At 42.2% G+C, this 144,179-nt stretch overlaps 1 protein-coding gene and 1 long non-coding RNA gene across 9 annotated transcripts; one reads left to right on the top strand and one right to left on the bottom strand.

Moving 5' to 3' along the window:
• The first annotated feature begins 41,228 nt into the window (after positions 1–41,228).
• LOC124278610 lies at positions 41,229–134,809 on the top strand. Of its 8 annotated transcripts, XM_046714361.1 has the most exons (57): positions 41,229–41,316; positions 52,343–52,436; positions 55,295–55,492; positions 57,161–57,268; positions 57,732–57,851; positions 60,021–60,125; positions 60,550–60,672; positions 62,625–62,728; positions 64,956–65,125; positions 69,291–69,390; positions 71,185–71,383; positions 71,585–71,750; positions 72,571–72,697; positions 73,019–73,310; positions 73,906–74,001; positions 76,331–76,345; positions 77,869–77,883; positions 83,348–83,365; positions 88,509–88,597; positions 88,910–89,063; positions 94,649–94,790; positions 101,670–101,791; positions 102,504–102,674; positions 103,895–103,998; positions 104,171–104,285; positions 104,655–104,918; positions 105,241–105,374; positions 105,644–105,878; positions 106,209–106,376; positions 107,050–107,210; positions 109,026–109,160; positions 110,082–110,391; positions 110,821–110,946; positions 111,429–111,595; positions 112,084–112,232; positions 113,570–113,736; positions 114,098–114,259; positions 115,389–115,508; positions 116,071–116,193; positions 116,708–116,922; positions 119,205–119,306; positions 120,202–120,372; positions 120,579–120,758; positions 121,023–121,209; positions 121,669–121,904; positions 122,295–122,475; positions 123,026–123,127; positions 123,652–123,777; positions 124,256–124,384; positions 126,175–126,251; positions 126,747–126,852; positions 127,464–127,577; positions 128,073–128,201; positions 128,706–128,867; positions 130,391–130,615; positions 131,842–132,035; positions 134,245–134,809. In XM_046714361.1, the coding sequence occupies exons 2-57, from the start codon at positions 52,370–52,372 to the stop codon at positions 134,317–134,319; spliced, it is 8,052 nt and encodes a 2,683-aa protein (XP_046570317.1). In that variant the 5' UTR covers positions 41,229–41,316; positions 52,343–52,369; the 3' UTR covers positions 134,320–134,809. The 8 variants fall into 8 exon arrangements, with proteins under 8 accessions (XP_046570317.1, XP_046570318.1, XP_046570319.1 ...); XM_046714362.1 differs by lacking the exon at positions 76,331–76,345; XM_046714363.1 differs by lacking the exon at positions 83,348–83,365.
• LOC124278611 lies at positions 86,026–87,250 on the bottom strand. The gene is made up of 4 exons (XR_006899131.1): positions 87,198–87,250; positions 86,409–86,554; positions 86,126–86,158; positions 86,026–86,041 (listed from the first exon to the last, which is right to left on the bottom strand). It is a non-coding gene; the product is annotated as an uncharacterized LOC124278611 (long non-coding RNA).
• Positions 134,810–144,179: the final 9,370 nt, after the last annotated feature.

Below are 144,179 nucleotides of genomic sequence, written 5' to 3'. Positions count from 1 at the left end.
TAGCTGAGGTGGTCCTGTTTGTGTAGCGAGGTGGCCCTGTTTGTGTATTGAGGTGGTCCTGTTTGTGTTGTGAGGTGGTCCTGTTTGTGTGGTGAGGTGGTCCTGTTTGTGTATCGAGGTGACCCTGCTTGTGTTGCGAGGTGGTCCTGTTTGTGTAGCGAGGTGACCCTGTTTGTGTAGCGAGGTGGTCCTACTTGGTGGCTTGGTAAGGCTACAAGTCTATGGTACGCAACTCGACACAGCGCATTGTCTCGTGTGCTGGGCTTCGTGGCGAGGGCCTCAGAATCATTATGTAACAGGAGATTGTGTTTATAGTTTTAGCAATAAAGTTTTATGTTTATCAATTGAAGTTGTTGTGTTTTGTTCATTAGTTTATAAGCTCGGGTTACTTATCCAAGCAGTTGGTCTGTTAGGGCCTCAACAGTCTAGCTTGCAATACAATAGCTCTCAGCTTCCTATTTGATTAACATTAGATAACTATAGCTTTCCTCCATAGCACTTGCACACTTTTCTAGTCACACTGCTAACAACTCTGCACAGAACAAGCCACTCAGCCCAGCTCAGGTTAGACATTTACTTTATATTAACCTAAATAGAATCTCAACCTATCCATTAAATATGTTATAAATAATATAAAGTGTTGTAAATATTAATTTTATATATCAAGTAGTCTATACACCTTTAATTTATCAATATGAAGTGTCTAAATGTATGAATGTGTGAGAGCATGATTTGATTGGTAGTTTGAATGTAATGTTGAACAAGAAGTTTCTTTCTACATTATTTATGTAGCCATAGTAAAATATTGTACTTATTATTTGTTTTAGGAATGCATTAACACAGATTACTTGTGTGGGTATATAGGCACACCCCGGTGTCACCCACCGGGTATGTACATATTATCTTTTATCATGTATGTAATTATCTATGTGTGATTTAAATATCACCTCTATGATCATTTAAGTTGATCATTTGCACGTTACGTTAAAGCATTATGTAGTGTTTTATACATTAGTGGTAATAATAATAGCTTATTATGAACTAGTTATGTGTAACTGTACTTGTTGCATGTTTAGATTAATGTATAGCATTCTTTCTTATTTTACAGGGTGATTGACTGATCAATTGAATAGTTGATACCTATACATGTATATAATGTTGGAATAAACGTCACCTCACAAACACACCCGCAGCTCGTCATTATTATTGACTCACCCCTGCAACAATTACTTCGTGACATTTATATGAGAGGCATTTCATAGAAGTACAGTGTGGACACGAATGTATTAATAACAATGTTTCGGTAAGATTCGTGTCAAGCCTCATCAACAAGTCACGGTAAGGTCTGATGAACAAAGTCGCCACCCATACAACTGTGTCTCCTTTGTCACTTGAGACTGTTATTTATGAATAGTGAGTGAGTTGGGTTTTAAGCCGCTGTTAGCAATATTCCAGCAATATCACGGCGGGGACACCAGAAATGGGCTTCACACATTGTGCCCATGTTGGGAATCGAACCCGAGTCTTCAGCGTGACGAGCGGACGCTTTAACCACTAGGCTACCCCATCGCCCCTTTTTATGAATAACTCGTACCCAGAACGCCAGCTAACAAGATCCAAACCAGTGTCTATAGAAAGCCAACCCACTCCGACCAATACATTCAGTTTGACTCCAACCACCCCTTGAGAATCAAAACTGGCTTTACCTCCACCCTCACCAGACGAGCCATCAACCTCTCCTCCACCAGTCCCACTACAGAAATACAGCACCTCCGCCATGTTTTCACCAAGTTCAACCACTACCCGTCAAAGCTAGTCGATGAAATTATCAGCTCCTCACTCCACTTAACAAGCAAAACCGGCCTCCAACAAACCTGAACCAGCACCTATTCGTATCTGGCAGGATCACCTCTAAACGACAACATCAACCCAAAGGTGTTGTCTACAAAATCAACTGTGACTGTGGCGAGGCCTATGTAGGCGAAACCTCCCGGACCATAAATATCAGAATCAAAGAACACTTATCATCTACCACTAAATCTGACAGAAAATCAGCACTATCAGACCACATCATCAACTGACCCAATCACAACATAATTCGGGACAATGTCGAGATATTATCGAAAAACCACCAGGACTTCACCAAAAGAAAACTTGCAGAAGCAGTTCAAATCCGGAGACACAAGCCCTCAATCAACAGAGACCAGGGATATCTCATCCCTTCTGCATACAATGAACTGATAAAAACAACAGATTAGAGCACTCCAGCTATCATTGCTAATTGATCTCATCAGCCATGTATATTTTGTTTCGGCCTCTAGGACCATTGGCTTCCTCCTATTGTCACTACATTATTACCACCGTGTCTTGTTGTTGTTGTTAATCCCCTTGATTCATACCTACATGTTGTTATTACTTAATCCCTGTTCATGTATATAAGTCTGTTCTGTGCTGTAGTACTTCACTCTTGCTTGACAACGGTATAAGAATCCATACCGAAACGTCGCATCATATATAATAAAAGAAGTTGTTATCCATAAACAATATTACTTTCTTATCATACCGATAGACTGGATTAAACGTTGTTTCATCAGGATGAAAACATCCAAGGCCTTGGTAAAGCTTTCAAAGCGTTCTGGTAGGCAGGGGCAGGACATTTTCAAGTTTGACGTATCACTGATTAAAGATTGTATCTATTGTCCCAATGCTGCCGGGTACCAATTCGTTCCCGTGTTTAGTTTTACATGTCTTTCTTTGCTTACAATGGTGCCAACCTGGAACTTGTATCGCTACTTGATAGTGATTCATAAACCCAGGCGTGTAGTTATCTAGCAGGGATCGAGCGGAGGGACCACGCGGTATGTCACATATTCAATATTGGATATTTACATCCTTCGATCTCTCACCACTCTGTAGGCCACAGCTCAGTAGACCGAAGCACACTTCAATACTGTGATTGATCTGTATGTCATCCATGTATCGGCAGTGGGCGCTGCTTCCACAGATCGATACTGTCAGCGGAAAGTTTTGCAATTTAAATCTGATTAATTTCCCTCAGTCCTCTAACTGTAGAGGAGCTGGAGCCTCGTACAGATATAATCATTGGGTCATTAGCTGACTAAATAACATTAAGATATCTATCACAACGTGTGATGCAGTTGATCTTACTTATAATTATATGCAGTGTTTCCCAAGAAACTTAACTTGTGTACACAACATTTTAACCAATTCTGCCTGTCCCTGTAAGATATATATGACTCGCCTCTTGGCGATTAGGGGCGGTGGCTTAGCCTGGTGGTTAAAGCGTTCGCTCTTCACGCAGTAGATCCGAGTTCAATTTCCCAACTGGATACAGGGTGAGATACCCTTTTCTGGTGTCCCCCGCCGAAAAAATGCTGGCATTTTTATAAACGAGGCGTCAAACAACTCACTCACTCTTGGTGGTTTATGAAGGAATAGAGGTGTTGAGGAGCTATTGATGTTGGCACAAAATGATCTAAAATGATGTTCATACCATCATCCACTGGCTCCTGTATTTGGACCCTAGCCGATTACGGACATATCGCTGAAAGTTTGTTAAATGACCATTGAAACTCGGTTGAAAATGAAATGTGCACCCCTCCTTTTCTCAATAGTGTGCACCCCCCCTTTCTCAAAAAGCGGTATCCGCCCCTGCTGACCATGGGGTAAAATAATGAACACACAAAACACACTGTTTACATTTTCTTCAAAGACGAGAAACATAAAAACAGGGAATAGAAAAGGTGAGTGAGTATGGTTTTACGCCGCTTTTAGCAATATTCCAGCAACAACACGGCGAGGAACACCAGAAATGGGCTTCACACGTTTTACCCACGAGTATGGTAGTGCCATTTTTTGGACAGGTCGAACTTCCTTTGTTTTGTACATGCGTACCAGAGAATCTGATGTCTAACACTATTTTGTCGACTCTTATCGGGACAAATTATAAAAAGAAACATTTGTTCCATATTTCGCTCGTAAACAAGCACATTAACAGATGACAGAACACAGGTAAAATACTCAGTTGTTGGAGGCGTTCCAAGAGCAGGTAAAACGGGCCATAGAAATATTTCTAGCGATATTATGCGCTTTGGCTTTTAATAGCTTAATTCATTCATATAGTATGACCAGAAATTATTGAGAATTTTAGGAATATGTTTAATTGGATTTCTAGTATAAGCAGCCTTGACCAGCTATCAAGTGCTTGGTTTCATTCAAGAGAGACAACTCCGTTAATCCTTTTTTCATTAGTTTGTGAAGAGTTATCCCCCTTTGCTTGCTTGCTAGCAGACGACATTTTGAGTGATCCTCGGTATGGATGATTTAGAGAAGAGGAAGTTGATTTTAGAATATTATAACAAGGACATCAGATCAGCTAAAGTGATTTAAAGTAGAACAGGCATCCCTTTGTCCACTGTTTATCGTGTTTTGAAAAATATTGCAAATGGATATGGCATTGAGCACCAGGGAGGCGCAGGTAGGCCCAGAAAATTGACTGTCGGTGACAGGAGGCGGCTTGGTATTCTTGTTTCTAAAAAACAAACAAAGGAGTTTAGAAAACTTAAGGCTGGATATGATTGATAGAGGAACTGTGGCTGTCTGTAAGGAGACAATTAGAACTGAGCTGCATGCAATGGGTTGGCAGAAAAGTCGAGGAATTCCATCACCGATCATGAAACCTGAACAAAAGGAGCGAAGGTTGAACTGGTGCTTACAGCATAGAAATTTTAACTGGGACAATGTGATTTTCTCAGATGAAAGTTATGTGTGGCTGTGTCCTAATACACTGAAATTCTGGACCAAACAAACTGAAAAACCTTTGTATCAGCGCCCAAAGTACAGTCCGAAATTTAACGTGTGGGGTGGCATATCTGTGTTAGGGTCAACGCCCCTCTGTGTATTTGAAGGGAATATTAACAGTGAGCAGTACACAGATATTCTCGAGGGACATATACTTCCATCTGCTCACGTGTTCTATGGAAATGTTTGGATTTTCCAGCAGGACAACGACCAAAAACATCATTCAAAGCATTCACAGGCCTGGTTTCGGACCCAAAATATGACATTATTAGATTGGCCAAGCTATAGCCCTGACCTAAATCCAATAGATAATGTTTGGGGACTTATGAAGGAAAGTGTCAATAAGAAAAATCTGACAAATAGTGCTGAAATGAAAGAAGAGGTGGTCCGATATTGGGACAGCATGGACCACGACTTTCTAACTTCTTTGATCAGTAGTATGCCCCGCCGCATTGAAGCCTGCATTGCTGCCCATGGTGACTTGACAATATAGTAACTGTTAACCTGTCTTTGAATCTGGAATTATGTTCTGCTAATATTCACATTTAATACTTGAGTAATGAGTGAAAAAGTTAAAAAAAATTACAATCTTTAAATTCTCAATAATTTCTGGTTGTACTATATACGTCGGTGCACTATTGTCAAACAATATACATCCTCGTTTCGCCACACGGTAATACTGAAGTCTAACTCAACATTTTCAGTTTTTTAATATTTCATGCAACTCAATATTCGCTGGTTAAAAGCAGTTTCAGAGTTCTTCACATAAGGAATACGAATCACAGAGTAATCCTTGTAATCCAAACACACATCCTCTACCCCCACTCCCCCTATTTTAATAAATGAGTAAAACTTAAAATAAAATAAAATAAGAAATGTGTGAAACAAAAATAAAATAAAACGAAAACTGTAAATGGTAAAGGTAATCCAACACAGGCTCTAATATACTATCCCCCCAAAAAGAAGAAACGCATAAGCGTTTTGTATTTTAAAAAATCTGTCAATTACCTATTGTGTTCAAACAATCGTCAAACTATGTAACAAAAAGTGTTGATAACATGTTTTACACCATTGCACAAGCAAAAAATCGACTTAACCTGAAAATGTTGATTTTGGTGAGATTTCTTACAAGGATTAAAAGGCATCACCACAACGCAACAGAAATCACCTTCCAGTTGAAATCGTGCAGCAAAGAGCATGCACTGTCTGGCTATAAAAATCCAGATTACTTTCGGAAATCGGCATTCGTTTGGAAGAAGTTTCAAGGTCAAATCACTACGCCACGTCTTGACGCTGCGACACGGAACATCGCCATTGAAAGAATGCACGCTACGGATTACCAATCTTCTGTTGCCAGGCGTCTGATTGTTAGTCTGAGCACGATATCACGGCTTGCAGCTCGTTACAACCAGACAGGTATAACAAATGACCGTCCCCGTACAGGCAGACCTCGAGTCACCACTGTAGCCCAAGATCGGTACATCCGGGTACTACATTTACGTGATCGTACTGCCACGGGTGAGAGCACAACGGAGGATATCCGGTCAAACTGTACGGAACAGGATGAGACAGATTGGGACTGATAGCCAGGAGATCCGACGTCGGGCCCGTGCTACGTCGTCACCATGGCACTCAGCGTCTCCGTTATCTAAAATTATCCACTTGGTTGTATAGATATTTCCTTGTTCTAAACTGATGCAAAAAATCATTTCCTAAAGTCTATTTGTGGACGACTTATACATGATTGAAAATACAACATTTTCGCAATTGATTTCTGGGTTATGCGTTTCTTTTTTGGATTAGTACATAATGCAGACTATGCCTGTAATCGATGGTTTTACATACATATATGGAAACTGGCCATCTGGTTACTTGCTGTTCTTGTATTCGTACAGGCGTTTTCCCCACGTCGTCACGACACCAATACTACCCGTGGTGAAAGGTTACATCAGATTGAAGTCCTGACTTCTCCCACGTCCCACTTGTACACGTCATGTATTAACCAGTATTTTATTGACTGTCAGGAGATACTTGTTAGCCAGGGTGCCGTTCCACTAACCGATCTTAGCCCTATGCCAATCGTAAACCCCTAAAATCCTAATCTTAGCGTGACGTTACGATCGGCATACCGTTCCACTAACCAATCTTACCTAAGTCAATCGTAAAGTTAAGATTCAAAGTCTAAGTTGCTCATGACCAACTTAGGATAGCTAAAATCAATCGTAGAGAAACCAAAATGGTGACTTTCCTATTCTTTGTGAAAAATAAGAGCGAGCATTTCACCGTAAGCGTCCCCTAAAGTCCCCCCATGAAATGAATTTGTATATTTCTGTGATGTAAACAAACACTGCACTGAAGCCTTACAAATGTCAGGCCAGTCTGACCACTGTCGTCATGGGAACACAACCGAGCGAGTCGGTGTAACACATTTGTACAACAATATTGCAACGTCATGGTTAAGAATAGGGACAGCCGTAAAGTGAACAATGTTCTGAAGCAAAAAAGATACAAATATGTTTGATTTCACTGCGCATATTTGGTGTGGGATTCTAAAGACAGGCCGCGTGTTATTCAAGACCACTGACAGATTCTACATACGTTATATATAGCCTCGTCACGCCTTGTTTATTCTGATTGACAAGGTTCAGGCACATATTAAAAGCTCTGACACAATTGACATTTTTAAAGTCCAGACTTAAAACCTGTTCTCAGTATATTACTTATAATCTCGGCTGTAAATATTCTCGTGTAAATTATCTGTACACAGCGCTTTGAGCATGCCCAAGGATGTGGAATAGGCGCACTATAAATATGCATTTATTATTATTATATTATGCTTGATACCCAGCGTTCTCACGCACTTGCACCTGAAACCAAGGTGCTCACTACCCTAATATTTTGCTCTAGGTTTTTTCTCCACGTTTACACTTGGTTGGAAAATACCCATGAAGGCCCAGGTTAGAATATTGAACTTCAATAACCCATGCCTGTCGTAAGAGGCCACTAACGGGATCGGGTGGTCAGGCTCGCTGACTTGGTTGACACATGTCATCGGTTCCCAACTGCGCAGATCGATGCGCATGCTGTTGATCACTGGATTGTCTGGTTTAGACTCGATTATTTATAGCTAAGATACATAGCGTTCACTAACATGAACGCTCATGCTAGTGAACGCTATGCATCTTAGCTAGATTATTTACAGACCGCCGCCATATAGCTGGACTATTGCTGAGGGCAGCGTAAATCTAAACTCACTCACTCACTCAGTTGGTTCGTAAACTACTTCCATCATTTGCTAGACTATGCAAAGGGAGATAACTCGTGCCTCGCATTCCTCTATCTCTCGCACGAAAGAGTCTCGATCTAAGCTTGGATCGGATCGTAAGATCGGGACCGGCTACGATCGGCCTAAGATCGGTTAGTGGAACGGGTGTAACTTTTAGCTAAGACGATTGTAAAATTGTAACTTGCTAAGATTGATCTTAGTTAAGATCGGTTAGTGGAACGGCACCCAGGTCACTAAATCCCTGCTTGTTTTCAGCGTGGGACCGTCCTGTCCGGTCCTCGTGGACTCATACCACATGGACACATCGCCCGCTGCTTTTGTACAGGCTCTGTCAGAATAAGAAGACTTCAGTATTTTTATGTCATATATTCTGAGGAAATCGATTTTGCCCTTGCATTGATATGCCAGGCCGTGGATATGAATACGATTTGGGATTAGGATCCTTGCTGTCAACGTGGGCGCGTCCTTGTTGTTTAACAAGGCGCTGGGGTAACAACTCCTCCTCCTTGCTGTCAACGTGGGCGCGTCCTTGTTGTTTAACAAGGCGCTGGGGTAACAACTCCTCCTGTGACACTCCCAGGCACCTGTCGAGTCAAATCAGACTCCGAGAATAAATGGACAAATAACTTTGATCCATTCTTGAACGACAATGATAAACTCTTCGAAACACATTCCGTAGCATAAATGTAAGGCTTTATCACCTTCTGACAACGAAACATGCTCTTGATTGAGTGAATCTAGTTTTGCGCCGCTTTAACCAATATTCCATCCATATCGAAGCGGGGAACACCAGCAATGGGCTTCACACATTGTACCCATCGAACCCGGGATTTTGGCGTGATGGGCTAACGCTTTAACCACTTGGCTACCCCACCGTCCCTGTCCTTACAGAGGATCTGTGTATACAGTAGGATATATACTCGGCGTCATTAATGAAGGGTCGTTATTGGTAACTCTAGTTCTTAAAAGTTGTAACATCTTCGTTTTTGTTTGAAATATATACAACTGAATGTTTTACAAACTTTCTTAACAGAATGGAAAAAAACACATCAGAACGTTGAAATGTCATTATTACTTTCTTTAACGTCCGATAGATTCTGTTACAAATGGCACCTTTTTATTCAAATTGTCAATATGGAAATCCACCTGGCACTTAATGTCAATGATTTGCACGAGCATGTCGCTCTATCCGTGGGAAGTGGAGGACAATACACATGCATTGATGCTCTTTCACTGTCGTTCACTGTTCAGGTACCTGTTTGAAATCGCAGCTTAAAATGAGACGGTTTTTTACACTTGCTGAAAGGGGTCAGACTTTAGGCCTTTTGGAATCTGGTCAAACTCAGCGGTAGGTTGCTGTCCGCTTTAATGTGAGTCAGAGTGCTATTGGCAGACTGTGGCAGAGATTTCAAGCCAATGGGTCCGTGGAATATGCACGTCGCCCAGGGCGCCCCAGAGTCACAACAAACCGAGATGATAGGCACATCATTGACACTGCATTACGCAGCAGATCTTCAGACAGAACACTTCAATGTTAACAATGTAAGGATATCCAGGATCACCGTTAGTCGACGATTAATAAGGGCAGCCGGACTCCGCTGTAGGCGACCTGCAGTTCGTCCACCACTAACACCATGTCACGGACAGGCGCGTTTGAGATGGAGTATTTATCGTCGCCATGAAGAGTGAATCACAGATGCATCTGTGGCCATGCATAACCGATTTGGCTGGGGGTCGGTCATGGTTTGAGCAGGGACAACCCCTACTGGACGTACTCCACTGCACGTGATCTGCACGGTAATCTTATCTGACAGCGTTATCAGAACGAGATTCTGGCGCCTATAGCAGTACCATTCCTGCAAGCTATGCAGTACCATACTGCAAGACGACAACGCGAGGCCTCATAGGGCCAGGATTTTCACAGAATTCCTTAGGCAGCAGGGTGTAGAGCGGATGGAGTGGCCAGCATGCTCGCCAGACCTCAACCCAATTGAGCATGCCTGAGATGGACTCGGTTGACGTGTATACACACGTTTCTCCCAGGACTCCGCAGAGTGCTTCATGTTTGTCATTTTCAATTTGGGGGTTGGTCTATACAACTGATGTTTGCTTGTGCTGTTTGAACTTTTTGTCTGTATGTCACGATGTGTCACGTTTGTCAACACACTAACATTATGATGACACTCTTAGTTCTATTATTTGTTAGAAACCTTTACATGTGCCATGCATCATTTCTATCAATGACGCCTAGTACATGTGCTGTATGAGCCTGGACAGGTAGATGTGTATTGTATGACAAACCCTGGAAAGGTAGATGTCTACTGTATGACAGACCCTGGACAGGTAGATGTGTACTGTATGACAGACCCTGGACAGGTATATGTAGATGTGAACTGTATGACAAACTCTGGACAGGTAGATGTGTACTGTATGACAGACCCTGGACAGGTAGATGTGTACTGTATGACAAACCCTGGACAGGTAGATGTGTACTGTATGACAAACCCTGGACAGGTAGATGTGTACTGTATGACAAACCCTGGTCAGGTACATATGTGTACTGTATGACAGACCCTGGACAGGTAGATGTGTACTGTATGACAAACCCTGGACAGGTAGATGTGTACTGTATGACAAACCCTGGACAGGTAGATGTGTACTGTATGACAAACACTGGTCAGGTACATATGTGTACTGTATGACAGACCCTGGTCAGGTACATATGTGTACTGTATGACAAACCCTGGACAGGTAGATGTGTACTGTATGACAGACCCTGGACAGGTAGATGTGTACTGTATGACAAACCCTGGACAGGTAGATGTGTACTGTATGACAAACCCTGGTCAGGTACATATGTGTACTGTATGACAGACCCTGGACAGGTAGATGTGTACTGTATGACAAACCCTGGACAGGTAGATGTGTACTGTATGACAAACCCTGGACAGGTAGATGTGTACTGTATGACAAACACTGGTCAGGTACATATGTGTACTGTACCCTGGACAGGTATGACAGACCCTGGTCAGGTACATATGTGTACTGTATGACAAACCCTGGACAGGTAGATGTGTACTGTATGACAAACCCTGGACAGGTAGATGTGTACTGTATGACAGACCCTGGACAGGTAGATGTGTATTGTATGACAAACCCTGGACAGGTAGATGTGTACTGTATGACAAACCCTGGACAGGTAGATGTGTACTTTATGACAAACACTGGTCAGGTACATATGTGTACTGTATGACAAACACTGGTCAGGTACATATGTGTACTGTATGACAAACCCTGGACAGGTAGATGTGTACTGCATGATAAACCCTGGACAGGTAGATGTGTACTGTATGACAGACCCTTGACAGGTAGATCCATCTCGTCCCAAACATGCTCTATCGGGGAGAGATCCGGTGAATTTGCAGGCCAAAGCAGTAATACAACGTTGTGGTGTTGCCATAAATCCATAGCAACCCTTGTCGTATGGGGGCGGGCATTGTCCTGTTGGAATGTTAACCCAGGGCCATGACGTTGCAGAAAAGGAATTGCCACAGGTCGAAGAATCTGATCCCTGTAGCCCACACCAGTTAAGTTGCCCTTAACAATCACCAAAGGAGTTCTTTGGCGTGCTGTTATTCCACCCCAAATCATCACGGAACCACCACCAAAGCGATTCCTCTCCAAGACACAGGCCTGTTCATAACGTTCTCCCACGCGTCTATAGGCACGTTGACGTCCATCACTATGGGAAATGTTAAACCTGGACTCATCTGTAAAAACAACATTTCTCCACCAAAACAATGGTCTGCGTACATGATTTCGGCTCCACATTCGGCGAGCTTGTCGATGACGTTGTGTCAGGATAGGCCGTATGGCGGGACGTCGTGGTCTGATCCCGTGATGACGTAAACGTTGTCGAACTGTGTTGGGATGGTTCGGGCAGTCATCACTGCAGTCTGAAACCTGTGGCGAAGATGGGTCACCCTTATCTATATGTCCTGTCTTGGCGTTGTTACACGTGGACGTCCAGAACGTGGCCGATCGATGACGTCATTTGTGTTCTGGTAGCGTCTCACCAGTGCAGAAATGGTGTTCCGGTGGCAGTGGTAATGTGCATCCACTTGTCGTTGAGACATTCCCCCATGGACCATCCCAATGGCCTCATGACGTTGTGCAGACGTGAGCCTTGGCATGCTATGTGTTTCAATCGCCGTTTAATTTTTTGAACGATCGCAAGGGCAGGGGTTGAGCTTTCCAAAGTGACAGTATTGTGTGGCATTCATTTGCTCTGTTTCTCTTTCCCGGAATGCACGTGCAACAACGTATTGCACGTCTCAAGGACGAACCCACTGACGTCACGGAACGTGGCACGTGCATGCCTGTTGGATACATGTCACTAATCTCTGAGTTTGAATCCTTATGTGTCTACACAGGTTTGATAAATTTAGATTTTAAATTTTGGTATGCACAGTTTCTTTATGTGCCTAGTATATATGTAAAGCCACTTGGTCAGAGTAAAATGTCAGTATCGGGTGTGACCACCATGAGCATCGATAACAGCTTGGCAGCGGTGACCTATAGAAGAAAGGAGATGCCGAATGCTGTCTTGAGGCATGTTTTGATACACTTGCTGAAGTGCTGTGTGCAGTTCTTGTAGTGTCTGAGGTGGCGGATTACGCTGGTGCAAGCGTCGATCAAGAGTATCCCATAGATGTTCAATGGGGGACAAATCCGTTGATTGAGAAGGCCAAGGTACAACCTGAGCATTGTTTTGCTGGAGGAAGTCCTGTCAAACACGTGCAAGGTGAGGTCGAGCTCCAAAGATCAACCGTTGACGTTGATGAAGGGAAGGACGTGACGTTGAACTGGTCTTCTGGCAAAATATCTGGCTTCCCATAACCAACTGCGCACTGTCCGGTCGGACATTCGGCGTAGTCCAGGGATTCGGATTATTGTGAATGATGCGGCCGTGGTGTTTGAACGAAGATGTCTCAACCGAATGTAGCGATGATGGGCGGCGGTGGTAACTCCAGGTTGACCTGACCTGGGTCTGGCATTAACACTCCAGGTATTGTTGTATCGAGTCCATAGGTTTGAGATGGTCTGTCTGGACACGCTGAAGTGGCGTTGTGTCGTTGAGCTTCTGTCAGTCTATAGTGGCTTAAAGTGGCTTAAAGCGATGCATGTGAAGTACCATTGATGTGGCTTTTTAAAGCCTACAGTCATAGGCTTCAGCTCAGGGTGATACACAATTTCATGGTGCACGTGCATTTCATGGAGGGTGCGTTTTAGCGATTCACTACAGACGTGAGTGTAACGTTACGTTTTTGTTCCACGTTTCTTTTTTCAAATGTTTTGTCGTCGGCAACAATTCCCCAACATGTTGGGATTCAGCATGGATTGGTTTGTGTCAAATATTTTCCTAAAATTCAAATTTTTCCTATGTTTTGTTCCTTTTTTGATGAGTATATATATGTACTGCATGACCCATCCCAGACAAGTAGATATACATGTACTGTATGCATGTCAACATACCGCAACATGTGTCGCGCACCCGGTTTTTCTAGCTGGGTCATAAACATGCATGCATGAATAAACCAACAATCTGTCTTTACACTTCACGCATTGTGCCCATCTTACGGTCGAGTGAGCTGCCACGGCTTGACAGCAAGGTTGCAATTGGCGCTACAACAACGTGGTGGCCTCTGTGGTTTGGCATTGCGTCAACAACACAAGATGCATTCATCAAGAATCTAGTCACTGCGTCAACAACACAAGAACGCATTCACGAAGAATCTAGTCACTGCGTCAACAACACAAGATGCATTCACCAACAATCTAGTCACTGAGTCAACAACAAAAGAAGCATTAACATAGAATCTAGTCACTGCGTCATCAACACAAGATGCATTCTCCAAGAATCTAGTCACTGCGTCAACAGCACAAGATGCATTCACCAAGAATCAAGACACTTCGTCAACAACATAAGATGCATTCACCAAGAATCAAGTCACTGCATCAACAACACAAGATGCATTCACCGAGAAAATAGTCACTGCGTCAACAGCACAAGATGCATTCACCAAGAATCTAGTCACTGCGTCAACAACACAAGATGCATGTTTTGGAATCTACTCACTGCATAAAGAACACAAGATGCATTCACCAAGAATCTAGTTACTGCATCAACAACACAATATGCATTCACCAAGAATCTATTCACTGCGTCAACAACACAAGATGCATTCACCAAAAATCTAGTCACTGCATCAACAACACAAGATGCATTCACCAAGAATCTAGTCACTGCGTCAACAACAACAAGATGCATTCATTCACTGCGTCAAGAATCTAGTCACACTGCATCAACAACACAAGATGCATTCACCAAGAATCTAGTCACTGCGTCAACAACACAAGATGCATTCACCAAGAATCGATTCACTGCGTCAACAACACAAGATGCATTCACCAAGAATCTAGTCACTGCGTCAACAGCACAAGATGCATTCACCAAGAATCTAGTCACTGCGTCAACAACACAAGATGCATTCACCAAGAATCTAGTCACTGCATCAACAACACAAGATGCATTCACCGAGAAAATACTCACTCCGTCAACAGCACAAGATGCATTCACCAAGAATCTAGTCACTGCGTCAACAACACAAGATGCATTCACCAAGAATCTAGTCACTGCATCAAGAACACAAGATGCATTCACCAAGAATCTAGTCACTGCATCAACAACACAAGATGCATTCACCAAGAATCTAGTCACTGCGTCAACAACACAAGATGCATTCACCAAGAATCTAGTCACTGCGTCAACAACACAAGATGCATTCACCAAGAATCTAGTCACTCCGTCAACAACACAAGATGCATTCACCAAGAATCGATTCACTGCGTCAGCAGCTCATGATGCATTCACCAAGAATCTAGTCACTCCGTCAACAACACAAGATGCATTCACCAAGAAAAATGCATTCACCAAGAATCTAGTCACTGCATCAACAACACATGATGCATTCACCAAGAATCTAGTCACTGCGTGAACAACACAAGATGCATTCACCAAGAATCTAGTCAGATGCGTGACTTGTATATTCTAATTAGTTGAAAGGTAAGAATGTAGCACTGTCAGATGTTTTGGAAGTGTTTAATCACTAGCGCAGAAGCTCTGGTTACACCCTTTCTATGGCGTGTGTGTGTGTGTGTGTGTGTGTGTGTGTGTGTGTGTGTGTGTGTGTGTGTGTGTGTGTGTGTGTGTGTGTGTGTGTGTGTGTGTGTGTGTGTGTGTGTGTGTGTGTGTGTGTATGTGTGTGTATTCGTTAACGTGGTTGGGGGATTGGGGTCAGGGTTTGCAAGTTTAACACCATAAAACAATGCCATTTTTTCTGATTGACGTAAGCAATGCCAATATCTGTAAAGACCTTCAAAGTGAACCCCTTCTGAACAATGCATACGACAGATGTCCCTGAAACAAAGACCCTGAAAGCTGCCATACATACCCCTACTTACAACATTGATGTCATTGATTGGCGGGTTATAGCATTATTCAAATGAACATCTGGTTCACCCCTGACTCTTTCAATCAGCACGTATCCCTGACTACAACCTAAAGCTAACACTAGTTGCAGTGACAACAACACCGAGCAGTATAGGTATTTCCTTAAGATGATTATTCAGTATTTATTTTGCCTACAGGCTGTTCTAAATGATATTCAGAACTGGCTTTCATCAATCCATATACATTAATTTTAGTTTGAAGCTTCAGCAGAAACTGCACTAGTTTCTGAAGTATCTAGGTCGAGTCAATGTTGTCACACTCATCAGTATTACAGAGAATCGACCTGGACCCATGTTGGATATCACGTACAACGATACACCCTTCATGGCATAATAACACACAGTTTACACAAGGTAACCGCCCGATCCTTCCTATTTGTCTATGTCGTCAACCATGGTGTCAAACTCCAAACTTACTTTCCAAGAGAGGCACAGTTTCGCGGCGAGGGATGTTTTATGCTGTGGTCGGCAATATTTCACCTACATGACAGCAATCTATATGGACATGGTCGTTTCACGCTTCAAGCGGAAATTTTGATCACCGACTGCACATTTTGGGCTTTACAGTAAGAATGGCCACCCGATTTGCATTTAGTGGGCTTTACAGTAAGAATGGCCACCCGATTCACGTTTAGTGGGCTTTACAATAAGAATGAAGACCCGATTTAAATTTAGTGGGCTTTACAGTAAGAATGGTCCACCCGATTCGCGTTTAGTGGGCTTTACAGTAAGAATGGCCACCCGATTCACGTTTAGTGGGCTTTACAGTAAGAATGGCCACCCGATTCACGTTTAGTGGGCTTAACAGTAACAATGGTCCACCCGATTCACGTTTAGTGGGCCTTACAGTAAAAATGGCCACCCGATTCACGTTAAGGTGGCTTAACAGTAAGAATGGCCACCCGATTCACGTTTAGTGGGCGTTACAGTAAGAATGGCCACCCGATTCACGTTTAGTGGGATTAACAGTAAAAATGGCCACCCGATTCACGTTTAGTGGGCTTTACAGTAAGAATGGTCACCCGATTCACGTTCAGTTGCCCTTACAGTAAGAATGGACCACGATTCACGTTTAGTGGGCTTTACAGTAAGAATGGACACCCGATTCACGGTTAGTGGGCTTTACAGTAAGAATGGCCACCCGATTTACATTTAGTGGGCTTTACAGTAAGAATGGCCACCCGATTCACGTTTAGTGGGCTTTACAGTAAGAATGGCCACCCGATTTACGTTTAGTGGGCTTTACAGTAAGAATGGCCACCCGATTCACGTTTAGTGGGCTTTACAGTAAGAATGGCCACCCGATTCACGTTTAGTGGATTCTTTATGGTGGGCTTTAAGAATGGCCACCCGATTCACGTTTAGTGGGCCTTACAGTAAGAATGGCCCACCCGATTCACGTTTAGTGGGCTTTACAGTAAGAATGGTCACCCGATTTACGTTTAGTGGGCTTTACAGTAAGAATGGCCACCCGATTCACGGTTAGTGGGCTTTACAGTAAGAATGGTCACCCGATTCACGTTTAGTGGGCTTTACAGTAAGAATGGCCACCCGATTCACGTTTAGTGGGCTTTACAGTAAGAATGGCCACCCGATTCACGTTTAGTGGGCTTTACAGTAAGAATGGTCACCCGACGTTTACGGCTTTACAGTAGAATGGCCACCCGATTCACGTTTAGTTGGCCTTACAGTAGAATGGCCACCCGATTCACGTTTAGTGGGCTTTACAGGAAGAGTGGCCACCCGATTCACATTTAGTTGGCTTTACAGTAAGAATGGCCACCCGATTCACGTTTAGTGGGCTTTACAGTAAGAGTGGCCACCCGATTTACGTTTAGTGGGCTTTACAGTAAGAGTGGCCACCCGATTCACGTTTAGTGGGCTTTACAGTAAGAGTGGCCACCCGATTCACCTTTAGTGGGCTTTACAGTAAGAATGGCCACCCGATTTACGTTTAGTGGGCTTTACAGTAAGAATGGCCACCCGATTCACGTTTAGTGGACTTTACAGTAAGAAGGGCCCACCCGATTCACGTTTAGTGGGCTTTACAGTAAGAATATCCCACCCGATGCACGTTTAGTGGACTTTACAGTAAGAATGGCTACCCGATTCACGTTTAGTGGGCTTTACACTAAAAAGGGCCCACCCGATTTACGTTTAGTGGACTTTACAGTAGGAATATCCCACCCGATGCACGTTTAGTGGACGTAAGAACGGTCCACCCGATTCACGTTTAGTGGACTTCAGGGTAAGAATATCCCTCCCGATACACGTTTGATGGACTTTACAGTAAGAGTGACCCACCCGATGAACGTTTAGTGGATATAAGATTTCAAATGGACCAACCGATACATGTGTAGTGATCTTTATAGTGGAATAGACTTTATGAGAAGCATGGTCATAAATCAAGAATGGCAATATTTTAGTATCGAATCATTTTAATAAGCCTTTACTCTGTAAATCGTTAACACTACTCAAAGCAATTACGATTTTCAACAGTCTTGGCTAAAGATGTTGTAAATCATACTCCAAGATTTTTTTTTATTTACGACTGACAGCTTAGTACCTTTAAAGGCCGTTTTTCTCAAGCTGCTAGTTTTCCGCCTATTTGGAATACATCAGATAAATCAGAAAGAATATCTAACTGCTTCTGTAAATCTTTGCGCACAGTTGCTGGTAATACAGTGTCACCACCGAAAAGAAATAAGTACAATTTCACTAAATCGGACATGAGATGCATAACAAAATAGGAAACAACAATGGACTCATTATGCATCCTTGTCTGATACACAACTGAGTGAGTGAGTTTAGTTTTACACCGCACTCAGCAATATTCCAGCCTTATGGCGTCGGTCTGTAAATAATCGAGTCTGGACCAGACAATGCAGTGATCAACAGCATGGGCATCAATCTGCGCAATTGGGAACCGATGACATATGTCAACCAAGTCAGTGAGCCTGACCACCCGATCCCGTTAGTCGCCTCTTACGACAAGCATGGGTTATTGAAGATCAATATACTAACCCGGACCTTCACGGCTTGATACACAACTGACATTCAAACACGTCAGAATACAAGTGACACAGGCAATGGCATTTTGATTCAGATTTGAATGATTTTGGATAACTTACCCCTAACACCTATATGGCCCACAGGTTTGGGGTTCTCAGTTTCATTATAAAATCAATAAACGGTACCTACATCCTACCTTTTACTCTGCAAACATGTATTTCAATAACAAAGGTTAATATAAATACATTATCTATTGTTGAATAATCATATGATTAGCCTGCTAATGCTTTTACAGTTTCATCATACATAACTGTCCACATAGGTTTGTTATTATATTGATTATATTGATTTTGAAAATGATTTGACAATGATTTCGAAAAAAGATACTTTCCCAAAGTTTTTTCTTCATTTTCTTTAAACATGATCGTGAAGGTTCCTGTCGTTGTTCGACCTCATACATTTTTTGTGAAGTAGCCTATTATATATTTTGGGCAGATTCACAATCATTATCATACCAGTTTGGAATCTTCGGAAGATTATTTTTTCCATTACTTCCACTGAATCTAGCAACATTGGTGTTTATAGCGTTGTTCATATCTCCATTCAAAATGCATTTCATAATGCAATCACTACAAGCTTCAAAGTGATCTTCTAGTGTCTTAATAACACCCCATTCACTGATACACACAGCTATATCTGTATTCAGGTATTCACAAATCAGTACACATTCACTACAAAGCTGTCCCCATTAATCCCTTATTTGTTAATTCCACTTGTGCAGCAATTGTCTTTGTGTAAACATCCTCCATCTTTGTACATCAACCTTATCAATGGTGTAAACATCAATCAACTTACTACACAAACTTTACTCATGTATGTATAAGCTTTTCCTGCAATATTGTACATCACTATCTCGATAACGGTGTTAGCAGCTTCACCTGAACGCCACTCACATAATTAATCAAGAAGTTAGAATTCTTCCCGTTGCCCTATCATTAAGTCATGTCTCCTACAATCATTAAGTCATGTCTCCTACATGTCCTCGAACAGTATGACCAAAACAAATTCAAAAGGGCTGAAACCTAAAGACTCCTGAACTGATTCTCCCACAGCAAACAACAAAGAATGAATGCCTTCATCCCAATCCTTTTCAGTATCAAATATCGTAAGTCCGTATCACATTTTTAAGAGTCTGATTGAATAGTTCTAGAAGTCCCTGGGATTCAGGATGATTGAATTCTCCTGACATGAAATTGGAGAGTAAATAAGTTTAAAGAGCCTTTGAAAAAAAACAAAAAAAGACATAGTGAAGGACCTCACTAAAGTCTTGATAATGTAGGGACGGTGGGATAGCCTGGTGGTCAAAGCGTTCGCTCGTCCCGCCGAAGACCCGGGTTCGAATCCCCATATGGGCACAATGTGTGAGCCCATTTCTGGTGTCCCCCGCCGTGATATTGCTGGAATATTGCTAAAAGCGGCGTAAAACCATACTCACTGATTCACTTGATAATTACCTTACGGACATAATTTTCTGTTAAGGAATAGTTTCTGGAACCTTGCGGAAGCATGTACTGACTTATTTTAAGGCTGGCTGAGTATGGTTTTACGCCGATTTTAGCAATATTCCAGCAATATCACGGCGGGGGACACCAGAAATGGGCTTCACAAGTTGTACCCATGTGGGGAATCGAACCCGGGCCTTCGGCGTGACGAGCGAACGCTTTAACCACTAGGCTACCCCACCGCCCCTATTTTAAGGCAAAGGACCAACACAATCAATGATGACCCTGCGGCATGGCTCTCCAAAAGCAGGCTTTCAATGGTTCGGCTGGTATTTTCCGATTAGGTTTGCCAACCATTTGACGCACATGGTTTTGCAAAAATAAGCAAAATCGTGATAAATTGTTCCCAAAGAAATGGGAAAACATTCTTTCACAAATTGTGTTCACAGCCAAATGACTTGCCAGTACAAGCCAAACTCAAACTTCCTATTTTCGATAGGAATTTGAAAGAACAATCTGATGAAAAACCCTCTATTCATTATCTGCAGGTACATGTGGTGGACTCAATTTCCTCATCAAATCGCTATCCTTGAAATGGTAGCAAACTGGAACCATGTCAGCTTCTTCGAGAGCAATTAAGTGTCCTGTTGGCATGAACTTTGACTTCTTGGTCTTCTCCCTGCAACTTAACCAACCAACTTAACCTTCTGCTGCCCAGAACTGATTTCTCAAGAGTCACATTGTCAGAATTTGGAATACTCTCCCTCGAAAATTTAGACATGTCAAGAGAAGTGCCAAATCGTAACTGGAATCAGTCTCAGAAGAGATTCTTGCCTAGTCGGGAATTTTTCAACTTCTAATTGCTTTCTCAATTTCTAATGTCCTAAAAGGCAAAAACATGTCTTCTCTTCAATCAAGGCCAAAGCATCATCATCTAAAATGTCTTCCTCAACCGGGAATGTGATAAAAAAAAATCTCAACATTGAACTAAAGCATACCTGTTTTAATGTCGTAATATTTGGCCCATTTGACCAGTTCTGACATTTTTGAGCATTGAGACCTTTGTAGAACAATGAAGTCAATACTAAATACTATAGTGAATGTTTCGCATAGTATGAAACAATAAAATTTAAATGCAAACATTTTGACAGAGGATTTTAAGATGTTTTAAATTTCTTTCCCCGACATGAGAAGATGAACACATTAGACCACCATCACTCGTACATGAGAAGATGGACACATTAGACCACCATCACTCGTACATGAGAAGATGAACACATTAGACCACCATCACTCGTACATGAGAAGATGAACACATTAGACCACCATCACTCGTACATGAGAAGATGAACACATTAGACCACCATCACTCGTACATGAGAAGATGAACACATTAGACCACCATCAATGAGAAGATGAACACATTAGACCACCATCACCCGTACATGAGAAGATGAACACATTAGACCACCATCACCCGTACATGAGAAGATGAACACATTAGACCACCATCACTCGTACATGAGAAGATGAACACATTAGACCGACATCACTCGTATATGAGAAGATGAACACATTAGACCGACATCACCCGTACATGAGAAGATGAACACATTAGACCACCATCACTCGTACATGAGAAGATGGACACATTAGACCACCATCACCCGCACATGAGAAGATGAACACATTAGACCGACATCACCCGTACATGAGAAGATGAACACATTAGACCACCATCACCCGCACATGAGAAGATGAACACATTAGACCACCATCACCCGTACATGAGAAGATGAACACATTAGACCGACATCACCCGTACATGAGAGGATGAACACATTAGACCACCATCACCCGCACATGAGAAGATGAACACATTAGACCACCATCACCCGTATATGAGAAGATGAACACATTAGACCACCATCACCCGTACATGAGAAGATGAACACATTAGACCGACATCACCCGTACATGAGAAGATGAACACATTAGACCACCATCACCCGCACATGAGAAGATGAACACATTAGACCGACATCACTCGTACATGAGAAGATGAACACATTAGACCGACATCACCCGTACATGAGAAGATGAACACATTAGACCACCATCACTCGTACATGAGAAGATGAACACATTAGACCACCATCACTCGTACATGAGAAGATGAACACATTAGACCGACATCACCCGCACATGAGAAGATGAACACATTAGACCACCATCACTCGTATATGAGAAGATGAACACATTAGACCACCATCACCCGTACATGAGAAGATGAACACATTAGACCGACATCACCCGTACATGAGAAGATGAACACATTAGACCACCATCACCCGCACATGAGAAGATGAACAAATTAGACCACCATCACTCGTATATGAGAAGATGAACACATAAGACCACCATCACTCGTACATGAGAAGATGAACACAATAGACCACACATAGACCGACATCCCGTACATGAGAAGATGAACACATTAGACCGACATCACTCGTACATGAGAAGATGAACACATTAGACCACCATCACTCGTACATGAGAAGATGAACACATTAGACCACCATCACCCGTATATGAGAAGATGAACACATTAGACCACCATCACTCGTACATGAGAAGATGAACGGATTAGACCACCATCACTCGTACATGAGAAGATGAACACAATAGACCACCATCCATTGTACATGTGAAGGGAAATATTTATCAATTTTGATGTCAGAGTTCTAACAATTTTGTGATGCAGTCTCAATTACAGTCACCCCCTTTTAAGTTACTTTTGATAAATATAGTAACTCCGAGCTGTTCAGTTACTCATTGGGTATTCCTGTGAGTGGTGGTGCGACTTGGTAACAAGGTGGTTACTGCATTAGCTCGTCGCTCGTCGTCTACGATTTTATAAAATGACATCATTTTCATCCGTGAAACCCAAGAATTTCACGGAAAGAGAAAACAGAATATTTTGTGTCTTGTCGAATAAATATAGCACCTAAACAGATATTACATCTCAGTGTTCTATCGACTTGATAAGATGAAATCGACAAAATACAAAAACCTTCAGCCTTCAGTTTCCGTGTGTCTAATTACCTATAAATGTAGTATGCTGTAGCCCAAACGTTTAGTATTTGATTTCCATCAATATGTCACATAAAACCTTGATATTGTATTGGTTAAGCACTGCTTAAGTTCGGCCCTCCTCTTTATTGATCCGCAAATAATAACAAAGTAGGTTGAGGCACCCCTTGTGGCAGGCCATTTTTCTGCTGGTGGTTAGAAGCTCTTGAGTTCACCTGTTGACCCCCAAACGCCAGCTGACGCGGGGGACAGAAGCCTTGGAGTATATGTGGAGTGTTTAAGCAATATCTATGACGCCAGAGCTTTGTCTGCTTGTGTACGTGGCAGTATTCTGTGTTAGCAGTACCCAGCCAAACATTTCAAGGATGTTTTTGCTTGTATTGACCGATGTTTAACATGGTTGGTAAACATCCATAAACTTTGAATACAATGAAGTCAGGGAAATTTTTGCAGTCATGATAAGCAGAAATACTTTCTGAGTGGGTGTGGATTTGGGTGTGGGTGTGGATGTGAATCGTTGATGTGGATATGGACGTTGGCACTGGTACTGGTTCAGGTTTGGGTGGAAGTTGACCTGACTGTTAGCATGTGTATTGGTTTGGATTTGGGTGGGCTTTGACGTGGGTGTTGGCTTGCGTATTGGTTTGGATTTGGGTGGAAGTTGACGTGGGTGTTGGCATGAGTATTGCTTTGGATTTGGGTGGAAGTTGACCTGAGTGTTAGCTTGTGTATTGTTTTGGATTTGGGTGGGCTTTGACGTGGGTGTTGGCATGCGTATTGGTTTGGATTTGGGTGGAAGTTGACGTGTGAGTTTTGCATTGTGTATTTGGTTTGGATTTGTTGGGCGTTGACGTGAGTGGTGGCATGTGTATTGGTTTGGATTTGAGTGGGCGTTGATGTGAGTGTTGGCATGTGTATTGGGTGGAATTTGGTTTGCATAAAGGTGGGTGCTGGCATGTGTTTTGGTTTTGGTTGGCGTAGCTAATAGAAAGTTAACCATGCATACCATTCCTATTTACAACAGATCCAATCAAAAACATCAACGCAATAATTATCTGCCATTGGCATATGTAGCTTGGTGCAATGTCATTCAGTGTCATACGATCAAGTTGTTGTACATATTGTTAAACAAACATGCCACCAGGAGGCGACAGTGTTTTCTGCAAAGAGGCGAATTTGATCCCATGGATATTCCACAGTATTGGGAAACCTAGCGTATCCAGTTTCACCTGTCAGTATAAGCTGTGTTGTGTCGACACAGCAGGAAATACACAGCATCAGCACCGGCACTGTGGACTAAGTAGAAACAAGACTGTACAGGGGGGATTTTGGTACCTGTCATCAGGTACAAGAGAAAGTAACTACAATCCGTGTGTATCAGCTTCTTAAATCTGACTTTGCTCCCTGTTAAGCTGGATGAGAAGCCGTAGCTAAAACACATCACCTTTCTTAAATAATATTAATTAAAGAGACGAGAAATGAGTTCCGTGTATTTTATCTTATCATGCTCCTTTCTTCATGCCCCCTTTTCTCTCTGGTCGATCGCCTTAAAGCGGTTGAATTGTGGGTGCCCACTTCTATCGTGCTCTTCTGCCATATCACCTATTCTCTCTGGTCGATCGCCTTAAAGCGGTTGACACGTGGGTGCCCACTTCTACCATGCTCCAGATTCTCTTTGGTCGTGCGTGCCTCCATCGGGGTGTTTAGGTAGCCTAGTGGTTTAAGCTCGGTTCATCACGCCGAACACCTGTGTTCGACTCCCCACATGGTTACAATGTATGAAGCCCATTTCGGGTGTCCCCCCGTCGTGATATTGCTTGAATATTGTTAAAAGCGACGTAAAACTAAACTAAACTCACTCACTCACGTGTCACCTTCTATCATGCTCAATTTACTATCTGGTAGATTTCCTAAAACCGGTTGACACGAACGTGCCTACTTCTATCATGCTCCATTTACTCTCTGGTCGATTGCCTAAAACCGGTTGACAGGTACGTGCCTACTTGAAGAGAAACATGGGTGCCGTTGTACAGCGCGATCTTAACGCTAAGGTAATCGTAACTCCCATACCTCAATATAGACTTACGACTGGCGTAGCGCTAAGGTTGCTTTGTACCACGGCACCCTGATTCCGACCATACGATCACTGTATATGCATCCCCACCAAGTGTTGTCATGGCGGTTCTACAACAGTCCAACCATGTTATTCATGAGGCTAAAAATGAACGACTATCACACTTTAATCTGTAACTGTGAGGTTTTGCTCTCAGACTGTTTGACAGCATGTCTGTGATGGAATACCGTCGGCCAATACCCGCGACTGACACTACTAGCTTCCAGCTCGATCCGTGCCGGGACAGTGACACTCAGCAGATCCGTGCCGGGACAGTGACACCTAGCAGATCCGTGCCGGGACAGTGACAGTCAGCAGGTCCGTGCCGGGACAGTGACACTCAGCAGATCCGTGCCGGGACAGTGACACTCAGCAGATCCGTGCCGGGACAGTGACAGTCAGCAGATCCGACAGTGACAGTCAGCAGATCCGTGCCGGGACAGTGACAGTCAGCAGATCCGTGCCGGGACAGTGACAGTCAGCAGATCCGTGCCAGACAGTGACATCAGCAGATCCGTGCCGGGACAGTGACAGTCAGCAGATCCGTGCCGGGACAGTGACAGTCAGCAGATCCGTGCCGGGACAGTGACAGTCAGCGATCCGTGCCCGGGACAGGACGGGACAGTGACAGTCAGCAGATCCGTGCCGGGACAGTGACAGTCAGCAGATCCGTGCCGGGACAGTGACAGTCAGCAGATCCGTGCCGGGACAGTGACAGTCAGCAGATCCGTGCCGGGACAGTGACAGTCAGCAGATCCGTGCCGGGACAGTGACAGTCAGCAGATCCGTGCCGGGACAGTGACACTCAGCAGATCCGTGCCGGGACAGTGACAGTCAGCAGATCCGTGCCGGGACAGTGAAACTCAGCAGATCCGTGCCGGGACAGTGACAGTCAGCAGATCCGTGCCGGGACAGTGACACTCAGCAGATCCGTGCCGGGACAGTGACACTCAGCAGGTCCGTGCCGGGACAGTGACACTCAGCAAGTGTGTAACCATTATGAATTTGATTCAGAGTGCATTCGGTACATCGATGTAATCACATTGAATGATCTGCACATTGATCAGTGATGTTGAGTACATAATAACCACAGATCCATTGAACCATCCCGCCACGTTGACGTGCCGCACTCAAAGTTACAGCATTACATCGCACTGTCATTGTGGCTAAGATACTGAGGTATATCTTAACAAACACGGTGTTGGGCTGTTTGCTGGTTTGGGTTTGGGTGGGCGTTGACGTGTGTGTTGGCATGTACACTGGCATGACGTACTGAGGTAGATCTAAACAAACACGTCCTCACAAAACGCTTTTTACTGTTTAATGTTAATTTCGTAATGCAAAGTAAGAAAGAACTGTCCATTGTATGTGTCTAAAGCTTTCCTAATGTAATTCTTGTTAGGAGATCACACTGATCAGTCATTGTACCACAGGTATCGCTGTGGACCATGTCGCTTATAGCCGACGACAGCATGAATGAAAGACTGGAGAAGTGCTCCTATTAAACGGGTCGAAGTTTACACTGGTTTTGACCAAATCGTGTGTCGCATCATGTACACATCAAAAGAATGAAAATTTGAAATGTCTGCACATTCAGCAAGAATGGAGTCTGGACAAGACAATCCAGTGATTGACATCCTGAGCATCGATCTACAATCATCGACTGGTAATAACATGCATCAACCATGTCAGCGAGCCTGGCTACCACATCCCGCTAGCCGCTCTAATGACAAGCATGTGTTGCTGAAGGACCACTTCTAACTCGGATCTTCACGGGTAAAATCTACATGAAGACTACACTCTTTAAAAAAGGCAACGCACAGGCGTTTTCAGCACTTCATTTCGATATATTTTGACAGCAATCATCATTAGGACAATTCCTATATTTGAATCCCCCTAATCATATCGTGGTTGTTGTGTATTGCGCGCAAACGCATCCCAAATGTGTTTGTAAACGTGTGTCATAAAGAATGACAACGCTACGGAAGCGTAGTAGCGCCACGGTGATTTTTTGTGTGTGCATATGTTCATGCATATGTTCATCCCTGTGTCGAATCTCCTTTATCCATGTTCAAGCTTAATCGACGTATGTACACTTAAATACGTTTAATAAATTTCCTTATTTTTGGCCTGTGCGTTTATTTTTTATGAAGAGTTTAAAATATTATGTTAGGTGTTCCTGATGTCAAGTTCATTCAACTTTGTCCTCCTTGATGTTTTGAAACATGCCATGATTCCAAGATTTGGTTCCATCTGACGACGCTAGTGAATCAGAATATCATTGTTTGAAGTAACAGCTGAGGAATGACATTATCTCATGGTGACAGTTAATGGCTTATTACTGTAGCGGACATACCAGGTGATCAGTACTTCTTATATACTACCCATCAAAAGTTTAGACTCACTAGTGTAAATGTAGCCACTTACTTGAGTCAACTGTTCGAAACTTGATTTTGCAAGGTATTCATTCAGTTTAAAAGTACTGTTTACACATGAACTACAGTATTGTAAAACCTATTCGTAACGTTGAAAAGATTTTTGTCATGAGTTCAGTAAATAATGAAAATCAGTGAAAATTGGCGAATTCTTAACAAAACATTACACCAAAACGCAGCTGTTCACATGAATTATATTTATACATGCTTTTAGCAATTTGATGCATGATCCTCGTACAATTCATCGGCATAAAACTTGCAGTTGGTTCCTCCAAGTAAGTGGAGAAATTCATCTTCGATGTAACCATATATATATACATAACATATAGTGATTGCTTTAGGTGAGTCTAAACTTTTGATGGGTAGTATACTTTAACGAACGCCTTTAAACGTTATTCATTTAAAGCATTCCTCATATTTCACACCAACAGTTCGTAAAGCTGATACGATTCCATATACCACCCTAGATCTATTGAACGTTTACCAGCCGGCGCAATAGCCGATGTTTTGTGAACGTAACCTTCACAAGAACGTTTATGACATACTAAACTATAACCAATAACCACACGTACTAATCGTCATTTGTGCAACATATTGACATTAATGATTAACACATCATGCATGTAAAAGTCTCGGATCTCAGTCACTGAGTGGCTGATCACAATGTCTGTATCAGAACCATACACGATATTTGTCTGAATTCGTCAGCTCAAGGCCAAATGTGCCTTGATCCACCAGCATGCCATTGTCTTTGAACTCATTGAGAGGCCATTGAGTACACCATATATTGCTCAGTTAAATTCTACCTTTGCCCGGGGCGGTGGGGGAGTCTAGTGGTTAAAGCGTTCGCTCGTCACGCCGAAGACCCGGGTTCGAATCCCCACATGGGTACAATGAGTGAAGCCCATTTCTGGTGTCCCCCGCCGTGATATTGCTGGAATATTGCTAAAAGCGGCGTAAAACCAAACTCAGTCAGTCAGTCTACCTTTGCCCAAATTGGTAAGAGCTGTCTTCCTGATGATCGTCATAAAAGACGACAGCCAAGGTCATTGTTCGTGTGGGATAGGTTTGGTAATGTTTTCAACGTTATTCCAGATACATCATGTCGGCGTTGTAGCAGCTGTATCGTGGATGTATTTGGCGTAAGATGAAAATCTAACAAACTTAATATGGGAAAGAATCTGCTGAAGAAAAAACTAACTTTTCGAAGGACAAGGTGGTTCGTCGTCACGACAAAAGTTGGGCAAGAGAGTGAGTGAGTGATATGGGTTTAACTCTGGTTTGACAAGTATTCCAGTTATATCCCTGCGTGCCAGCTTAACATGGGTGGAAGCCGGACGTGATTCAGATCTGAGGTTTTACGAATTTTCTGAAACCCATGAACACGGTTTGGTGATGTGAAACCTGGAAACAGAAGCAGGGCGATATTGAATAAACGTTATGTGAAACCTGGAAACAGAAGCAGGGCGATATTGAACAAACGTTATGTGAAACCTGGAAACAGAAGCAGGGCGATATTGAACAAACGTTATGTGAAACCTGGAAACAGAAGCAGGGCGATATTGAACAAACGTTATGTGAAACCTGGAAACAGAAGCAGGGCGATATTGAATAAACGTTATGTGAAACCTGGAAACAGAAGCAGGGCGATATTGAACAAACGTTATGTGAAACCTGGAAACAGAAGCAGGGCGATATTGAACAAACGTTATGTGAAACCTGGAAACAGAAGCAGGGCGATATTGAACAAACGTTATGGATAACAACTACTTTTATTTCGTGAGTGCGACGTTTCGATACAGATTCGGGTATCGTTGTCAAGCAGGAATGTGACAACGGTACACTAATCTGTATCGAAATGTCGCTTCACAAAATATAATAAGTAGTTACCATTGCTTCCCAACTTCTAATATGCCACTCAAAGAAGTTAGAAGTAGGGCGAAGTGGTATTTGAACCCATAATTATAGGACGCCTTAGACGATTCTCGCACTTTGACATCTACACTAAACGCCAAAAGAAACGTTACCCTCCTTCCTTAATGACGGAGGTACCTATCTTCAGCTGGCGTTGTGATGCGTGGACGTACACTTCTTGGTCTGTCTACGGTGACCCCAGTCTGTCTGAAGCCCTGAATAAGTCTTATAAACGTGATACGATGGCATCCAAGGGCGTTGGCAACAGCATTGTATGTCGACCCCATCTGCACCATTTCAATGGCTCTTCCTCTCTATTCAGCTGTTAATCGTGGCATGTTTCTCGTACTAGTGTATCATATCATGCATTCTAGACTCTCTTTATACCCTATATAATCATTCTGCATGTGAAATGGATGCAAATACTGCTTGAATATTGCTGCCTTTTGGCGATTGATATTGCTATGTATAAACAGAAACTGGAAACATGTTACTTTGCAAGCAAAAATGTTAACAAAGATAATTTTAGATGTTTCTAAATATGTTTTCACGATATGAAAGACACGTTCAGCAGAAAATTTTATAAAAGACTGAAATCACAGGAATGATTATTGCACAATTTTACACACTCTACAACAGTTGTTTCTTGTTTTAATAGTTGAAAAATGATGACTTAAATGATTTATCTTTGGCTCAAACCAGAATTTTATTTCAACCTTTCTGTTGACATCTAAATCACTGTTATTGGTTTATTTCGGCATGGACGAAGATAGGTCAATTTAACTTTTCTGAAAAAGATGCATTTCACCTAAATATGAATGCATTTGAGAATTGTTTTTCGTAATTTGCATAAAGCTGTGATGCTAAGCTTTCTTGTAAACTAATGCCTTCTAACATATCTTTGATAGTTTTTCAGTAATTCATAAATGTAGGAGGGTAACGTTTCTTTTGGCGTTTAGTGTATATATATATAGAGAGAGAGAGAGAGAAATGGGGTCTAGCTTTGCGTTCAAGATCACTGTACGTGCGTGCGCGTTAGGCGTCTCGTAGTAATTCGGACTATTTCCGGTTTGTGTCCAGTGAGAAGTTTAAAATAAATACCCACTTAGATACAGTGTGCTGACAACGCCATCTTGAATCCGATGAACAAGTATTTGTCTGTCTCACAGTCCCTTTAACCACATTATCTTCCCTGCTACCCCAGGTTCAGGGTATGTTATCATCTGCAAGAAAACTGACTCACTTTATCTCCGAACTCACTGGGGCTCCTTTTCAATTTAAATATATATTCAGAGACTAAGCGTTAGTCTAAACAAGTACCATCATTTAACGTATTTTGGTGTGACGACGACTTTCACTATTCCATGCTGGTCAGCACCATAGCCTCACTCATGCGTTCCTCAGTGGAAAACGTCTGTGACATGCATGGGACTTTCCTGATTATTGAGCTACCTTAAACTGAACGCCCTACCTCGCCAGAACATTCGTATAAGATCAGTATGAACGCCCAAACAGATACTACACATCCAATGTTGATAACATGAATGACTGCAGAACCCGTACATCTGTGCATACATGTCACGACTAACCTTCCTGCACCGATGGTGAACGTTGAAGCGTTCACACTTAGATTCAATGTTCGTGTGTTGACAACGTTAGTATCACATTGCGTAAAACACTAATCGACCTTGGACTGAATAGAATGATGCTTGCTCAAAAAGTAAAAAATCAAGGCCGACCTCTTCATCTTTCAAGGATGAAACTAGAGTCAGTTTCTCATCACCTTATGTATAACTGATCTATGGTCCTCATAACAGAAACAACATTATAGATATTATACACACATTATAGACATCTGGTCCCTGTCTTAATGACGCTCGTCTAAGGTACATATTGACAGATTCTCTCCTTGGTATAATGGACAGACTGACTGAGTTTGGTTTTACGCCGCTTTTAGCAGTATTCCAGCAACATCACGGCGGGGGACACCAGAAATGGGCTTCACACATTGTACCCATGTGGGGATTCGAACCCGGGTCTTCGGCGTGACGAGCCAACGCTTTAACCATTAGGATACCCCACCGCCCCTTGGTAAAATGGATATCAGGTACCACAAACTAACAAAGGTTGTTCACGGTTGTTTCCACAATGTTATAGTGACATATATAACATCTATAACTCACACACGGTGACTATGTTATAGTGACATATATAACATCTATAACTCTCACACGGTGTCTATGTTATAGTGACATATATAACATCTATAACTCACACACGGTGTCTGTTATAGTTACATCTATAACATCTATAACTCTCACACGGTGTCTATGTTATAGTGACATATATAACATCTATAACTCACACACGGTGTCTATGTTATAGTGACATATATAACATCTATAACTCACACACGGTGTCTATGTTATAGTGACATATATAACATCTATAACTCACACACGGTGTCTATGTTATAGTGACATATATAACATCTATAACTCACACACGGTGTCTATGTTATAGTGACATATATAACATCTATAACTCACACACGGTGTCTGTTATAGTGACATATATAACATCTATAACTCACACACGATGTCTATGTGATAGTGACATATATAACATCTATAACTCACACACGGTGTCTATGTTATAGTGCTATAAATAACATCTATAACTCTCACACGGTGTCTATGTTATTGTGACCTATATAACATCTATAACTCACACACGGTGTCTATGTTATAGTGACATATATAACATCTATAACTCATATTCTGTCTATGTTATAGTGACATATATAACATCTATAACTCACACACGGTGTCTGTTAGAGTGACATATATAACATCTATAACTCACACACGATGTCTATGTGATAGTGACATATATAACATCTATAACTCACACACGGTGTCTATGTTATAGTGCTATGAATAACATCTATAACTCACACACGGTGTCTGTTATAGTGACATATATAACATCTATAATTCACACACGATGTCTATGTGATAGTGACATATATAACATCTATAACTCACACACGGTGTCTATGTTATAGTGCTATAAATAACATCTATAACTCTCACGCGATGTCTATGTTATAGTGACATATATAACATCTATAACTCACACACGGTGTCTATGTTATAGTGACATATATAACATCTATAACTCACACGCGGTGTCTATGTTATAGTGACATATATAACATCTATAACTCACACACGGTGTCTATGTTATAGTGACATATATAACATCTATAACTCTCACACGGTGTCTATGTTATAGTGACATATATAACATCTATAACTCACACGCGATGTTTATGTTATAGTGACATATATAACATCTATAACTCACACACTGTGTCTATGTTATAGTGACATATATAACATCTATAACTCACACACGGTGTCTATGTTATAGTGACATATATAACATCTATAACTCTCACACGGTGTCTATGTTATAGTGACATATATAACATCTATAACTCACACACGGTGTCTATGTTATAGTGACATATATAACATCTATAACTCTCACACGGTGTCTATGTTATAGTGACATATATAACATCTATAACTCACACACGGTGTCTATGTTATAGTGACATATATAACATCTATAACTCACACACGGTGTCTATGTTATAGTGACATATATAACATCTATAACTCACACACGGTGTCTATGTTATAGTGACATATATAACATCTATAACTCACACACGGTGTCTATGTTATAGTGACATATATAACATCTATAACTCACACACGGTGTCTATGTTATAGTGACATATATAACATCTATAACTCACACACGGTGTCTATCTATATAACTCACACACGGTGTCTATGTTATAGTGACATATATAACATCTATAACTCTCACACGGTGCCTATGTTATTGTGACCTATATAACATCTATAACTCACACACGGTGTCTATGTTATAGTGACATATATAACATCTATAACTCACACACGGTGTCTATGTTATAGTGACATATATAACATCTATAACTCACACACGGTCTCTATGTTATAGTGACATATATAACATCTATAACTCACACACGTTGCCTATGTAAGCATCCGTTCAGCAGCTCAGGTTGTGTTATGTTTAACCTCTTCAATTAGCGCAGCAACAGTCTTTCACATGCAACTGTGGCGCGTTCCACCATTGGGAAGGGCAGGGCTAACAACTTTACGTAAGATAGAAACAAGCCGACATAGAGAAGAGGGATTTACTGTGGGATTTACCTCCTAAATATCATTGCATTCATTATAATCTGTAATCTGCCTGTCAACGTTGATAGTCTATGATGGTGACAGCTGTCGGTAAACGTCTCCTACCCAGCGCTGTTTACCAGTCACGGCCCGCTCCTCGTCTTAATGGTCGCAGTAACATTTATATTACACCGATTAATAAATCATACAATATAACAAGAGATAAGGGCTTAGACTTGCTACCATACAACCCTTTCTGGGCAAAAAATCCACACTACCAATTTCTTATCGAAATCAGACGACTCTTTCAGAAGGAGCGGATGAAAAAAACATATTGTGATTTTAAAAACAATTCGTTTGTTTTCAACAAAAGAAACAGGGTGTAATTAAATATTATCGATCGTTTACAACTGATGGTTGCTGAAATTCTTCTTAAATTATATACCTGACTGAGCTTCTCCTGGATAAGGGGGACGGTGGGGTAGCCCAGTGGTTAAAGCGTTCGCTCGTCACGTCGAAGACCCGGGTTCGATTCCCCACATGGGTACAATGTGTGAAGCCCATTTCTGGTGTCCCCCGCAGTAACATTGCTGGAATACTGCTAAAAGCGGCGTAAAACCAAACTCACTCACTCACTCTGGGTAAGGAGCTGTCGGGTAGTGTAATGTGAACACGTTCGCTCGTTACGGGGCAATGTTTGAAGCCCATTTATTGTGTCACCCTCCGTAATAATGCTGGAATGTTGCTAAAACGGCGTAATACCATACTCACTCACTCTTTCTTTTGGATAAATTGGCAGTCTATTAAAGTACTTTTTAACGAAACCTGCGTGAACAATTATGTGACTAAGTTGTAATGATTTCAATAGCATATGCTTACGACATGGCATAATGGTAATTGTGGCGTAGTGTGGTGCGGCGTGTTTAGGGTCGACAAGCTGATCATGAACATGGTTTTGGTCGGGACAATGGTAACGTGATTCACACTATAATCAACAGTATTCCAGTTATATCACGGCTACCAATACGTAGTTATGTTTTGACTTAATGTTATAGCCTATGTACATACATGTGTGTGTTGGGAATATCCTGTGTATGTTTGATGGGAATAGTCTGTGTCTGTTTGATGGGAATAGTCTGATGGGAATAGCCTGTGTTGTCTGTGTGATGGGAATATGTCTCTGTGTGATGTGATGGGAATAGTCTGTGTCTGTTTGATGGGAATAGCCTGTGTATGTCTCTGTGTGATGGGAATAGTCTGTTTGATGGGAATAGCGTGTGTGTCTCTGTGTGATGAGAATAGTCTGTGTCTGTTTGATGGGAATAGCCTGTGTATGTCTCTGTGTGATGGGAATAGTCTGTTTGATGGGAATAGCCTGTGTATGTCTCTGTGTGATGGGAATAGTCTGTGTCTGTGTGTGATGCGAATAGTCTTTATCTGTGTGTGATGGTAATAGTCTGTGTATGCTGGGAATAGGCTTTGTATGCGGAATCAGAAGCGACACTAACTGTTGGATTCATCATTAACAGATATATAACGAAAACGATTTGACTGAACATGAAAATATACATGTATGTGTAAACGACAACTTTGAATAGAATATAGAAATACATACACCAGCCCCGTTTGTAACCAAGGGTATCCAGTGTGTGTTTGGTGTTCAGCGTTATTTTGATCTGTATGTAAAACTCGGTGCTATGAATCAGGGACTTGTGGATTGTTCTCGAGAACAAGGTCCGAACTTTGTACATGTCACGGTGTCGATTAATTACTGATAGTGATGGCGGAGAGTCCGGGTCAACTGTCGGTAAGGTAACGCACCCAGATACAGCATAGACCATTAGAGCAGGGACCCCGACTCGAGAGGCCGAGGAGCACCTCAGGCAGTGCCAGTTGTTTCGGTACAAGACTGAGAAGAGAGTCACAGTTGTTGAAGTAATGAGGATGGCAATGAAATTCCCTCATCTGACGGACGCCACCGACGGCAAGGATATGCTCACCTCCATCACAAACACCTATGTCATTACTCCTTAAAACTGCTGTGTTGAATCGTGCTCACATGCGACTGTTCTTTGGGTGCAGATTTGCTACTAATATGACATGGGGTTTGGCCTTTTCATTTGAATACACTTTTACAAAAATGGTATATTCAATGGTTAGGCAACAGATGAAGGTTAGGTCAACGTGACCTATCCTATAAGGCGGAAAGCATGCCGGGGAATGTGCCTGCTGTTTCCATGTGAAGTACATGCCCATCTAGTCTTACATTCAATAAAAACATGTCTACTATAACAATGGCCGTCACCTAATGGGATGTTTCTCCGCCCTATGTCCACAAACACACCAGCCCCAACAGCTCTCAGTACTTGAGAAATATGTAGCGCTTAATAATATTAGTAATTATTAATAATGTTAGAAATATTTATTAAATTCAACTTGTCATTAATCATGCCTAATATACATCGTTTCTTTACAACATCAAGGAGATAGATAAGTATTCTTATCACACGTAGGGGCGGTGGGGTACCCTAGTGGTTAAAGCGTTCACTCGTCACGCCGAAGACCCGAGTTCGATGCGCCACATTGGTACAATGTGTGAAGCCAATCTCTGATGTCCCCCCCTGGGATATTACTGGAATATTGCTAAACGGCTAAAACGGCGTACAACTCGCTCACTCTTGTCACACGAAATCCGGGATAACATGTCGGACTATATCGCAGTAACCTAGCTTTGTATCGATGACGGTATTGATGGTTTATCATCGTTCCCTGATGTCGTCACATCCTTTTGATACCCGTGAAGATCCGGGTTAGAATTGATCTTCAGTAACCCATGCTTAGAGGCGACTAACGGGATCGGGTGGTTAGGATCGCTGTCTTGGTTGACACATGTCATCGGTTCCCAATTGCGTAGATCGATGCTCATGCTGTTGATGACTGTGATGTCTGGTCCAGATTCGATTATTTACAGACCGCCGCCATTTAGCTGCAATATTGCTGAGTGCGGCATAAAACTAAACTCACTCACTCACATCCTTTTTATCAGGACAAGGATTAAATATAGCAGACTGCCGCGTATACAACGAATAAACAAATGAAACCACAACTCTACTATCCCACAAACCTTTGTGAACCACACACACCCTACACACCCTACACACCTATCGCATGGTTTCGTTGTGCCCAAATGCATGTTTACTATGTCGCGCTCAACCCAAATCAAATAACTGTTATTTCTATCAAATGTACATGTCAAACCGGCGTTCATGGTTAGCAGAATGTGTTTTTCATCACAATTCTATTTATCACAATTTGAATATGTTTTATCGTCATTTAGTAAAAGCCGCAAATCCTTAATCCTTAAACATAAACTATAATTAATTAAATAATTACTCATTCCCACGTCGACGTTACTGACAATCAGAGATATTCAAAACTCGGTATTTTGCGTAAAACATTTGGGACTCTCTGAAACGTGTAGGTTTAAAACTCGCATGGGTGAACTTCCAGTTATATATTCTGTTGTGTTGACAGTAGGACAACTAGTTACATACATTTACAGCCAAATCACACAATAGGGAAGTCGGAATGTCAGCAATCGTAAATAAGCCAATAAAAATTCAGCCAGTGATGACGTCAGTTCACAAGTGACTGACGCAGTGGGGGGTCAATATGTTCATTTGGGCGTATATAGACACGTTGTCTTCGTTGAAGAACAATGCATTGTTAGTGTTGCAGATTCCAAATTCGATCGTCCTCACACCATTGCAGCCGTCGCCATCGATATATACATAGCCGTCTCAGCCCTGGAAGAGAGTATGGCCTCTTGCTCTTGCAGTTGGTTACAGACTGCTTATGTCGACATGTTCTTGTTTCCGTAACAATCCGGGTACCTTGAAGTGAGTGCCCGGATGTATAGATCCAGGACGGCAGTATTGTTCTTATTTCGGCCACTTCCGGTTCAATCTTGCTTTGAATGTATACTTACAAACTGTGCGTTTTAACACACTGAATCCTTTTCATGGACGCAAGAAAACATCTGTTTGACCAAAGGTTACATCTTAACCAATTTCTGAAAGATGCTTGAAATTGCCTCTGTATATAATAATACCATTCATGTGTTTCTGAATATATGTCAACAATCTACTTATACACACAGCCGCTGTAGCTTATTGAGTAGAGCTCTTGTCCGGAGGGCACGTTTACACCAAAATACATTCATTTACAAACAATCAGTGGTTAGTTTGGATTAGGTTGGCACTGTAAAACAGGTATATAACCGGAAACACACCCACTCGTGACTAATTAAACTTCAACCTTAAACCTCACATTGTGTCTTCAAAATAAATCATCATCTATGCCTGGAGATGTGATCAGTTAAACACTGACTAAAACACTAGACACTAACTGGTGAGACAGGGAGACAGAAAGACGTCAAAAAGGCACTAACACAGTGAGACAGTTAATCGGGTAGGTGTTAGTAAGACACTCCCTGGTGAAACAGGGAGACGGGTAGGTGTTAGTAAGACACTCCCTGGTGAGACAGGGAGACGGGTAGGTGTTAGTAAGAAACTTACAGGTGAGACAGGGAGACGGGTAGGTGTTAGTAAGAAACTTACTGGTGAAACAGGAAGACGGGTCGGTGTAAGTAAGGCACTGACACGGTGAGACAGTTAAACGGGTAGGTGTTCGTAAGTAAGGACGGGAGACAGGTAAGACGGAGACCCTGGTGAGACAGGGAGACGGGTAGGTGTGTTCGTAAAAACACTCCCTTGAGAGACTGGGAGACAGGTAGGTGTTAGTCAGAAACTTACTGGTGAGACTGAGGGACGGGTAGGTGTCCGGAAAAACTTACTGGTGACACAGGGAGACAGGTAGGTGTTAGTAAGAAACTTACTGGTGAGACAGTTAATCGGGTAGGTGTTCGTAGGACACTAACTGGTGAGACAGGGAGACGGGTAGGTGTTAGTAAGGGAATCACACGGTGAGACAGGGAGACGGGTAGGTGTTAGTAAGAAACTCACTGGTGAGACAGGGAGACGGGTAGGTGTTAGTAAGGCACTAACACGGTGAGACAAACAGGTAGGTGTTACTAAGGTGAGACAGGGAGACGGGTAGGTGTCCGGTAAAAACTTACTGGTGAGACAGGGAGACAGGTAGGTGTTAGTAAGAAACTTACACGGTGAGACAGGGAGACGGGTAGGTGTTAGTAAGGAACTTACTAACACGGTGAGACAGGGAGACGGGTAGGTGTTAGTAAGGCACTAACACGGTGACACAGGGAGACGGGTAGGTGTTAGTAAGGCACTAACATGGTGAGACAAGGATACAGGTAGGTGTTAGTAATGAACTTACTGGTGACACAGGGAGACGGGTAGGTGTTACTGGTGACACAGGAGACGGGTAGGTGTTAGTAAAGACACTAACACGGTGACACAGGGAGACGGGTAGGTGGTAGGCACTAACACGGTGTTAGTAAGGCAGGTAGGTGTTAGTAAGGCACTTACACGGTGAGACAGGGGACACGGGTGAGACACGGTGAGACAGGGGTAGGTGTTAGTAATGAACTTACTGGTGAGACAGGGAGACGGGTAGGTGTTAGTAAGGCACTAACACGGTGAGACAGGGAGACGGGTAGGTGTTAGTAAGGCACTAACACGGTGAGACAGGGAGACGGGTAGGTGTTAGTAAAGGCACTAACACGGTGAGACAGGGAGACGGGTAGGTGTTAAGTAAAGGCACCTAACACGGTGAGACACAGACACGAAAGCACTAACCTGGTGAGGTAGGTGTTAGTAAGGCACTAACACGGTGGCACTAACACACGGTGAGACAGGGGAGACAGGTAGGTGTTAGTAAGGCACTAACACGGTGAGACAGGGAGACAGGTAGGTGTTAGTAAGAACACAGGTGTTAGTAATGAACACTGGTGAGACAGGGAGACGGGTAGGTGTTAGTAAGGCACACGGTGAGACAGGGAGACAGGTAGGTGTTAGTAAAAGGGTGAGACAGGGAGACAGGTAGGTGTTAGTGTTAGTAAGGGCACGGGTAACACGGTGAGACAGGGAGACAGGTAGGTGTTAGTAAGGGGACACTAGGTGTTACTGGTGGTGACACAGGAGACAGGTAGGTGTTAGTAAAGGTGACACTAACTGGTGAGACAGGGAGACGGGTAGGTGTTAGTAAGGCACTAACACGGTGAGACAGGGAGACAGGTAGGTGTTAGTAAGGCACTAACACGGTGAGACAGGGAGACAGGTAGGTGTTAGTATTAACACGGTGAGACAGGGAGACAGGTAGGTGTTAGTAAGGCACTAACACGGTGAGACAGGGAGACAGGTAGGGTTAGGAGACGGGTAGTTAAGGCACTAACAACGGTGAGACAGGGGAGAGGTGTTAGTAAGGTACACGGTGACACAGGGAGACGGGTAGTAGCACTAAAGGCACTAACACGGTGAACACGGGTAGGTGTTAGAGGAGACGGGTAGGTGTTAGTAATGAACTTACTGGTGAGACATAGGAGACGGGTAGGTGTTAGTAAGACACTAACACGGTGAGACAGGGAGACGGGTAGGTGTTAGTAAGGCACTAACACGGTGAGACAGGGAGACAGGTAGGTGTTACACGGTGAGACAGGGAGACACTAACACGGTGAGACAGGGAGACGGGTAGGTGTTAGTAACGGTGAGACAGGGAACGGGTAGGAGTGTTTACTAACACGGTGACACACGGGTAGGTGTTAGTAAGGCACTAACACGGAGACGGGTAGGTGTTAGTAAGGCACTAACACGGTGACACAGGGAGACGGGTAGGGTAAGGCACTAACACGGTGAGACAGGGAGACGGGTAGTCGTTCGTCAGAAGGGGGGGGGATGACTGGTGAGATGGAATGATGGGTGGGTGTTAGTCAGAAGGGGGATTAACTGGTGAGATACAGTGACGGGTAGGTGCCAGCAGGACAGTGACTGACAGACGAGACTGGTATTGAAACAGGAAATGGTCAACTGGCATATACTGGCAATGGAGCCTGTGTGGCAACAATCTAAGATACGCTCTGTAGCCGAGGACATGATACGTTCTCTCTACCCATGGCTCGGCCATCTGTGACGGCTAAGTCTGCCAGGCAATTCTTTACTCTCACGAAGTGGACATTCCAGTAGTCTCCCTTGAAACTTCCCACCACAGCTGGGACCGATATTATCAACCTATCGACCAATCAGACTCAAGTAAAATGAGGTATATAGCTTCATACCTACCATACTTCAAGGTGAGCGGACCGCCGACAAGTGGCTCTTCTATTGGACTTACAGGAACACAGCTTCAGGTAGGTGGGGACAGAAGGGGGCATGGCGAACCCCGAAGTTAGTGAGTTTAGTTTTAAGCCGCTTTTAGCAATAGTCCAACGATATCACGGCGGGGGGCATCAGAAATGGGCTTCACGCATTGTGCCCAAGTGGGAAATCGAACCCGGATCTTCGGCGTGACGAGCAAACTCTTTAACCACTAAGATACCCCACCTCCGCGACCCCCAGGATATATACCTGGAAGGGTCAAGGGCTTAAAGGAGATAAGTCTTTTAAATGAGATGAGTCTTTAAAGAGAGCGAGTGAATGTCCTGTATGTATGCATAATATGTTATATATCTCATTGTGAAATTGTGGACAAATTCGAGGAAACATTTATATGAAGTTAAGTATAGAGAAGAGAAGAGAACCTACCTCTATAGTTTAGACGTGCATCAATAAGTGACGCGGATGCCCACAGTATGCGACAAGAAATGATACCTATATTGTGTTTAATAATATGAGGATCACTGATCAGTTATACATAAGGTACTGAAAAACTGACTCGACTTTCATCTATAAACCATTTACATGTCGTGGGCAATCATTGTGCGCAACACGTGTTGTAGTTACTGAAACGTTAAATGAAGTATTGAAAGCTGCGGTTTCAACTTAGCCTATATTCTAACACTCGGTCGACTTTATCATTGTTACAGAGACAACAACTTATCAATGTACATTCATATCCTTTACGACCTCGTAACAAGGGACTTTCAGCGTTGTCAACGTCTTCATTTGGTCCCCAGATATTCAACGTCGGAGAGACAAAATTCATCTATCTAGACATCTTCCCTTTGATTAATTCAGCCAATGAAATACAAAGTCAAAACATAAATGTTTTACAACCTATATATGTAATTCCAAATATCAGGATTTGAAGGAATCATACAACTATTTTACAATTAGGAAATGTTATATGTCGGTATTGTTACGTAGTTCATCTGAACATATGAACGCGTTTCTTGTCAGATATATTTAGGATTGTGTTTAACAGGTAACCATATTAAGGGTCTAATCTTTGGAGAGATCCTTAAGCCCATTGCAATTCATTGTACTTCTAGTTATAATATAGAAGAAACGTTTATGTTTGGCGTCTAATGGGGAACAGAAACTATGTTAGGGAGACTCCGTAGTCTTGAATATCATCTTACCCAGTCGCCATTAACTCGGCTTGATGTATCTGTATGTTTTATGTACAATATTAACATTGTTGTGTTATTATACCAAATCCGTCGGTCCTGATGGTACTTCTGGTATGGTACATGTGTTTACGTCAGGTTTACCACAGTGTAAATCCAAGGTTTAAATAGATGAAGTATTTTCCAAACTATTTGATATACCACTGGTTTCAGACAGGGTTGTAGACTCAAGCCACCGTTGTCCCCCTTTGTTATCAAATAATTAATTAACGAATTTAATATGAAAAGAGAGAAAGGGATACAGATACAGATCTCATAGAGATGAAAATACTTACTATTTGCAGATGATATTGAATCTTCCTGAGATATTTGGTCTAAAGAGTCATTTATACAATGAAATCATATTGTGATAATTTGTCGGTTAGGTAATATTGATATAACTAAAATCGTGGCCTCTGGAAATTATGGACCTCGGAAAAGTATTAATCTTGGAAAATCTGAAGAAATAGAACTCGTATCACAATGCAAACATCCTTGAGTTATTTTAACTTCCAATCTAAAGAGGCTTAAGTCAGTAGAAGCCAGTATCCCGTTCAGCAAGGCGACCGTAGCGCTAAGGGTATAGTAACTCCCATACTTTACCATAGACTTACGACTGTCATAACGACTAAGATCGTTTTGTGGAACGGGGCGCTGCTCTGTCAACGGAAAATGCTCATTGTGCGCAAATGTAAGAGCTATGAATAGTTTCGGTAATTTTACAATTGAAAAGTTTTTCAAAATATTCGATCTGAAAATATAACCAATAAATATTTTGGCTCAGACATTTAGGGTTGTGAAAGTTTTGAAGTTTTATAAGGAATATAATAGACTGCTTGTAAAAGATGTGATTCGGAATTTCACACAACACGCCTACGCTGCCGGCGAATGTTGAATGTGGCAGGTATGCAGTATCTTATGATTCTGTACTTTGATGTGTAAGGTATCGATTAACACTTATTATATGCATGCCTCAATATCTTCTCCACAATAATCCTCTGACATGCTATACGCTTAGATGTGCACAACATATACTCGCGGGCAACATCAGTTGACGAGTCAATATCTACAGCTTGGATCTAACTAAACGTTTGAAATGGAGATTGTTTTATAAATAATTTAGAAATGATACTTACAGATATTTTCTCTTAAGAATGGAAAAATACAATAACTGAAGACGAAAAAATTAAATCGACCTGCATTATAAAACACAACTCGAACATGAACTTTATATACACCTGTGCATTAATTAAGCACCACCCTATTTTGAAAATAAGATGTGATGCTACAGAAAAGTTAGGGTATAGCCATCAATTTAATCAACCTGTAGTTAAAGAAACTTTATCCACTGACAGTTTTACAAATACCTTAACCTTTTCTATTCTTTATGAAAGAATACGTTGATGAAAATGTGATGGGACTGAATTTTTACCCAAAATAACTATTCCTCTCCTGCTCAAACTACACAGTTAAATTAAGTTTTGACTAAAAATAACAATTCTGTTATATACCAAGATGACATTTACACATCAAGTAAGCTATAATTATGCAGAATCAGGAAGAACCCGAATGTCAAAGATTTAGACCTTTTTCCAACAATTCAGATTACTAATTGACAAAAAACTGAAAAAGGCACATTAATAAGAATTTGGAATAAATGTTTTATGATTTTGACTTCATTGTAATGAATAAACACTTCTCCTTGCCGGATACTGATAATTACAGCTAAAATCTGTTTGTTTTGTTTTAAAATGTTCCTTTTTTTAGTTTGACTGTAACTTTTCCTAAATCTTAGTTAACAAATTTTCATCCATTCACAATAAATAACGAATTTATAGGCCACACAACAATCAATTATTACTTTCACTTTTCAAAATAAGGTAACTTGTTTTAGGACAGAAAAACACCTGTTTTAGATATAGGCAATTATCATCATTAAAATACATGGTAATTTCAATGATGTTTTCGTTTTTTGAAATGTTAAATGCTTGCTCTATCAAGTTATAAAGGTTAATGTTTTGAAAGAGTTTAGAATTTCATTTCAGACAAAATTAATTGGTCAAAATATAGGGTGGTGCTTAATTTATGCACAGATGTATATATTGAACATATTTTCGTTTCATTACAAGAGATATTTAGTTCAACAAAGGACAGATGAGGCAGGACTGGTATTGCATTAAGAAATATGACAGAATATGCCTATTCTATAACTTAAATATTGTGGAGGATAAGTCCCATGTTATCATAAAATGTCCATTCGTTTAAAGAGCTAAGACACCATTATGTTCCTAAGAAATAGATGGACATAAGCACCTTCGTTTTAGAATCTGATGTGTGAAGAGATTTCTCAGTTTTCTTTCGAACAAATTGAAATTCTGTGAAAAGAAGTATTATTACGTAAATGAAACATTTGAATACAAATTGCTGTACGTCTTTTGCCTTATTAGCTCTTGTATGAAAACTATGAGTTGGTCCATGACAATGATGAGTTGAAGCTGACAGTTAGTCTTATGGTTTCGTTTTTAGAATCGTATAATAAATAAGTTTTAATAATTGGATAAAAGAATCGTTCATAATCGTTGCTGAATCATATCGATTCAAAAATGATCCCGCACCATAAGTATATTGTTATAACTTACAAATGTGAATTATGTTTACATGTTACACAATCATAAGACCAAATAAGACAGATTTCCCATTATCACATAATGGAAATATTGCCACAACTGCAAATACCCGTACACACTGGTCATGGTTCAGTCCATTTTCTTACAGCATTGTGGGCCCAAATGCTGATTTTATTCATATGTTAGAGATCAAACATCTCCACATTCAGTCAACGGGTCTTGGTGCTGGACATATCTGGTGGTGTGCTGAGAAAGAGACGCTGAAACCCACAAGTATCACTTGACTTCGTTAATACCGTTTCTAAATACCACCCCACAAAGAGCGTAAAGCATGAACAATGAGCAAGAAATAGAGACAGGAATTAGAAATAATCAACAGTTATAACTCTGTCTTCACCGATACAGGTACTAACACCTGCAGTTATTACTGTCTTCACCGATACAGGTACTAACACCTGCAGTTATAACTGTCTTCACCGATACAGGTACTAACACCTGCAGCTACAGGTTCGTACATATGCAGTGTAATATAGATCGGGAAATTAGGGCATATTACACGCCAGGGAGGAATCTTTGGAGCATATTCAGTAGCCTGTCATTCATATTTACCGTTACTTCCGCGAACGTGATATTGTATAATAAACAGTAGACCGTGAAACGTTTGACCCCATTAAACAGCAGCCTAATATGGTTATAAGTAGCATTGATCTCCAACCCCTGACACGATGCCGACCTGACTCTCGCGCCACACACTGTTGTACAGCTTTTACATCATCACCAGCACGGCACGACACAGCTCGGGACTGTTAACACTTGTGACAGTATCGACCTCCGAGTCAGGCTATATCAAGTGTTGCTACCATTATCAGCACGTTTTATCGTTGTATTATGAGAAGTTATAGCGGCCTGGCTTTGGTTTCGAGACAATGATGAGTAGAGATATGTGAACAGATGTGGTTTGGTGGAAGAAAAGATATGGAAATGTTTACTCCGTTATCGTCGAGCTATGATTATTTTCCGATCAGTTCTCCATTATTGCCGCCAAGTGGAGGGTGGCCAGCGATGGAGGTATTTAGCATAGTTACATTATAAAGGAATTGATAGCTGCAACACGTTGTGTCACAATCAAAATGCAGTTACTTTATAAATTGTTATTACCCAGTTATTTGTTAAGTCTGGTGTGTCACGGTCAAGTAGGCCACGGGAGTTAATTAGCGTGGGGGCTTAAGCTGTCTTCAAATACAGTCATAGTCTATTATAGAATGTATACGAGCTATTATTGGAATAAGGTGGGAATTTCATGAGGTGCACCATGTAAAGTTGAGAGGTGGTAATATATTGTATATTGACTTCCTGACCTTTACGTTTTATCATCTAGCTTGATATAATGATATAACGTATCTTCACATCAGCCGAGGCGATCATGACTACCTCTTAGAACTGTTAACGTGTATCTTCTTGATAGATTAACGTTTAGTCTGCCAGAATGGTGAGGAACACAAATATCTCTATGTAAATGAGTGAGGTGGGATGAGGAGGGTTAACACTTGCTTCATATTGAACCCTTGCATTAAGAATGGGCGGGGTGGAAGAGAAAAGATAATTGAAGGCTTTTAACAATCTGTCCGAGGGCTATATGGTTGTAGCTATTTGGCTGAGTAATGAAGGACTGTAACCGATTAATGTAGGCCAGTAACTATGTACATGAGTAATGTAGGCCAGTAACTATGTACATGAGTAATGTAGACCTGACCTGTAACTATGTACATGAGTAATGTAGACCTGTAACTATGTACATGAGTAATGTAGGCCTGTAACTATGTACATGAGTAATGTAGGCCTGTAACTATGTACATGAGTAATGTAGGCCTGTAACTATGTACATGAGTAATGTAGGTCTGTAACTATGTACATGAGTAATGTAGGCCTGTAACTATGTACATGAGTAATGTAGGCCAGTAACTATGTACATGAGTAATGTAGGTCTGTAACTACGTACATGAGTAATGTAGGCCTGTAACTATATACATGAGAAATGTAGGCCTGTTACTATGTACATGAGTAATGTAGGTCTGTAACTACGTACATGAGTAATGTAGGCCAGTTACTATGTACATGAGTAATGTAGCCTGTAACTACGTACATGAGTAATGTAGGCCTGTAACTATGTACATGAATAATGTAGGCCAGTAACTATGTACATGAGTAATGTAGGCCTGTAACTATGTACATGAGTAATGTAGGCCTGTAACTATATACATGAGTAATGTAGGCCTGTAACTATGTACATGACTAAAGAAAACAACTATTATAAAGCTTGTTGAAAAACATCTATGTTATTAATGTATACCGTATAAGCATATGCAAGTAGGTGATTTCCTTCTAAATATATATATTCTTATGTTTTTAAATATATGGGTATATTTATCTTATGGGGTATTCATACCGAGATTTGCATTTTGTGCTTTATCCAAGTGTCCTTTTCTAGTCAAATGGAACTGACTTTGTTGCATTCTCAGAACATATATACAACATCTTCTCTTGGAATCATTCAAGCTAAGTATCATTCGTACAACTAAAATGGAGAAAAGTGATACTTTCCATGTCAGTTTCTTCTTTTGCGTGTCCCATTTATTTCTCTCACGTTTTTAATGAGTATTTATTCAATACAAGTCATCTTATACTTTTTCCGATGATAAATATGGAACGGGTAAAGGGGGATTGAAGGATAGGGTCAATATTTGGAAAATCGTAGACTTCGACAGTACCGAGGATTACCTGCCTACGTCGGAAACTATTGAAATGTTTCAAAAGACATGGATTGTCCGTAATTATCTACAAATTATAAATGAATCGTATCCCTTTCACAAATCATTCTTATAAGATCATGGTAGTTTCTATTATGGATTTGTTATACCAAACAAATTATGACAGGAAACCTTTGTCGTTTGTATGCTCCATGATATCTATGAATTCTATATGACATTGCCATTGTTAATACCTGTACTGTTTCTGACAATTAATGCTAACATTTCCGCACATGGTATAAACATACATAGATATAAAGGATCACCTTGTCTGCAACCCATTGATATCGTATGTTGTAACGCCCCCCACCCCCTTACAACAATCGTAAAGAATGAAGATCCATCAACTAGTACACTTGAACGAATTTCGTTGTACAAGATTCTTATTAAAATATAAACTAGCGAGAAAGTTTAGTGTTTTGCCAATTAATTCAAAATCAACTGCATCAAATGCCTTTTACAAATCTACAAGTATCATTGAACCTGGCATCTGACAGGTCGAGGAATAGATATGCTTCAGTAGAATGTGTCTTCTTATTTCACCAATGTACAATAATTTAAGCCATACATCACCACCACAAACCCCCCGACACCAAATGGTAAGCCCCGAATGTAAATCTTGAACGATTGAATATATTGTAGACTTTACAGTTTATACCATTCTATTACTATTGCGTATTAGAAATCTTATTTGTTTATCTGAGTATTGTGTTCCCAGAGAGGTGTAGTCGATAAGACCTTACAAGGATAACAAAGGAGTATTGAATTGTATCGAGGTCAGGTTTTATTGAGACTTTGATCGATGCCATACGTGTCAGCATCCACTATGATTACTAGCAAGAGAATCTACTACGGTAGATGTATATATGTGACCAGTCTCACATCGCTTAGACCCGCTGCTGCATACCCACCAACACACCGTACACCTCTCCCTAAACCACCCATACCCCTCATCTTCAACCCACCCGGGTCCCCCTTTGCGCTTTTCGTAATGTGTTTTCAAAGTCATTGACTCAAAGTAAAGTTCGGCTCTAAACATAAAAGTAGCATTTTCCAGCTGAAACACTGACGCTATTAAGGGAGATTTGTCAAATATCGTCTATGTACAATAAGGCTGAATTCATTGTATGCGAAAACCTGATGCTGCAACTTTTGAAGCATAAAATATTTTTTCAGCGACAATTCTCGTTGTTTCGACGATTTTCTGGATGATTCGAGTATTTTCTCGCTACTTCAAGTTTCTTTAAAAAAAATTGACATTTCAAATTGACATTTCATATATACTCGTTGCTTCGAGCATTTTCTCATTTCTTCAATTATTTCTTCGTTGCTCCGATTAATTTCTCGTTGCTTCGAGTATTTTCTCGTTGCTTCGAGTATTTTCTCGTTATTTCAATATTTTTTTCGTTTCTTCGAGTATTTTTACGTTACTTCCAGTTTCTGTCAAAAACTTGAAATTTCAAGTATATACTCGTTGCTTCGAGTATATTCTCATTTTTTCAATTATTTCTTCGTTGCTTCGATTAATTTCTCGTTGCTTCGAGTATTTTCTCGTTGCCTATTGTTTCTTTCAAAAACCTGAAATTCAAGTATTTACTCGTTTCTTCGAGTATTTTCTCGTTTCAAGTTTCTGTCAAAAACTTGAAATTTCAAGTATTTACTCGTTGCTCCGAGCATTTTCTCATTTCTTCAATAATTTCTTCTTGGCTTCGATTAATTTCTCGTTGCTTCGAGTATTTTCTCGATCCTTCAACTTTCTTTCTAAAACGTGAGGTAACGAGAAAATCCTTGAAGCAGCGAGTAAATACAGTGTACTTGAAATTTCAAGTTTGGAAAGAAACTTGAAGCAACGAGAAAATACTTGAAATTTCAAGTTTTTGGAAAAAATTTAAACGAGAAAATATTCGAAGTAACGAGTAAATACTCGAAGTTTTTGACAGAAGCTTGAAGTAAGGAGAAAATACTCGAAGCAGCAAAAAAATAGATGAAGCAACGAAGAAATATTCGAAACAACGAGAAATTTCGCTGAATGTTGTTTCATGCTATACAAGTGGCAGCATTAGGCCTTCGTAGTTGTGCAGCTATTGAGCTGAAATAAACCCAGGAAACTGAAACTCAATCTAAAGAGAGAATACAACATTCATGATTAAGATCGATAAAATAGATACTGATTCATATCAAAGACCGGTTTCAATCAAAATGTAGTATTTCCTTTGATTTCTTTATTCTTATATCATAATAACATAATTACAGAGAAGTAATTACATTTAATTAACTTATACTAACAAGCACTGCCACGGGTGGCCCAGTTTAAGGCGCTGCAATTCTCTGTTGCAGAGTTGCGTCCCTTAGACAAGCTCATAACCTGTGATTGTGGGTTCGAATCCCGGTTCGATACAGGTATTGTCTAGGTTTGTCAGCTCCATATCCGTAGTCTGTCTTTCTCCAAAATAGTAAATATACTCATGCCAATAATGGTTGTCACCCTCCCCTCCCCAACCCCCACACACCTCCCCACCCCACCCCTCTCCAATTAAAAATAAATTGAAGGGGGTGACAACCATTATTGGCATGAGTATAGTTCTGATTTCTCTGCCCATTTCTGGTGTCCCCCGCCGTGATATTGCTGGAATATTGCTAAAAGCGGCGTAAAACTAAACTCAGTCAGTCAGTCAGTCAGTCTGATTTCTCTCCCTCATCACACGGACACAATGTAATATGACTGGCGTATTGTAAAACGGCGTTAAACCCAACTCACTCACTCACCCCCGTCTGCTGCGACACCACCATGGCCGTCTGTCGTGTGTACGTGGCGAACGAGGGTGAAGATGTAAGTCCTACATCTGTCTGAACATCACGTTACACACACTAATCTCTTGTCAATATCAACCCAGTGCTACGTATTTAATGCGATTACCCACGACACTGCTAAGATTTCCATTTGTTTGTACATGCATATATTGACATTGTCTATATATTTACTTACCTTCAAATACCGACACTTTGAAGATCAACACGAATGTCAACAGATTATTTCTTTGGGAATTAGTTTGCATCTTATACTAAGCATTACGTAGGCCAGAATGGAAGAGCACCTACGCATATTTCCCTGTTGACACAACAGCACACGTGTTTTCACCTTTATGACGTCATGCCGTTAGGCATTCAAGTGATTTCTGCTGGTATCCATGTATCCTCCACGCCGTCCTTAGTTCAGAAAATATATCCGCTAGATTTGGATAATATCATGTAATCAAAGATATATCTTTAGCATCTTCTTAGTATCTACCATTTGTGGACTTTTTTGGAAGTATCGGTATACTCAACACACACAGTACAAGAATTTGTAGTTTACTGAGAAAGTAGCCCAAGACGTTTGTTACACTGACCACGGCCATGTGTATTCTTCGCCTTCTGACATAGGAACCAATGTCCACTTATTAGAGGGTGGTTCAGCTTCGGTGGTTCAGTTGGTTAGATCTTTGATTGTGTGTGCTGGCGATTAAGTGCCTGACCCTGAGAGTGTGGGTTCGATCCTGGAAGGGACTAAACTAGCTATATTACTAGAATTTTTACCTATGGAAATAAAATTGTATCGCTTGTTACATCTGACCATTTTCTAAAAGGGCAGTGTGTACTCGGTTAAGCTGTATATCGCTTTTCATTGTTGATAACGTACGCCTATTTGTCACGTACTGTCATCACCTCGCTAATTGGCCATGGCGACACAGTCAGTAGGTAACCATGCATTGGAAGTAGAACTTGGCCATGAACTTCATTATGTGGAAACACAGGCATGCAAGGTTAACCGACGTATTTATGAGTAAATATTTATGTTCAATATTTACCTTGACAAGATGACACTTAATAGTATCACTAAAATACACGGTACAGTGTGGTCTTGCTAACTCACATGATAAAAACTTGAAGGGTTGAGCGCCTGAATTTTGATAATCTAGAGAAAAATGTACTGCAAGCCATTGCACCATTTCGGTTATAACATAGGCACGTATCTGTGAATCGTTATCAGTGAGCGTGAGCGTATCCTGCCCCATCGTCAGCACAATCACAAACACAAGGCAAGTCAAGTTAAGACATAAGGTTTGTCACTGATGAGTCAAATTTGGAAATATCCCCCACGTGTCTACCATGAAACTCTTTGAAAGCTTTACCGAGACCTTTGCAAGACAGGGAAATCATTTTCAAAGATACAGACAGTGCTTATCTTCAATCGAAAGTTTACTTCATACATTCAGTGAAATCCGAAACAGTCTTAAATTACCGATGCAAGATTATGTCATAATGGTCTGGGACATTAGTGCATGATGTAATGATTTAAATGAAACGTTTCTTCTTCTATAGACTCAAAGAACATTGATTTCTCTCTTTTTGCAGATCCATCTCATGAGGTTGGCCTGAAGAATGATTAAAACAAACTGGGCGCTGATTGGCTGCCTGGGCCTGGTCCTGGCAGTAACACTACAGCTGGGTAAGTACCCGTGTTTTGATTGGTCAGATTTGACACATCTCTTTTGATTGGATTGTTTGGAAGTCATATCTCATAATTTTACAACGTAGACACATTGGATAACAACTTCTTTAATATACTAACAAAGCGGCGTTATTAATGCCAAGTAGCCTAGTAGCCATAGATTGTCTCCATTGCGTCACTCTATAAAGTGCAGTGTGTCTCACGACACAAACTCAGAAAAATGTAAGTTGATGATCTATCACACGCATTCAAAACGAAAACAGTGTAAATATTAAACTGTAGCCTTTCCAATAGTTCTCAAGCTAGATTCACCCCATAATGGTTTTCAACGAACGTTCACCCTGCAGTAGTTTCGTTGCCTGGCGACAGATAGACATATATTTGTCATAAAAACATTTCCACAATTCGACTCGAAGATGAAATTTTTAAACAGGCTCTCGTGGCTCCAACTGACTCTTCGACGTTTTTCGAACCATTGATATCTGTTGTCATATTTGTTTTTTAGGACAGTAGAATTAAAAAGTCACAACCATCTGCCTGTTTTAAAATATAAAACGGCTGACGAGAAGAGGTTAGTGCACATACGGATACAAAGTAAACAAAGACGCCGTCCAGTATCTGTGCACGTGCACATCAGGTGGACATTAGTGCCAGTGTTTTGAAGGAGACTTTGTTTGAAGTTGGATATGGTCCTCAAAGTCACAACTTGCAAAAGTAATCTCTCTTTCTGGATATTTCATTTAAATGGCCATTCCAATTTCGGTTTCTAATTGCCAATGTCTTCTAATAGTTACCATTTTGTCATAAGTCATGTGACTATTAACCCCCTAGCGCCTCACATGCAGCTTGAGTTATCCGGGGTAATACCAATAGCGCTTTGAGCAAGATATTCACCTTGGAATGAACTATAAAGGTGGACTAGTATTATCATTATCATTCCGATATTGACTTTTGTCCCCAAACCTTCAGAAGGTCCCGTACTCTGGAGAATATTTGTACATAGTGCAGAGGTTGAGACTTGCAGCCACATTTGAAAAGTCAACTTAGAGGCAGGCATAGATATTTCTATAATGTGGATTGATGCATTTTACAACAATCACCTGAAATCAGCCCTTTTTGAAGAAATAATAATGCACCAACTACCACACACCCCCCCCACACCCCCTACACACACACACACACACACACACTCTGCTATTGACTTACACCACATAACCCTCACAGTACGTTAACAAATTGATGCAATGGGTGTTTTCAAAAAGCGTACAATGCACTTCAGATGTACAGTATAGGGCATGTCGGTCGTTCCAGTGACAAATTATCATCAAATCGAATCTAGCAAGCCGATTTGATGTGATTGCTACAATTGACCATTTGTTGATGAAAGTGGTTTGAGATAATACAAATGGTAGCGATTGACAGGTCTGAATGCCACGTCGGGTAATCGACTCCAGATGAGGCTGACAGAAAGGTGATATCTTGGGATGCCATGTCACGCTGAACGTCATATTTCAAATAAGCCGCCGCAAGATATTTACATGTGACAATTGTTATTAACATGTATGCGGAACGGAGGGGCAGACATTACCATATATTGACCAGCTTATTGTCAGTGTAGACCTTAACATTGTAAGGGGAACGGCTGATGGCGTTGAGAGGTTGACATTTGGCTTGTATAGATTTATACCAAGGCAACATATGGTGCCTGCCGCGTCATACGCTATATGGGATAGGCTTCAGCCTTCTGGATGTGTAGGCATCGTCAAAGATAAGCACTACTGCATTAAAAAAGTATTGTCTGAGAATGTGACAGAAATCGACTTTAATGCGTTTTAGTGTGCCAGCTGTCTGTGGGTTGTGGGAGAATGCCATGTGAATGAGTATGGTATTTAGAAATGTTCCAACGACATCCCGATGGGGGTTACCAGAAATGGGCTTCAAATATGGTATGCAGGAGGAAATCGCACCCATGTCCTGTACTAAGTTTTGTTTACTTTGGTTCAACTCGGGTCATTCTCTTATGAAATAACCTTCTGTTAACTAGTCGCTATGAGCATGAAGTTGTTGACTGTCAAAAGCAGGTTGTATCTCACGCCTTATGGCTACATATTTGTTATTCAAGTTTAAAATACAAGAAACACCATGATCTATATAACCATAAGAGATCTTTGTACATTTGTACGATTCCGACTGTACGGTAACCACGTGGCCATGGATCATTACGGGGTAGTAGTAGCATCAGGTGCTGACGAAGGTATATGTATCCTCTTGACCCGGGGTCACAAACACATGCGAAATCAAGTCAAATACTATAGAATGGTCAGTCGGTAGTTGCATAGGAATTAAATGAGAGCGAAACAATATTCGATGTCCACGGAAATGGCCGTTGTTGTATAGAGTGCATTGATATAATACGAGGCGATATGCCCCAGATGGATCATAACAATGCATCACCGGCATGTGGGATCATAACGATGGATTACCAGCGAGATGGATCATACCGATGGATCACCAACAAGATGGATCATACCAAGTGATCATCAGCTGGATAATACCGATGGATCATCAGCCTGCAGAATCATACCGATGGATCACCAGCCTGCAGGATCATACCGATGGATCACCAGCTGGATCAACTTATGATATTGGTATTAGTAGGGGAGGTCAATCATATATTGTATATGGCAACCCCTGGGGTCGAACAAACCTATCTTTTGTTCTGGAGAGTCTATTCAACAGGCCACGGCGAAAGTTTGTCGTGAAGCAGGGTTGTGTGTTGCGGCTATGTCTGCTCTGGGGTATGCTTATTGTCACGGACAATGTTTTCTCAGCTGCTTGTTGTGTTGATGTTGCAGGTGCGTCTTTAGACACCATCGTGGAAGAAAAGGCACCTAACTACACCACCGCCCTCAACGGCAACTGCTCCAAGAATCAGTTCCTCTACTGCGATCTGGAGGCCATCTGTACGGAGCTGGTCAACAACCAGTCCTACTGCAAGTGTCCGGAAGCAAACACTGGTGACGGTCTCAAGAACGGTACTGGCTGTGGAAAAAGTAAGTACTGAGTCGTATATTGCATACAGTCCTTTGTGATCCAGTGCAGCACGTGTCCTACGTGTAAATAATGCACGGTCACGAAGTGCAGCTTCATATCGTAGTAATAGATAACTGGCTAACAAGGTAGTTCATAATGCCAAAATAAATCTGGGGATAATCTGGCAATATACATCGCTTAATCATATTCTTTTATATATATTATCTGTTTATGTGATATGCATCTGGGGTTAAACTGGCAAAACACACCACCAAATCATTTGCTAAAATTACGTTAAGGAAATATCATACCAGCTGGTTCATACGTTGATAGAAGCTAACTGGTAATGTTGGCTGCATATACTATCCTGGTATTAACGTTACTATCATTGACAGTGGTAATATGACGTTCATCATGTTCATAGACAATGGTAATATGACGTTCATCATGTTCATAGACAATGGTAATATGACGTTCATCATACATATAGACAATGGTAATATGACGTTCATCATGTTCATAGACAATGGTAATATCACGTTCATCATACATATAGATAATGGTAATATGACGTTCATCATGTTCATAGACAATCGTAATATGACGTTCATCATACATATAGACAATGGTAATATGACGTTCATCATGTTCATAGACAATGGTAATATGACGTTCATCATACATATAGATAATGGTAATATGACGTTCATCATGTTCATAGACAATGGTAATATGACGTTCATCATACATATAGACAATGGTAATATGACGTTCATCATTCATATAGACAATGGTAATATGACGTTCATCATGTTATAGATAATGGTAATAGACAATGGACAATGGTAATGACGTTCATCATACATATAGACAATGGTAATATGACGTTCATCATACATATAGACAATGGTAATATGACGTTCATCATGTTCATAGACAATGGTAATATGACGTTCATCATACATATAGACAATGGTAATGTGACCTGCATCATTCATATAGACAATGGTAATATGACATGCATCATACATATAGACACTGATAATATGACGTTCATCATACATAAAGACAATGGTAATATGACGTTCATGATCTATATAGACAATGGTAATATGACGTGCATCATACATATAGGCAATGGTAATATGACGTGCATCATACATATAGACATTGGTAATATGACGTGCACCATACATATAGGCATTGGTAATGTGACGTGCATCATACATATAGTGAATGATAATTTGACGTGCATCATACATATAGACAATGGTAATAGGACGTGTATCATACATATAGACAATGGTAATGTGACGTGCATTATGCGTATAGACAATGGTAATATGACGTGCATCATACATTATAGACAATGGTAATATGTCTAAAGGCGTAAGGTCGTGACAGCTGTATTTCAGAAGGGTTAAGGTAATGACAGCTGTATGTCAGAAGGGGCGAGGTCGTGACAGCTGTATGTCTAAAGGCGTAAGGTCGTGACAGCTGTATGTCAGAAGGGTTAAGGTAATGACAGCTGTATGTCAGAAGGGGTAAGGTAGTTACAGCTGTATGTCTAAAGGCGTAAGGTCGTGACAGCTGTATGTCAGAAGGGGCAAGGTACTGACAGCTGTATGTCAGAAGGGGTAAGGGAAGTGACAGACATATGTGATGTGTTGCGCTGATTTTCTCCACAGTTATCTACAACTGCCATGACAACTCGGGCTGCCACCCATATGCCACGTGTGTAAACCGGACATGCAAGTGCAAGGACGGATACAGGGGGAACGGCAACACTTGTAACGGTAATGTAGCTAACATGTTTCAACAGTATTAACGATACTGTATCGGGCATGTTTCAACAGTTTTAACTATACTGTAGCAGGCATGTTTCAACAGTTTTAACTATACTGTAGCAGGCATGTTTCAACAGTATTAACTATACTGTAGCAGGCATGTTTCAACAGTTTTAACTATACTGTAGCAGGCATGTTTCAACAGTATTAACTATACTGTAGCAGGCATGTTTCAACAGTTTTAACTATACTGTAGCAGGCATGTTTCAACAGATACTGTAGCTAACATGTTTCAACATTTCTATCGATGCTGTAGCTGACATTTTCAACAGTTTTATTTATATTGTAACTAATATGTTTCAACAGCTGTATCGGTAAGGAAGCCAACTTGTGGTGTAAAAATTATTGTAGCTTTTCAGATATTGAATAAATAGTTAACATTCCTGATGTACATGTGTTTATGTTGTTCCAGACATCGACGAATGCGACATAGAAAACCCGTGTCCAAAATATTCTTTATGCCACAACGAACCTGGTTCCTATAACTGTACCTGTCAGCCGAGGTTCGAGCGTATAGGGAGCGAATGCATCTGTAAGTCAGACAGACAGAGTTTATTTCCAGTAAAAGGCCGTAGGCCCAAAATACATTCAAAAGGAAATTCCAGTGTAGTCATGGGCACAATGATCATTCAAGTGTGTTTGTAATAATCCTTTGAACATCAAAATAGATCAAGGCAACAGATTTTACAGTGTCTACATTAGTATTCTTGAAAAGATTTGCTAAAGAATATACAGTATAAGGCTTTTTAACACATTTTGTAATAAACCTCTCTCTTAGTTGTGAATAGGATTCATAAATGAACAGTACATGAAATTCATCTTCAATATAGGTAAGACCTTTAGGTTTACACGATGTACAAAATCTTTGATTATAATCAGTGTTGTTATAACGCCCAGTTTCTACAGCTATTTTAAAATTACTACGACTAAATTGTGCTAAAGCAGCTCTTAAATGTGTAGAAAGGTTAAACGATAAATAACGTTCAACATTTAACGCAGCTTTAAAATACTGATAATAGCTGCATTTGGGGGAATTACTAAGGGAAGAGTACCAGGACTGTTTTAAATTATCTGATAATCTTTGTTTAAATAAGCTTATAAACGTCTTTGGCTCAACCAAACATATCCAAAACCAAAATTAAAAAGAAGACTTTTAACTTTTGATGCCCATGTTGTTCTACCACTATCATCTAATGACTTAAGCACAAGGTAGCTTTGAAAAGGCAATCTGTCATGAGAAAGTTGTAACAATCTACACCAATATTTGATTACACGGGTCATATAATTAAACTGCAAGGGCAATCTGCCACATTCACCCAGGGCCATGGAATTACAAGATGACCTATTTATTTTAAGATACGTTTTACAAAAATCAAGCGGTACCGATTCAATACTTTTACAATAAGAAGTTCCCCATATTTCTGAGCCATAGCATAATACTGGTGTGATCAGTGCATCAAAACTTTTGAATAAATCTGTACAGTTAATGTTTCCGAATTTCTTTTGAAGTGATTAACTGATAAAATTGCCTTTCTAGCCTGAGATGCTAAACACAATTATGCGCTCGACCAAACAAGTTTTGGAGTAAATATAATGCCGAGATATTTATAAAAAGATACTGTTTCTATTTGTTCCATATTAAAATACCACTTTTCATAAGATCTAAGAGGCCCTCCATATCTGAAAACAACCACTTTTTTTTTCTTAAGGTTTACATTCATTCCTGTTTCCTTGCAAAATAATTCAAGGGCATTTATCGTTTTCTGCAATTGAATATAAGTGTCTGAAAGAGCCGAAGCATCATCAGCAAACATAAGGGCATACACATTATTGAAAACAGCAGTGATAAATATTCCCTTACCACCTTCACTTTGCATAATTGTGCATAAATGATTAATAAATATTATAAATATCTGAGGGCTTAAAATGCATCCCTGGCGGGTACCCACATTACAAGAAAATTGTTTAGAAAGTCCTTCAGGGGTTCTAACACAGGCACAAAGTGAATTATACATACATGTGATAATATCTAAGAACTTCCCATCTAATCCAACCTTATGAAGAGAATCTATAAGTATATCATGTTTAAGAGTATCTAAAGCTTTTGAAAAATCGATAAAAAGACAATAAAATCTGCCGTTTTTTACATGAATATTTCTGTATGACAGCCTGAAGTGTAAAAATGTGGTCTGTTGTAGAATAGTTTTCCCTAAAGCCAGCCTGATATTCACGAATGATATTATTTAAATCACACCAGATTTTTAATCTTTTATTTAGAATTGATGTAAATAATTCAATGAGGGATATACCGCGGTAATTATCGGGTCGTTCTTGTCGCCAGATTTTAACAAAGGGCAAATTATGCTCTTACCCAAACTGGGAGGGAAATAGCCAGAGTAATAAATTTTGTTAAAAAGAACAGTGAGAGTAGGGACAACTTGTGTAAGTGTATTATACGAAGGACTGTCAGCGATTGTTGGAAACTGATAATAATGCTAATGGCAATGCTGATGGTTATCAGCACCTGGCACAAACCATCCACACAGTCACTATTTACATATCAACTCTTAGAAAGTAAGTGTAACTTGTTTCTAACTTTGTGTCTGATATCTGTTGATTTTTTGCAATATTGATGATTGAATATGACATAGATGATGACATAGATGTCAAATGTGACCTCCGACCCATGCCTGTTTTGCAGTCAAATGTCGCGTGAACCGTGACTGCCACGCGAACGGCAGGTGCGAGAACCAGGAGTGTCAGTGTCTTCCGGGGTTCGCCGGGGACGGCATCGGAAGCTGTGATAGTAAGTGTTGCTACTGTGGCTGTTAGACAGTGTCATAAACGTGTTGGCACATCACACAGTGTCTGTCATAGAGCACACGGAAATACATGATTCTACGAACTATACACTACAGATCACATAATCTCCACTATTTACACTGTAGCAGATTGAACAATTTCATATACTGTTCAGCCAAGAATACGTTTTTCCCTTTGCTCTAAATCAGTTATATACAAGTAATAACTGTATCAGTGTTATACGTTTTATAACCAGTGTGGATGAATATGAGGTGTTATAAAATAATGGTCACGTGCACAGTGTTATATAGGTGCACTTACCGAAGTAGTTATAGAACTATGTAAGTGATTTACCATTCCATAGCTACAAGCACACTGGTATTTGTGATATACCATGACTTAGAGGTGTTTTTGATATTTGACAACAGACATCAACGAGTGCACGGAAGGTTCATTCGAGTGCTCGCCGGACGCCAACTGCCAGGACACAGAGGGGGATTACACGTGCGTGTGTAAAGACGGCTTCAGCGGGGACGGCAAAATATGCGAACGTAGGTCATCTTCTGTAGTTTAGCATAGGAAAAACCCAGCATTCATGAATTTGAACATATGCTTAATAAAGGCAGGGCGTCCTAATGCATTGTCATTGCATAGTTTCGGGACCAAGCACTCTCAATTGTATAATGTCGGGACCAAGCAGTCTCAATTGTATAATGTCGGGACCAAGAACTCTCAATTGTATAATGTCGGGACCAAGCTCTCTCAGTTGTATAATGTCGGGACCAAGAACTCTCAATTGTATAATGTCGGGACCAAGAACTCTCAGTTGTATAATGTCGGGACCAAGCACTCTCAATTGTATAATGTCGGGACCAAGCACTCTCAATTGTATAATGTCGGGACCAAGCACTCTCAGTTGTATAATGTCGGGACCAAGAACTCTCAATTGTATAATGTCGGGACCAAGAACTCTCAATTGTATAATGTCGGGACCAAGCACTCTCAATTGTATAATGTCGGGACCAAACACTCTCAATTGTATAATGTCGGGACCAAGCACTCTCAATTGTATAATGTCGGGACCAAGCACTCTCAATTGTATAATGAGGAAATGGGAATCAACAGAGGGGCATAAAAGGGTGTCCGCCCGGGAAGGCCACATTTGAAAAATACCAATTGCCACTAAAGCCACATTTCAAGTACAAACCTTGGTGCCGCGAAAGCCACAATGAGTAATGGAATCATTTTTTCAAATAAGCGTCACTCATTGATCACAATGGATTAAAATTGTTTTAGTGACTTGTCCTTTGTTTGTTTAGTTAACATATGATGGACAGCTTCTTCATTCTCGTTGAAGTTTCTAGTTAACATATGTTAACATTAATCTTTTTATGTTTATTTTGTTCTTTAATCTTGCATGCTTTTATTGTAGATTGTATTATCTTAATTCCTATGTATAGAATCTCTTCTGAGATGAAATGATGCATGCTGATGGATCATTCTATGGAACAGGGCAATTTCAGCTTTTCCTCTAAGAAATTTCTTTTTCTTTTTTTGTGTATTTTTTGTATTATTTATGTATTCATGTAAACTATTTTGGTTTGTATGATTGGTATATTGCATCAGCAGAGAAATTTGGACAAGAAAGTTCCATACAAATTATTGTGACGTTTCAAGTTTAAATCAAAATGTCATTACCGCAACGGCGGCAAAAATACTGATTTTGGAGAATTTAGTCATACATTTTCCTTAAAAACATCTATGAAATGGAAAGAGTTGTTAGGCGTTACATATGTGGCTGTCTATAAGTATATTTGTGCAATAAATGGGCATTGTTCTAAATTGTTTCAATGCATTTATGATTTTTTGAGTTGTTAGCTTGAATGTAAACATAATAACTCAGGCATCAATAGCTCTTATCTCAAACAGTTATCAGAAAAGGATAAACATTAAATTCTTTAGACCCTCCCATAAGTTAAAAGGCTTCAATGAAATAATTGGCTGTATTATCATAAATAATTCGTAAAAGGTGTGTGATTACCTACGTGAGGCAGCTAGTTTGCGTGATCTGGACTTTTCTCCACGAACAATTCAACTGGATTTATAGATTTTACATAAAGAATATTTCAATATTGGATACCCATTATTTACGGTAACATGAATTAGCTAACAGCGCATTGCGGGAGAGTCACATTCATGCGATCACTCAACCATGCCCATTGCCTGTCGAGCCACACCATTTTCAACTCTGTTTTTCTTAAATGTGGCTTTCCCGGGCTATAATCCATAAAGTACCTTTAATTTGATATGTATCCTATCTGTGTGAACAATGTACATAATGTTTCCACAGATGACAATATAACAATGTTACATGAAATATATAACGTCTATATCTAAGCGTTATTTCGACTATTTGAAATTATGGGACCGTAGAAAAAGTTCTCCATATCAACTGTTTACACTGAACACAATCGGGTAATTTACATATTGATCAATAATGCAGGATTGCCAACAAGCTGCGACGAAATCTTCCGGAACGCCTCCTCCTCGCCGTCTGGGAAGTACATCATCGACACCGACGGCACTGGACCCGTCAAAGCTGTCGAGGTTAGTTTACCACATACCTGTGGAGTACCATAGGGCCATCTTAATGTCGAACTTCTTGCGATCTGGATCTTTTGAGACATACTAAATATTGCAAATGTGCCAGAATAAAAGATTTTGTAAAATTATTGCACTTTTTCAATTTAGTTAGTTTGTCAGTCAGTCAGTTAGTTAGTCAAAACCGTTAAATTTCAAATATCGCGAAAATGCGAAGTCTCTTAGTGTCTCCCATAGATGCCACAACAACTGTTACACATACTTCAGTTAAATCAACCCAGCCGTTTCATCGACAGGGAATTGACCTTGATGTACTGTTTCCTGGTGCAGCTGTTGTTTTACATCACACATACATATACCACGAGAAGTGTCCTTGAGTGGTCTGTACTAAAGGTCTGGTCCACTGAACGATTCCCAATATACCAAAAAAGAAAGGCATAGCTGGAATCATCAAGACATATCTTCTGTTCCATATGGTACTGGCCAATACAATGATGTGGTCATATCAGCTAGACAGTAGACGATCAGCTCTAACGGACTCTACTGGCTGTGGGGATGGGAAGGTGGCACACTAGATCGTTAATTTAGGTTACAATTACAATTTTAGAGCGAGCGTTACTGATATTGGGCAAAAAACATCTCTGTTGGTCAGACATGCATGAACTATTCGAGTCAAGTCTTATAAGTCGACCAATGCCATCATGTTGTTCCACGCGTCATTGAGAAAGACACCGAGCTTATTTCGATTACTGTTTTTTTACAAGTTTTTACACATCTTCGAAATACGTCCCAGACGAGTTCAATAGGGTAAAGGTCAAGACTGAGTGCTGTCCATGGAGTGACATAGACATTTGGACACGTCTGCCAATGACGTCCCTGACGTGTTCAATAGGGGAAAGGTCAAGACTGAGTGCTGTCCATGAAGTGACATAGACATTTGGACACGTCTGCCAGTTACGTGGCAGGCGTGTTCAATAGAGGAAAGGCCAAGACTGAGTGCTGGACAAAGAGTGACAATCGGACATCTCTAAAGTCGATTACGTCCGTCACTAAATTCAAGATCGCAATATTAGAAAACGCAATATTAGCCCTACGTTGATCATCCAAGTGCTGACGTTCCCTAGTCCACCCTACGTTGATCATCCAAGTGCTGACGTTCCCTAGTCCACCCTACGTTGATCATCCAAGTGCTGACGTTCCCTAGTCCACCCTACGTTGATCATCCAAGTGCTGACGTTCCCTAGTCCACCCTACGTTGATCATCCAAGTGCTGACGTTCCCTAGTCCACCCTACGTTGATCATCCAAGTGCTGACGTTCCCTAGTCCACCCTACGTTGATCATCCAAGTGCTGACGTTCCCTAGTCCACCCTACGTTGATCATCCAAGTGCTGACGTTCCCTGTTGTCCAAGTGCTCCACTACGTTGATCATCCAAGTGCTGACGTTCCCTAGTCCACCCTACGTTGATCATTCAAGTGCTGACGTTCCTAGTCCACCCTACGTTGATCATCCAAGTGCTGACGTTCCCTAGTCCACCCTACGTTGATCATCCAAGTGCTGACGTTCCCTAGTCCACCCTACGTTGATCATCCAAGTGCTGACGTTCCCTAGTCCACCCTACGTTGATCATCCAAGTGTTGACGTTCCCTAGTCCACCCTACGTTGATCATCCAAGTGCTGACGTTCCCTAGTCCACCCTACGTTGATCATCCAAGTGCTGACGTTCCCTAGTCCACCGAGTGCTGATGTCCCTGATTCAAATAACGTACAAGTTGTCGGATGACACATGGACGTGCATGTGTCGGCGCATGTACTTTTACTGCAATTGCCTGTGGCAACCGATTTCTGACATGATTGGCAGTTTCCAGGCGTTTTCCTAATGCCATTATTCTGACCTATCTGTGTTGAGCTTGTGGTGTTGCCCTCTGGCGGCCAGAGCGGCATAGATCATCAGCGTTATGTATTAGCGGGTGTCAGACCTAAAATCTGCAGGTGACAGATTGAGAAACATGTCGCGTTTTGCCAGCAATCGTGCTACAGGTTCCCACGTAAAACATGCCGATGGAGCGGAAATGTTCAGAAGGATGCCAACGAGGCATGATAAATACGTTCCAGGCCTAATGATTAACTGTGTGTGGTTGGTGTAAAATATGTGCTAATTATGTGACCGGCATGTATTCACTTGCAGGAAACAGGGTAAATGTTATTCATATTATGTTGATTCTGTTTTAGGTGACTTGTGACATGCGCAAAGATATGGGCATCACTGTGATTTATCCAAATGACGAGAATGTCAGGAAGTCCAAGGGGAGCGGCGAGGATCTCCCTGTGCCTTACACTGCCACACCCGACCAGATCAAACCTCTGGTGGATGGATCTCAGTTCTGTTCTCAGGAGTTCTGGTTTGTTCCTTTGTAAATGTGTGTGGTCCGTGTTATTGTGCCACCTGAATATGTGATTCATCTCGTTGTGTCCTCTGTGTGATCCCTCTTGTTGTGCCATCTGAGTGTATGATCCTTCTTGTTGTGCCATCTGAGTGTATGATCCTTCTTGTTGTGCCATCTGAGTGTATGATCCTTCTTGTTGTGCCATTTGTGTGCTCCCTCTTGTTGTGCCATCTGAGTGTATGATCCTTCTTGTTGTGCCATCTGAGTGTATGATCCTTCTTGTTGTGCCATCTGAGTGATCCTTCTTGTTGCGCCATTTGAGTGTATGATCCTTCTTGTTGTGCCATCTGAGTGATCCTTCTTCTTGTGTCATTTGAGTGTATGATCCTTCTTGTTGTGTCATTTGTGTGCTCCTTCTTGTTGTGCCATTTGAGTGTATGATCCTTCTTGTTGTACCATCTGAGTGATCCTTCTTGTTGTGTCATTTGAGTGTATGATCCTTCTTATTGTGTCATTTGTGTGCTCCTTCTTGTTGTGCCATTTGAGTGTATGATCCTTCTTGTTGTGCCATCATCTTGTTGTGTGTATGATCCTTCTTGTTGTGCCATCTGTTTGTGCCATCTGAGTGTATGATCCTTCTTGTTGTGCCATCTGTTTGTATGATCCTTCTGCCATCTTGATCCTTCTTGTTGTGCCATCTGTGTGTATCCTTCCTTGTTGTGCCATCTGTGTATGTGTATGATCCTTCTTGTTGTGCCATTGTGTGTGATCCTTCTTGTTGTGCCATCTGAGTGTATGATCCTTGTTGATCCCTTCTTGTTGTGTCATCTGTGTCTCCTTCTTGTTGTGTCTGTGTGTATGCCATCTGAGTGTATGATCCTTCTTGTTGTGCCATCTGAGTGTATGATCCTTCTTGTTGTGCCCTTTTGTGTGATCCTTCTTGTTGTGCCATCTGTGTGTATGATCCTTCTTGTTGTGCCATCTGTGTGCCTTCTGTGTGTATGATCCTTCTTGTTGTGCCATCTGTGTGCTCCTTCTTGTTGTGCCATCTGTGCCAGTGTATGATCCTTCTTGTTGTGTGTGATCCTTCTTGTTGTGATCCTTCTTGTTGTGCCATCTGAGTGTATGATCCTTCTTGTTGTGCCATCTGATCCTTCTTGTTGTGTGTGTGTATGATCCTCCTTCTTGTTGTGCCATCTCATCCTTGTGATCCTTCTTGTGTGATCCTTCTTGTTGTGCCATCTGAGTGTGTGATCCTTCTTGTTGTGCCCATCCTTCTTGATCCTATTGTTGTGCCATCTGTGTGATCCTTCTTGTTGTGCCATCTGAGTGTATGATCCTTCTTGTTGTGTCATCTGTGTGCTCCTTCTTGTTGTGCCATCTGAGTGTATGATCCTTCTTGTTGTGCCATCTGAGTGTATGATCCTTCTTGTTGTGCCATCTGAGTGTATGATCCTTCTTGTTGTGCCATCCTTCTGTGCCATCTGTGTGATCCTTCTTGTTGTGCCATCTGATCCTTCTTGTGTGATCCTTCTTGTTGTGCCATCTGAGTGTATGATCCTTCTTGTTGTGCCATCTGTGTGCTGATCCTTGTTGTGCCATCTGATCCTTCTGTGTATGATCCTTCTTGTTGTGCCATCTGTGTGATCCTTCTTGTTGTGCCATCCTTCTGCCATCTGTGCTGATCCTTCTTGTTGTGCCATCTGAGCCATCTGAGTGTATGATCCTTCTTGTTGTGCCATCTGTTTGTGTGATCCTTCTTCTTGTTGTGCCATCTTGTTTGTGCCATCTGTGTGATCCTTCTTGTTGTTGTTGTGCCTTCTTGTTGTGCCATCTGAGTGTGTGATCCTTCTCCTTCTTGTTGTGCCATCTATGTGTATGATCCTTATTGTTGTGCCATCTGTGTGTATGATCCTTCTTGTTGTGCCATCTGATCCTTCTTGTGTATGATCCTTCTTGTTGTGCCATCTATGTGTATGATCCTTCTCCCTTTTGTTGTGCCATCTGAGTGTATGATCCTTCTTGTTGTGCCATCTGTGTGTATGATCCTTCTTGTTGTGCCATCTGTGTGCTCCCTCTTGTTGTGCCATCTGAGTGTATGATCCTTCTTGTTGTGCCATCTGTGTATGATCCTTCTTGTTGTGCCATCTGTGTGATCCTTCTTGTTGTGCCATCTGAGTGTATGATCCTTCTTGTTGTGCCATCTGAGTGTGTGATCCTTCTTGTTGTGCCATCTGTGTGATCCTTCTTGTGCCATCTGTGTGATCGTTCTTGTTGTGCCATCTGTTTGTGTGATCCTTCTTGTTGTGCCATCTGTGTGATCCTTCTTGTTGTGCCATCTGTTTGTCTGATCATTCTTGTTGTGTCATCTGTGTGCTCCTTCTTGTTGTGACATCTGTGTGATCCTTCTTGTTGTGCCATCTGTGTGATCCTTCTTGTTGTGACATCTGTGTGATCCTTCTTGTTGTGCCATCTATGTGGATGATCCTTGTTGTTGTGACATCTGTGTGATCCTTCTTGTTGTGCCATCTGTTTGTGTGATCCTTCTTGTTGTGCCATCTGTGAGCTCCTTCTTGTTGTGCCATCTGTTTGTGTGATCCTTCTTGTTGTGCCATCTGTTTGTGTGATCCTTCTTGTTGTGCCATCTGTATGATCCTTCTTGTTGTGCCATCTGTTTGTGTGATCCTTCTTGTTGTGCCATCTGTGTGATCCTTCTTGTTGTGCCATCTGTTTGTGTGATCCTTCTTGTTGTGCCATCTGTGTGTGTGATCCTTCTTGTTGTGCCATCTGTATGATCCTTCTTGTTTGCCATTGTGCCATCCTTCTTGTTGTGATCCTTGATCCTTCTTGTTGTGACATCTGTGTGATGATCCTTGTTGTGCCATCCTTCTTGTTGTGCCATCTGTTTGTGTGATCCTTCTTGTTGTGCCATCATTGTGTGATCCTTCTTGTTGTGCCTGTGAGCTCCTTCTTGTTGTGCCATCTGTTGATCCATCTTCTTGTTGTGTGATCCTTCTTGTTGTGCCATCTGTTTGTGTGATCCTTCTTGTTGTGCCATCTGTGTGTGTGATCCTTCTTGTTGTGCCATCTGTATGATCCTTCTTGTTGTGCCATCTGTTTGTGTGATCCTTCTTGTTGTGCCATCTGTTTGTGTGATCCTTCTTGTTGTGCCATCTGAGTGTATGATCCCTCTTGTTGTGCCATCTGTGTGATCCTTCTTGTTGTGCCATCTATGTGGATGATCCTTGTTGTTGTGACATCTGTATGATCGTGCCATTTGAGTGTATGATCCATTTCGTTGTGACATTTTGTGATCCTTCTTGCTGTGTCATCTGTGTGTATGATCCTTCTTTCAATGTCATCTGTGTGTGTGTGGTAAATCTATTGCTATCTGAGAGTATCATCCATCTTGGTGTTCCATCTGAGTGTCTGACGGATCGCATGTCTCTGAGTGTGGTTGACCGACAGCAGCTTACAGTGTTGCGACCTTTTGTTTTGAATAAAAGGTACGATGTGAGCTTGGCCTGAAGTGATATTGTAGCATACCTACAAGTGAACCTTGAGTGACTTGGATATGTGAAGCTCACCTGATATGATGATGATAGGATATTTATATAGCGCACATATCCACGCAACTAGTACGTACTCAAGGCGTTTGAGTGTTCCCTTGATCAACGGATTATTTCTGGCATTCTTCTAACCAGCTCAACTCCCTGGGGAGTATTCAACTCATGCAGCCTGTTAGGCGCAGCGAGTTATCACACAGCCTCATCCTCACAAGGTACCCATTTGCAGCTGGGTGTACTGGGACACATATCCACAGTATTTTGTCCAATGATACTGCACGTTACTATACCCGCAACTGGGTGTCTGCGCGTGTCCACCATCTGGTCACCTACTGTCGGATGAGTGGGGTCTTTTAAGTGCACAGGGTTGTGTACTGCAGACTAGGGGTTGTGACAACACTGGAAGAGCCTGCAAGTAATGTGAGCTCCAAGGTTTTTACACCCGGTCACAAGTGGGGATCGATCCAGGCACCTTTCGCTTACTAGCGCGGCGCCTGAGACAGCTCGCCCACCATGCTCCCAATGACATAACAATGTGATGTGGTTTCACCTGACCCCCAAGGTGTTGACATGATTCCTCGGGAAGGTGATATACCGGATTGTGACGTTTGCAGGATAAAGTGTGCTTCATACTACGACCTTGCGGCCCATGTTTCCTGGACAGACGACAAGAACAACACACGCACTGGCTGGGGAACATCACACCAGGGCACGGTAAACCAGTCCTTCATGAGACTTGCTCTAAGTCTGTAAATATATATATACACATGGAACTAAATTAAGCTGCCCCCCCCCCCGATATATTTTTCGCATTATGAAACTGAGCAGCCATAACCATTAGAATGTATACTGGAAAGCTTAAACGTCATTGTTTCCTGAACGTTGACATTTTGGACTAAACAATAACAACAAAATCATAAAAAATTGCAATATTTTAATTGACAAAATGAATGAAAATGTCAACGATGTTTTGTCAACAACATGTATCCCTGTACAACTATGGGGCTGCAGAATTCCAATATGGGAGAGGTGAGTGTCTCTCAGTCTGAAAATGTTCTCTGTCATCCCTCAGAGAACAAAAACACATGAAAACTGTTAATAGCGTGCATATCCACCTTGTGCTTTGGCCCTCCTCCTCATGCTTGTCGTGAGTCTCCGGATTCGCTCCAGAGGCAGCTGCTGCCACTCCCGGCAAAACATGCCAGATCTTGTACAGGCGGGTCAAGTGCTTGCACACGGCGTCCATGAATGCCGGAGACAGGCTCCAATGGGTTCAGATCCAGGCTCATAGCAGGCCATGGAAGTTTGGTTACATCGTTGTTGGAGAAAAACTGTCACAAGTCGGGGACGATCTGGTCGGGCGTTGTCATCCATAAATACAGGGCGAGTGGCTAATGGGTGGTTATCAAAATAAGGCACAAGAACAGGATTCAGAATGTCCCGGATGTCGTGAGATTTCCACGAACAGTTTCCAAGTCCAGTTTACAATCATGGGAGAGACAACCCCAGACCATGACAGATCCACCACCGTAAGGAACTGATGCTCTGATGTTCTTAGGCTCATAGGCACTGTTCTTGGTCCTCCAGACACTCAGTCCTATGCAGTCCTATTGCACAGAGGTAGTTTCTTCTGGTAGTTTCCTTCATGCCACTGTAACAGATACTGGTAAAATCATTAAAAGGTTTTGGCGTTTTATACAGTTAGCCGCATTGAGTTAATAGTGATTTTTGAGACAATCGTGGGTAGTGTGCTTCAACTGCATAGTGGGGTGTGTTTTGGCGATTGATTTAGAAAAACCCTTAAACAATATTGAAAGGAGATACAGTTCAAATAAAATATGTTAGGGGGTGCTTAGTTAAGTTCCATGTGTACAGTTTTGATAGTAACTAACAAACCCATTTAAACTGAAAAGGAGCCTTCCTATATTTAGGGCTTTAGCACTGCAGTGAGGGCTTGGCAGTAGGGGAAATATTATGTTTCAGGGACTGTGAGACGGACTAGTATGTGATGTATAAATGTATTTCTCCTTGTCTCCTTGAGATGCAGCAATGGTTTACACTAGTTTGCCCACGACATGAATACGTTTTCTGTTGCTGGCGACCAACCAAATTTATCGATATTTAACTTTGATGAAATACATGTATGGTGCTGAAAAACCTAAAAACAAATCGGAGGAACAGGGATTCGAACCCCTGATCTTAAATGTCTTGCTTGTAAAAGTGACGCAACTCTAACAGACATACGTGAACGGATGAAGGGAAAAAAATAAAGGGACAGGGTGAAGGGGCAGATAAAGGGGAATGGTAAAAGTCACAAATAGGCGGAGAGGATGACGGGGACAGAAGAACAAAGAAACCAATCGGCGAAAAAGGGATTCGAACCCGCTATCCGGCTTGCTAAAGGGATACAACTTTGCCACCCCTACGCTTCTGCTGATACATATTTTATCGCTAAACTTCCTGTTTCTCTGTCGCTGTTATAATAAAGTTTTCTTGTTACATGTTCAGTGTCCGTGCGGCGTACTCGGAGTGTGTAGAAACCCTAAAAGTGTCTGCAACTGTGACGGACAAAACCCCTCTCGGTCAATTGATACAGGTATCATTGTGGACAAGGCCGAGCTTCCTGCTGTAGAAGTGAAGTTTGACAACAATGGTCGAATTGTAGACTGGACAGTTGGACCTTTAAAGTGCGGACCTAAACCAATAGGTGAGTCTGCAGGATCATAATGATGATGATGATGATGATACTGATGACGACGATGATGATAATGATGATGGTGGATGATGATGATGATGATGATGATGATGATGATGAAGATGGCGGTGGTGATGACGATGACGACGACGAAACTTGATTACATAGATACTTAAATGGATATTGTATAAGTTTGATGTCACTTATTTTCAGATATTCTCAAGAACTGCCACGAGATAAAGCAGAAGCTGAAGGTGAAGCTGAGTGGTCCACAGCTCATTGACGTGGACGGCCCCAACGGCCCCCTCGATCCCATCCTCGTTCACTGCGACATGGAATCTAATCCAAACCTCGGGATCACAGTCATACCTCATGACGGGTAGGTGTCTCACTCTCAAATCGAGGCCTGGTGTCACGATCATGCCTTGTGAAGGGTAGGTGTCTCACTTTCAAAACGAGGCCTTGTGTCACGATCATGCCTTGTGAAGGGTAGGTGTCTCACCGTGCCTGGTGTCACGATCATATCTTGTGAAGGGTAGGTGTCTAACTCTCATATCGAGGCCTGGTGTCACGATCATGCCTTGTGAAGGGTAGGTGTCTCACTCTTATATTGAGGCCTGGTGTCACGATCATGCCTTGTGAAGGGTAGGTTTCTCACCATGCCTGTTGTCACGATCATGCCTTGTGAAGGGTAGGTGTCTAACTCTCAAATCGAGGCCTGGTGTCACGATCATGCCTTGTGAAGGGTAGGTTTCTCACCATGCCTGGTGACACGTTCATGCCTTGTGAAGGGTAGGTGTCTCACTCTCAAATCGAGGCCTGGTGTCACGATCATGACTTGTGAAGGGTAGGTGTCTAACTCTCAAATCGAGGCCTGGTGTCACGATCATGCCTTGTGAAGGGTAGGTTTCTCACCATGCCTGGTGACACGATAATGCCTTGTGAAGGGTAGGTGTCTAACTCTCATATCGAGGCCTGGTGACACGATCATGCATTGTGAAAGGTAGGTGTCTCACTCTCATATCGAGGCCTGGTGTCACGATCATGACTTGTGAAGGGTAAGTGTCTCACTCTCATATCGAGGCCTGGTGTCGAGATCACGCCTGGCAGGTGTGTTGTATTTTTTAGTACTGACAGTCGCCCATGTATCTACATTCACTGGTTGTATCTTCTCTGACTCATCTACACTTGTGCTCCAGGAATGAGGAAGTTGAGTTCACTGAAACGGGGTCCAAGCCTATCAACTACCTCGTTCCGCTCCCGGCCGTTGAAGCACTCATCAAGGGATCTGTTTTCTGTGACCAGTCATGGTCTTATGAATGCCAGGTAAGGTTCTCAGTATCAAAGTCGCTCACATGTGACGTACGTGGGGTGGATGGGGCGAGATGGAGGGACATAGGGAAGCGGCAGTTGCGGGGTGGGGTGAATGGAGCAGATTAAGGAGCAGATGAAGGGAACATGGATAGGGAGAAGAGGACAGATAAAGAGACTGGTGACAGGCAAAATAGTGTTGAGTATGGTATGTGTGAACTTTCATGAAAAATCAAATATTGTTTTTCCTTCGATAACTTACCTAGGTTAACACAAGCGCGTATTCTGTAAACCTGCCATCATGTTCCTAAACTGGTCTGTGATCTGTTCCTACAGAACGGCAAACAGGATGTAAAGGTGGGAATTGGTCAAGATGGCCGCCCCCTCAGCTACCTCCCCGGGGGTCTTCCCGATGAGGACGGGTCCTGTGGGTGTGGCGTGACAGACACGTGTGAGGAGCGTGGCTCCAAATGTAATTGTGCCATAGATGACGGTAAAACCAGGAAGGACTTCGGGATCCAGATCGACAGGAACGATCTTCCTATCGTGTCCGTCAACGTGTCATTCAATGGGCAAAAAAAGGGAGTGTCGTTCGTGGGCCCTATCCGCTGCAGCAATGAACAGTTCGGTGCGTCCATAACTAGTCTCACCATCCTGAAGGCATTCTTATTCCATGTTTCAGCTCTTCCTGTATTTGACCCGTGAAGATTCGGGTTAGAATCCTGATCTTCAATAACCCATGCTTGTCGTAAAAGGCGACTAACGGGATCGGGTGGTCAGGCTCGCTGACTTGGTTGACACATGTCATCGGTTCCCAATTGAGCAGATCAATGCTCATGCTGTTGATCACTGGATTGTCTGGTCCAGACTCGATTATTTACAGACCGCCGCCATATAGCTGGAATATTGCTGAGTGCGGCGTAAAACTAAACTCACTCACTCACTCCTCCTGTATTTGTTCAGTTTTCATATTTAATTTCATGAATTTATCAAAATTTAAAAGGCTTTTGAAATGACAGCATTTTGCATTTTGAAACAGAACACAGGCATGATGCCGGCAAACCTAGATACATAATGGTGATGAACAGGGATTCGAACCCATGACCATAGGTGTGTGGCTTCATAAGGGACGCAAGGCGACTACCCCATCAATGTCCTTTTAATGTCTTGCAGAAGATAGATAAATGCTGATATTTGTTGATGACATGGTGCTCGTTGTTCAGGAATCGAGGCCAACTGCGAGAAGTACAGGTCAGTGGGTAAACAGGACAGCTACACATATCTTATTGATCCTGACGGTCCACCCACAGACGGAAACGGTGAGGATATCTCCCTCATAACCTAGTTATTATATGTTATAGCCACATTAATGTCGATACTTCGCAGTGTGTACACTGCACTTGTGGATACAACATTTCCTTTATAATATACTACCCATCAAAAGTTTAGACTCACTTAAAGCACTCACTACATGTTATGTATATATATACGGCTACATCGAAGATGAATTTCTCCACTAACTTAGGGGAACCATCTGCAAACCTTATGCTGATGAATTGCACGAGGATCATGCATCAGTTTTCTGAAAAGCATGTGTAAATATCATGCATGTGAACAGCTGCGTTTTGGAGAAAAGGTTTGTTAAGAATTCGCCAATTTTCACAGAGTTTCATGATTGATTGAACTCATGAAAATATTTTGTTCAACGTTACGAATTTATTTTTCAATACATCAGTTCATGTGTAAACAGTACCTTTAATAATTATGGAATATTCACCCAAATCTAGTTTAGAACAGTTGACTGAAGTAAGTGGCTACATTTACACTAGTGAGTCTAAACTTTTGATGGGTAGTATAGTATCTACGTTTTACCTCGTGTTATCTAAACACTAAATTGTATGACACGTATGAAAAAAATGTGTGTTTCCATAATAATCATTTTATAGCTTCTTGGAAAGGAAACCCAAACATAGTTTGTTCGTTTAGCCTGTTTTGCCCAAAAAAAGTTCGCTCAAACACAACATTGAAATCTAGATCCACGTCCATCATGAATGCATTGAGGCATAAATTGCCGGCTTGAATGGCAATCGTTCACTTGTTTTGTGAACACAGCAGCTATGGCTAGGTTAACGTGAGGTATTGATGGACGATATGACGGTCTTGGCGACGTGTTGTTATACGGGGTCGACCACTACATGGACGGTCATCATGATGTTCCCTGGCACTGTGCAAAGTTTTCTGCTGTAATCCAGCGGGGAAAAGTCACATAGTGTTAGAATTAGAAATCCTTGATTTTGGTTGCCATCTTGGACGCCATCTTGGATTTTTCGGAAAATCGGCCTAAAAATCGGGCACCCCCAAAAATATGTTCTATAGACGTTCTATCGTTCGTTCTCTGCAACTGAAGTCAATAGCAATGACTCGAGCACATTGACGTCCAATGGCTTGTTGTCGTTGATCTCTCGTTAACCTAGCCATAGCTGCTGTGTTCAGAAAACAAGTCAACGATTGCCATTCAAGCCGGCAATTTATGCCTGAATGCATACATGATGCACGTGCATCTCGATTTCAGTGTTCATTAGCTTCAAATACCCCATTGATACTTAAATGTCATTTCCAATATTGCGACGTTTATTTTACCTTTCAGTATATGATTCAATCTGCCATGCTTCATGTTTTCAGCTATAACCATTTAAGACCAATTTACATTATTATTTAACTTCATCATTGCTGTTAGATTCTGTTAGAGTTCTTATCTGCTAATCTGTGTTACAACTGAGTTCTACAAGTTCTCCTTGCCGATGAATGCAAAATTTCCTGAATCTCATGGCAGAGACTATGGTTTGTTCACAAAACAGACTACAGAGTCTCTTCCTGGAAATGTGACAGTTTGTCACAAACATTGACGACATACACGTTAGCTAACCTTGTAGCGTCGTTGCAGGCAGAAAGGCAAGATGGCGACCATGGTGTGAGTAGCAACTGGACAGGTTACATTCTGTGGCCTGTGACCAGGTCGCAGCAATGGTCTGCTTATTCAAGACCATTTTGCATTGTCTTATATTTGTATCTTTTTGAAAACCAGTTATTCCAATCCTGCGGTTGTTTGACGATTTTGTGTTACTTACATTTTCATAACAATACTGGTTTTTTCAACATCCACTTTACCCGATCCGCCATGTCAATGATTGTCATCCTCCCTACCAATCATTCCATGTTATAGGATCTGCTCCATGGCACTGTTCCTTACTGTAACCATCACCTTGACCTTCCAAATGTCCTTGCCTTTATATGTCTATCTATACAATGGACCATGAACACAGACGTCACTGCCCACGAGGTCACTGCCCAGAAGTTGACCTTGACACTGCTGTTGCGCCAACAGCAATAGGAGGTTGTGCTACAGAAAGTCATTCTCTGGTTTATATGATGGACGGTGTGTAATGAATGACGCTACGTCACATCTTTGTGCTACATGGAATTGTATTCAGATTGTGATTACAAAATCAATTTTATTTCTATTTGTAACAAATGAAGCGTTATCCCACTGAATTCGAGATGTATTGTCCTGTAGCTATACTTTCCTAGACTGTCATAAAGAAAACGATATTTATTCTCAAACCTCCTCTTGACTGATATCTTTTTCAGGTAACGTCTATAGACGTAAGTCAACATATTTCTAGTGTTCTCGAATTAGTCATCACTGTCTAGGTTAAACTGCACATATATCCTTTACTTGATGTACATTGGTATAACCTAGATATAGTTATAGTTTTGTGGTCTGCATTTGTACTTCTGTATGGGTCGTACAGTTTATTACTGACTTGAAGAATCAGCTCATTGGTGTATCACTGAGATATCGACTTAGTTCTGGAAATGTCTCTCTCTCTCTCGCTCTCTCGCTGTAGTCTGTATAACATAGATCTAGTTATAGTTTGTGGTCGTTGTACTTCTATACGAGTCGTACAGTTTGTAACTTTCTTGCTCTGAAGAGTTGTCGCTCATTGGTGTATTAATGATAAATAGACTTAGTCCCGAACAGTTCTCGCTCGTAATTCCTCATACATATATTCCTTCAGTTCTGTAACTGTTTGATCAGTGTATAATGAATACATTGACTCGTTTTGCTCTGCAACAGTTCTCCAACTACACTATCGCTGATAGATACACGCCCCTGTAATATCTGGACTCTCAGCTCCGGAGCCGTTCACGCTCATCACTGAATTGCCTTTACAAATACTCTTTAAGTTATGGAACTGTTGTCTCCAATTATTGTATTGCTGGCAAACAGGTTCTCTTTGTTGTCGAACTGCTCCAGAACATCCGAATATATGTAATATAGTCTCTCCACTTCCTCTCACTTTCTTAGTGAAACTCTCCAACTGCTGATAAACAGTCGCTGTTGGCTCTGGAACTGTTCTCAGTCATCCTTGTCTTACTGAAATACAGAGCTGAAAAACGATTCTCTCCACCTGGTGTCTCTCTGAACTCTGTAGCTGTTCTCATCTGTACGCTACTGATATATAGCCAGCACTAGCTCTCGAATTGTTTTCTCTAATTGTCGTAATGTTGATAAGCGTTCTCTTAAGTCTGGAATCTGTTTTTCTATCATCGGCGTTTTGTCGATCTACAGACCGTTTATCTCCAATTATTGGATACGTTCTGAAATCTGGATCTATATATCTCCCGTGCGTGGAGCTGATGTATGTGAAGGCTAGAACTGTTTTCTGTCATTGATGTGTGTAGTTGCACAGTGCAATACAGATGTATAGATGTTCGCGTTGTGGATTTATGTCTGGTTAATTGTAGAATTGATATGTCAGTCTTCAAATCACACGTTGAAACATGCTTAGCTATAACACTTTGAACGTACTTTTGAATACTGCTGTTTGAACCTGCGTTTGGGCCGTACTGACATTAATCAGCAGGCCCACGCCATAGATGATGGTTGTGTATTCGACAGTGTAGAACCCAAGAAAGGTTATCGTCTGATATGCATTGCACGATCTGTGAATTTTAAGATGTTAATGATTTCATGTGGCCGCTACATAAGTATGATCAAGTCACATTCCCAAGTCTGTTCTCTTATACGCAGGATAGGGAAATGTGTATTCACTGTCCTCGTATTGTCGAATGTCGTCTTTGAATTTCAAAGCTTAATCTTGTATAACTATGTGATATTTCAGGACGGAAGAAGAGGGGTAAGTCAGTCTTCTGCTGTGACATGATTTGCTTGTTACCTTGTTCTACTTATAGTGTCTAGTTTTTCATTCTGGCGTGTGTAAAGGGTCTAGATAAACATAATAGGTGTACTTGAAAGGCCTAGATAAACATAATAGGTGTACTTAAAGGGCCCCGATAAACATAATAGGTGTACTTGAAGGGCCTAGATAAACATAATAGGTGTACTTGAAGGGCCTAGATAAACCTAATAGGTGTACTTAAAGGGCCCCGATAAACATAATAGGTGTACTTGAAGGGCCTAGATAAACATAATAGGTGTACTTAAAGGGCCCCGATAAACATAATAAGTGTACGTGAAGGGCCCCGATAAACATAATAGGTGTACTTAAAGAGCCTAGATAAACCTAATAGGTGTACGTGAAGGCCCCCGATAAACATAATAGATGTAATTAAAGGGCCTAGATAAACATAATAGGTGTACTTAAAGATAAACAAAATGGGTGTACTTAAAGGGTCTAGATAAACATAATAGGTGTACTTAAAGGGTCTAGATAAACATAATATGTGTACTTAAAGGGCCTAGATAAACATAATATGTGTACGTGAAGGGCCTTGATAAACATAATAGGTGTACTTCAAAGGGCCTTGATAAACACAATAGGTGTACTTAAAGATAAACAAAATAGGTGTACTTAAAGGGTCTAGATAAACATAATAGGTGTACTCAAAGGGCCTAGATAAACATAATATGTGTACTTAAAGGGCCTAGATAAACATAATATGTGTACGTGAAGGGCCTTGATAAACATAATAGGTGTACTCAAAGGGTCTAGATAAACATAATATGTGTACTTAAAGGGCCTTGATAAACATAATATGTGTACTTAAAGGGTCTAGATAAACATAATACGTGTACTTAAAGGGCCTAGATAAACCTAATAGGTGTACTTAAAGGGCCCCGATAAACGTAATATGTGTACGTGAAGGGCCTTGATAAACATAATAGGTGTACTTAAAGAGGCTAGATAAACAGGTGTCCTTAAACGGTATAGATAAACATAATAGTGTACTTAAAGGGCCTAAATAAATATAATAGGTGTACGTAAAGGGCCTAGATAAACATAACGGATTTACTCAAGAGCCTAAGTGGATAAAGATAAACAATAGGTGTACTTAAAGGAGCCTAGATAAACATAATATGTGTACTTAAAGGAACCTAGATAAACATAATAGGTGTACTTAAAGGGCCTAGATAAACCTAATAGGTGTACTTAAAGGGCCCTTGATAAACATAATAGGTAACTGTATAGACTAGATAAAAGGTGTACTTAAAGGGTCTAGATAAACATAATAGGTGTACTTAAAGGGCCTAGATAAACATAATATGTGTACTTAAAGGGCCTAGATAAACATAATAGGTGTACTTAAAGGGCCTAGATAAACATAATACGTGTACTTAAAGGGCCTAGATAAACATAATAGGTGTACTTAAAGGGCCCCGATAAACATAATAGGTGTACTTAAAGGGCCTAGATAAACATAATAGGTGTACTTAAAGGGCCTAGATAAACCTAATAGGTGTACTTAAAAGGCCCCGATAAACGTAATAGGTGTACTTAAAGTGCCTACATAAACATAATAGGTGTACTTAAAGAGGCTAGATAAACAGGTGTCCTTAAACGGTATAGATAAACATAATAGGTGTACTTAAAGGGCCTAAATAAATATAATAGGTGTACGTAAAGGGCCTAGATAAACGTAACGGATTTACTCAAAGAGCCTGGATAAACCTAATAGGTGTACTTAAAAAGCCTAGATAAACAAAGTTGGTGTACTAAAAGAACCTAGATAAACATAATATGTGTACTTAAAGGGCCTAGATAAACCTAATAGGTGTACTTAAAAGGCCCCGATAAACGTAATATGTGTACGTGAAGGGCCTTGATAAACATAATAGGTGTACTTAAAGGGTCTAGATAAACATAATAGGTGTACTTAAAGAGCCTAGATGAACATAATATGTGTACTTAAAGGGCCTAGATTAACATAATGGGTGTACTTAAAGAGGCTAGATAAACATAATATGTTTACTTAAAGGGCCTAGACAAACATAAAAGGTGTACTTAAAGGGCCTAGATAACGGGTGCACTTGAAGCGCCTAGATAAACGTAATATGTGTACCTAATGAGCCTAGATAAATATAATAGGTGTATTTAAAGGGCCTATATAAACATAATAGGTGTACTTAAAGGGCCTCGATAAACATAATGGGTGTACTTAAAGAGCCTAAATAAACATAATATGTGTACTTAAAGGACCTAGATAACAAATGCTGTTCTTACAGTGCATGATGGGTGTACATAAAAAAGGCCCGTATTAACACATTGGTGTGCATAAAGAGGGAAACAAACTCATATACGTATAGAGTTCTTGAGAGGCATATAGAACTTGGTATTCTAGCATAAGACAAACTATTATAGGTTTGATAAATTTAGATTTTAAATTTTTGTATGCACAGTTCCTTTATGTGCCTAGTATACTTACAGTGGTTAGATATAGAGATAGGTTCATTGTCTTGATGATCATAACAGGTGTAGTGTGCCTTTATATACGGATGTACTGCAGTGGCTGATATGCAGGGTGTGCAGTAATGAAAAAATGGGGTGTTTCAATGTTCTGATAGAAAAGGGTATGTACGTTTAGTGCCTAGATAGATAAAGATTGTTTTTGCAGTGCCTAGATGTAAAAGATAGACATACTTGAAGCGACAGGCTAAATGAATTGACTAGATAAACAACCAATAGCACCAACGTTGTCAGACTGAAAAGATGCCCTCTGTTTCTTTTTGTATTATATACGATAGACACGGTACATATAGTATAGCATTAGTTAGAACTTCATAGATAGTTTGGTATATCGTGGATTTCATATAGATCTTATAGTATCAAGTAGATTGAGAATATATCTTATGGTATATAGAAATGAGTATAGATTTGATAGCACATAGTATATAGATTTCCAAGTTCATTGTTACCTGTAAGTATGCCAGTCAATAGTATGCCATTCAAGAGCCGTTGAACTCTTTCCTTGTACAGATCATCAATATTATAGCTTTCAGTTAGGCCAAGTGATGAAGGTGGATACTCTGTATACCATCTGTTATCTATGTCAAAGCATGCATCCAGCTTATGATAAATGTTCCATGATACACTGTGCTTATATCAAAGCATGCAGCCAGCTTATGATAAATGTTCAATGATACACTGTGCTTATTTCAAAGCATGCAGCCAGCTTATGATAAATGTTCCATGATACACTGTGCTTATATCAAAGCATGCAGCCAGCTTATGATAAATGTTCAATGATACACTGTGCTTATTTCAAAGCATGCAGCGAGCTTATGATAAATGTTCCATGATACACTGTGCTTATATCAAAGCATGCAGCCAACTTATGATGAATGTACCATGATACACTGTGCTTATATCATAGCATGCAGATCGCTTATGATGAATGTACCATGATACACTGTGCTTATATCAAAGCATGCAGCCAACTTATGATGAATGTACCATGATACACCGTGCTTATATCATAGCATGCAGACCGCTTATGATGAATGTACCTTGATACACTGTGCTTATATCAAAGCATGCAGCCAACTAATGATGAATGTACCATGATACACTGTGCTTATTTCAAAGCATGAAGCCACCTTATGATGAATGTACCATGATACACTGTGCTTATTTCAAAGCATGCAGCCAACTTATGATGAATGTACCATGATACACTGTGCTTATTTCAAAGCATGCAGCCAGCTTATGATGAATGTACCATGATACACTGTGCTTATATCAAAGCATGCAGCCAGCTAAGGATAAATGTACCATGATACTCTGTGCTTATTTCAAAGCATGAAGCCAGCTTATGATGAATGTACCATGATACACTGTGCTTATTTCAAAGCATGCAGCCAACTTATGATGAATGTACCATGATACACTGTGCTTATTTCAAAGCATGCAGCCAGCTTATGATGAATGTACCATGATACACTGTGCTTATTTCAAAGCATGCAGACAGCTTATGATGAATGTTCCATGATACTGTGCTTATTTGAAAGCATGAAGATGCTTATGATGAATGTCCATGATAACTATGCTTATTTCAAAGCATGCAGTCAGCTTATGATGAATGTACCATGATACACTGTGCTTATATCAAAGCATGCAGCCAGCTAAGGATAAATGTACCATGATACTCTGTGCTTATTTCAAAGCATGAAGCCAACTTATGATGAATGTACCATGATACACTATGCTTATTTCAAAGCATGCAGTCAGCTTATGATAAATATACCATGATACACTGTGCTTATATCAAAGCATGCAGACCGCTTATGATTAATGTACCATGATACACTGTGCTTATACCAAAGCATGCAGCCAGCTTATGATCAATGTTCAATGATACACTGTGCTTATTTCAAAGCATGCAGCCAGCTAAGGATAAATGTACCATGATACTGTGTGCTTATATCAAAACATGAAGCCAACTTATAATGAAAGCCAACTTATAATGAATGTACCATGACATACTGTTCTTATTTTAATGCATGCAGTCAACTTATGATAAATGCACCATGAATCACTGGGCTTATTTTAGTCCATGCCAACGTATGATTATTATACCATGATTTATTGTGCATTTATCAAAGCATGAAGCCAGCTTGTGATAAATGTACCATGTGACACTGTGCTTATTTCAAAGCATGCAGCCGGATGTTAATACGCTACCTAGGATACATTTTGCATATGTCCCTTCACAAAATAGCATGCCAGGGATATTTGTGCTTACTTCACATTTACCACCACTGAATCTAAGCCCCTGATCTCCAAACTAAGTAGAATAATAACCAATAATCATCAATATTGTTAGCACGATTCCATTGTCACTTGCCCAAAATGTATTTAAAATGAGGATTTATTCCCCCATGGTAAATGAGTGGGTCACCATATCTGGTCGTACCGTAACTGCCATATTTCTTCTGAGAGAAGCTGCAACAAACTCTCACACAATCAACCCAACGGTTCGCCCGGTCCAGGTCCGTCCACGTTCAGTGTTACGTGGTATAGATAATATATTGCTAGTGTGACCATTTAGTCTCCATCTGATTTGTATTTGGGATTAGGGAGGGAAGGGATGAGTCCAGTAAACTATACATTCATTTAGCACCATCCTTTTCACTGTTAACTAAAAAATAATGGAATCAGAGTATGTCCCACAAAAATCTAGTGATATTCATTTTTTTCACCACTGCCAATTTACTATTAATTTTGGGGAAACTTTGAACAAACGTTTCAGCACCCTATATGAATCAAATGGATTCTCCATTACATGTTGACGCATGGATGAAACTAAGGTCAAGTGTTTTACTTGAATATGACATTTAATCAGAGAGACCTGCCTGCCTTTCAGCCCTGCTTACAAAGATCGGTAAGTAATCTCAGCGTCAGGTCCGCGAGTCTGTTGCAGTGAAGGGGGCTGGTCTGCATGTCAATTTTAAAAAGATAGACGTGTTTCCCTTTCTACAGCAGTGAGTGAGTGAGTGAGTTTAGTTTTACGCCGCACTCAGCAATATCCCAGCTATATGGCGGTGGTCTGTAAATAATCGAGTCTGGACCAGACAATCCAGTGATCAACAGCATGAGCATCGATCTGCGCAATTGGAAACCGATTTCTACAGCAGGATGCCTCATGTACAGATACGCGTATACAGATGCTTAAAGCGTTTACAGATATAGATACAGTCCCTATATCAATACAAGTTCTACACATATGAGGATAAATGGACACTCATTTTAGAAAATAATATTTTTCATTGTAAGGGTAATTTAAAGATATTTTAACTCCGAGTGACCGAGTGATGTTTTATATTTTGGCCAGAGAATGAACGGACAGGCCCGAAAAGTCATCATGATGTCAGAAATTGTGAGGATTCGTACAGTTAAACTAAAATATACATATTTAGAAAGATTGTAATCATCTACAGGTCTATAAATATCTAACATGGAGTGGAGATACACAGAGTGACTTACTGTTGTTGATTTCGGTTACGTGGAGTCTTATAAGTTACTTAAAAATTGTAACAAGTAAAACGTTCTACTAGAATGTTTTCAGACACTCCAACGCCAAGAGAACTTGCATTATGTATTTTAGAGACGTGTGGTGTGATATACATGTAGTTCCTTTATTCTACTCGGAAACCAAACTACAAAGAGAGCTAACATATTTAAAAGATTAAAAGATCTGTCGCACAACATAAAACTTTTATTACAGCATATGGATTTATATATTCTCTAAGCACTCAGCAACAGCCATGGTTGACAAAGAAAAACTATATAATGATGTCTACATTCCAGGAGTTGATTTTCTAATGTGTTAATGTGTTATGTATATAGGCAAAGGCACAGCACAACTTTTCTTGCTTGATGTCTAAATGTTTCTCTGCATGTAACCTTCAATTACTGTGCAAGAGCATGCTCGAGATATAAACCTCAAGTCCTTATTCAGCATGTTCACGGAGAAAGGTCTTGAGGTTCTGTTGAACCTCCAAGATTAACACATTTACACAAACAGACCCCACTTGTCCGAATGCCCGACATGTGGGGTCGCTGGTTAACTGTGGAACTGGCAGCTGGTGGTTATTACTAAGCCAGTAAAAAAAGGAATAACAATTGCAAAGTTCAGTAATGATATTTAACACAACTATTGTACGTTGCATGTGAGGAATCGATGTGCATGATTCGATTGTCAATAAAGCTGTCCTCGTCCAGAACACTTACACCAGATCCTGAGTACTATAAGTTGAATATTGGTGACCAATGGCTGTTTTCGTCAAGCTGGCCAGGTCACCATCACAGCGACAGTACAACCCACCCTTAGTGGTCAATACTTTCTACTTCTGTATCAACGCCTGTGTAGGGAACCGGTATGCATACATCTACAACTAATTTCATTATGAAATAGCAGAACAGCAGACTACGTCCCGTTAGCTTCGAACTCATGGCTATTAAGTTCTCCGAAACACGCCCTATGTATGGTGTGACTGTTGAATATGGCCGGTATGCACACCTCATGGATATGGAAAGTGACTCTTGTCCACGCATGTATGCAATAATATGAATATAAACTACGCCCTGGTGCATATTGTGACCTTCTTCCTGGCATCGTGCGCATAGTGTGACTGTTAACCACGTCCCGTATACAGAGAATGACTATAGACAACGCCCATATGTGACTGAAGTCCACGCTCTCATTGACACGGAGTTGACCAGTCCGCGTGCTCGTATGTGCACACATGACCACTATGTCCCGTGGTACGTCCCGACATCTGACTACTACCGCCCGTGGTACGTACTGACATCTGACTACTATCTTCCGCGGTACGTCCCGACATCTGACTACTACCGCCCGCGGTACGTCCCGACATCTGACTACTACCGCCCGCGGTACGTCCCGACATCCGCCCGCGGTACGTACTACCACTACCGCCCGCGGTACGTCGTCCCGACATCCGACATCTGACTCCCGACTACTACGCCCGCGGTACGTCCCGACATCTGACTACTACCGCCCGCGGTACGTCCCGACATCTGACCACTATCGCCCGCGGTACGTCCCGACATCTGACTATCTCCCGCGGTACGTCCCGACATCTGACTACTACCGCCCGCGGTACGTCCCGACATCTGACTACTACCGCCCGCGGTACGTCCCGACATCTGACCACTATCTCCCGCGGTACGTCCCGACATCTGACTACTACCGCCCGCGGTACGTCCCGACATCTGACTACTATCGCCCGCGGTACGTCCCGACATCTGACTACTACTCTCCCGCGGTACGTCCCGACATCTGACTACTATCTCCCGCGGTACGTCCCGACATCTGACTACTACCGCCCGTGGTACGTCCCGACATCTGACTACTACCGCCCGCGGTACGTCCCGACCTGACATCTCTGGACGTCCCGACATCTACCGCCCGCGGTACGTCCCGACATCTGACTACTATCTCCCGTGGTACGTCCCGACATCTGACTACTAATCTCGGTACGTCCCGACATCTGACTACTACCGCCCGCGGTACGTCCCGACATCTGACCACTATCTCCCGCGGTACGTCCCGACATCGACTACTACCGCCCGCGGTACGTCCCGACGTACTATCTCCCGTGGTACATCTGACTACTACCGCCCGCGGTACGTCCCGACATCTGACTACTATCTCCCGCGGTACGTCCCGACATCTGACTACTACCGCCCGCCGTCCCGACATCTGACTATCGCCTGACATCCGACATCTGACTACTACCGCCCGCGGTACGTCCCGACATCTGACTACTACCGCCCGCGGTACGTCCCGACATCTGACTACTATCTCGCCCGCGGTACGTCCCGACATCTGACCACTACCGCGGTACGTCCCGACATCTGACTACTACCGCCCGCGGTACGTCCCGACATCTGACTACTACCGCCCGCGGTACGTCCCGACATCTGACTACTACCGCCCGCGGTACGTCCCGACATCTGACTACTACCGCCTGCGGTACGTCCCCCGTGGTACGTCCCGACATCTGACTACTACCGCCCGCGGTACGTCCCGACATCTGACTACTATCTCCGTGGTACGTCCGTGGTACGTCCCGGTACGTACCGACATCTGACTACTACCGCCCGTACCGCCTGCGGTACGTCCCGACATACTGACTACTACCGCCCGCGGTACGTACCGACATCTGACTACTACCACCGCCTGCGGTACGTCCCGACATCTTACTACTACCGCCCGTGGTACGTACCGACATCTGACTACTACCGCCCTCTGTACGTCCCGACATCTGACAACAACCGCCCGCGGTACGTCCCGACATCAGACTACTATCTCCCGCGGTACGTCCCGACATCTGACTACTACCGCCCGTGGTACGTCCCGACATCTGACTACTACCGACCGCGGTACGTCCCGACATCTGACTACTATCGCCCGCGGTACGTCCCGACATCTGACTACTACCGCCCGCGGTACGTCCCGACATCTAGCCACTATCTCCCGTGGTACGTCCCGACATCTGACTACTACCGCCCCACGGTACGTCTCGACATCTGACTACTACCGCCCACTGTACGTCCCGACATCTAACCACTATCTCCCGTGGTACGTCCCGACATGTGACTACTACCACCCGTGGTACGTCCCGACATCTGACTACTACTACGCCCGTGGTACGTATCTCGTGTACGTCCTGACATCTGACTACTACCGCCCGTGGTACGTCCTGACAACTGACTACTACCGCCCGTGGTACGTCCCGACATATGACTACTATCGACAACTGACTACCCGTAGTACGTCCCAACATCTGACTACTACCGCCCGTGGTACGTCCCGACATCTGACTACTACCGCCCGCGGAACGTCCCGACATCTGACTACTACCGCCCGTGGTACGTCCCGACATCTGACTACTACCGCCCGTGGTACGTCCCGACATCTGACTACTACCGCCCGCGGAACGTCCCGACGACAAAGAAGACACTGCTTCTTATGACGAGGCGGCTTCATATTTGTGACGTGCCACAGTCCTTTACTCTTTTTACACTTTCTTATGGTGTTGGTTACAGGTTCCAAAATAACTTTTATGCTTGTTTTTAATATTTGCATGCGTGCTATTTACCGTACGATGTGTTTTATAGCTATTCCCATTTTTTAATTATTCAAATGCATCAAAACGATTCAGATCTTGTTTTCATTATATTCTACAACTTATGTTTAACATAGTAGTGGCAATCTCAGAATACTACAGTTAAAATTCTTATTACAATTCTCATACGAGTTTTGATTGATAAGTTCCGGGCCTCACATACATGTTACAAAGAAGGGCTTAGCACCAAATGTATCCTTGAAGAAATCAAAATACGCCGCGAAGAGAAGGCTGCTCGTTTATATGGCCCCGTAAGATGTAAGCTTTGCAGGTAGAGCTTTGAAGACAATCACCGTCCTGGAAGTCCTATGACGTCAGCAGCACCAGAACCATCCTGAGAATCCATCATATTGTAATGAAGGCAGAACCAATACTTAGTTCAATAGACATCGATCCGGAGTGAGAAAATTCCAATTTGTCAACATATTGGGTTTCAAAACTTCAGATATCTGCTAAAGCACAACATGTCTCGTGATAACCTAGCTCTGATTGAAGCCGATGCAGAAAGGTTATTGAATAATGAATTCTTTTAATGTCTGTTGGTACCGTCTGCCTATGCCAGACTCAGAACTTGTCAATCGCCTCTCGTATGTATGTTGTACTAATTCATATAATATACCGTGGAACCTTGGACTTTGTTGACAGAGGGAATCAATGGAAGAAAAGAATTATTTTGTTTCACTACTCTTTGTCATGAGAAAAATATTCACATAGACATGGGACATCCTGAAACTTTGATACACTGAAATTAGGTCTGTTAATGTGGGGAGGGTGATGTGACTCACGTCGTACTCTGAGAGTGGGTCTGTTTATGTGGGGGGGGAGTTCCGTCTTTGTGTCAGTTTAGTGACTGTCCACATCTTGTTGCAGCCAACGTCGCTCCGTTTCATGCTCAGTGCGTGATGCAGTCAGAACCCCCAATGGGCATCACAATCATCCAACACAACGAATATGCGACGGTAGGTTATTATTATGTACAACCTGCCTATAGTGATAGGCAACATTATGATACTCCGTATGTATCCGAGTACCGCCAGGTCGTCGCTATTATGACTGGATACCATCTTAGCAAATGCTATGACTTGGAACTAACACGAGTATGTTGGGGCGACGAGGTAGCCAAGTGGTTCAAGCATTTACCCACCTCGTCGAATACCTAGGTTTGCTTCCCCACATGGTACAATGCGTGAATTCCATTTATGTTTCCCCTTGGTCATGATATTGCGGAAATATTGCCAATATTCACTCATTCATTCGATTATTTGTCTCAGGTGCGATTCAACCGCGGAAGCAAGGACCTTGCGCTCAACTACAGGTACGTGACCAAAGATCAGCTGATGGCCTTGAAGACGAGGTGCACGTACGTCCAACAACACGTCAAACTCACCTGTAACAAGTTCCAGCTCCACCCATCGGGCCCAAGAGGTGAGTGCTGCCATAGAGGCGTCCACACGGGGCCGAGATGCAACAACAGCCTGCACTGATAGAAAGTCTTTCGCACAAATCCTCCTCCAGAAGTTCAATATTTAGATTGCCGTGTCACAGCGTGTCTGTTTGTCTTTACTTGTCCTATATTTTCCTAGGGAGGGATGCGAGCGGAAGTCTTACCACATTGACTTCGTGTATCACAAAACATTATACAATCGTTGTACCAAATGCTCTTTCAGGTGTTTCTGCAGTGGGTTAGCCTGATGGTATAAAGCGTCAACTCGCCACGCTAAAGATTCCCCACATGGGTACAATGTGTGATGCCAATGTTTGGTAGTCCCGGCCGTGATAATGCTGGAATATTGCTAAAAGCGGCGTAAAACCAAACTTACTGCTTCACTCACTCACTCACGCACTCACTCACTCAGGTGTTTCTGCCAATAATAAAAATCCTGTTTGAGCAAGTTTGTGAGTTAGGTAATGCCGAATCAAACAGTTTTTCAGTTACATCCCGTGTGACGGGTTCATGCTGGAAAAGTACGACTCCTGGGTTGAAAATCTTGCAAGTTCTCTTGTCATCCTCATAATTTGGATTTACTTCAAGAACTACTAGACAATGAATATATGTAAATATTCGTCACGTTGCAATAAGATAGTTTAAGAGAACTTACCCTAAGACAGGTCAGTGATCAGGTAAGATGAGACAACTCGCAAAGCAACCGCCAGTTGAGTGTAAGTATTTTGGAGAGTGTTTAGCATCTATTTCGGGCATATTGAACTCCAAAGTTGGTCACCTCGATGTATGACTATACGATGCGTATGAACAGTTAAAATGTTGTTATTAATGCTGTTCACTACTTTTCAGGGCGCCGCTTCCGACGTAAGCTTATGGTCGCTCTAAAGCGCAATGCCTTCATTTTTAACTATCTTTATTATTGTCTTTTCTTATTCCCTTTTGAAAAAACCCGAGCACATGCTGCGTCAGCCACGCGCACCTGATAACCCTACGCACCTGTTGATACCCCTGCGCACCTGTTGATACCCCTGCGCACCTGTTGATATCCCTACGCACCTGTTGATACCCCTGCGCATATGTTGATACCCCTACGCACCTGTTGATACCCCTACGCACCTGTTGATACCCCTGCGCATATGTTGATACCCCTGCGCACCTGTTGATACTTGTGAACCCCTACGCACCTGTTGATACCCTTGCGCATATGTTGATACCCCTACGCACCTGTTGGTTATCACCACTCACAATGAAGAGGCATCGCACCTGGTGGTAAATACATTCAAACTTGACATAACTCTGTTATTCTGTTGATATCTCTATTGTTTGACCGATACTGTTACACGTGTAAAATGTTCACCTGTGTTACTACATAACTTTTGAAGGTCCGGGTTAGAATATTGATCTTTGGTAACCCATGCTTGTCGTAAGAGGCGACTAACGGGATCGGGTGGTCAGGTGCGCTAACTTGGTTGACACATGTCATCGGTTCCCATTTGCGCAGATCGATGCTCATGCTGTTGATCACTGGATTGTCTGGTCCAGACTCGATTATTTACAGACCCCCGCCATATAGCTTGAATATTGCTGAGTGCGGCGTAAAACAAAACTCACTCACTCACATCACTTTTGATTTGTTGTTTTCATGCGCACATAAGTAGCTATCTGCTTCCATTCACCTGATGTAGAAGTAAGAATATACTCCAACACGCATTGTTACTTACATTACAGAACTTCCTTAATTTTCCCCTTTATGAAACTGGCCTGTTCCTAACCCCTGCACCTGTTTCATGATCCCCCCTGATCCTACTAGCCCCGCACGTTTGCGGACGTTTCCCTACTCACTTACTGAAACCCCATCGCACCCATTCATTACAAATACCCATTTAATAACTCCTGCTAATTTAACCGAACTAACCCCACGTTCCTGCCGATTCGACCACAATCACCTGTTGATAACACTGTAAATATACAGCCACTGTGTTACAAGCTCTTCACACTCCAGTTACTGTAGCGCGAATGCGTTGTCACACGTTAAGCCCTGTTTAGTGGGAAACAAGCTCTGTGCAGTGCCCTCTCCAGTAACTGTTGCGCGAATGCGTTGTCACACGTTAAGCCCTGTATAGTGGGATACAAGCTCTGTGCAGTGCCCTCTCCAGTAACTGTAGCGCGAACGCGTTGTCACACGTTAAGCCCTGTATAGTGTGATACAAGCTCCGTGCAGTGCTCTCTCTCCAGTAACTGTAGCGCGAATGCGTTGTCACACGTTAAGCCCTGTTTAGTGGGAAACAAGCTCTGTGCAGTGCCCTCTCCAGTAACTGTTGCGCGAATGCGTTGTCGCACGTTAAGCCCTGTATAGTGTGATACAAGCTCCGTGCAGTGCTCTCTCTCCAGTAACTGTAGCGCGAATGCGTTGTCACACGTTAAGCCCTGTATAGTGTGATACAAGCTCCGTGCAGTGCTCTCTCTCCAGTAACTGTAGCGCGAACGCGTTGTCACACGTTAAGCCCTGTATAGTGTGATACAAGCTCCGTGCAGTGCTCTCTCCAGTAACTGTAGCGCGAATGCGTTGTCACACGTTAAGCCTGGTATGTGATACAATAGTGTGATACAAGCTCCGTGCAGTGCTCTCTCTCCAGTAACTGTAGCGCGAATGCGTTGTCACACGTTAAGCCCTGTATAGTGGGATACAAGCTCCGTGCAGTGCTCTCTCCAGTAACTGTTGCGCGAATGCGTTGTCGCACGTTAAGCCCTGTATAGTGGGATACAAGCTCCGTGCAGTGCCCTCTCCAGTAACTGTAGCGCGAATGCGTTGTCGCACGTTAAGCCCTGTATAGTGGGATACAAGCTCTGTGCAGTGCTCTCTCTCCAGTAACTGTAGCGAATGCGTTGTCGCACGTTAAAGCCTCTTGTGTCATCCTCGCCAGCAAATGTCGCGAGGACGTGTTTGTTGCAGATTAAAGCTACAGATCATCCGTGTCGGTGGCCCCACAGTTAGTGCACTCGCTCATCACAGAAAATACACCAGTTCTAATCCTTATTCGGTGTAATGTCGTTTGATTTGGAGAGATTGTCCATTCGTTTCATTATGCCCAGCGGTATGAATGCCCCATGGTGTAGTCAGCACAACATCTCATCAGGATTCGCCGCATCTGTCTGGCATGTGTCCGCATGTTTCTGTCGGTCCCCGTAGCCTAGAAAGGGCTGTATGTGGTGTCACCAATATGTCATATATATTGACTTGTACTTGTTTCAACTTGATGTCTCCGATCTTGTAGTTGATAGCTTTCTGGGTTTTGTTCCACAAAGTCACTTTAGGCCTAAGCCGACCCTAGTCCTATATTTTAACATAGCCTTGCCATAGTCTAGCGTTTAGATCGCTCTTTGACCTCGAGAGGTTAATCTTTCTAATTTGTAACAAACCTGCTTCCCTGTTGAGATCCAAAGGTTAGCATTCTTTCTGTGGGTTCATGGTTACAACATCCTACAACATATGGGTAACTGGGGCCGTCTTTCGAGGATATGTAGATAGTTAGGTAGTCTGTGTATCATCAATACTAGTTTTCCTCTTTCCTCTTTAAAACATCAACTGTACCGTAGGGTACATGTCAATACAATTCAATTCTATATTCTCATAAACCACCTTGGTGGTACAAGAGCATATATTGTAAACATATATACAAATACAAATTCAAATTCAAGATGGCAGTAACATATTAACATTATTTTCTGACAAGAGATGATAGATGTAAGATATATTTTGATAGAGTTACTATGTCTCGAGATGTTTTTACAGATAATATTTTCGTGAACTTTGTTTCATTGGGAAAAGAGGTACATGCAAAAGTGAGTGATCTAGTCTGGGGGGATAAATGCTTGTAAAAGCATCGGGGTGTACAAACATCAACTGTACCGTAGGGTATTGTTTGTAATAAACATAGTGAGTGATTTAGTCTCTAGTCTGGGGTTACAAACATCAACTGTACCGTAGGGTACATGCCATAGTGAGTGATCTAGTCTGGGGGTACAAACATCAACTGTACCGTAGGGTACATGCCATAGTGAGTGATTTAGTCTGGGGGTACAAACATCAACTGTACCGTAGGATACATGCCATAGTGAGTGATCTAGTCTGGGGGGTACAAACATCAACTGTACCGTAGGGTACATGCCATAGTGAGTGATCTACCGTAGGGTCTGGGGGTACAAACATCAACTGTACCGTAGGGTACATGCCATAGTGAGTGATCTAGTCTGGGGGGTACAAACATCAACTGTACCGTAGGGTACATGTCATAGTGAGTGATCTAGTCTGGGGGGTACAAACATCAACTGTACCGTAGGGTACATGCCATAGTGAGTGATCTAGTCTGGGGGGTACAAACATCAACTGTACCGTAGGGTACATGCCATAGTGAGTGATCTAGTCTGGGGGGTACAAACATCAACTGTACCGTAGGGTACATGCCATAGTGAGTGATCTAGTCTGGGGGGTACAAACATCAACTGTACCGTAGGGTACATGCCATAGTGAGTGATCTAGTCTGGGGGGTACAAACATCAACTGTACCGTAGGGTACATGCCATAGTGAGTGATCTAGTCTGGGGTTACAAACATCAACTGTACCGTACAAACATCAACTGCCCCGCAGGGTACATGCCATAGTGAGTGATCTAGTCTGGGGGTACAAACATCAACTGCCCCGTAGGGTACATGCCATAGTGAGTGATCTAGTCTGGGGGGTACAAACATCAACTGTACCGTAGGGTACATGCCATAGTGAGTGATCTAGTCTGGGGGGTACAAACATCAACTGTACCGTAGGGTACATGCCATAGTGAGTGATCTAGTCTGGGGGGTACAAACATCAACTGTACCGTAGGGTACATGCCATAGTGAGTGATCTAGTGAGGGGGGGGTACAAACATCAACTGTACCGTAGGGTACATGCCATAGTGAGTGATCTAGTCTGGGGGTACAAACATCAACCTGCCCCGTAGGGTACAGTCTGGGGGTACAAACATGCCATGCCGCTAGTGAGTGAGTGAGTGATCTAGTCTAGTCTGGGGTACAAACATCAACTGTACCGTAGGGTACATGCCATAGTGAGTGATCTAGTCTGGGGGTGCCATAGTGAGTGATCTAGTCTGGGGGTACAAACATCAACTGTACCGTAGGGTACATGCCATAGTGAGTGATCTAGTCTCTGCCCCGTAGGGGGTGAGTATCAAACATCAACTGCCCCGTAGGGTACATGCCATAGTGAGTGATCTAGTCTGGGGGGTACAAACATCAACTGTACCGTAGGGTACATGCCATAGTGAGTGATCTAGTCTGGGGGGTACAAACATCAACTGCCCCGTAGGGTACATGCCATAGTGAGTGATCTAGTCTGGGGGGTACAAACATCAACTGCCCCGTAGGGTACATGCCATAGTGAGTGATCTAGTCTGGGGGGTACAAACATCAACTGTACCGTAGGGTACATGCCATAGTGAGTGATCTAGTCTGGGGGGTACAAACATCAACTGCCCCATGCTCACGACGTTCTCATTGTTGTTGCTGTAGGTAAGTTTGCCAAGTGGACGGCGCTGATCAACAACTTCAAATATACCTACTGGTCCGGAAACGGCACACATACGAACTGTGAGGGCCCTGGAGGCGAGGATGTTTGCCAATGTGACAGCTCGAACACGGCAACCACTCCACTGTGAGTATCTCATGCTTTCAATCATACGAGTCTCATCTCCTCCTGCTGAAGACCACTTTCATGTTATCAATCATACGAGCTTCATCTCCCCATGCTGAGAACCATTTTCATGTTATTAATCATACGAGTCTCATCTTCCCACTGGTGAGATACACTTTCATGTAATCAATCATACGAGTCTCATCTTCCGACTGGTGAGATACACTTTCATGTTATCAATCATACGAGTCTCATCTTCCCACTGGTGAGATACACTTTCATGTTATCAATCATACGAGTCTCATCTTCCCACTGGTGAGATACACTTTCATGTTATCAATCATACGAGTCTCATCTTCCCACTGGTGAGATACACTTTCATGTTATCAATCATACTAGTCTCATCTTCCCACTGGTGGGACACACTTTCATGTTATCAATCATACGAGTCTCATCTTCCAACTGGTGAGATACACTTTCATGTTATCAATCATACGAGTCTCATCTTCCCACTGGTGAGATACACTTTCATGTTATCAATCATACGAGTCTCATCTTCCCACTGGTGAGATACACTTTCATGTTATCAATCATTCGAGTCTAATCTTTCCACTGGTGAGATACACTTTCATGTTATCAATCATACGAGTCTCATCTTCCCACTGGTGAGATACACTTTCATGTTATCAATCATTCGAGTCTAATCTTCCCACTGGTGAGATACACTTTCATGTTATCAATCATACGAGTCTCATCTTCCGACTGGTGAGATACACTTTCATGTTATCAATCATTCGAGTCTAATCTTCCCACTGGTGAGATACACTTTCATGTAATTAACAAAATCAGAACCTTTGCCCCTACCTTATTAGTAACACTTGTAACGGTGAGGGGTTGGGGTAATTCGTCTTAGTTTCATGTTGTGTCATACACCCAACAAGGGCAAGTAGACTGTTTGAACATATACTAGGCACATAAAGAAACTGTGCATACAAAAATTTAAAATCTAAATTTATCAAACCTGTGTTGACACATAAGGATTTAAACTCAGAGATTAGTGCATGCACGTGCCACGTTCCGTGACGTCAGTGGGGTCGTCCTTGAGACGTGCAATACGTTGTTGCACGTGCATTCCGGGAAAGAGAAACAGAGCAAATGAATGCCACACAATACTGTCACTTTGGAAAGCTCAACCCCTGCCCTTGCGATCGTTCAAAAAATTAAACGGCTATTGAAACGCATAGCATGCCAAGGCTCACGTCTGCATAACGTCATGAGGCCATTGGGATGGTCCGTGGGGGGACTGTCTCAACGACAAGTGGCTGTACATTTCCACTGCCACCGGAACACCATTTCTGCACTGGTGAGACGCTACCAGAACACAAATGACGTCATCGATCGGCCACGTTCTGGACGTCCACGTGTATCAACGCCAAGACAGGACATATAGATAAGGGTGACACATCTTCGCCAAGGGTTTCAGACTGCAGTGATGACTGCCCGAACCATCCCAGGACTTCGCCGTATCCACCCCAACACAGTTCGACAACGTTTACGTCATCACGGGATCAGACCACGACGTCCCGCCATACGGCCTATCCTGACACAACGTCATCGACAAGCTCGCCGAATGTGGTGCCGAAATCATGTCCGCAGACGCTTGTTTTGGTGGAGAAATGTTGTTTTTACAGATGAGTCCAGGTTTAACATTTCCCATAGTGATGGACATCAACATGCCTATAGACACGTGGGAGAACGTTATGCACAGGCCTGTGTCTTGGAGAGGAATCGCTTTGGTGGTGGTTCCGTGATGATTTGGGGTGGAATAACAGCACGCCAAAGAATTCCTTTGGTGATTGTTCAGGGCAACTTAACTGGTGTGGGCTACAGGGATCAGATTCTTCGACCTGTGGCAATTCCTTTTCTGCAACGTCATGGCCCTGGGTTAACATTCCAACAGGACAATGCCCACCCTCATACGGCAAGGGTTGCTATGGATTTCTTGCAACACCACAACGTTGACTTACTGCCTTGGCCTGCAAATTCACCGGATCTCTCCCGATAGAGCATGTTTGGGACGAGATGGATCGACGTCTACGCCGTCTTCCTCATCCACCAGATAACGTCCTTGACCTTACAACAGAACTTGAGAGAATCTGGCGTGACTTCCCACAAGCCTTCCTTGCACGTTTGATAGGCTCTATGCGTCGTCGATGCACTGCTGTTCTCAATGCCGATGGTGGACATACCCGTTATTGAGCTTGTGACATGGTCGTTTGACCCCTGTCCCGCTTGTGGACTCGTGACGTCATTGTGATTGACTTTTCAGTTGAAATTCTCCCGACTTGTTATGGTCTCATGATCCCTCCATTAAAGTTATATGTACCTTTGACATTGTTATCGTACTTTTGACAATGCACAGTTTCTTTATGTGGCTAGTATAGTTTGGGCGGCCGACGCAAAAGGTTTTTGTAAAAACAGCATGGAACACAGTAATCACATGAGGCAAGTGCATCAGAAACGACACAAATCAGCAACGCGAGGGTGCCATTAACAGGCTCAATGCTGGACAATCCGGTGCAGCAGTTGCACGAAACCAATACACAATTTGACGGGCACCGTTGGAGATCGCCAAAGGCGTGGGGCGCCTCGTGCGACGTGACAAATCAGGTTATGTCATCTCCACAGCATATTTGCGACTGGAACCACCTGTAATAGAGATATGTTCAGAGGCAGAGTAACAACACGTAACATAAGAAGTCGATTGCGCAGCGCAGGGATCCGACCATACACTTTAACGCCCCATACTGCAGTTCTGACGTACAACCCCTTACATAACGCAAGTGTCACGCACTGGCCCTGACCTTTCTCACTCACTGGGGTGTGTATGTTTAATACTTCCCATCACTGTGGTGTGTATGCTTAATACTTCCAATCACATTAGTGTGTATACATAATACTTCCCATCACTGTGGTGTATATGCTTAATACTTCCCATCACTGTGGTGTTTATGCTTAATACTTCCCATCACAGTGGTGTGTATGCTTAATACTTCCCATCACTGTGGTGTACATGTATATGCTTAATATTTCCCATCACAGTGGTGTATGCTTATTACTTCGCATCAAATTAGTGTGTATGCTTACTACTTCCCATCACAGAAATGTGTATACTTAATACTTCCCATCACAGTAGTGTATGCTTCATACTTCGCATCAAAGTAGTGTGTATGCTTAATACTTCCCATCACAGTACTGTATGCTTAATACTTCCCATCACAGAAATGTGTATGCTTAATACTTCCAATCACATAAGTGTGTATGCATAACACTTCCCATCACAGTAGTGTGTATGCTTCATACTTCCCATCACAGTAGTGTGTATACTAAACACTTCCTACACTGTGGTGTATATGCTTAATACTTCCCATCACAGTAGTGTGTATGCTTAAGACTTCCCATCACTGTGGTGTATATGTTTAATACTTCCAATCACTGTGGTGTGTATGCTTAATACTTCCCATCAAAATAGTGTGTATGCGTAATACTTCCCATCACATTAGTGTGTATGCTTAATACTTCCCATCAAAGTAGTGTGTATGCGTAATACTTCCCATCACAGTAGTGTGTATGCTTAACACTTCCCAGCAAAGTAGTGTGTATGCGTAATACTTCCCAGCAAAGTAGTGTGTATGCTTCATACTCCCCATCACAGTAGTGTGTATGCTTAATACTTCCCATCACAGTAGTGTGTATGCTTAATACTTCCCATCACATTAGTGTGTATGCGTAATACTTCCCATCACTGTGGTGTATATGCTTAAAACTTTCCATCACAGTAGTGTGTATGCTTAATACTTCCCATCACAGTAGTGTATATGCTTAATATCTCCCATCACTGTGGTGTATATGCTTAATACTTCTCTTCACATAACTGTGTATGCTTAATACTTCCCATCACTGTAGTGTGCATGTTTAACACTTCCCATCACAGTGGTGTGTATGCTGAATACTTCCTATCACAGTAGTGTGTATGCTTAATACTCCCCATCACAGTAGTGTGTATTCTTAATACTCCCCATCACAGTGGTGTGTATGCTGAATACTTCCTATCACAAAGTGTGTATGCTTAATACTCCCCATCACAGTAGTGTGTATGCTTAATACTCCCCATCACAGTGGTGTGTATGCTGAATACTTCCTATCACAAAGTGTGTATGCTTAATATCACAAAGTGTGTATGCTTAATACTCCCCATCACAGTGGTGTGTATGCTTAATACTCCCCATCACAGTAGTGTGTATGCTTAATACTCCCCATCACAGTGGTGTGTATGCTGAATACTTCCTATCACAAAGTGTGTATGCTTAATACTCCCCATCACAGTAGTGTGTATGCTTAATACTCCCCATCACAGTAGTGTGTATGCTTAATACTTCCCATCACAGTAGTGTGTATGCTTAATACTCCCCATCACAGTGGTGTGTATGCTGAATACTTCCCATCACAAAGTGTGTATGCTTAATACTCCCCATCACAGTAGTGTGTATGCTTAATACTCCCCATCACAGTAGTGTGTATGCTTAACACTTCCCAGCAAAGTAGTGTGTATGCGTAATACTTCCCATCACACAGTAGTGTATGCTTAAAACTTCCCATCACATACTTTATGTGTATATGCGTAATACTTCCCATCACTGTGGTGTATATGCTTAAAACTTTCCATCACAGTAGTGTGTATGCTTAATATTTCCCATCACAGTAGTGTATATAATATCTCCCCATCACTGTGGTGTATATGCTTAATACTTCTCCATCACAGTAGTGTGTATGCTTAATACTTCCCATCACAGTAGTGTGTATGCTTAATACTTCCCATCACAGTGGTGTGTATGCTTAATACTTCCCATCACAGTAGTGTGTATGCTTAATACTTCCCCATCACAGTAGTGTATGCTTAATACTTCCCCATCACAGTAGTGTGTATTCTTAATACTCCCCATCACATCACAGTGTGTGTATGCTGAATACTTCCTATCACAGTAGTGTGTATGCTTAATACTCCCCATCACAGTAGTGTGTATGCTTAATACTCCCCATCACAGTGGTGTGTATGCTGAATACTTCCTATCACAAAGTGTGTATGCTTAATACTCCCCATCACAGTAGTGTGTATGCTTAATACTCCCCATCACAGTGGTGTGTATGCTGAATACTTCCCATCACAAAGTGTGTATGCTTAATACTCCCCATCACAGTGGTGTGTATGCTGAATACTTACTATCACAATAGTGTGTATGCTTAATACTCCCCATCACAGTGGTGTGTATGCTGAATACTTCCTATCACAAAGTGTGTATGCTTAATACTCCCCATCACAGTGGTGTGTATGCTTAATACTCCCCATCACAGTGGTGTGTATGCTTAATACTCCCCATCACAGTAGTGTGTGCTTAATACTTCCCATCACAGAGTGTGTATGCGTAATACTCCCCATCACAGTAGTGTGTATGCTTAATACTCCCCAGCAAAGTAGTGTGTATGCGTAATACTTCCCATCACAGTAGTGTATGCTTAAAACTTCCCATCACATTAGTGTGTATGCGTAATACTTCCCATCACTGTGGTGTATATGCTTAAAACTTTCCATCACAGTAGTGTGTATGCTTAATATTTCCCATCACAGTAGTGTATATGCTTAATATCTCCCATCACTGTGGTGTATATGCTTAATACTTCTCTTCACATAACTGTGTATGCTTAATACTTCCCATCACTGTAGTGTGCATGTTTAAAACTTCCCATCACAGTGGTGTGTATGCTGAATACTTCCTATCACAGTAGTGTGTATGCTTAATACTCCCCATCACAGTAGTGTGTATGCTTAATACTCCCCATCACAGTGGTGTGTATGCTGAATACTTCCTATCACAAAGTGTGTATGCTTAATACTCCCCATCACAGTAGTGTGTATGCTTAATACTCCCCATCACAGTAGGTGGTGTATCACAGTGTGTGAATGCTGAATACTTCCTATCACAAAGTGTGTATGCTTAATACTCCCCATCACAGTAGTGTGTATGCTTAATACTCCCCATCACAGTGGTGTGTATGCTGAATACTTCCTATCACAAAGTGTGTATGCTTAATAGTCCCCATCACAGTGGTGTGTATGCTGAATACTTACTATCACAGAAGTGTGTAAGCTTAATACTTCCTATCACAGTGGTGTGTATGCTGAATACTTACTATCACAGAAGTGTGTAAGCTTAATACTTCCCATCACAGAAGTGTGTATGCTTAATACTCCCCATCACAGTAGTGTGTATGCTTAATACTCCCCATCACAGTGGTGTGTATGCTGAATACTTACTATCACAGAAGTGTGTAAGCTTAATGCTCCCCATCACAGTGGTGTGTATGCTGAATACTTACTATCAGAAAAGTGTGTAAGCTTAATACTTCCTATCACAGAAGTGTGTAAGCTTAATACTCCCCATCACAGTAGTGTGTATGCTTAATACTTCCCATCAAAATAGTGTGTATGCGTAATACTTCCAATCACATTAGTGTGTATGCTTAACACTTCCCATCAAAGTAGTGTGTATGCGTAATACTTCCCATCACTGTGGTGTATATGCTTAATACCATCACAGTAGTGTGTATGCTGAATACCTCCCATCACTATGGTGTATATGCTTAATACTTCCTATCACAGTAGTGTGTATGCTTAATACTCCCCATCACAGTAGGGTGCATGCTTAATACTCCCCATCACAGTAGTGTGCATGTTTAATACTCCCCATCACAGTAGTGTGCATGTTTAATACTATCTTCCAAGTAGTTTGTATCTGCTGAATGTTGTCGGATGTGTGCAGTATTTACCTGGTAATATTTCAGGGTTGATGAAGGAGATCTCACCAACAAGAACGCTGTGCCGCTTGGAAAGATTCAGTTCTACGAAGAAAGCATTACCGGCGACGGTTACCTCGATGCGGAGATTGGACCGTTCAAGTGTTTCGGTAACATGCAATGTCTTTACGTGGTATTGTGTATAGCTCTATCACTAGGTAATCTCTACTGTATGAAAGACATAATCCAAACATCATTGAAGTAAAATATTATGACGCCACACACATATAGAGCCTGCCGTTGGAGTGGTGACGTCATGCTTAACCAGGTACCCAGGGTGGTGTTTACTCGAATTATGCACATCGGTCTTTATGTTTAAACCCCTATAAACGCTAAGGTCTTTAAATCAATAAGACAACTACAATAGCTTCACAGACAGCATATTTAATCATTAACCCAAAACAACTGTTGACAACTGAACGGAATGTAAAACATCGTTCAGTCCAAAAATGTAACAAAAGACAAATGTCAATCTGTTCAATGTCAAGTTCAACCCATCCCACCATAGGGTAAGCCAATCAGAAAAGAGTCTGAAACACGGCCGAGGTCAAGGTCAAGGCCATGATGTTTCACTGATAGTTGGCGCCAGACACAAAGTTGAATAAACAGTTAGTGGAACAAGAGAGAAAGCCCGCTGGAATTACCTTTGTAGATGTTCAGTTTACAAAGATCATTCCAAACATGAACTGAGGCCTGGTCAACTGAGACGAAGGCTGAGCCGAGTTGACAGGAACCACAGAGGACAGACCATGGCTGATGTTTGATTTCTGAGTCGTCAAACGATGACGAACATGTGTACATCTGTATGTATTTCTCCTCCAGAGGTGTTCAAGACCTGTACGGATGTGTACAGCGCCGCCAGAAGGAGGATCAGGTTTGGAGAAAGTCTACCAGAAAACGGCCGCTTCACCATCGACCCTGATGGCAGTGGTGGTGTAGATGCTTTCCAAGTTGACTGCAAGTTTCCCCGCACTATTTTGCCAGCAACACCAGGTACTTGTCTCCCTTTACTTCACTTATTACTCCACGATCATCGTTGACGATGTGGTGCGTTGATTGTGTGTGTGAGGTGCGTTGATTGTGTGTATGAGTGGTCCGTTAATTGTGGGTGTGTGAGTGGTGCGTTGATTGTGTGTATGAGTGGTGCGTTGAAATTGTGGTGTGTGTGTGAGTGGTGCGTTGATTGTGTGTGTGTGGTGCGTTGTACGTGTGTGGAGTGGTGCGTTGAATTGTGTGTGGGTGGTGCGTTGATGTGTGTGTGTGTGGTTGTTGAGGTGAGTGGTGTGTGATTGTGTGAGTGGTGCGTTGATTGTATTGAGTGAGTGGTATCTGAGTGTGTTGTGAGTGGTGCGTTGATGAGTGTGTGTGCGTGAGTGGTGTAATTGAGTGGTGCATTGATTGTGTGTGTGTGAGTGAGTGGTGCGTTGATTGAGTGTGTGAGTGTGTGTGAGTGGTGCGTTGATTCTGTGTGTGAGTGGTGCGTTAATTGTGTGAGTGGTGCGTTGATTGTGTGTATGAGTGTGGTACGTTGATTGTGTGAGTGGTGCGTTGAGTGGTGTGGTGTGTTGATTGTTAATTGTTGTATGAGTTGTGCGTTAATTTGTGTGAGTGGTGCGTTGATTGTGTGTGTGAGTGGTGCGTTAATTGTTGTATGTGGTGCGTTGATTGTGTGTGTGTGGTGGTGCATTAATTTGTGTGTGTGAGTGGTGCGTTAATTGTTGTGAGTGGTGGGTTAATTGTCTGTGTGATGCGTGGATTGTGTGTGTTGTGGTGCGTTGATTGTGTGTGTTAGTGGTTGAGTGGTGCGTTAATTGTGTGTGTGAGTCGTGGAGTTAATTGTAGTGTGTGAGTGGTGCGTGGATTGTGTGTGCTAGTGGTGATTGATTGTGTGTGTTAGTGGTGCGTTGATTGTATGTGTGAGTGGTGCGTGGATTATGTGAGTGGTTGGTTAATTGTGTGTGTGAGTTGTGGGTTAATTGTGTGTGAGAGAGGTGCGTTAATTGTGTGTGTGAGTGATGGGTTAATTGTGGGTGTGAGTGGTGCGTGGATTGTGTGTGTTAGTTGTGCGTTGATTGTGTGTGTGAGAGGTGCGTGGATTGTATGTGTGAGTTGTGTGAACATGACGTGAAGTTCACCAGTCTGTGGTGGAAATTTCATTTTTCTGTTCCTTCTTTCTTTAGGAGAGGATAATATCTTTCTGGTCTTTGTTTCAGGCGGCGATTCATTGCAAGGCACTGGTACCGACCCAGTTGAGGAGTGTTTTGACATCACCTATCTGGACGGCGGTGGGAAGAACCTGTCTCCAGAACAAGTTGTGGTGAGTCTATGTCGGAGTATGGGAGTTTTCAGGTGGAATGTCCCTGAAATTCTTCACGAGTACCCAGTCCACGTGGTGGCGTCGGTGTCAGAGTATGGATAATGTATAGGCACGGTGTTCACTGTTTCAATGATTGTTTGACTCTGAAAACATGCTGTTTGTTACGTTTCAGCAACTTGTGAAGGCGTCGAATGGAAAATGCAACCAGAAGCTGAGCCTCAAGTGCACAAACGCCCCCATTACTGATCTCATCAGCTTCACGACATGCGACGGCGTAAAACAACCAGGTGGGCCAGGCTATTTACAAAACCGACGCCATAGATTACGCTTATACATATCGTTAAGGTCAAGGACCTCGTTCCCAAATGCGAACTAATTACTAACGTGGTCGGAACGAACCGTTGAAATCGCATTTTGAAACCCTCATACATATCGTTAAGGTCAAGGTCAAGGACTTCGTTCCCAAAGGCGAACTAATAACTAACGAAAGGAAACGAACCGTTGAAATCGCTTGTCCACGTTCAACATGGCGATCGTAGCACCATGGAGGTCGTAACTGCAATATTGAAACTTTTATACAGGACGACCATAGCGCTGAGATCACTATGTGGTACCCTGAGCTACGTAGCTCTTATTTCACCTCTTTGTATTCCAAGGATGGGCCGGCAGTGGAGGTGTGGACAAATGTGCGTGCGGCGTAACGGGCACGTGCAAGGGCAGCCGCTCCGCAAAATGTAACTGCGACGTTGAGGACGGTAAGGAGCATGAGGACGGTGCTATCATTGTGGACAATGCTCGTATTCCTGTGTGCAAGGTGTGCATTAAGCTGAACGGTACCCTCTCAGATCCATCCAATCCCAACCCAAGTCGATCAGCCTCCTTCACCGTCTCCAACCTCGTCTGCAGCAACGGTGTGTCGGGTACGTCACCAGCGACATGTTTTGTTTGCAGTTTCCGACAGTAATCAAAACAGTTTGTGGACGACTATTTCATAATTCGTTTCAGAAATGAATAACACCTTTCACTTAAAATGCTGAACAATTTGGCTTTGCGGCGAAAAACAAATGTTTTGCTCAATGAACTCTCCCCTTAATTTATATTTAAAATGATAAAAAAAAAATCACAATTTGAAATTAATTACAGTTTGGAAAATACGCAGTTGTTGATGTGTGTTTGAGACATCATGTCCTTGAAATTAGTTTGCTTTCTGTGACACAAATGTACAATGTATTGATGTTGCAGGTGTCAGGGCCAACTGCCAGGACGCACGAACCAGCTCCTTCGTTAGTTCCTCCAGCACCATCTACGTGAGGGCCAACCCTCGTCCCGTGCCCGTCTTCTGCGATTACAGGGCCTTCCCTCCTGCAGGCGTCTTTGTAAGCGATTACGTTCCCTAATGTTGTTTGTATTTTGCTTCTCAAGAGACAACATCCTCGGTGACTGGGGCCCTAGCCGTCTCTCCTGCAGGCCTGTGGACATCTGTATGAGTCATTAAGTCTTCTTCCATATGTGCACAGTATTTTCTTGTAGTTAATTTAAATTCATTAACTCAAGATGCTTTCCATGGTCAATACAGCCGTGTATAACATTAGTTAATAGCTTTATTCAGATGATGTCCATCTCAGGGTTTGATCTTTCTTTCCAGCAAATGTTTCCCAAAGAACCAAATATCACCATTCCCCCCAACCAACCGATCGACGAAGTTGTGGAATACTACTCCTTCAATCTGACGGAGATCCTTCCTCTGCTCGACAACTTCGAGTATTGTACCCAGAAGATTGAAATGTCCTGCCAAGATGCCGCCCTCAGTGTACAGGGACAGTTCGGCTGGTATAACCGACAGGGTGCCGTGCAGTCCTACTGGGTGGAGCCTCTCAGAGGTGGGTCACGACAAGGAGGCATACTTGCCTCGATAACACGGTTTGGGGTTGCATGTGAAAACCTCTGTAGCATATGTGAGTCGTGTCCAAAAGTAATGCGGCATACCGTTTACTTAAAGAGGGTGCACCATATGTATGGAAATTATGAATCATGAATTAATCGACATTCCCTTCACTTAGAAATGATTTCCTATATGCGTGGACACAAAACGTAATGAATTAACCAACATTCCCTGTGCTCTAAGACTGCACGCCTTGCATGGTAAATACTTGCATAAATTACCCGGCTCAACTGGCATGTATTAAATCACCGACATGTCTGTGCGACAGATGGCGTCCCGTGCACGGGTAACAACGGCCTGTGCAACTGTAACCTGCCTGGAAGCCAGGAAGATGGCGGCCTCATCATTGACCAGACAGCGCTTCCCGTCACCCGGATCAAGCTCGAGGCCTCGTCAGGAACCAGGAATGTCTTCCTTGGACCCGTTGAGTGTTATGGTAGGTTCCTGTTTGCCAACATATTGCTGAGATGGGATTGATCATGATCTCTTTGACGTCCAAACGTCTATAAACTTACACTTTAATCTCTCAGTGGTCGCCACGTGGACAGAACATCGGTCTTCAGGTTTGATCTTGGATTCGCCATTATATGATCTTTGGTATGGCATCTCTTTCTATTTACCTTCAGTCCCAAACGTCACTACATAATACGCAAAGAAAAGTAATCCAACACAATCACTTACTTCTTTTAATCGAAGTGTTGTACTAGTGAACAAGCAGAAACAGGCCTCCTAACCTCGGAATGATGCATCACCACACGGCTGTAGGGGCGATGGGAAGGTGGTTAGTGTCTTGGTTCTTAGAGCGGAAAGTGGTCGGTATCTTAGTCTCCCCAGCGTGTTAAGTCTTGAATATTGTACTCTCGTAATTGAAATGCACGTGTATGTTTAATATTGTATCTGATGTAATGGTATTCCACCCACTCCCACCCCTACTCTCTCCACTCCCGGAACCCAACCCTACTCCCCTCCCCATGAACGGGTCCCCTACTCAACCCCACCCCCTGCTCTGGATCCCACCCCTACTAACCCCACCCCTTAGCTGCGACAAAAGTACCCCCTCTTTCAGCCAGAACCACGCAGTGAAGTTGCCATGACTTGGTGTGTTTCAGACATCAAGAAGGACTGCTATGAAATCATGAAAAGTCGCAACAAACGCACCGTCTACTGGAGGAACAGCACCTACGTCATCGACCCCGACGGTCCAGGCGGCGTCGACCCATTCATCGCTGTGTGCAAGTTTGATGAGTCCAATGACAACGCCATCACAATGGTACAGCCTTAGCTGAAAGTGGCCACACTCTCCGGCTGATACTATCCACATACGCCTCCAGCTCTCCGGCTGAAACTAGCCACATACGCCTCTAACTCTCTGGCTGATACTAGCCACATACGCCTCTAACTCTCCGGCTGATACTAGCCACATACGCCTCTAACTCTCCGGCTGATACTAGCCACATACGCCTCTAACTCTCCGGCTGAAAGTGGCCACACGCGCCTCTAACTCTCCGGCTGATACTAGCCACACGCGCCTCTAACTCTCCGGCTGATACTAGCCACACGCGCCTCTAACTCTCCGGCTGATACTAGCCACATACGCCTCTAACTCTCCGGCTGATACTACCCACACACGCCTCTAAATCTCCGGCTGATACTAGCGACATACGCCTCTAACTCTCCGCCTGATACTAGCCACACACGCCTCTAACTCTCCGGCTGATACTAGCCACACTCTCCGGCACGTCTCTAACTCTCCGCCTGATAAAAGGCACATACGCCACATACTCTAACTCTCCGCCTGATACTAGCCACACACGCCTCTAACTCTCCGGCCTGAGCACACACGCCTCTAACTCTCCAGCTGATACTAGCCACATACGCCTGATCTAACTCTCACACGCCTCTAACTCTCCGGCTGATACTAGCCTCACGCCTCTAACTCTCCGGCTGATACTAGCCACACACGCCTCTAACTCTCCTAGCTGATACTGGCCAGGCCACACGCGCCTCTAACTCTCCGGCGCGCCTCTAACTCCGGCTGCCTCTAACTCTCCGGCCACACGCGCACATGCCTTTAACTCTCCGGCTGATACTAGCCACACACGCCTCTAACTCTCCGGCTGATACTAGCCACATACGCCTCTAACTCTCCGGCTGATACTAGCCACACGCGCCTCTAACTCTCCGTCTGATACTACCCACACACGCCTCTAAATCTCCGGCTGATACTAGCCACATACGCCTCTAACTCTCTGGCTGATACTAGCCACACACGCCTCTAACTCTCCGGTTGATACTAGCCACATACGCCTCTAACTCTCCGCCTGATACTAGCCACACGCGCCTCTGACTCTCCGCCTGATACTAGCCACACGCGCCTCTGACTCTCCGGCTGATATACTAGCCACACGCACCTCTAGCTCTCCGGCTGATACTTGCCACATGCACCTTTAACTCTCCGGCTGATACTGGCCACACGCGCCTTTAACTCTCCGGCTGATACTGGCCACATACGCCTTTAACTCTCCGGCTCTAACTCTCTCCGGCTGATACTAGCCACACACGCCTCTAACTCTCCGGCTGATACTAGCCACATACGCCTCTAACTCCCGGCTGATACTAGCCACATACGCCTCTAACTCTCCGGCTGATACTAGCCACATACGCCTCTAACTCTCCGGCTGATACTAGTTATACACGCCTCTAACTCTCCGGCTGATATTAGCCACATACGCCTCTAAATCTCTGGCTGATACTAGCCACATACGCCTCTAACTCTCTGGCTGATACTAGCCACATACGCCTCTAACTCTCCGGCTGATACTAGCCACATACGCCTCTAACTCTCCGGCTGATACTAGCCACATACGCCTCTAACTCTCTGGCTGATACTAGCCACATACGCCTCTAACTCTCCGTCTGATACTAGCCACACACGCCTCTAACTCTCCGGCTGATACTAGCCACACACGCCTCTAACTCTCCGGCTGATACTAGCCACATACGTGTCTAACTCTCCAACTGACATACACATATACCATAGTCTCCATCTTGCATTATACAATGCTCTCGCTTTTCCCACATCCAGGCATACCCTATTGATGGTGGGCCGAAGACAGTCACAGGTACAGATAGTAAAGACTTTGAGATCCCCCTCAACTACCCTGGAGCCACACCAGAACAACTCAACGAACTGGCCAAACACTCTAAGTTCTGTATGCAGGTGAGTGATGGTCTATTATAGGTGATCCCACTTCACGGTAGCTAACACGTTACCAACTGGCTACGGAGGATATAACATGAACCTTATTTCATTTTAACCAGTCGACATGCATGTTCTACCTTTCATTGTCTCGAGGAAGTGTATGGAAGCTGGCTGGAAGCAGCATGTTCTAATTTATTTCATAACGTAACAATGCCTTTGAACAATTATCATTTAAAATATCCAAATATTTACTCAACCTTAAATCTAAGTTAGATAAGGAGCTATATAAGATACCTTTTGATGAATGTTCTACCGTAGACAACTACACTTGCTTATACGCCTCTTCTAGTTTACATTCAAAATTTTGGGAATTCCAGATGTAACTAAGTCCAATTTCGTTAAAAAAATATTTAATATTATTATCCATTTATGCTTACTTTTTCCAATATGTGTGTCGTTAAAAAGTAATTTAGACATGAGTAGGGATAATTTGGAAGATTTACATAATTAGTATGGCACTGACCAGTGAGTCAGGTTCATTATAAGAGTAGGGGTGCATTTTCTAATCCCAATTAGCCTACATTGTTTTTGTATGCGAAATGGGATGTAGGGGAATTGAGATGTAGGCGAATAGAGACTAAACCCTTGAAACTTCTTGTCCTTCCTTCCTTTAAGCACAGGCCATTATGTATTTGTATTCAAGCGAACCATTCATGCAATTTTCTTAGCTATTTCTCTTTGCACCAAACAGATTTTGCTTCTGTGGCAAGTCGAGACTGTGCACTTACGTTCTTTATTGTATTTAATGCTTGTGTTTATAGTAAGAGTTATCATTATTATCTAAATTGAAGAAAAGCTTAATGATGAAAAAAGCTTTTTTATGATGTCAGTTGGGCACTCCCAGGTGTATGTCAAGGCTTTGTGATGTGTTGCCTTCAGGGAGTGCTATACGAGTGCAGGGAGTCTCCTATCGGATCACTGAAGCTAGCTGATGGGGACGTTGCACCTGGATTTGGACTTGCTGATGACATAACAACAAAGGGATGTCCCTGCGGGAAATTGGGCACCTGCGGCACCAACAACACGTGTCGCTGTGACAACAAGGGGCCAATGGGAGACTTCGACAGAGGCGTCATCACCGCCAAGGACGAGCTCCCCGTCGTGTCTGCTTCCTTTGGAGGACAGAGCACCCCTAACGCTGTAGGCAAAGCCACCATCACGTCACTCAACTGTTCCCGTATCCCTGACGGTATGAGTACTGGAGGAGTCATTGTTTGGGTAGAGATAGCCAATTAGTGGGTTCCGTCTGTAATTTGGAGGAATCATTCTACAAATTCAAAACCAGGATTGTCATAGAAGCAATCTTTGGATGGAACTTTTAGACTTCAAGAAGCATTCAAAGGAATCTGAAAAAAGTACATCATGGGAATATTTGTAACGATGCGCATTCTCGTGATTCCATACACGCACCCGCGTGTAAACAGCATTACTATGATACTAATTAGACATGGTAGAAATGTCAGGCAATATTAATTGTGTTGAACACCTCTAAATATCAATAAACAATATGTAGAACTTCATTTACCTTCATTACTTCACCTACCTCTTTTGATTCCGCACAATTACTTCACCTGTCTGTTTTGAGGTTCTGTACAATGTTCTGATACCTTACATGCAGGTCTGCCAGAGAACTGCCAAGAAGCGGCAGAGATGGGGATGACCAGCGGGGAAATCCTCGTCTACCCTTCCAGCGCCATCCCTCCCTTCCTCGTCTACTGCGACATGAACCTCGTCCCCGGAAAAGGTTAGCAGCTAAACATTCCCAATCAAAAACATTAGTATCTACCTGGTCAGGTTTGTGACGTCATTGAGTACGTTTGTTTCAGTTTGAGACTCGCCATTCATGCTTCTGATGCTAGTGAAAGTGTTTCGTTGTAGTGGTAAAATTCTAAGCGTAATTAAATGCTAAAACACAAATGTTGAAAGCTATCACTTGAGGCGGTTGATTGAGTGCAAATATGGAATGAATATAGTCCTCGAGTTGTGCATTGTTCAGACCCAATTGGGATCTATAAACTACATACCTTCCGTGTCACAACCGTACCTTTTGATTGGTCAGTTATTTCTGAAAATGGGTACAAGGAAAACCACCCACCTGACGTAACTATGAAATGGTTCCTCTCCCGGGGGTAAGTGTGAAGCGGGTGATTTCTCCGTGACTGGAAATCGGGTAAACCCCCTGGTTGTGAAGCCAAGTCCGGTTTTGAAACTGGTCTATCTGTACAGGTATTGCTCGGGTGAAGCCGGTGGATGACCCGGACAAGCCTGTAAATAGTCCAAATGGTACGACAGACGTTCCATACAAAGGTTTGACCGATGAGCAGCTTAGGATTCTTATCGAGACTTCAACGAATTGTTACCAACCCGTCCTTGTGGATTGCTTCAAGACAGGGGTGAGTTGAAAGTCCGTTACCTACCAGTGCCTTGTTTGGGGGAATATTGATATCAGTGTGTGAAGATGATGGGCGTGTATGCAAGACATGCCTGTACTGAGCCACAAAACAGTCTCTGGAACTTGTCCACCTTGTCCAGCAAGTTTCCCAGGGGGATAAGAAACTACCCTCTTTGTTAACAAAGTTTTGTCCATGTTCATGGTCAGTATGATCTGTGTCAATATGATCTGTGTGAGTACATCAGACATGGTCAATATGATCTGTGTGAGTACATCAGACATGGTCAATATGATCTGTGTGAGTACATCAGACATGGTCAATATGATCTGTGTGAGTACATCAGACATGGTCAATATGATCTGTGTGAGTACATCAGACATGGTCAATATGATCTGTGTGAGTACATCAGACTTGGTAATTTATGACGTTTGAAACATGAGGAGACTGATTCCATTCCATCAGAGACTTCTTGTTCCTTCCTTCCTCAGTTTATCAAGGACGGTTCCTTCTCCTGGAAGGGGTTGGACGGCCAGACCAAAAGGTACTGGGGGAGCGGCAGCAACCTTGCCCAGACCTGCTCCTGTGGAGACGACGGCATGTGCGGCGGCGTCGGCGGTAAAGACGACATGTCACAGAGGTAATGTAGTTGGAAGGGGGTGAAGGTCGACATGTCACAGATGTAATGGAGTGGGAAGGGGTGAAGGTCAACATGTCACAGAGGTAATGGAGTTGGAAGGGGTGAAGGTCAACATGTCACAGAGGTAATGGAGTGGGAAGGGGTGAAGGTCAACATGTCACAGAGGTAATGGAGTTGGAAGGGGTGAAGGTCGACATGTCACAGAGATAATGGATTTGGAAGGGCGGTAAATACGACATTTCACAGAGATAATGGATTTGGAAGGGCGGTAAATACGACATGTCACAGAAGTAATGGAGTGGGAAGGGGTGATGGTCGACTTGTCCCAGAGGTAATGGAGTTGGAAGGGATGAAGGTCGACATGTCACAGAGATAATGGATTTGGAAGGGCGGTAAATACGACATGTCACAGAGGTAATGGAGTGGGAAAGGGGTGAAGGTGGACATGTCAAAGAGGTAATGGAGTGGGAAGGGGGTGAAGGTCGACATGTCACAGAGATAATGGATTTGGAAGGGCGGTAAATACGACATGTCACAGAGGTAATGGAGTGGGAAAGGGGTGAAGGTGGACATGTCACAGAGGTAATGGAGTTGGAAGGGGGTGAAGGTCGACATGTCACAGAGGTAATGGAGTGGGAAGGGGCGAAGGTCGACATGTCACAGAGGTAATGCAGTGGGAAGGGGGTGACGGTCGACATGTCACAGAGGTAATGGAGTTAGAAGGGATGAAGGTCGACATGTCACTGAGGTAATGGAGTTGGAAGGGGTGAAGGTCGATATGTCACAGAGGTAATGGAGTGGGAAGAGGTGAAGGTCGATATGTCACAGAGGTAATGGAGTGGGAAGGGGTGAAGGTCGACATGTCACAGAGGTAATGGAGTTGGAAGGGGTGAAGGTCGACATGTCACAGAGGTAATGGAGTTGGAAGGGGCGAAGGTTGACATGTCACAGAGGTAATGGAGTTGGAAGGGGTGAAGGTCGACATATCACAGAGGTAATGGAGTTGGAAGGGGTGGAGGTCGACATGTCACAGAGGTAATGGAGTTAGAAGGGGTGAAGGTCGATATGTCACAGAGGTAATGGGGTAGGGCAAGGATGGAAGGTCGACATGTCACAGAGGTAATGGAGTTGGAAGGGATGAAGGTCGACATGTCACAGAGGTTATGGGGAATCGAAAAATGGGCTGTGGTCTCGGACGAGCCTTCAAAGAGTTATATAGGAATCGAAACCTGGGCTGTGGTCTCGGACGGGCCTACGTAGAGTTATGTTATGATTGGAAGGTAGCCGGGGCTGGTGGCCAAGGCTGACATGTCATGGAAGACTTTCTTCGTGTGCAGGAAGTGCAACTGTGAGATCGGTGATGCAGTGTGGAGGAAGGATGGCGGCGTGCTCAGCGTCAAGGTGGACCTCCCCATCAGGAGCTACACCTACACCACCCCCGGCAGTAACGGCGCCCAGGCCAACATGACCATCGGCGACTTGTACTGCGGCATGCAAGAGATCGGTAGGTGCACCGTGCACATCTTCCGTCACAGAATAACAAACACTATCAGGCTTCATTCAGGCTTCAGACATGTCTGAATATAGTAATGAAATCATTATCTATCACATTCAATCCTACACAAGGAGTGAGTGAATATTATTTTCGCTGCGTTTAGTAATATCACAGCAAATGGGCTTCACACATTGTACCCATGTGGGGAATTGAACTCGGGTCTTCAGCGTGATGAGCGGATGCTTTAACCATAAGACTACCCCACCGCCAAATTACGCAAAGGTTTTCGAATCTTGGTAATAGTAATTATACTATGATCAATGCAAAACGGACTTTGCATGGGTACATAGATGTGTGCGTTACTGTGCAGATCTTCCCGTGTGCGACATGGACTTCGACGACTGCGCGGAAGAGGCGGAGTGTGAGAACAAGAGGGTCAGCGACTTCAACTGCCATTGTAAGCAGGGCTACCAAGGTCTCATCCGTGGTCAGGGCATCAACGACGTGTGGGCCAACGGCAGAGAATGTTTCGGTAAGTTGACATAAGGTCGGCACTGTTGTCTCACATGGCGAAAAAATACATATTTACAGGAAGAGAAAACACATATGTATATCAAATAATTTTATTACGACGTTAAAAATAGCTGCCATGATGTCTGAGCTGGTTGACACGTCCCCACATCTACCTGACATGGCGCCAAACCTTCAAACATGGGCCCCATGTTTCTTGTAATGACGTCACACTTTGTTATACTGACGCCAGCTGGAGATCAAATCTGCTTGACAAAACGCTATATCTGATATAAATGTAATTGTTCGTGTACTGAAAGTCAGGTCAAAGTAATAATCATTTGGTACCATGCTGTATAGATCTAGCTGGAAACGATATAGTTGACATGCAGTTTCAGAGTAACACTTGTGAAAAACTTCGCACAGTTATTCCTCGCTGTTTAGTGCAGTGGTTGCTGGTACTTTTGAGTTGCTAAGATGTAGATACGTGGTACATGTTGACATGGGTGTGTATGTCGTTCGTGTAGATGTATTGTTGTACAGATGGATATGTATGTCGTACATGTAGATGTCTTGTTGTACAGATGGATATGTATGTCGTACATGTAGATGTCTTGTTGTACAGATGGATATGTATGTCGTACATGTAGATGTCTTGTTGTACAGATGGATATGTATGTCGTACATGTAGATGTCTTGTTGTACAGAGATGGATATGTATGTCGTACATGTAGATGTCTTGTTGTACAGATGATCGTACATTTAGATGTCTTGTTGTACAGATGAATATGTATGTCGTTCATGTAGATGTCTTGTTGTACAGATGGATATGTATGTCGTACTTGTAGATGTCTTGTTGTACAGATGGATATGTATGTCGTTCATGTAGATGTCTTGTTGTACAGATGGATATGTATGTCGTTCATGTAGATGTCTTGTTGTACAGATGGATATGTATGTCGTTCATGTAGATGTCTTGTTGTACAGATGGATGTGTATGTCGTACATGTAGATGTCTTGTTGTACAGATGGATGTGTATGTCGTACATGTAGATGTCTTGTTGTACAGATGAATATGTATGTCGTACATTTAGATGTCTTGTTGTACAGATGGATGTGTATGTCGTTCATGCAGATGTCTTGTTGTACAGATGACGACGAGTGTTCCTACCTGAGATGCGCCTACAGTTCTGTGTGTTTCAACTACCCCGGTGATTTCAACTGCACGTGCAAGGAAGGGTACAGGACGACTGGGAAGACCACGTGCGAAGGTATCGTTACTTTGTTGTACTACGCCATCCTTGACGTCACACGCGTACACATACCCGCAACAACATGCGATTCACACAATAATTATGAGTATTCTCTACAGTTCTGAAACAATTGTTGTTTCAGAATCATGTTTAACCACCATATTTTATCTTTAAAAGAACTCAAACTTGAAAAACTATAAATTTCTATCTGAAAACTTGTCACCCTTGAACGTGATATTTGAGGACGATTTTAATGATTTAAGCATCACTACTACAACTATGGTTATATATATATATCATATACAATCAATTATAAAAATAATAATAGAGACTGTTAGTGATTATTGCTTCAACAATGTAGCAGATATTCGCGACTTATGTACCCTATGTGCCACTTTATATATATATATATATATATATATATATATATAAGTCGCGACTATCTGCTAAATTGTTGAAGCAATAATCACTAACAGAGTCTCTATTATTATTTCTATAATTGATTAAAATACAGACACCGTGCTGGTTGTGTGGTGTCAGACCAATTCCATTGTAACTATCGTTGTCATGTTGTGTGCAGACATTAACGAGTGCACGGAGGGGACACATGACTGTAATAAGGACGCTAAGTGTGAGAACTTGGATGGAAGCTTTATCTGCAAGTGTAAGAGAGGCTTCGTCGGCGACGGCAGGACTTGTGACGGTAAGGCTAGCGGGATATGTGTACCCTTACCTCCTAACACATGCAGTCGGTCATGATTGGTTGATTGGAGAAATTGAAAAATATTTACAATGCTTCCACAATGGCAAAGTATTAAATTCCTTTTTTTTCTAAAACAATACAATACATGTTACTTGACAAAGCCTCGATCCGGTAGAGTCAACTTGTCCCAGTATACAATAATTGACATGCTATTTATCAACCTGATCTGTGTGTTTCTGCTCAGGGTGCCTTTGTACAAAGCGAGATTAGGGCTAAGACCGACTTCAAATAGCTAGGATAGTGCTGAGTGTGGCGTTAAACAAACAAACAAGAAAATGTCTTCCTCAATCAATTTCCTACATTAAGACGAATAGTTTCGGCGATCATAATTACCTGTCGTTAACCAGACCTTTCCTCATCAATCCAGCTCAAGGCCAATACGTGAGTTTCGGTGACCCCCATTGCCTGTCTTTTTATCGTCGTTAAATGACCAGACCTTTCCTCTTCAATCCAGCTCAAGGCCAATGCGTGTGTTTCGGCGACCCCCATTGCCTGTCGTTTGACGAGAAGTGGCTGGACTACATGGGTCTGTGCGAGTACACCATGAGCCGGGACAACTGTGGTGCCGGGGAACCAACGTACGAGGTCATCATGAACTCTTGGGACAAGGAACTCAATGTACAATATGCCGCCTGGGTGAAGGGGATCACCATTAAGTACAAAGGCACTGTAAGTATACAGACATGCTTTTGTCAATAGGAACACGCGTGGGTGTAGTCCAAGTAACTGTCTATGGAAAAATAATTCCGAGCAACCGTAGTGTCACTGACAGATATGTTCCCATTGCTATTCGTCTCAAGTGTCACTGACAGATATGTTCCCATTGCTATTCGTCTCAAGTGTCACTGACAGATATGTTCCCATTGCTATTCGTCTCAAGTGTCACTGACAGATATGTTCCCATTGCTATTCGTCTCAAGTGTCACTGACAGATATGTTTCCATTGCTATTCGTCTCAAGTGTCACTGACAGATATGTTCCCATTGCTATTCGTCTCAAGTGTCACTGACAGATATGTTCCCATTGCTATTCGTCTCAAGTGTCACTGACAGATATGTTCCCATTGCTATTCGTCTCAAGTGTCTCATTGCTATTCTATTCTCAAATGTCACTGACAGATATGTTCCCATTGCTATTCGTCTCAAGTGTCACTGACAGATATGTTCCCATTGCTATTCGTCTCAAGTGTCACTGACAGATATGTTCCCATTGCTATTCGTCTCAAGTGTCACTGACAGATATGTTCCCATTGCTATTCGTCTCAAGTGTCACTGACAGATATGTTCCCATTGCTATTCGTCTCAAGTGTCACTGACAGATATGTTCCCATTGCTATTCGTCTCAAGTGTCACTGACAGATATGTTCCCATTGCTATTCGTCTCAAGTGTCACTGACAGATATGTTCCCATTACTATTTGTCTCAAGTGTCACTGACAGATATGTTGTCATTGCTATTCGTCTCAAGGCCAGATGATCCTTAGAAACCTTTCTGCCGTAGATAGAGTCGACCTGGTAACCCCCCAGTACAAGATGGGCCCTATTAGAAGCATACTGCGTTCGGGAATAGTATAATTCATTGGGTAAACTAAATTTAAAGGTATCACAGTATCATGACGGACCCGGTTGGATGTATGTTTTCAACATACGTAATTAAGCGAATTGACAAATCCAAACATGAACCATCTGTTTCCAAAATGACGCATCTGCGTGTGCATTCATTAAACAGCTGCATTTTCATCTGTCTTTTGATCTTTTAATAGTGAAAAGCTAGACAATTAAGAATAATATCAAGAAAATCAACTGTGTAAATGTTGTACTTGCCATGACATAGAAGGTTAATAGAACCATTTTTTGCTGGTTTAGCCTTTGAGTGCATAGAAACCTGTAGAAATGTTGGTATTTAAATCCTCGTATGTGTGTGTGTGTGTGCGTGCCTGCGTGCGTATGTTTATGTCAGTGGGTGGGTAGGTAGATATTTAGGTCGGGTAGATTGGTAGATAGGAAGATACGTGTATGACAGATACACCAAAACAATTTATATGGGCAAATGAAGATATAACTATTGCTTAGAAACCTATAATATATAGACACTAAACTACACAAAGTAGAACAACCATTTATTCCATATAATTCAAATAGCTTGTATAAGAGAAAAAAGGGAAAAAAACAAACTATTATTATATCACATTCATTGTGTTCTTTCTATGATAAGGAATCAGAAACCATTATTCATATGTCATATGAGTGCAAACATATTAAAACGTTGTGGAAGCAATTAATAAATTGGATAGACACTGTAACTGGCACACAATTAGCATTGAATGTAAAACACATATGTGGGATATAAAGTAAGAAGTAATGACGTCTCAAGTCTAATTTTAATGTCCACAAAACAATTAATATATGAAAACAGATGTTTTAAAATCTATCCCTACCATAAACGGACTAAAGCGCCGTGCCTTATATCAGGTAGATACATGTGCTGCATACTCAAGATGACAGTACACGAGATTTGGTCCCTTTGGTCTTCATGTCATAACCTCTTCATATGATAAATTCAAATTACTCTTCAATCCTTGGTTGCCATGTGAAAACCCCTTCACATTAAAGAAATTGCTTAATGTTTTGTTGTTCTTCATTCGATGTTCGCTCAATATACAAACGAAAATATTAAATCATATATTATATACAGTATTATGTTATATGTACATGTATCTCAAATTATTCACTTGATTGTGTGTATAATCATGTCATACTCTGTACCTTTCAAAAAAGAAATAAAGTAATACAAAAATAATATTGGTAGATAGGAAGATACGTGTATGTGACCGTGTGCTTGTTCGTGCGAGCGTGTGTTCGTGTGTGCGCATGCAAGTGTCCTGTTGACTATGGCGTTTTCAGTACTGTAAATAGAGATTGATAATACATCAGCATTTGTCTTCTACTTCAGGTGGTCGAAATGAGACAGGGTCGGGAGATCCGTGTCAACGGACAGATCAAAGCCGGCTACAGCGGGAACGGCTTCTCCGTGATCGACACCGGCAGGGAAGCGGTATGTGCATCTAAAACCTGAACATGGAGTATAATCCTTGAATATGTTGATCAACGTAGCTATTTGAACCATGAAAGCTGCCCTTTGACTGCCTCCATTCAGGACAGGCGATGTGTTACGTTAGGCTGTACTACCCGAGCAGCAGTTGTCTTCAAGCCCACAGTATGTATCGTTATCAGTATATCCGTGGTAGATGATGCTGGTTATTTTACGTGGCTGGGATATTACCGATGTCGTGTCTAAGGTGTCTCACTCACTTGGGACCCATATGCAATTGAACGTTTTATATTTCGTGTTTAACAAGCTATTTTCGACCTCGCCCACGATGATGAAGTGTCAGTGCCCTAATTGAGTCCTTGACGTAGGAGGTGAGATAACAAGGTGTTGGCCAATCAGTCCAGTAATATATGAAAGATTTGACGGGTAGTACGTGTATAAAGAAATCTACAAAGTGTTAGTGTGTATATATATACCCCAGAAATAATTCAGCATAACACTGCGAGCATGCAGTACTCGGATGTGGCAACCCTGATGACTTGGGTGCTTATAGGTCCACCTCCTCCGCAACATATATCATACAAGTCGGTAACATGTAGCTGATAGGGTATTGGCCTGTGTTTACAGAGTCGGTAACATGTAGATGATAGGGTATTGGCCTGTGTTTACAGAGAGTGGATCTGTCGAAGTACTATTGAAAGTTTGTAGAAACGAGTATCACTTTCAGCCAATTTACCATGTAAAGCTGACACGTGGTACAGATGAGAACAACCCAGCTCCTCAACTCAGTCATAACCCTTGAGGCATGATGTGGCAGTGTAGCCCCCGCTGTGGTTACTGAGAAAAGCGGTGTAGAATCACACTAACGTTCCCCTGACTTCTGAGTCTGTCTCCCCAGATCTTCAGCAGCAACATCAACCTGACAGTGGCCTGGGACGGGAAGGACAAGGTCCAGATCTTCGTGGACAAGAAGTTCCAGCAGAAGACGTGCGGCATCTGTGGCAACTATAACAACGACGCCAAGGACGACTGGACGATAGGACCAGGATGTCCAAATGCAGGCCAGATCGTACGTGCAGATAAATGTAGAAAACTTGTCCTTTTGTACTTTATTGCTGATGTGATTTGTTGAGAGTTTTGTTTTGACCTTGTCATACCCACATAAAAGGTCTGGTAAATGATCATTCCAAATTCAATGTTCTTTTGATACAAGATAGTGATGCCAAGGTTACCCAAGTTGTGCTTATGTTAGTAAGGTTGTGGCTCCTTTTCCAGACAACCAACAACAATGAATTCGGTACCTCGTGGGCATCGGAAACATCAGCAAAACGCAGTCCCAAGTGTAAGAGGGACTGTGATGAGCCCCCATCCATGAACCCTCCCTGTGGTATGAGTCAGCAGATGGCGGCCATGATGTGTGGCTATCTCCTTGGACTGAGGACATCCGTCTTCAAAGTAAGTAGACTTGTGTATCAGAACCTTTGTCGTAACTATACCGATGGTGTATAATGCCAGTCTCATTTACTCTGTCTACATAAGGGTGCAGGTAGGGTAACAGGTTATATCTGTCATCGTGTTTTCACGTGGCCGGGGATCGAAACACCGAACCTCCGCTGTGTGGGCGTCTAGACCAGGGGAGTGGTCCTTCTTCAGAAACACTGAATACATGGTGGTACATTCTACGTGCTCCTGTACCGTGACGTACTTTTATCAATCCAGGACTGCATCCCTAAGATCAACTCCATCATCATGGAGGGATTGTACAGAAGCTGCAACATCGACATGTGCCGCTCGCCCCAGACCGCCATGGACAACATGTGCGCCACGGCGGGGAGGGTTGCTGACGAGTGCCGCGCTATAGGAGAACAGATCCCGGTATGGAGGAACGCCAACGGTCTCCGTTGTGGTGAGTTTACTGGAGATACAGAAACTGTGAGATGCGGACATTGTCGTTACTTCTTACTCGCTGATGCGTTGATATTGTACGTTTGAAGTCATAAATAGAAACTCTCTTGTCTTAGTGTTAATTTTCATTGTTACTCTACTTCTTGTTTTTTGCCAAGTACCATTATGTATGCCGCTAGGTTCCGAGGTGTCACCCTTTAAGTATGGATTTATCGGTACTGTTTGTTATGGTAGTAGACAATGGTCTTTCTCAGTCATTGGTACAGCAATAAATGACGGGAGTGTATCATCTGTTAAGACAATCAGAAGTTCAAAGTATACATGACGTGGGTGTTGCACCATGCATTTTAAGCATACCAATAATATGACGCTTCCCAACATTACAATGAGAGTTCAAAGTAGTGTGTTTGCGTACTGTTTGTACCAGTGTCGTTCCCTAACGCTGTAGTCAACGTTGCAGGGGAATCCTGTGGGGTGAACATGGTGTACAGTGTGTGTGGTGGTATGGCCGACACCGACCCAGGTCCGGTACAGACGTGTCTAGGGATGCTGACCAACGCCACGGAAGTCCCGTCCAAGTCGTGTCTGGACGGCTGCTTCTGCAAGGACGGGTACTACAAGGACAAGGACCACTGTGTGCCCGCGGCGGAGTGTGGATGTATCTACGAGGAGAACAACACGACCACCTACATGGAGGTCAGTAGAGTTCGGATATAAGTTTAGTGCAACCTACAAAATACAGGGGCCAGTAAATAAGTGCGGATCTAAGTTTGGTGCAACCTACAAATTACAGGGACCAGTAAGTATGTGTGGATCTAAGTTTGGTGCAACCTACAAATTACAGTGACCAGTAATTATATTTGGATGTAAGTTTAGTGCAACCTACAAATTACAGTGGACGATAACAATATGAGAGCCCACGTCTATGGCTATGGGATTTGTTGGTGTCTTTCAACCTTATTTTCAAAACGTGACAGAAAATACGGCGATTCGACTGAAACATACCGTCATATCAGTTTGTATGTTCTCTATAGCATTGCCCTTTGTCTTATGCGCTACTTGAACACTTGACATATGTTATTACAGGCTGGTGAAACAGTCGTCAATGATGGCTGCGGAGCGTACAGAATCTGCAACGAAGGCAACGTGTTCAACAACAAATCCCTCGTGTGTGACCCCGACGCTGAATGTGACCTTAACCTAGAACTAGGTGTCTATGGTTGCCACTGCAAAGCTGGATTCATGGGCGATGGCGAGAAGTGCGAAGGTAGGTAGAAAGTAATGACATCTAGGCATCTAGAACATCCAGACATGGGCCTAGACAACAAATCGTGAGCATCGGCCTCTGTTCCACACACTAGTAGTCATTTGTGACAAGACGTTGTGACACCATGAATATATCTGAAATACCGTACAAGTGGAAATAGAATTCCTTCAACCAGTCGGTATGGGTCATACCAAAACTCATGTGCGATAATGAGTCCTGTGTCTTCGTATATAAGATCATTAACTGTTAAATTAATATACAGTAAATACTTTCACATAGTTTGCAAGGGCACAACTGTAAAGTTCTTGGTGCTATTGTACAGAACAACCTTAGCGATAAGGCTACCTTAAGTCTTTGTAAAGGTATGGGAGATACGGTCAGCGTTAAGATCGCTTTGTACAACGGCACCCTGTAGGTTTGCCGTTTAGCAGAATTCACAACGTTAAATAGACATGTATGTTATAATTCCCAAGCTGCTGTTTAATTGGAGGGTTTTGTCATCGCAAAGTATTACAGATGACTTAAAGATCTCCACGCCGTTGTGTTTCAGAGGATCCATGTTACAACGTCAATTGCACCAAGAACCAGGAGTGCAAGGCGGGCAAATGTGTGTGCAAGATGGGCTACACTGCGGACTGCGAGACGTGTGTGGGTAGGTGTACTGCCAGTACTGGGTCATACCCGCGTTAGGGGCATACTGCATATTACAAGGGCCAGTAATAATGTCCGGATCCAAATATAGGGTAACCTGCAAATTACAGAGGCGAATACTAATCCTGTTTTCTCCCGGGTTGTTCTGTAAGTGGAAGATTTCTAGGCAGGATTAAGCCAACGAACAAAAACGGTATCCTTTAGGGATATTATACATTAATTTACAGGTAGGTACTACTATCAATCTATGTCTTTTCTATCGGTTAGACATTCCGGCACGGCTTGCTATCACTATAATTTGACCACTTAACCATCGGGGATCTGGGTACATTTGGGCAATTGTTATTGTTATCATGACAATCGTCTAAGATATGGAAGATCTCTATCTACCTGAGACAAGTGTAAGCAACGCCGGAGGTAAGAGCTGTCATGCGATTTTACTAGGACGTAGTAATGTCAGTTTGCAGGTTCCATAGCTTTGCTGTTTCCCCATATGTTTGTACATTGTGTGTATTATTGTTGCAGATATCGACGAGTGCGCCACGAGGACACACAACTGCACCAAGCCAGGCCAGGAGTGCAGGAACATCGATGGCGGGGCGGAGTGCATCTGCAAGGAGGGCTATTATGGCGTGGAGGACTTCTGTCTCGGTATGTGTCGCCGCCAACAGGTGTTGTAGTGTGTTGTAATCTTTTTTGTTTTGTTTTTTGTTTTGTTTTTATTTGTAATGTGTGGTTAGAATGGGTGAGTTTAGTTTTACGCCACACTCGACAATATTCAAGCTTTATGGCGGCGGTCTGTAGATAATCCAGTATGGGACAGACAATTCAGTGATCAACAGCATTAGTATCGATCTACTCAATTGGGATACGGTGTCATGTGAAAACCAAGTCAGCGAGCCTGACCACCCGATCCCGTTACTCGCCTCTTACGACAAGCATGGGTTACTGAAGATCAATTCTAACCCAGATCTTCACGGTTTGTGTGGATAGAGGCAGCTACAAGAAGGACTGCATGTTATGGACACGAACTGTAGTTGTAGCCCCCTGTCTGTTGGTGGTCACTGGCAAATCGTCTCTATGATTATGTCACACTTCTATCCAGTCACTAACTGACTGTGTGTTTCAGATTTTGACGAGTGTGCCACAGGAAAAGACAACTGCCCTCCAAACTCTGAGTGCAAGAACACAAGAGGCGGGTTTGAGTGCGTGTGTTGCGGGGGCTTCAAGAAGCAGGGTCTGCAATGTGTCAGTGATGGTGAGTTTCCCCTCGTCAAATATATAAACTTCCCTCCTCCCTCAAACTGCACAACACAACACAGTTAACTTCACAGCACAACACTGCACAGTTTAATGCAGGGCACAACACTACACAGCTGAATTCACAGCACAACACGACACAGTTTACTTCACTGCTGAACACTAAACAGCTTAATTCACAGCACAACACGACACAGTTTACTTCACTGCTGAACACTAAACAGCTTAATTCACAGCACAACACGACACAGTTACTTCACAGGACAACACGACACAGTTTACTTCACTGCTGAACACTAAACAGCTTAATTCACAGCACAACACGAACACACAGTTACTTCACAGGACAACACGACACAGTTTACTTCACTGCTGAACACTAAACAGCAAATTCACAGGACAACACGACACAGTTTACTTCACTGCTGAACACCAAACACCTTAATTCACAGCACAACACGACACAGTTTATTTCACTGCTGAACACTGCACAGCTTAATTCACAGGACAACACGACACAGTTTCATTCACTGCTGAACACTAAACAGCTTAATTCACAGCACAACACGACACAGTTTACTTCACTGCTGAACACTAAACAGCTTAATTCACAGCACAACACGACACAGTTTACTTCACTGCTGAACACTAAACACCTTAATTCACAGCACAACACGACACAGTTTATTTCACTGCTGAACACTAAACAGCTTAATTCACAGCACAACACGACACAGTTTACTTCACTGCTGAACACTAAACAGCTTAATTCACAGCACAACACGACACAGTTTACTTCACTGCTGAACACTAAACACCTTAATTCACAGCACAACACGACACAGTTTATTTCACTGCTGAACACTAAACAGCTTAATTCACAGCACAACACGACACAGTTTACTTCACTGCTGAACACTAAACAGCTTAATTCACAGCACAACACGACACAGTTTACTTCACTGAACACTAAAAAACCTTAAGTTCACAGCACAACACTAAACAGCTTAACACAGTTTTACTTCACTGCTGAACACTGCACAGCAATGCAGGGCACAACACTGCACAGCAATGCAGAGCACAGCACTACACAGCTGAAACCATAACACAACACGACAGTTTCATTCACTGCTGAACACTAAACAGCTTCCTCACTGCACTACACGTCACAGCTTAATGCATAGCACAACACGAAACACAATCACTCCAAAGCACTAAACAGAATTTTCCACAGCACAGCTTAATGCAGAGCACAACACGACGCAGTTTCATCCACTGAATACACTAAACAGATTTATCCACCGCACAGCACAGTACTACAGAGCTGAGTTCATAGCACAACACTACATAGCTTATTTCATAGTACTGTGGCAGGGCGCGGAGTCATCCCACAGGTGACATCCTTACCTTGTCAGCTTGCTGACGGGGTTAATCTCTTTGGTCATGTGGACAAGGCGTCCGACTTAGGATTAGAAGGTTCGTGATTCGAATCCCAGGACGGGACTCGGAAATTTTATGGCCGCTACATTGGCGCCCAACGTGGGGCTGAGCACGTTCATATCAAATTTGAGCAAAATTTTACTGGATTGTATTCTTACAAATACCGTAACGAATCTCACATCTGCTGCTGTACTGCCGATGCATAACTGTACACTGGACTGTACACCCTCCTTTCCAACTCCAGTAATAATAGATCCTGGAAGTATATGTAATAAAGCACATTTCCTTGTTAGTTTTCAAGGAACCAACAGCCCCATACTTCAAGGCTATAACATTGTCTGTTTGCAGGCTCTGGTTTCGAGAGTGTTGGCAATGGAACAATATGCTGTTCCTGCTTCGGAGAGTCCTGCAGCAACCCAGGAAAGGTTCGTGAAATGATTTCCGTTCAGACTCCATTACACACACGCACCTACATACACACACATACATTCATTTTTTACACATACACACACACACACACACATACATACATACACACACACACACATACATACATACATACACACACATACATACACACATACATAGAGTGTATTTCAGCATCAGAGGCTGGACATGTCGCTGATACAGTGACCCGTGATGTGAAACTGAGGAAGGTTCCCCCTTATGCATACTATGTTGTTCGGCCAGCCTGCCTTGGGGTCGGGGGTACTGCATGTCAGGTTAACCAGTGGTACTGATGTGGAAGATGTGGTCCTCCTGAAGTTGGTGACAGTTTGGCTTTATTGATGTCACAGGTCTCCTTTTGTCAAGTTGTTTTTCAGATGCAGTAAAATGAGCTAAATGTAATTAAATTTGCTGATTTGGCAAAAATACTGGTGTATTTGCTAATGGTGTATGTATATTTGATGATGCCACAGGTTTGTGGAAGTGACGGGAAGACTTACAATTCAGAGAAGGAACTGATCATCAAAGCCTGCAAGAACCAAAACTTCGTGGAGAAATCCTACGATGGTCCATGCAGAGGTAGGCATTGTAGCAAGTCTTATGTTGAGTTCATACGTTTGTCACGAGATTATATTCTTTAAATGACCTAAAGACTGACGAACTTTTTCCATGTGAAAGAGTTTTCTCATATCTGAGACCAATCAATCTTGCACGTAGCCTTTACCATATATTGGGATAGGTCGGAGTGTCGCTGCATGGCCGTTCAACAACATCTACGACCCATCTTCGTGATGCAGATGAATTCATGCTCATCCAAACTATGGACTCGATCTACAGCAATCTATAATTTTACCCCTGTATCTATTTTACAAATATTGATAATCACTTTTAAGTGATGAGCCGATTGATCAATGATGAATAACATTTGTAATTGGCACACTTTCATGAACAACTTTGAAAAGCTCTCCCGTCACGCTGATTGTGTCGGTCATTTTCACATCCTGAAGTTGATGTAAATTTATTACGACTTATGGATCCCCAAATGATGGACATGTATTGTACTCAAGGACAGGTTATATTGTGAAAGGATAGATGGATGGGTGTTATATTGGAGGACATTCGGAAGGCTGTAGTACAAGAGGTCGGGCTGGGTCTGAAGGGTAGGACTACATGCGAGTTTGGTGTTCCAGATGACTGTGCCAACACGGAGTGCGAGCTGCCCAGCCAGGTGTGTGTGGTGGAGAATGGCAAGGCAAAGTGTCAATGCCCTGTGTGTACGGAGTCGGAGGCCAATGTTACTATAGGTAAATACGTACAGCGCTGCAAGTACGTCACTACGTACGATCTACGTGTAATACAAGAGCACATCTGCTACAGTACAACACCTGGTCTACAGAAATAAAAACAGCTGCATGTATGATGCATTTATTGTTTATATCTTTGTTTGTTTGTACACACACCTGGTCTGTAGTAAGATAATACTTTCATGAAATACAAAACAGTGTCCTCAAATTCTTGCGTGAAAAGTATGTTTGCTTACCTATTCTATTGCCTGAAATATTTATTGTTTACATCTTGTTTGTTTGTGTATTTATTGTTTACATCTTTTATCTTGTTTGTGTATTTATTGTTTACATCTTTGTTTGTTTGTGTATTTATTGTTTACATCTTTGTTTGTTTGTGTATTTATTGTTTACATCTTTGTTTGTTTGTGTATTTATTGTTTACATCTTTGTTTGTTTGTGTATTTATTGTTTACATCTTTGTTTGTTTGTCATCAACCTTTTGCCATGTTGTAGAGGCAGTGTGCTCCTCTACTCACCTGATGTTCAAGAGCAGGTGCGACTTCGATAAGTATACGTGTGGCATCGGCAACTCGGAGATCACCATCGTCTCCACTGGCAAGGAATGTGAAGGATCTGGAGCAGGTACCATTCCCCCGACAATAAACAATTTGTTATGTGGAAAAAGGGTTGATGAAACCACCACATATTTCATGTAAATTAAAATGTGATACCACTTTGTAATGAAAAGGTGGGATGGGATTAGGATTCCGAACAACATACATCCTGTAATGTAAAGTAAGAGAGGGATAGGAGGCACTTTCATACAACAATGTTTTGTAAAGTAATGGCAGGTGGTTCATTTACATTGTGTGTCAACAATGCTACCCTTTCACATGCAGTAGGGTGTATGGAAGGGGTAATGGATTGCCTGCAGTGTCATGCTGTATTTGTACCCTTCATAGTAGGGTGTAGGGAAGGGTGGGTGTACATGTGTCATGCTGTATTTCAGGCTACCCTTTCACATAGTAGGGTGTATGGAAGGGTGGGCACTATGTACATTGGGTGTCATGCTGTGGGACCATAGTAGGGTGTAGGAAGGGGTGGGGACCATGTACATTGCCTGCAGTGTGTTGTGCTATATTGCAGGTTACCCTATGGCACAGTGGGGACCGTGGGGACCCTGCAGTGTTACATGTGGTACTGGGTTCGAATCAAGGACACGTGTTCCCCTTGGCAACGCGTTAGACTCAAATGGCAACCCACTGAAGGAGACGGCCATCGCCTTGTGCTACAGGACATGCCCAGAAGGTAGGACGTCTTCTGAACACCTCATCAAGGGGCCCTGGTGTTATGGGTTACACGATGAAAAGCAGGTTACTACTGTCTTGTATATGCTTCACTTCGATGAAGCTGATAGGCACAAGCATAGTGTTGTCAAACTAAGAATCAGGGGCCCCGTTCTGGAATCTATCTTACGGGTACCGTAAGGCTATGTTAGGAGATGGAAGTTACGGTGATCCGCAGGCAAACGGTTGAAACGGGGTGAACGGAGTGAAGGAACAGGGGAGTTAAATCTAAATATACTTGTTGAATCACATGTCCGTCATATGGAATACTTGCGGAGTTACCTCCCTTGCCTTCATTCACCCGCTACGCCAGAATAAATGTTACGAAAATTCTAACAATACGAGGCAGATAAAAAATAAAAAATCTCCAACGGTTTAATGGTAAAATTAGGCAATATGATATTTCTATATAATTTAGGCTTATTCTTGTTCCTTCACACCGTTGAACCGGACGCCGGCAGGGGTAATGGAGGCGAAGAACGATGTGACATGCCACGAGTGGCGCTTAAAATGTTCAATTAAAAATATTTACGTGAGTAATTATTAAATGTGAGGTTGGAAATCTGAGAGTACATTAACCCTGAGAGGAAATGGATGTCTACCTTTGATGGTGGCGATATTTTGTTTTGATATTAAACATATTTTTCGAACCGAAGCGAGGGAAGTACGTTGCCAAACTTTGCTCGTTTCGCTCGCGCATAGAAAGACTGGTCATTTTTCTCTCTGTTGCGTAATCCTATTTGCGCTACATTATGCCTGTGTGTCATCTTAGCGCTAAGATAGGTTTTATGGAACGGGCCCTGGGCGAATCTTGGATGCCTAACTCCACCCGGCACGGCGAATACAGACTTGGTATTTATGTTTACAACTATTTCTTATTTCATGACTAGTGTGCAACAAAAAGACTGCATGTATTCATAAGATCGGTATTTCAAGACAAACACCGCTCAAGATCCAGTGGAGGACTTAATATCCAAATACAGAATTTTGTTACCATACAGACATGGACAGTGCTTTTGCTTCTCATTTGAAATCTATTATAGGAATTGTTAATTAAAAAGATCTTACTGTACCAGCTCTTTTGTACAAGCTCTGTCATAAAATTCTACTAGTGTACAACTCTGCCGTAAAACCCTACAGTAAAACTATACTGTTAATATCTACTGTACAACTCCTCTATAAAACCCTACTGTAAAACTATACTGTTAATATCTACTGTACAACTCCTCTATTGACAACCATTATTGGCATGAGTATAATTACAGTAAAAGTCTGCTGTACAAGTCTGCTGTACAACCCTACTGTACATATATATACAGCACAACTCTACTGTAAAGCAATACTGTACAACACTACTGTAAACCTATTGTACAGTTCTACTGTACAGTAAAACAAAACTGTTAATCTCTGCTGTAAAATGAATACTCTGCCGTTAAGACACAACCTCTACTGTATGGGCACCAATGTGTTGTAAATGTATGACAGGACCCTGCACTGCCACCACGTGCCCCAAGGCCCAGGTGTGTGTTTCCAACAATGAGACCTCTTCAACCAACTGTACCTGCCGCAAGTGTGACAACCGCGGCTACGACCCCGTCTGCGGCCGTGTGGGCAACTTCGTCAGGACCTACGTCAACCTGTGCGAGCTGGAGAAGGATGCCTGTGTCAAGACCCTGCCCATGACAATCGTACAGGACTTCGCTTGTGAAGGTAAGACACTGATGAGTGAGTGAGTTTAGTTTTACGCCGCTTTTATCAATATTCCAGCAATATCACGGCGGGGGACACCAAAAATGGGTTGCACACATTGTACCCGTTGGAAAACCCTGGTCTTCAGCGTGGCAAGCGGACGTTTTAACCACTAGGCCCCGATGAGTTAGTGAGCGGCATATGCTTACATCGTACACCGCCAACCGCCATAAGTCAAAACAAACAAATGAGGCATTGTTCCTGTTGTACTTGTTTGTTTATTAACGCTCCATTTTGTATTGTCCAGCGATAATACTTCTGCCTGTTAATAATCAAGTCTGGGCAGACTATCCAGTGATTGATACTATGAACAACGACCCCAGTCATCGGTGTACGACAACACGCCATCAGGGTACCCAGCCTATAACTGGGTCCATTCAGTCGCCTCGAACAACCAGCATGGGTTACTGGGACCCACTCTCACCTAGACTCCCTACAGGGGCACTGCTAATGGAGAGTATGTTGATATGGTTTCACGCCGCTTTTAGTACTCCAGCACATATCACTGCTTGGAACTCCAGAACTGGGCTTCACACATTGTACTCATGTTGGAAATCGAACCAAGGATGAGGAAACGCTTTACCAAGCCTACCACTGGGTCCATTCAGTCGCCTCGAACAACCAGCATGGGTTACTGGGACCCACTCTCACCTAGACTCCCTACAGGGGCACTGCTAATGGAGAGTGTGTTGATATGGTTTTACGCCGCTTTTAGTACTCCAGCACATATCACTGCTGGGAACTCAAGAACTGGGCTTCACACATTGTACTCATGTTGGAAATCGAACCCAGGATGAGGGAACGCTTTAACCACTAGGTTACCCCGCCGCCCCTGCTGTAAGAGAATAGTGGACACCCAAGGCAATGACTTCTTTGATTGGCATTCAAGAAGTTGGGTAGATGAAGAATGAGGACTATTTTTATGGATATACAACTTCTTAATTCTGTATAGGGACGTTTCGACATAGATTCTAATGTCCGCTAAGACCACTACACAGAATAATGAAGTTATATATCCATAAAAATAGTCATCAATCTTCATCCAAGGCAATGTTCTTAAAGGTATTACTCTGCCGCTAATTTTGTCAGGTATTAAATGTAAAATTGATTTTGGAAATATCAGTGAGACAAATTGAACAAAATTAACCCAACTGTTTCTACACCATTGCCCCACCTTGTGTTTGTAGTGAAACCAGTGAACTGCTCCAAGATGGCAGCATGGGGGTCCAGGAAAGACGACAAGGGGTGCGAGTCCATCTTCATGGACTTCGGTCAGTGCGGAGGAGGTTGTGGGCAGATAGCAACTAAGTGCTGCACGCCCAAAGTTGAACAACAGTCCATACAAGTCAAGTGTATCGGACAAACAGCCTACAATACAACTGTAAGTAGTTGGAGGGAACAGGGGTTCATCCGTCGTTGCTTTTAACCCGGGTTATTAGGTTGGATTAACGTGCATTGAGCACTTGAAGTAACTGTACAATTACATACACCATAGTGTGCGCCTCATACATATAGAGTATACTAAACGATGTCCTCCGTGTAATACCATATATATGAAACGAGTGAATGGTTTGGTATCTAACGAGTGAACAATAACACCCAGCTCAACCAACATTAGCAAAATAATATCTCAGAATTCAAACTACAGAACGAGTGCACTACGCCACCATAACAGGGGCCACGCGTGTCAATACGTTACATTTATAATTGTCAACGTTAGTCTATTTAATTTGATTTTTTTAAAATTAACAAGGGGTATGAAAAAGGGACCAAATGACGTCAACCAACACATTATTTTTTATATATGTAAATGCTAATACACGCAAAACATCTGAAATATCGCATCTTAGAGATGTGTTGTGAATGGCGGCCGACATTTTGTTTTGATCACGTTACTTTGGTCATGTGACGGAGTGCAAATAGTTCCGGCATCGTGTGCTGCCGGAATTTTGAACATTTATTAAACAGTGATATCTTCAACGGGTGAGTAATAAAATTTATAACACGACAAGAGCAGTGTACATGTTAACTTCAGCTATAACACCAACCCCATAACAGTGTACATGTTAACTTCAGCTATAACACCAACCCCATAACAGTGTACATGTTAACATCAGCTATAACACCAACCCCATAACAGTGTACATGTTAACTTCAGCTATAACACCAACCCCATAACAGTGTACATGTTAACTTCAGCTATAACACCAACCCCATAACAGTGTACATGTTAACATCAGCTATAACACCAACCCCATAACAGTGTACATGTTAACTTCAGCTATAACCCCATAACAGTGTACATGTTAACCCCAGCTATAACACCAACCCCATAACAGTGTACATGTTAACTTCAGCTATAACACCAACCCCATAACAGTGTACATGTTAACTTCAGCTATAACACCAACCCCATAACAGTGTACATGTTAACCCCATCAGTGTATAACACCAACCCCATAACAGTGTACATGTTAACTTCAGTTATAACACCAACCCCATAACAGTGTACATGTTAACTTCAGCTATAACACTAACCCCATAACAGTGTACATGTTAACATCAGCTATAACACCAACCCCATAACAGTGTACATGTTAACTTCAGCTATAACACTAACCCCATAACAGTGTACATGTTAACATCAGCTATAACACCAACCCCATAACAGTGTACATGTTAACTTCAGCTATAACACCAACCCCATAACAGTGTACATGTTAACTTCAGCTATAACACCAACCCCATAACAGTGTACATGTTAACTTCAGCTATAACACCAACCCCATAACAGTGTACATGTTAACTTCAGCTATAACACCAACCCCATAACAGTGTACATGTTAACTTCAGCTATAACACCAACCCCATAACAGTGTACATGTTAACTTCAGTTATAACACCAACCCCATAACAGTGTACATGTTAACATCAGCCAACCCCATAACAGTGTACATGTTAACTTCAGCTATAACACCAACCCCATAACAGTGTACATGTTAACTTCAGCTATAACACCAACCCCATAACAGTGTACATGTTAACTTCAGCTATAACACCAACCCCATAACAGTGTACATGTTAACATCAGCTATAACACCATGTTATAAGACATGGGTGTAGTTATGTGTTGACAAGGGCTGCTTAGACACTGGTGTGTGTTACTGTTATATGTTCAGGTGCAAATGTTGCAGTGTCTTCAAATTCTGGTGCGTATCGTTGACGCCTCGTGAAGCAAGTGCGTGGCGTAGAACACCTAGACATTTAACTTCACATAGTGTATGTTATTGCGGTGCCTAATGCGGTGTTAGGCCATCAGGAAGCATTAGCTATGCTTATCTGCCTGACTGAGTCTAATTTTACGCCGCTTTTAGCAATATTCCGGCAATATTACGGCGGGGGACACCGGAAATGGGCTTCACACATTTTAGCCATGTGGGGATCGAACCCTGATCTTCAGCATGACGAGCGGAAGCTATTACCCCAAGGCTACCCCACCGCCACTGCTTATCAAATCACATCACATCAAGTATTGCACTTCAATTAAATGTTCGATGGATTTATTGAGACACACTTGCTTGATGTTTCAGATGGATGTTATAACCAGCTGTGATTGTGAGGAAACCAAAGCTCCAAGCAGCACGCCGCGAACAGGCATCCTTTAATCTAGGTTGTCTCCCCTTCCTTACTCTGGATGGAGGCCGTAGATACACAGAAGCTGAAAGCCACTACATCACGTCGTACAGTGTTGTGAAACAAACCGATTCTAAGATAGTGTGTAAATAAGGGAATATCGTTTTGATGATGTGAATTAGAAAAAATATATTTTATGAGTTTCAGCATGTTCCTGAGTATAAGGCCAAATACATATTTTTTTAAATCATTTATGTTAACATATGAATATGTGCAGCTTTCTGATGTCAATAGTATCACGTGCAACGTTGCCAAGCTGACGAAATGTGCAATATTTGGGATACGGGTCTGCTTATTCACAGATACCAGCTTTGTCTTCCAGTGCTATTATCAGTAGTATTATATTCTGTGATTTTCTATTTCAGGGAGAAATAAAAGATATAGTTTGACTAAACTGTTTCCTGTTACTTTGTATTTCTATCTATTTACAGACTTCATCCAGTGAATAAAAGTGCAATATAGCATATGTCTTTGTTATCATGGATGCTACATGGTGGTATGACTTGCTCAAAATACATCTAACTTCATAGGAGAGATGTGGAAAATATTGTGCATCCACGGGGTGAAACGTTATTATCTACGGGGGTAATGATAGGTACGCTAAATAATATTACAACACACGTCCGTAACACGTTAACTAAATATGTGCATACTACACGTGACTGTCCATACAACATCTTCAACAGTGATAGTCCAGACTACACCTTCTACAGTGATAGTCCATATAACACCTTCTACAGTGATAGTCTATATAACACCTTCAACAGTGACTGTCCATACAACACCTTCTACAGTGACTGTCCATACAACACATTCAACAGTGATAGTCCATATAACACCTTCTACAGTGATAGTCCATAAAACACCTTCTACAGTGACTGTCCATATAACACCTTCAAAAATGATAGTCCGTAAAACACCTTCAACAGTGATAGTCCATATAACACCTTCAACAGTGATAGTCCATACAACACCTTCTACAGTGACTGTCCATACAACACCTTCTACAGTGACTGTCCATACAACACCTTCAACAGTGATAGTCCATATAACACCTTCAACAGTGATAGTCCATAAAACACCTTCTACAGTGATAGTCCATATAACACCTTCAACAGTGATAGTCCATATAACACTTTCAACAGTGACTGCCCATACAACACCTTCTACAGTGACTGTCTATACAACACCTTCTACAGTGACTGTCAATACAACACCTTCAACAGTGATAGTCCATATAACACCTTCAACAGTGATAGTCCATAAAACACCTTCCACAGTGATAGTCCATATAACACCTTCTACAGTGATAGTCTATATAACACCTTCAACAGTGATAGTCCATATAACACTTTCAACAGTGACTGCCCATACAACACCTTCTACAGTGACTGTCCATACAACACCTTCAACAGTGATAGTTCATATAACACCTTCTACAGTGACTGTCCATACAACACCTTCAACAGTGATAGTCCATATAACACCTTCAACAGTGATAGTCCATATAACACCTTCAACAGTGATAGTCCATATAACACCTTCAACAGTGATAGTCCATATAACACCTTCAACAGTGATAGTCTATATAACACCTTCTACAGTGAAAGTCCATACTACACCTTCAAGAGTGATAGCCCATACTACACCTTCAACAGTGATAGTCCATATAACACCTTCAACAGTGATAGTCCATACTACACCTTCAACAGTGATAGTCCATATAACACCTTCAACAGTGATAACACCTTCAACCATACATACTACACCTTCTACAGTGATAGTCCATACTACACCTTCTACAGTGATAGTCCATATAACACCTTAAACAGTGATACTCCATAAAACACCTTCTACAGTGATAGTCCATATAACACCTTCAACAGTGATAGTCCATATAACACCTTCAACAGTGATAGTCCATATAACACCTTCTACACTGACTGTCCATACAACACCTTCAACAGTGACTGTCCATATAACACCTTCAACAGTGATAGTCCATATAACACCTTCAACAGTGATAGTCCATACTACACCTTCAACAGTGATAGTCCATACTACACCTTCAACAGTGATAGTCCATATAACACCTTCAACAGTGATAGTCCATACTACAACTTCAACAGTGATACTCCATACTACACCTTCTACAGTGATAGTCCATAAAACACCTTCAACAGTGATAGTCCATATAACACCTTCTACAGTGATAGTCCATAAAACACCTTCTACAGTGATAGTCCATACTTCACCTTCTACAGTGATAGTCCATAAAACACCTTCAACAGTGATAGTCCATAAAACACCTTCTACAGTGATAGTCCATAAAACACCTTCTACAGTGATAGTCCATACTACACCTTCTACAGTGATAGTCCATACAACACCTTCTACAGTGATAGTCCATACTACACCTTCTACAGTGATAGTCCATACTACACCTTCAACAGTGATAGTCCATACTACACCTTCTACAGTGATAGTCCATACTACACCCTCAACAGTGATAGCCAATATAACACCTTCAACAGTGATAGTCCATATAACACCTTCTACAGTGATAGTCCATAAAACACCTTCAACAGTGATAGTCCATACTACACCTTCAACAGTGATAGTCCATACTACACCTTCTACAGTGATAGTCCATACTACACCTTCAACAATGATAGTCCATACTACAGCTTCAACAGTGATAGTCCATAAAACACCTTCAACAGTGATAGTCCATAAAACATCTTCAACAGTGATAGTCGATACAACACCTTCTACAGTGATAGTCCATACTACACCTTCAACAGTGATAGTCCATACTACACCTTCAACAGTGATAGTCCATAAAACACCTTCAACAGTGATAGTCCATATAACACCTTCAACAGTGATAGTCCATACTACACCTTCAACAGTGATAGTCCATAAAACACCTTCAACAGTGATAGTCCATAAAACACCTTCAACAGTGATAGTCCATATAACACCTTCAACAGTGATAGTCCATATAAAACCTTCTACAGTGATAGTCCATACTACACCTTCAACAGTGATAGTCAATATAACACCTTCAACAGTGATAGTCCATATAAACACCTTCAACAGTGCCTGTCCATATAACACCTTCAACAGTGACTGTCCATACTACACCTTCTACAGTGATAGTCCATACTACACCTTCAACAGTGATAGTCCATATAACACCTTCAACAGTGATAGTCCATACTACAACTTCAACAGTGATACTCCATACTACACCTTCTACAGTGATAGTCCATAAAGCATCATAAAACACCTTCAACAGTGATAGTCCATATAACACCTTCAACAGTGATAGTCCATATAACACCTTTCAACAGTGATAGTCCATACTAACACCTTCTACAGTGATAGTCCATAAAACACCTTCAACAGTGATAGTCCATATAAACACCTTCTACAGTGATAGTCCATAAAACACCTTCTACAGTGATAGTCCATACTACACCTTCTACAGTGATAGTCCATATAACACCTTCAACAGTGATAGTCCTTCTACAGTGATAGTCCATACTACACCTTCTACAGTGATAGTCCATACTACACCTTCAACAGTGATAGTCCATACTACACCTTCTACAGTGATAGTCCATACTACACCTTCCACAGTGATAGTCCATAAAACACCTTCAACAGTGATAGTCCATATAACACCTTCAACAGTGATAGTCCATAAAACACCTTCAACAGTGATAGTCCATACTACACCTTCAACAGTGATAGTCCATACTACACCTTCTACAGTGATAGTCCATACTACACCTTCAACAGTGATAGTCCATATAAACACCTTCAACAGGTGATAGTCCAGTGATAGTCCATATAACACCTTCTACAGTGATAGTCCATAAAACACCTTCAACAGTGATAGTCCATACTACACCTTCAACAGTGATAGTCCATATAACACCTTCTACAGTGATAGTCCATACTACACCTTCAACAGTGATAGTCCATACTACAGCTTCAACAGTGATAGTCCATAAAACACCTTCAACAGTGATAGTCCATAAAACATCTTCAACAGTGATAGTCGATACAACACCTTCTACAGTGATAGTCCATACTACACCTTCAACAGTGATAGTCCATACTACACCTTCAACAGGGATAGTCCATAAAACACCTTCAACAGTGATAGTCCATATAACACCTTCAACAGTGATAGTCCATACTACACCTTCAACAGTGATAGTCCATAAAACACCTTCAACAGTGATAGTCCATAAAACACCTTCAACAGTGATAGTCCATATAACACCTTCAACAGTGATAGTCCATATAAAACCTTCTACAGTGATAGTCCATACTACACCTTCAACAGTGATAGTCAATATAACACCTTCAACAGTGATAGTCCATATAAACACCTTCAACAGTGCCTGTCCATATAACACCTTCAACAGTGACTGTCCATACTACACCTTCTACAGTGATAGTCCATACTACACTTTCAACAGTGATAGTCCATACTACACTTTCAACAGTGATAGTCCATATCACACCTTCAACAGTGATAGTCCATATAACACCTTCAACAGTGATAGTCCATATAACACCTTCAACAGTGATAGTCCATACTACACCTTCAACAGTGATAGAAAATAAAACACCTTCAACAGTGATAGTCAATAAAACACCTTCAACAGTGATAGTCCATACTACACCTTCAACAGTGATAGTCCATACTACACTTTCAATACTGATAGTCCATATAACACCTTCAACAGTGACTGTCCATATAACACCTTCAACAGTGATAGTCCATACTACGCCTTCTAGTATCTAACGAGTGATAGTCCATAATACACATTCAACAGTGATAGTCAATATAACACCTTCAACAGTGATAGTCCATATAACACCTTCAACAGTGCCTGTCCATATAACACCTTCAACAGTGACTGTCCATACTACACCTTCTACAATGATAGTCCATACTACACTTTGAACAGTGATAGTCAGTACTACACTTTCAACAGTGATAGTCAGTACTACACTTTCAACAGTGATAGTCCATATAACACCTTCAACAGTGATAGTCCATATAACACCTTCAACAGTGATAGTCCATATAACACCTTCAACAGTGATAGTCCATACAACACCTTCAACAGTGACTGCCCATACTACACCTTCAACAGTGATAGTCCAGGTAACACCTTCAACAGTGACTGCCCATACAACACCTTCAACAGTGATAGTCCATATAACACCTTCAACAGTGATAGTCCATATAACACCTTCAACAGTGATAGTCCATATAACACCTTCTACAGTGATAGTCAATAAAACACCTTCAACAGTGATAGTCCATACTACACCTTCAACAGTGATAGTCCATATAACAGCTTTCAACAGTGATAGTCCATACTACACCTTCAACAGTGATAGTCCATACTACACCTTCAACAGTGATAGTCCATATACCACCTTCAACAGTGATAGTCCATAAAACACCTTCAACAGTGATAGTGCATATGACGCCTTCTACAGTGACTGTGCCTACAACACCTTCAACAGTGTTAGTCCATATAACACCTTCAACAGTGATAGTTCATACAACACCTTCAACAGTGACAGTCCACACAACACCTTCAACAGTGACTGTCTATAATACACCTTCTACAGTGATAGTCCATATAACACCTTCAACAGTGACAGTCCATACAACACCTTCAACAGTGACAGTCCACACAACACCTTCTACAGTGATAGTCCATACAACACCTTCAACAGTGATAGTGCATATAACACCTTCAACAGTGACTTTGCTTACAACACCTTCAAAACTGACTGTCCATACAACACCTTCAACAGTGACTGTCCATGCAACACCTTCTACAGTGACTGTCCATACAACACCTTCTACAGTGACTGTCTATACTACACCTTCTACAGTGATAGTCCATACAACACCTTCTACAGTGACTGTCTATAGTACACCTTCTACAGTTACTGTCTATACAAGACCTTCAACAGTGATAGTCCATACAACACCTTCAACAGTGACTGTCCACACAACACTTTCTACAGTGACTGCGCTTACAACACCTTCTACAGTTACTGTCCATACAACACCTTCTACAGTGACTGTCTATACTACACCTTCTACAGTGATAGTCCATTCAACACCTTCAATAGAGACTGCCCATACAACACCTTCTACAGTGATAGTCCATACAACACCTTCAACAGTGACTGTCCATACAACACCTTCTACAGTGACTGTCCATACAACACCTTCTACAGTGACTGTCTATACTACACCTTCTACAGTGATAGTCCATATAACACCTTCTAAAGTGACTGTCTCTACAACACCTTCTACAGTGACTGTCCATACAACACCTTCTACCGTGACTGTCCATACAACACCTTCTACAGTGACTGTCTATACTACACCTTCTACAGTGACTGTCTATACTACACCTTCTACAGTGACAGTCCACACACTACCTTCAACAGAAACTGTCCATACAACATCTTCAACAGTGACAGTCCACACACCACCTTCTACAGTGACTGTCTATACTACACCTTCTACAGTGATAGTCCATACAACACCTTCTACAGTGACTGTCTATACTACACCTTCTATGGTGACAGTCCACACACACCCTTCAACAGAATCTGTCAATACAACACCTTCAACAGTGACAGTCCACACACCACCTTCTACAGTGACTGTCTATACTACACCTTCAACAGTGACTGTCCATACAACACCTTCTACAGTGACTGTCCATACAACACCTTCAACAGTGATAGTCCATACAACACCTTCTACAGTGACTGTCCTTACAACACCTTCTACAGTGACTGTCCATACAACACCTCAACAACGACTGTCCATACAACACCTTCAACAGTGACTGTCCATACAACACCTTCTACAGTGATTGTCCATACTAACACCTTCAACAGTGACTGTCCATACAACACCTTCTACAGTGACTGTCTATACTACACCTTCTACAGTGATAGTCCATACAACACCTTCAACAGTGACTGTCCATACAACACCTTCAACAGTGATAGTCCATACAACACCTTCTACAGTGACTGTCCATACAACACCTTCTACAGTGACTGTCTATACTACACCTTCTACAGTGATAGTCCATACAACACCTTCAACAGTGACTGTCCATACAACACCTTCAACAGTGACTGTCCATACAACACCTTCTACAGTGACTGTCCATACAACACCTTCTCAGTGACAGTGACTACTGTGACTGTCCATACAACACCTTCTACAGTGACTGTCCATACTACACCTTCTACAGTGACAGTCCACACACCACCTTCAACAGAAAATGTCCATACAACACCTTCAACAGTGACAGTCCACACACCACCTTCTACAGTGACTGTCTATACTACACCTTCTATAGTGACAGTTCACACACCACCTTCAACAGAATCTGTCCATACAACACCTTCAACAGTGACAGTCCACACACCACCTTCTACAGTGACTGTCTATACTACACCTTCTACAGTGATAGTCCATACAACACCTTCTACAGTGACTGTCTATACAACACCTTCTACAGTGACTGTCCATACAACACCTTCTACAGTGACTGTCTATACTACACCTTCTACAGTGAGTGTCCATACAACACCTTCTACACTGACTGTCTATACAACACCTTCTACAGTGACTGCCTGTACTACACCTTCAACAGTGACTGTCCTTAAACACCTTCTACAGTTACTGTCCATACAACACCTTCAACAGTGATAGTCCATATAACACCTTCAACAGTGATAGTCCATATAACACCTTCAACAGTGATAGTCCATACTACACCTTCTACAGTGATAGTCCATACTACACCTTCTACAGTGATAGTCCATAAAACACCTTCAACAGTGATAGTCCATATAACACCTTCTACAGTGATAGTCCATAAAACACCTTCAACAGTGATAGTCCATACTACACCTTCAACAGTGATAGTCCATATAGTCCATAGTCCATACACCTTCTACAGTGATAGTCCATACTACACCTTCAACAGTGATAGTCCATACTACAGCTTCAACAGTGATAGTCCATAAAACACCTTCAACAGTGATAGTCCATAAAACATCTTCAACAGTGATAGTCGATACAACACCTTCTACAGTGATAGTCCATAATACACCTTCAACAGTGATAGTCCATACTACACCTTCAACAGTGATAGTCCATAAAACACCTTCAACAGTGATAGTCCATATAACACCTTCAACAGTGATAGTCCATACTACACCTTCAACAGTGATAGTCCATAAAACACCTTCAACAGTGATAGTCCATAAAACACCTTCAACAGTGATAGTCCATATAACACCTTCAACAGTGATAGTCCATATAAAACCTTCTACAGTGATAGTCCATACTACACCTTCAACAGTGATAGTCAATATAACACCTTCAACAGTGATAGTCCATATAAACACCTTCAACAGTGCCTGTCCATATAACACCTTCAACAGTGACTGTCCATACTACACCTTCTACAGTGATAGTCCATATAACACCTTCAACAGTGATAGTCCATATAACACCTTCAACAGTGATAGTCCATATAACACCTTCAACAGTGACTGCCCATACAACACCTTCAACAGTGATAGTCCATATAACACCTTCAACAGTGACTGCCCATACTACACCTTCAACAGTGATAGTCCAGGTAACACCTTCAACAGTGACTGCCCATACAACACCTTCAACAGTGATAGTCCATATAACACCTTCAACAGTGATAGTCCATATAACACCTTCAACAGTGATAGTCCATATAACACCTTCTACAGTGATAGTCAATAAAACACCTTCAACAGTGATAGTCCATACTACACCTTCAACAGTGATAGTCCATATAACAGCTTTCAACAGTGATAGTCCATACTACACCTTCAACAGTGATAGTCCATACTACACCTTCAACAGTGATAGTCCATATACCACCTTCAACAGTGATAGTCCATAAAACACCTTCAACAGTGATAGTGTCCATGACTACCCTTCTACAGTGACTGTGCTATACAACACCTTCAACAGTGTTAGTCCATATAACACCTTCAACAGTGATAGTTCATACAACACCTTCAACAGTGATACAGTCCAGAAAACACCTTCAACAGTGACTGTCTATAATACACCTTCTACAGTGATAGTCCATATAACACCTTCAACAGTGATAGTCCATACAACACCTTCAACAGTGATAGTCCATACAACACCTTCTACAGTGATAGTCCATACAACACCTTCAACAGTGATAGTGCATATAACACCTTCAACAGTGACTTTGCTTACAACACCTTCAAAACTGACTGTCCATACAACACCTTCAACAGTGACTGTCAATGCAACACCTTCTACAGTGACTGTCCATACAACACCTTCTACAGTGACTGTCTATACTACACCTTCTACAGTGATAGTCCATACAACACCTTCTACAGTGACTGTCTATAGTACACCTTCTACAGTTACTGTCTATACAAGACCTTCAACAGTGATAGTCCATACAACACCTTCAACAGTGACTGTCCACACAACACTTTCTACAGTGACTGCGCTTACAACACCTTCTACAGTTACTGTCCATACAACACCTTCTACAGTGACTGTCTATACTACACCTTCTACAGTGATAGTCCATTCAACACCTTCAATAGAGACTGCCCATACAACACCTTCTACAGTGATAGTCCATACAACACCTTCAACAGTGACTGTCCATACAACACCTTCTACAGTGACTGTCCATACAACACCTTCTACAGT

The sequence above is a fragment of the Haliotis rubra genome, unplaced genomic scaffold (assembly GCF_003918875.1).
Source record: "Haliotis rubra isolate DU_JTF1 unplaced genomic scaffold, ASM391887v1 Scf24, whole genome shotgun sequence".
NCBI classification, from domain to species: Eukaryota; Metazoa; Mollusca; class Gastropoda; order Lepetellida; family Haliotidae; genus Haliotis; species Haliotis rubra.
The sequence above is the reverse complement of the archived record's forward strand: the minus strand, read 5'-3'. Positions and strand labels throughout refer to the sequence as shown.

Excerpts from the sequence above, each read along its gene's own strand:
- LOC124278610 (XM_046714361.1), top strand. The coding sequence starts at position 52,370 with ATGATTAAAACAAACTGGGCGCTGATTGGCTGCCTGGGCCTGGTCCTG. Across the intron at positions 101,792-102,503 it reads TGGACCGTTCAAGTGTTTCG|AGGTGTTCAAGACCTGTACG; the intron begins GTAACATGCAAT and ends TTTCTCCTCCAG. Across the intron at positions 123,128-123,651 it reads GGACTGCGAGACGTGTGTGG|ATATCGACGAGTGCGCCACG; the intron begins GTAGGTGTACTG and ends TTATTGTTGCAG.